This window comes from Trachemys scripta, chromosome 14 (assembly GCF_013100865.1).
Source record: "Trachemys scripta elegans isolate TJP31775 chromosome 14, CAS_Tse_1.0, whole genome shotgun sequence".
In the NCBI taxonomy this organism is placed as follows: Eukaryota; Metazoa; Chordata; order Testudines; family Emydidae; genus Trachemys; species Trachemys scripta.
The window spans coordinates 13,612,756-13,756,934 of NC_048311.1; the positions used below are offsets into that span (position 1 = coordinate 13,612,756).

At 45.9% G+C, this 144,179-nt stretch overlaps 2 protein-coding genes across 3 annotated transcripts; both read left to right on the plus strand.

Annotated features, from left to right (window-relative positions):
- The first annotated feature begins 30,128 nt into the window (after window positions 1–30,128).
- TEKT3 (tektin 3) lies at window positions 30,129–54,823 on the plus strand. The gene is made up of 8 exons (XM_034790538.1): window positions 30,129–30,214; window positions 35,127–35,734; window positions 36,438–36,521; window positions 44,136–44,206; window positions 45,346–45,489; window positions 47,236–47,458; window positions 49,183–49,337; window positions 54,363–54,823. Exons 2-8 carry the CDS (start codon window positions 35,156–35,158, stop codon window positions 54,577–54,579), a joined length of 1,473 nt encoding a protein of 490 aa, XP_034646429.1. The 5' UTR covers window positions 30,129–30,214; window positions 35,127–35,155; the 3' UTR covers window positions 54,580–54,823.
- A 10,626-nt stretch (window positions 54,824–65,449) lies between these two features.
- On the plus strand, window positions 65,450–96,732 carry PMP22 (peripheral myelin protein 22). 2 transcript variants are annotated; one of them, XM_034789855.1, is made up of 5 exons: window positions 65,450–65,682; window positions 68,631–68,731; window positions 69,726–69,825; window positions 88,561–88,701; window positions 95,113–96,732. In XM_034789855.1, exons 2-5 carry the CDS (start codon window positions 68,654–68,656, stop codon window positions 95,277–95,279), a joined length of 486 nt encoding a protein of 161 aa, XP_034645746.1. In that variant the 5' UTR covers window positions 65,450–65,682; window positions 68,631–68,653; the 3' UTR covers window positions 95,280–96,732. The 2 variants fall into 2 exon arrangements, with proteins under 2 accessions (XP_034645746.1, XP_034645745.1); XM_034789854.1 differs by lacking the exon at window positions 65,450–65,682 and adding an exon at window positions 66,709–67,076.
- The last annotated feature ends 47,447 nt before the right edge of the window (window positions 96,733–144,179 follow it).

The window sequence follows — 144,179 nt, forward strand, 5'->3', positions numbered from 1 at the left end:
TCCCATTCGATACACAGTTCATCTTAATTTGATTACATGGAAGGTCTGGGGTAGCAGAACTGTAATTATAATCCATGCACAAATTTGCAGGCTGAGATGTACCTGGGAATGTCCCAGACAAACTGTCTGTGCTGTCAGGCAGAAAGAGGAGAGTTAACCCATGAGAAAATGGCCAGGTGCCAGGAGGATGATATCCCAAAATTGGTGGTTTTGAGGGCTTTTGTGAGTGGTTCTGGTAGTCCAGGGAGTGGGGAGAACTTCCTGCACTGGGAGCTGGGGTGAGCCATGACTCCAATCTGGATCAATTTCCCCCTCTTTCACTGCTATGAGCCCCACCCTCATACTAGGAAAGCACACTCCAAACAATACTCCTGCTGGGTGCCAGCTCCTAATCTGACCACTGGACACTTTCCACAGAGAGTGGAAGTGATGAGGCCTTGGGACCGGATGAAAGTCATTCTCTTTGTTCTAAGGCAGGGATAGAGGAGAGCTGTATTTCCATGTCCTGCGACATAGAGTCTTCCTAGATGAGTGAGTATACTGCCACAATGCATTGCCAGCCAGTGCATATAAACACACCCTTGCCAGGAAGAGATCCCACTTCAACTTGGGTCTCCCAGAGAAATGTACTTCCCCCAGGATGCCCCAACTTTCTTCTTTAGCAACTTGCCACGATCCCTTAAACTGTAATTAATTAGCCTAACCTAGAGCATATTTCAGATGTCCTGCCTTTGTTACAAAAGGGCAGTGCAAAGAGAATACAGACCCTGGTCTCAATCCAATGCTATAGGTGGTGCAGCTGTTCCCCTCCCCTGCATCTCCATCATGGGTCACGTTTTGGCCACCTCTGCCCTAGCAGATGCAAACGGACTGGCCCAGGTCAGGAAAGTAGCACTGGGCTTATCTAAGTAAGGTTCCCTTTGGATTGCAGCCAGAGGAAATGACAACGCCTTGGATGAAGGGCTGCAGTTACTTGGATATCAGGGATAATATTGTGTGATCATCTCTTGGAACCGCAAATATTTACCTCAACACATATGGTGAGTCATCCCTGTGTCCTTGTGGTTTATGGCTACAATACTCAAGCTTCATTAGAGTAACTAGCCGGGTCAGTCAGAGATGAGGCCACCTCAGACCCTGAGTCAGGAAGATGATTAAGAAAGGGCCTAAATTTAAGCCTGAGAGACAAGGTGGGAGGGGCGAAGTAATATCTTTTATTGGACCAACTTCTCTTGGTGAGAGAGACGAGTCTGTGAGCCATCCCATTCACTGTGCCTTCTCGCGGGTTTATCAGTTAGCATGTTACTAGAGCTAGTTAGAAAATTTTCATTGAAACAGTTTTTCGACAAAAATGTCATTTTAATTGAAATCAAAATATTTTTCATTTTGGAAAAAAGAAATGAACTGTTTTAATAAGGTCGAAACACTGCATTCTGAAAGTATTGAAACCAGACGTTTCAAAATTGGGTTTGTTTTTTCTATAAATATTTTTGTCAGAATTGACTCTTATTTATTTATTTTAAATATTTTTGACGTTTTTGGAATGGGACTTTTCAATTTTCCATTTTGAAACAACTTTTTGAAATGCCGTGTGTTGTTTTTTATATAAGTCGTTTTTAAAATCTCAATTGGAGCAAACTATTTTGTTTTTGTTGAAATGGAATGTTTTGATCAAAGACATTTTTTTCCCCAGAATTTTGTTTTGCAGGAAATTTTAGAATTTTTTGTTTTCAGTTGATTTCAGAGTGGGGCAAAAAAGTTGAAAACTGTGGAATTTCCTGTAAGACTGAAATTCTGGTTCCCACCCAGCAACTTTAACTACGTACCTGTATCAGGGTCCCAGCCTATGGCAGTCAGTGATCAGCACTTCTACGACCAGATCTATCCTTAATTTGGTCTGGACCCCAGAGCTAAGGCATGAAAAGGGAAATATTTACTAGTCATCCAAACCAGGCAGAAAAGTTTAAATACTGTATACAGAAGAATCCACTGTAGACTTTATTCCCTCTGCTAGTTACATCAGTGAAGTCTGGTTTAACTTTATACATTAGACTAGAGTGAATGTAATTTTACATACTCAATTTTGTTCTTTTAGGAAGAGATATTTGACTCTAAAGTGTGTCCATTGCAATAACTGTGAGATATTCGTATCCTTTCCTTTACTGTATATGAACTGCATTCCTGGAGCACCCCAAATACCTACTGAAGCCAGTGGGACAAGGGTGCAGATTCAACTCCTGTGCCCTTGAAAATACAGAGGGTTTTTATTGTTTTCATCCAGAATTGGTCTGAGAGCACATCTTGTGTCAGAGCCAAGTGTTCCTGCTTCCATGGTAACTTCTGTCAACACGACTGGGGGTGGCCAGGAGTTGGACACACGTTTTTACTGTTTAATGAGCCCTGCGTAAACCTAATCAGGTGCTTAAGTCACAAGACTAAATTCACAGAGGTGCTCGCTCAACTCACTTGAGCAAGAAATATTCACTGCTGGGTGAAATCACTACCCCCAGGAGCTGGGGCGGGGGTCACAGCCCAGTGCTCCACAGCTGCAACCGCTCATCACCCCTTGCATGGTGCGGGAGGGTCACTGGAGCCTCATAAATGGGGATCACATGGCCATGTCCCTAACCTGCCCCCATTGCTGCCCTCTGTGCTGGCTTATTAAAGAATTTGGAATCCAAGATTACAATATTGCTAAGCACAAGTGTTCAAAAATCACAAATCAGACCCCAAAATAGACTCATAGACTTAAAAGCCAGAAGGGACCATTGTGATCATCTAGTCTGACCGCCTGCACATTCAGGCCACAGAACCTCGCCCACCCGCTCCTGTAATAGACCCCTATCCTCTGGCTGAGTTACTGAAGTCCTCCAAGCATGGTTTAAAGACTTCAAGTTACAGAGAATCCACCATTTACTCTAGTTTAAACCTGAAAGTGACCCATGCCCCATACTGCAGAGAAACCCAAAACAAAACAAAACAAAACAAAAAAACTAACAACAAAAACCCAGGGTCTCTACCCCTCTGACTTGGGGGGAAATTCCTTCCCAACCCCAAATATGGTGATCAGTTAGACCCTGAACATGTCAGCAAGTCCCACCAGCCGGACACCTGGGAAAGAATTCACTGTAGTAACTCAGAACCCTCCCCATCTAGCATGAGATCAGTTTAAAAATCATGAGATTTCTTTTTTTTGTACTTTTTTGGCCTTGTAATTTGCTTTCCAGTACTTGAGGCTGTAGGGTGTGTGTGTCACATTTTCAACCTTTTCCTTGTAACCATGAGGTCTAGAAATTTACTTTTTAAGGAAAGCTGCACTTCTCATGCAGTCACAGGACACCAGGAGCAGGGGCTTTCAGAAATACCTCAAATATTGTGATGCTTGCAATAAAACTGCAAGAGCTGGCGACATTGGCAAATTAATCTTTCTTTCAGTCCACTCTGATGAAACAAGGGCAGTAAGAATTTACAAAGTGTACAGTGCTCACTTTAAATTTATTTTTATTACAAATATTTGCATTGTAAAAAAACAAAAGAAATAGTATATTTCAATTTACCTAGTACAAGTACTGTAGTGCAATCTCTTTATCATGAAAGTTGAACTTACAAATGTACATTGTGTACATTATGTATTTATGTACAAATTATGTATAGAAAATAACTGCATTCAAAAATAAAACAATGTAAGACTTTAGAGCCTACAAGTCCACTCAGTCCTACTTCTTGTTCAGCCAATCACTCAGACAAACAAGTTTGGTTGCAATTTGCAGGAGGTAATGCTGCCCACTTCTTGTTTACAATGTCACCTGAAAGTGAGAACAGGCATTCACATGGCACTGTTGGAGCTGGCATTGCGAGATATTTATGTGCCAGATGTGCTAAAGATTCATGTCCCTTCATGCTTCAACCACCATTCCAGAGGACATGCGTCCATACTGATGACAGGTTTTGCTCGATAAGCAGTGCGGACTGATGCATGTTCATTTTCATCATCGGAGTCAGATGTCACCAGCAGAAGGTTGATTTTCTTTTTTGGTGGTTCGGGTTCTGTAGTTTCCGCATCGGAGTGTTGCTCTTTTAAGACATCTGGAAGCATGCTCCACACCTCGTCCCTCTCAGATTTTGGAAGACACTTCTGGTTCTTAAACCTTGGGTTGAGTGCGTAGCTATCCTTAGAAATCTCACATTGGTACATTCTTTGTGTTTTGTCAAAACTGCTGTGAAAGTGTTCTTAAAACCAACATGTGCTGGGTCATCATCCGAGACTGCTATAACATGAAATATATGTCCGAATGTGGGGAAAAAAGGAACAGGAGACATACAATTCTCCCCCAAGGACTTCAGTCACAAATTTAATTAACACATTTTTTTTTAACGAGCATCATCAGCATGGAAGCATGTCTTCTAGAATGGTGGCCGAAGCATGAAGGGCATATGAATGTTTAGCATATCTGGCACATAAATACCTTGCAATGCCAGATACAAAAGTGCCATGTGAACACCTGTTCTCACTTTCAGTTGGGACATTGTAAATAAGAAGCAGTCAGCAATATCTCCCATAAATGTAAACAAACTTGTTTGTCTTAGAGATTGGCTGAACAAGAAATAGAAATGAGCGGACTTGTAGGCTCTAAAGTTTTACATTGTTTTGTTTTTGAGTGCAATTATGTAACAAAAAAATCTACATTTGTAAATTACACTTTCACGATAAAGAGATTGCACTACAGTACTTGTATGAGGTGAATTGAAAAATACTATTTCTTTTATCATTTTACAGTGTAAAAATTTGTAATGAAAATAATAATATAAAGTCAGCATTGTACACTTTGTATTCTGCCAAGTATCAAAGGGGTAGCCATGTTAGTCTGGATCTGTAAAAAGTGACAAAGAGTCCTGTGGCACCTTATAGACTAACAGAAGTATTGGAGCATAAGCTTTCGTGGGTGAATACCCATGCATGCATCTGACGAAGTGGGTATTCACTCACGAAAGCTTATGCTCCAATACTTCTGTTAGTCTATAAGGTGCCACAGGATTCTTTGTCGTTTTGTATTCTGTGTTGTAATAGAAATCAATACATTTGAAAATGTAGAAAAACACCCAAAAATACTTTATAAATTTCAATTAGTATTCTATTGTTTAACAGTGCGATTAATCACAATTAATTTTTTTAATTGCAGTTAATTTTTTGAGTTAACTGTGATCAATTGACAGCCCCACTAGACATGCACTCTTTTAACAAATGAAAGCTGAGATTCTCACCAAATTGCATGAATCGAGAAGCTGGGGGGTTAAGAAAAACGTCAAATATCATGAGAGTCACAATAAAATCACAAGAGTTGGCACCAGTTCTGATACCTGAGGGTATCTTCACAGCCAAAAATGACCTGTAAGCAGCAAGTCTCAGAGCCCTAGTCAACTGACTTGGGCTCCCACTGCAGGGCGAAAAATAGCCGTGTAGACATTCGGGCTTGGGCTGGAGCCTGCGCTCTCAAACCTGGCAAGCAGGGAGGGTCTCGGAGCTTGGGCGCCAGTCTGAGTCCAAATGGCTATGCTGCTATTTTTAGCCCCACAGCATGAGCCCAAGTCAGTTGAGCTGAGCTCTGAGACTCACAGCTGTGGGGTTTTGTTTGTTTGTTTTTTTGTGCTTGTCATAACTATAAAGGGAAGGGTAATAGCTGTCCTGTGTACAGTACTATAAANAGGCCCCTACATTTGTACCCTAAAGTTCAAAGTGGGGATCTCAGTCCTGACAGTGCTGTGTAAATGTACCCTTAGACTCCCTATGGGTATATGGGTGCACTCTTGCAGAACAGACTGCAGGACTAGGGGCCGAGAGTATGACTTCCTGTTGCTTAGAAAATTCTGCAGAGAGCTGCCAGTTACTTAGCAGAGTGGTTCTATCTGCCCCGCTGCAACAGCAAGTATTAAATGCTTGTTAGAAGAAAAATGAGTCTCCTGCTTTTATAGCACAACTTCACAACTGGGACAATTTCTGTGGTCAGGTGTGTTTGCAGGATTTTGGCCTACCACCAGGCAAAACTCACTGTTTGGGGCCAAGTTTCACTTTATATTTTGGGGCTTACTCTAACAAAACTCAAGGTGGGATAGCAAAGCCGCATGAACCAAAGAGTGAAAAATAGTTTGCATTCAGCTTTGCAAAACTCACAGGAGCTGAAATTCACGCTCTGGAAACTGGAACCGATCAATGGGGAAAACGTTAAGATTGATCAAGCTGAAAACTTCAAACCACTCGGAGGTGGGCCAGATCCTGAGCTGTTTCTATGGTCCCCTGGCATTGGTGGAGTGGTGTGTAAAGTCAGATCTGGCCCATTGTCTGCCCTGGTTGTTTGCATACAGGTGAAAAATAAACGGCTTCTAATGATAAGAGAGGAAATGACACTCTTACCTATCTACAACTTCAAACACTCATAAAAACATTAATGACTTGTGTGTATCAGCAAATAAAGTCCAGCCAGGTAGATAAGTTCCATTCATTGCAGCTACTGCTTTCTCCCATATAGGAGCATAAAGGCCTAATTTTCAGATATATAAATGATCCTTCCACAGTTGGTCAGAGTGACATTGCCAGGATCAAGCCAGAAAATCCTCTGGCTGTAAACCAACATAGGAAATTCTTAAGCCAGCAAGATCCATAAAACGCTCGCTCCATTATTTTCACAGCTAGCTGTCAAAATGTGCATTGGAAAAGCAGCTCCATGGTTTTGATTTTCTGGAGTAATCCCCAGGAGACAGGGTAATTTCACCTACTGTTGTTTGCATTCAGACCACCCAGAAGGTATAATAAAACTCCCGAATGCAGAGTGCACTTGCAAAGGAAACAGGAACAGAAATGGTATAGTGCAATAAGGAAGCTGTTGGGGTTGCTGTTACGATGCCAGGTACCTCAGAGTGCCTGACACAATAATGAATAAATCCCACATTATTTTCTTCTCAGTCTGAATCCAAGTTTTTGGTCATCGACGCAATGATACTGGGTCTTATCAGTAATTTACCTGCTCCAATAGACTCTGGAAACATATTTTCCCTGGTACAGTATAACATAGTCAGTTGTGTTTCAGATAGATATGCTCCCTGTTATGTTTTCCACACACCAAGAGCAAACGACCTCTCTGGGGAGAACCTGATTGACCTTTAGTTTAGTTTAGTTTACTTTAGTTTAGGAGAATAACAAAGCAAGAAAGAACAAAAATAAAGGCTCTTTGAGACAGGGCATAAAGTGTATCTCTGCTGACTGACTGCACCGAACTCAAAATGGCTGCTTCTCTCTGCTGACAAAAGCGATGTAAAAACTTGGTGCAAAGAAAGCAGAAGGAATACATTGTGGAAAGGTGCCAAAAGCCACACTTTAGCAAAGCGTAGGGGTGCTTGGATCTGTGGCTCTGGTTCAGATCTCTGTCTAGGCTTTGTTCACTCCCGTTAAAGTCAATGTGTTGTCTGTGTAAGGATTGCACAGATTGACCCGGCAGAGCTGTAAGAACATTATAAACTGTAGCATATTATTATTATTATTTACTAATTGCCATGGTGCCTCTTACAGAGGCATCCAGGCTCCTGAGAAACAGACATGAAGAAACCAAGGACCCAGCACTAGGTTTGTCTCATGCCTGTAGAATTCTGTGATGCTTTTTTATAGACACTTCACTTTGAATCCACATTTACTTTGTGCCAGCCGGACAGTCTCTTTATAAGGCATCGTTGCTGATTGCTTTGAGCTGCTGTATCCTCCCAGATGTTCCCACTAAAAACTCTTACGTGAAAAACCTTCTCTGGAGCTTTCCTGACTGCATGTCCCCACCATCCCTCCCCTGGGACCTGCAGACAACTGGACTAGTGACTGCCCCAGGCCTCTTCCTTTCAAGAATACTTTCCTTGTGTGTTTAAACAGATCAGCCAAATAACACTGTGGGTGGGTGGGACTCCACACCTGAGATATATTCCTCTGTTTCTCTCCTCTCTGTGAGTGCAAGGTATAAAGCGCTACAGTACCCTTATTTCTATGACACAGCTGTGTTGCTTTCTAGTGTAATGGCCAACAAGCACTGCCATTAAAACCACACTAGCAGTCAGGGTCAGTGCTGTGCAAGGCTGCAGTATTCTTTGCACGGGGTGAATCATTTGTGTTTGATTTTGGATTTGATGCCACAAACCCTGTTACTCACACAAGTAGCCCTTACTCACATGAGCAGTCACAGGCTGCACAAATGAGTAAGGGTTTGCAGGATGGCTCTCTGCAGCCCTGATTGTACAAGCTGGATGGACCCCGGTGAAGGGGACCTATGAATGTTGCTGGGTCTCCTTAATGATGCAGTGGTCTGAATGCAAGCCTGGAAGTTCACAGTAATCCATGCAAGGCCAGGGGCAGTGGCACAAAGTCCACTCTGGTCCCTGGTGGGTCCCCAAGCTTTCTGGTAGTTCAGTGTCATTGGATTCTTAGGGACTGCAGGACTAGAAGGATGACAGTGTGCGCACTCTAGTGTCTGTCCCCATCCTGGCTCTCTCAATCTCCAGCCCTCTCTGCTTGCCCAGTTTTCTAGGGGGTGGACTGGCATCACACATTTAGCTGAGCCCCCGCCCCTTTCACTTGGGAAGGTGAGATCTGTGTGCAGAAAGTCTCCTCCATGTGTGACCCTATGGGGGCAAGATCTAGGCCACTGTCATTATTTATTATCTCATAGTGCCCAGGTGTGCTAGGCCTTTCCTGGAAAACTGGGCTCTTCCCCAGAGAGCTTGCAGTCTTTCTGGAGGGCTCCATGAGTCAGAAGATAAATCAGGTGCTATAAAGGGCAGCATGGTCTAGTGGGTTCCACTGCAGACTGGGTTCTATTCTTGGCTGTGCCACTGACCTCCTATTTCCCCTTTCTCTGCCTCTGTTTGCCCTCCCACACCTTGTCTGTCTAGTCTGTAATCTCTCCAGAGCAGAGATTGTCTCTCACCATGCGTTTGCCCAGCAATGGGTCCCTCATATCCTGGCTGGGGCCTCTATGTGCTGCTGCTATTTAAATAATAGAAAATACCAATCAATCAGTCCAATTCTATGGCCTTTTTGGTGGTTGGGCCTCTCTCCTGTGCCTGCCAACAAAGGTACTAATTGTAATGTGGAGATTTGTGTACCAGGCCACTACACAGCCTTCGTTGCAACTTTCGGTCACTACTGGATTCAGATGAGTATTGTGGAGGTTTTGGGGATCTAGTCCCAATTCCCTGGGCTGGTGCTTTGAGGTTTCCAATTTCTACTCCTCTTCTCTGGAGCTAGATCTATTAGTGACTAGGTACTGTCACTCCTGGCACCTCATGAAATTGCAACTGTAAACAAATGATGGGAAAATGTAAATGTTCTTGGGTGTACCTCTCAGCTCTTAAGTATCAGAGGGGTAGCCGTGTTAGTCTGGATCTGTAAAAAGCAACAGAGAGTCCTGTGGCACCTTTAAGACTAACAGATGTATTGGAGCATAAGCTTTCGTGGGTGAATGCCCACTTCGTCGGATGCATGTAATGGAAATTTCCAGGGGCAGGTATAAATATGCTGGCAAGAATCAGTCTGGAGATAACGAGGTTAGTTCAATCAGGGAGGGTGAGGTCCTCTGCTAGCAGTTGAAGTGTGAACACCAAGGGAGGAGAAACTGCTTCTGTAGTTGGCTAGCCATTCACAGTCTTTGTTTAATCCTGAGCTGATGGTGTCAAATTTGCAAATGAACTGAAGCTCAACAGTTTCTCTTTGGAGTCTGGTCCTGAACTTTTTTTTGCTGTAAGATGGCTACCTTTACATCTGCTATTGTGTGGCCAGGGAGGTTGAATGTTCTCCTACAGCAATGGCAATATACAAAAACCTGTAGGAGATCTCAGGTGAGTTTGCAGGGCTGGCAGTTAGAAAACAACAGCTGAGCATGTTTGCTAGAGTCGCTCAGAGACAATAAGCATGAAACTCCACAATGCCGTTTGCGTAAGCAGTGTCCAGAGTGGCACTGGGCGTTAGGCCCTCTAAGCTGGTGGTATCAGACATTTGGTTTCACAGGCACCAAACATTTGCAAAGAAGAACCCTAATGCCCGTTACATAAGAAACCAGTTTCAGTGGCTCCTAGTCCTATATTTGTCTCTGATTGCACAGAACCCAGCCCTGCACTCAAGGCACATACTGTAGAGTTCAGTTAGTTAACTTCTGATTAGGGAACAAGTCCCAGCTTGTGAACCCTGGGCTCAGCGGCAGGATCGCTGCAGGCCTTCTGTGTAATGCTGCGAACAGAGACAATTAGAGCGCCTTGGCGAACACTGAGCTCAGCGGTTAAGGATACATCAATAAAACGTCGGCTGTGACATTTAACCGGCAGCCTGCCCATGCTGCCTAGAGCCCACGTCCTTTACCTGGGCAGTATGCACGGGGAATAGGAGTTGCAATGCTGGGGGAGTTTAGGGAGTGTGCAAGTCTTTGTTGCTGCGCCCACATACATAGGCTGTGTGCAGGGGTGGGGGCTCCATGGGGCTTAAGGATGGGGAAAGGAATCCTCCCCCAGAGGCTGCAGAGCAACAACAGCTCCCCCATGCCTGCCTGAGCTTCCTCAGAGCTGCACAGGGTAGAACTGGCTAGTGAATACATAGAGAGGCACACTACTCCTCTGCCACCCTGTCCCCCAAAACCTCCCCCTCCCATGCTAGGATCCAGGGAGTGCTGTGTGTGTCCTTTATAGTGCTCAGGGGACGCAGGCTGCCTGCCTGTGCTCCTGGCCCCTAGGCACTGGAAGGACACCAGTTGTTCTGAGAATCAGGCCTTCCACATAAACCAGGGTGGGCAAGGTGAGCCCCTGGCTGCTGTAGACTAAAGTAACTACTTGATCCTTCAGCCAATAGCTAGGCACGAGTGTGTAGTTAGCACAAGTTGATAATTGCGCTCCGGGGGATGATTTCTCCTATCCCTGGAGGAACTTCAGTTATCTCCTGGCTTGATCTGCTTTTGTGTCATTATACAGCTCGTTACAGTGGTGTACCAAGAAACCCCGGTGAGCTGAGACTGGCTGAGGCTTGTACGCAGAGGTCTCAGCTTCCATCGAAACAGTGAATGAATATTATGGTGCTTCAACTCCATGTACAGCCACATGTGGAAAGAGGCAGGGCAGAGAGCACAGGTCCCTGCTGAGTGGTCGCAGAAAAGAGCAGTGGGGACCAGTGAAATCAGGGGATGCTGGGCAGGTTCCAGCACCCTGTGGTCTCTGATAGAATCAGGCGTGTGGTATATTAACATTGCCAAGGTGTCACAGGGCTGGCCCTTAAGGGAGTCAGCTGCCCAACCTACCTGTGAGAGGCTCCACTGAAGGGAATGAGCCAACCAGGCCCACCTGGGGATATGTAACTCCCTCGGTAGCTGGAAGGCAGTTAAGTAAGGCGCACCTGGGCCTAGTAAAAGGCTGAGGATTGCTCAGTTGAGAGGGAGCTCTGGAGGAGAAAGGAAGTGCCAGGGGCGGGGAGTGTGACATTGCACCCCATAACGCTTTATGGAAATATGCTTATGAATGTAAATATGACATAACTGGAGTATGTTTTATGCTACATATGCCATGTAACGTAGCTCTGCAAAGGTTATGATCTACTGAATATATTCATCCTATTTGTATGCATGTATCACTTTTGTATTTGAAGTTATGAATATTGGCTGTGTATTGATTTTAAGTAGTCTTAGTAAGGCATTTGGTCAGTTTCTTTAGAAAGGAATTTGCAAGTTAAGTGTCCAATCAAGAAACACTTAACGGACAATGGGTCTTGGAAGACTCTAATCCGCATAAGAAGTCTACCTGAAGACGTTCAAGATAGCATGTGAACAATGGCTGCCACCTGTACATTCTGAGTCATGCATGGAAATGTGACTTGCCCATGTGACTCCAAAACTCCATCTTGTAGCTGGGATTCTACACAGGGGGAGGGGGAGGGAGAGGGACCACCCACAAGAGAAAGTCTATTTAAGCCCCTGGAGACCCCTCCATTTTGTCTTTAGCTGGCTCAAGAGACAGCCTCTCCACCCCCAAAGGATACCTGAAAGAAACTGGAACAAAGGACACTAACCACAGGGGTATGCGTGATTGCTGGACTCAGACTAGAAGGAGGCTAGTCTGTAAAAGAAACTTACTGGAACATCTCTGAGGGTGAGATTTCATCAGTAATCACTTTCGTACTGTATTAGGTTTAGACTTGCGTGATTTATTTTATTTTGCTTGGTAATTCACTTTGTTCTGTCTGTTATTACTTAAAACAGCTTAAATCCTACTTTTGGTATTTAATAAAATCACTTTTTACTTATTAATTAACCCAGAGTAAGTATTAATACCGGGAGGGGAGGCAAACAGCTGTGCATATCTCTCTATCAGTGTTATAGAGGGTGAACAATTTATGAGTTTACCCTGTATATGTTTTATACAGGGTAAAATGGATTTATTTGGGGTTTGGCCCCCATTGGGAACTGGGTATCTGGGTGTTGGAGACAAGAGCACTTCTTAAGCTGTTTTCAGTTAAGCCTACAGCTTTTAGGGGATGTTGTTCAGACCTGGGTCTGGGTTTGTAGCAGGCTAGCGTGTCTGGCTCAAGCAGGCCAGGTTCTGGAGTCCCAAGCTGGCAGGGAAAACAGCTCAGGGGTAGTCTCAGCACATCAGATGGAAGTCCCAAAGGGGGTTTCTGTGATCCAACCCATCACAAGGAGCTCCTAGGCAGCCTGAACTGAGCAAAAGCTCTCTGGGCGGGTAGTACAGAGGGGAAGGGTTGCTGGGCAGCAAGGAATCCTCAGGCCTTACCCCAGACGATGCTGCTGCTGGAACCTAGAGACTTTTGTTTTGGGACTTCTAAGTGTTATCTGGGCTCTGAGCCCGGAGACTTTACAGTCTGGCCCAAGTGCCCCTTTTGGAAGGGTTTATTAAAGGCGATATGGTACTATAAAGTAGAGTGTGTTGGCTTCTCCTTGACAGGGCTACTTAAATGACCTCATTGGTACCTCCTTAAGGAGGAGAAACTGTGACAGGATCCCAGCTGAGCCCCACTCAACTGCAAGGGGGTGCTTGGGAGGCAATAGTGCCCTTTCTAGGCTAGGCCAGGTTAATTGTCCACCTGGGTCAGCTATGGTGCCCACCCTCCCCACTGAACAGATTATTCCTTGTGGTAGCCTGAGTCACTTGTAGGGGTGAAGGTACATTGTGACATGGTGTGTGTGTGTAAAAGCATATAGACCATGCTGCTGGAGCCTACCCTGGCTCCATTGCTAGGCATCTGCAGAGCAGCCTGTCCGTGTGCCGGAACTGGACCCAGAGTGAAGCATTCATGCCTGGCACTCTGGCTGATGCTTCTCTGGTACACTGTAGGCTGGGATTTGCAAGGGAACCGAAGGGAGTTTGGCACCCTCATGTCATTGAATTTAAATGGGAGTTGGGCACAGAGCTCCTGTGAAAATCCCAGTCATAGGTTCAAACTCCTGAAAGCTCTTTTTGGAGGAGAAACCTGTTTGGTGTTGAGTGCTCCGAGCCAAAAGATCCTTTGCTGCCAAGCTACATGCTCTGAACACCTTCCTAAATTACTTTGGTCATCTTGCCAGCTTTTGTAGAATCTTTCATCTCTCCACGGCATGCCAGGACTAACCTTCCTCTGGAGACAGTTCAGCGGCCAGTCAGAACACACCTTCCAGCTAAACTGTTTGAAAAAGACTTGTCATTTGCAAGGGAATAAAGCTGTTGATCCAACTCTGTTTTTCATTTTTCTTTTACAGACGCCATGTATTCTAGGAGGTTAAGTGGACCGCAATGTACTGAGGATAAAAATTTCATGTAATATGAGATTAAGTACCAGGCACAATATTTCTGTGAAGAAATCTTGATAATAGTACTGAAGGGATGTGGCAGGAAGGGCAATGCTGAAAAGAAATGTTACAGTCTTTTGGCTGATCACAGCTTGGATGTATATATGATGAAGGGACCTAACAGTGACAGAAGAGAAGATATTTTTAATTAGGGGATTGGATCTACTGCATTTGAGATCCAGTATTTAGATTTGAAAAATAAAATCAATATGCTTTACTGTATCTAATAAGAATAGAAATATTTTAAGTATTTAATTTAATTTTAAATGAAAGTACTTTGGGCTTTTAAAAAAATGTAAACATCCGCCTGTAATCTTTACAACCCAAACAACAGCTGAGCATTCATGAGAACTCCAACATGAAACTGACTCAATATTAAAGATGAGCTGAGTCGATTGCCTCTCGACTGGGAGCCAAATTTCCCCAAAGTTTGTTTGTGGGTTTCTGGTTTGGCCCATTACAACAAAAAAGGCCAGTGACAAAGTCTGGATCTGGATCCAAACTTTCCAAAAGGTCATGACTTTTCAGAACTAGGGTTTGGGTCAGGCCCAGGTGTGCCAGAAAAAAGGTGGGATTGGCCAGGCCATTTTCATCATCCAGTTTGGATGAAATCCAAAAAGTAATCAAAAGCATATAGAGGTTTTACTTAATAAGTGGAGTTGTTACTAGCATCACATATTAGGGTGGTTTTTATGCAGATTACATCCCTTTACCAAGGCAGTTACTAAATGTTGCAACACACGGAGTTAAGACAAAAGCTTGCTCTTATCTATGTTATCTGAGAAATACGTGGAATGACTGGCTCCTCTTTTCTATGAATAACTCTTTTGCTGGTAAGCTCCTTGGGGCAGGGTTGAGTGCCAAGCAGAGACTGGATGCTATTTGAAAATAAATAATAGTCATAAGCTCTACATGTGTTTCAGGCATGTGTATTAGTGACAGGCCAGCACGGACCATTTATCTAAGACCTTCTAAATTCTGGGTGGTTCAGATAAATAGAACCATATCTCAATTGTTCGTGGGCTTGGTTACACCCAGATATGAGGCCTCTGGGCAGGGCCTCCATGGAGCAAATCCAGCTAGTGGTGGAGAAGACCTTCTTTGGGATTGTTGGGGGTATCCTTATGCCCTCCCCCACTCATCCAGCAGTGCATTCATGAGTGGTTATCATGTACCCCCTCGTTTATAGAGAGGCATGTAAATGATAGTTGGGTTCTGTTCCTGGTTCTGCCACTGAGCTGCTGTGTGACCTGGGGCAGATCAATTTCCCTTTTCTTCCTCTCCTGCCCTTTGGCTGTCTTGTCTACATAGATTGTAAGCGCTGTAGGGCAGGTACCGTTTCTCACTAAATATCTGTACAGCACTCAGCACAATGGGAGTCCCGATCCCAGGTCAGGTCAGGTCTCCAAGTGCTACTGGAATACAAATAATAATGACACAAAATATCCGGAGACATTCTACTAAAAATATCAATGAATTTATAACAACATGCTCCCAAAATGTCCAGCAAGCCACGTTCTTTCAGGGCAGCAATGAAGAGACAAGGGGGGTTCTGTGCCTGTGTATGGATAGAGAGAGTCCTCACTCTATCATTAATGTTTAATACCATTGAGAATACTGTTTATGTTCCTATGGAAAGATCACCTTGGCCATTTGTATGCTACTCAGTGCTGACAAATGAGGAGGGATATTTTCTTTTCTTTTTTAAATCAACTTCCACGGAGAGTTGTCTTTTATTATTTTGTTTTTTTCCAGCCGTGCTTTGTGGGTACTTGCCATGATGGCACTCCACTCACCTCTGGGTGTTTGCAGAGGAGACCAAAGCTGAGATGTAGAAAGAATGATCCTTTGTTGTCTGGTAGCCTGAATGTGTTGTGTGGGGAGGAGAGAGGGATACTCTCCCGCCCTCCAACCAAAACTCCTGCCAAGGTGATAAAGATTTAACAATAACCAGTCATAACATAACTGTTCCTGGCTGCTGTGCCAAAATTTGCTGCAAGCGAATAAACACTGATCTAGCAAAAGACTGGCAGACTTCAAGATGGTCTTCAGGGTGTGCTAATTACTTCCACATGTGGCTCAGAACTGATGAGAAGTAGATGCAGCCTGATGAAACCATCAAGGCCCCAGCCCACCTAAGCACTCAAGCGCATGCATAACACGAATCCACTGATTAATCCCATGTCTATGGAGCAAAGCATTTAAACATGTGCTTAACTTGAAGCTCATGGTCACAGGATGGCTTGTCCTTGGAGAACCTGGGGCTAAGGCAGCCCTGCTTGCAAGATGAGCCCAGCTGAGAGGAAGCTGGTAATTTAAATATAATAAAAGACAGCCAGATGCTGTGGGGAGGAGTGGCTGGGAAAAGACAAAGCCAGCAAGCTGCTGGGGGTAGAAGGCCTGCTGGCAAGCCAGGGGATCCCAGGAAACAGGATGCTGTGTGGAGCTGGAACTGCCGAAATGCTCCATGTTTGGTTTGGAGTTTTGTTTTTGACATGCTTTGTTGAAGAATGAAATAAAGCCTGGTGAAGAATGAAATAAGGAATTTGGGGCTGAGAAGGGGACTGGAAGCTGTGTGCTCCTAAAAGGGTGCTCCCTGGTGAAAGGGAACTAGAGGTGGGTGGTGGTGGCTACTATGGTACTACAATTGTGTTAAAATCTCCCTGGAGTAAATGGGGCTGCTTGTGCTCTGAAGGTGAAGTATGTGCTTAAATGCTTTAAGTGGGAGATTTCCAAGAGAATATTAGGAAACTTCCCGGCCCCAACTGTTGCATTTCACCAGTGCATTCTGCTGGAATCCTCCTTTGGCAGACCTCCACCTCTGGAGACAAGGCACTTAGAACCTTACTCCCTTGACAAAGGGCAGGGGTTGCAAGGGAAAGCTAGTTGCAGGCTCAATTGTGACTTCACTATCATAGCTTCACAGGAAATAGCTAATGTGAAGAGGGCCCCTAAGATGCAATTCAATGGTATTATGCCATGCTCTGGAAAGTTGGGACCTTTGGCTCTCCATGTCCTTTGTGATTCTAATGACAGATCTCTAAGGGCCTGATCCAGCTGCCAATGAATTCAATTGGAGTCTTTTTATGGACTTTATTGGGCTTTAGATCAGGCCATAAATATGGTGTGGTTTAGCACATATATTCCTGATACTTATGGTCGGGAATCTAAGCCAAATGATACCTCCTATCCCTGCTCATATGATTCCAGTTATTATAAAACCTAAACATAGTTCATGCCATGGCTTTTTGCAGTGGTCTGGTTCCATATGAAGCCACATACACAATATAATAATCTCATGCTTTAAATGACCTATTCTGTTAATATTCTCATTTCTTTCTATGCTGAAGTATAAACCTTTTATATGGCTATAAATCTGGGTGTATGTGACTCCAAATGCTGATATATTTTTTTTCTCCAGTTTTATGTCCTTAATACAATGTATGCTGTTTTCAACTTCATGTGAACAGCCCATTTGCCAGTTTGATGCACTTTGAGCACATCTTTCTTGCAACACTGGATACTGCAATCAGATAATCTAATTCCCAGAACAGGATCCAGACTCCATTGCTTTAAGCCTGTTGTAGTTTATAGATGCTATAAGAAGACTTTGATTCAACTAATTGGTTTCTATTTTCTACTCTAACCAGAGTAGAGCTTATTGATGGTAAGATTTGACTTGTGGTCTCGAAATAGATCAGACAGGGAAGAGTCTCTCATAGTAACAGATTGAGATTAAATATATCACAATGAGCAATAGTTTCTACTCAAATTATTTATTTAGTGGCTTTAAAAAAAGTCCCAGAGGAGAATTTTGAAATGTGTCCAGAGGATTTAGGAGCACAAGTCCCACAAATCCCACTGAAGGTCAATGGGGACATTATTTTTTTTTAAAGAAAAGTACAGTTCTTGACACATGTTGTGATCACACAAGTTAACTGCATCTTAACTATGTGAAAATGCAATACACTTGCCTTTGAGAGAAATGAAAGGCTGTGGTTTGGTGACTCATGGTGAGAGGATGGATTTGAAATGATTTATTCATGTCACATTTCTTGTGTGGTTTTAAAAAAAAAAAAAAAATCCCTCAGTTGCATACTACTAAGTTCCTAAGACCAAATTATCTATCTAATAATCACCTCATTTTCAGAGGCGCTGAGCGCCCACAAATCCATCTGAGTTCAATGGGAACTGCAGACTTAGGGTGACCAGACAGCAAATGTGAAAAATCGGGACAGGGGGTGGGGGGTAATAGGAGCCTATATAAGAAAAAGACCCCCAAATCGGGACTGTCCCTATAAAATCAGGACATCTGGTCACCATACTGCAGATGCTCAGCACCTTTTGAAATTGATATCCTCATGGGACCAGATTTCAAGAACTCAGCACCATTAGAAGCATCTCCTTTGGGGCCATATTTACCATGCGTGCTCAGCACCCAGCTCTCGTCACTTTATTTTGGTGTGTAAATGAGTGCTGGGCTTACATGGATGCTGGACATCTACCAGGTGTCTCAGGGCAAGTCTACACTAGACATGGTACGTCAGTGCAGCTGTGTCACTGCAGCTGCGCTGCTGTAGCACATCTGGTGAAGACGCTCTATGCTGACAGGACAGTGGTGAAGTTGCATTGCTCAGAGGGAGTCCTTCTCACACCCCGGGGCAACGTAAGTTAGACAGACTTAAGTGGTGGTGTAGACCTGCCCTTGCTGTGTAGTTGGTGAAGATCTTCTCTCCGGTGCTGGTTTGTGTGTGGAGAAGCTTTACCTACTGAAGCTAAATGCCCACACAATGGGTAACAGTAATGTAACTAAATCAGTTTCTAAACCCATCGAATTAAATTGGTACAACTGTCTCATGTGGACGAGGCCTCAGCTATTAGACTGAGGCCTCAGTCATGGGCAGCATGGACCTGCTCCACCAGAAGCTTTGGAGAGGAGGGGGGTTATGGCAGGAAGGGTGCAGCTTATGTCCCCCTTTGCGCCAGTCCCAGTGAGTGGGAGGAGAGAGCCGAGGCTCAGCCCATTCCTCTCCCCTCTGTATACTCCCTGCCCACTGACTGTAAGCTGGGGGCCAACTGAAGAGCAGTGGCTGCCCTCCACACCATACCTGGATCAGAGAGCTGAGTAGGTTGAACATGGGGCTATTTCCCTGCTTTGCCAATTAAGACTGTGATAAATGAAGAGGGCGCGGGGGAGTAGCTCTCCTTTATGGACACCCAGTTAGCTGTAAAATCCTTCTTGGTAGCTGTTCTCTGCTTGCTTTACCTGTAAAGGGTTTAAAAAAAAGTCCCCCAGGTAAAGAAAAAGACACTTGACCAACAGAGCCAATGGGAAGGCTAGAACTTTTTAAAATGGGGAAGGAAGCTTTCTCTTTGTGTCTGTGGTTGCTCTCTCTGGGCTGAAGAGACAGGGCAGCAGGAATGCTGTGTAAAGTTGGAACCAGAAATGAAAATCATCAGATCATATCTCCAACTACTTTTAACAACCCAAATATGTAAGTAAATTAGGAATGTTTAGAAAAACGTGATTAGATTGATTTCTGCTTATTTTTTAAGGCTTATGGACTCCTCTGAGCTAACCCCAGATGCTTTTGTTTGCTTGTAACCTTTAAGCTGAACCCCAAGAAAGCTATTTTGGGCGCTTAATTTTTGGAATTGCTCTTTTAAAATATAGCAAAAGCCTAAAATCCAGATGTCTTTTCTTTCTTTGTTTTTAATAAAATTTACCCTTTTTAAAAAACAGGATTTGGATTGTTGTGTTCTAGGAGGTTTATGCCTGTGCAGTTTGATTAGCTGGTGGCAACAGCTAATTTCCTTTGTTTTCTTGTCAGCTCTTTCCCGGAGGGTGTGTGTGAAAGGGCTTGAGGGTACCCCACAGGGAGGAATTTCCACATGCTCCTTCTTGGGTCAAAGGGTTTTTTTGTTGTTGTTTTTGTTTTTTTTGCATTTAGGTGGTGGCAGTATTTACCAAGCCAAGGTCAGAGAAAAGCTGTAACCTTGGGAGTTTAATACAAGCCTGGAGGGTAAGTATTACTTTTTAAAATTCTTTCAGGCCCCCACCTTCTGTACTCAAAGTACCAGAGTGGGGATTCAGCCTTGACAAAGACTGAGGCACAATCTGGTTCTCAGGATTCACTCAGGCCTCTTTGGAAACGAATGCGACTGTTGCCTGAGTAAGAACCGCAGCATTTGACCCTCTGTGAATCACTCTTCTGTCTACAGTGAGAGCAAAGTCATATTTCTCTAAAGCTGAAAGTCACTCCTGTCAGTGCAGGAAAACAGATGGTTGGGGGGGGGGTGGTGGTGGTTAATATACATATAGTGAGATGATTAAAATTCCAGAGCTGCAAAGACATCTGAGGCCATGAAGCAATCTACTTGAATGTGAACTTTGGCGAGGAACCCAGATTTCTGTAGAAACAATCACTCATGCAAAATAAAAACTCACATCTACACATACAGCTAGATAGGGAATGAGAGAGACAAGGCGGGTGAGGTAATCTTTTATTGGACTAACTTCTGTTGGTGAAAGAAAAATGCTTTTGCGCTTACTCAGAACTCTTCTCAAGTCTGGGAAAAGTACTCAGAGGGTCACAGCGATATACAAGGTGGAACAGGTTGTTTTAGCGTAAGTAATTAATCTGTTCCACTACATATCTAGCTGTGATGCTGAATACGTTTCTCGGACCTGAAGAGCACTGTGTAAACTCAAACTTCTTTCACCAACAGAAGTTAGTCCAATAAAAGAGATTACCTCACCCACCTTGTCTCTCTCTCTAATCCCTACAACACTGCAACCACATAAGTAGCTACGAGACCGGAGCAAAATATTTGGCAGGGCTACTAATGCCATTCAAGCAAGTGGAATATAGAAGGTTGACGTTCCCTCCTGCTTAAGGGGATGGGGCGAGGGGGATAGTTCCATAACATCATCTCACTAACAGAGCATTTCTGTTTATGGCTTTTGTGTTTGGAATTTAAGGTCAGATGGGGACTAGATGTAGTGAAATGACTGGAGTCTAATGCTCCGCTGTCTTTCACCCTCTGTTGTCTTTCCCACCTGTGAGAGGTGCGGGCTATGTGCTAGCAGCCTGATTTGATAGCATTTTATGACCATTTTGCAGGGCCATAGATGACAAGGCTCAGTCTTTGTCTATTCTAAAACTGAATATGTAAAAGTGGCACCTTCTCACCAAGTTTTTGTACATGTGCTGGGTGAGGTCTGCTTATGCCAGTAGAAGAAATCCGTCTTTGCCACTTGACTACCAGTGCAGCCAACCTTTTCAGCCATTAATTGTTAATTAAGTTCCAGTTGGAGGCTAGATTCTGCTCTGTTATACCTCATGGAAAGAATTGGTGTTGGAAAGATGTAACACAGGGCATAATTGGAAGACAATGGCTTGTATAGGGGTAGCAGAGGGCAGAACTTGGCCTGCAGAAGCTGAGAGATTCCAGGCTGAGTTTGTAGAGTTGGCAATCAGACAAACCATTTTCTGAGCTGGTTACATCTGGTATCTATTGAGGGACTGGGCCTAGGGCTAGTGGTTTTTTTTTGTTTTTGTTTAGTTTTGTTTTTTTTAAAGTGTGTGTGTGTGTGTGGGGGGTACATGATGATAAATGTCATGAAATTCCTCGGGGGGGGGGGGCAAACTTTCAATGGTTATCCTCTTACCCCAGATCAATTGGTATCCCAGATCTCACACCAGAGATGATGTCTGTAGCCAATTCTGTAATAAACTAACTCGAGGTTTATTATCTAGGAAAAAGAAACTAGTTATTTATAGGTCCAAGCAAGTATGTAACACAAATGAGTTGTAAATTCTAAGGGCTGGTCTACACTTGTGGGGAGGGGGTCGATCTAAGATGAGCAACTTCAGCTATGTGAATAGCGTAGCTGAAGTCGAAGTATCTTAGATCGACTTACGTGGGGTCCACACGGCGCGGGATCGATGTCCGCGGCTCCCCCGTCGACTCCACTACCGCCGCTCGCTCCGGTGGCGTTCTGGAGTCAATGGGGAGCACGTTCGGGGATCGATATATCACGTCTTAATGAGACGCGATATACCGATCCCCGATAAATCGATCGCTACCCGCCGATACGGCGGGTAGTGAAGACATACCCTACGAGTGACAGTGTTGTAGTGATCAGTCAATTCAAAAGGTCATTCAAGGAAAACCCAGGGATAACCCTGGGGGAATCTCTCACTTCACTTTAGAGTCTCTGGCCCTGACAGGTCAAACAGCAGAGAGATGAAACATTTTGTTGTGACCCTGCTTCCTTTTACGTTTGGCCTTCCAATCTGTGGCAGGAGCTCTCTTGCATGTAGCATTTGCAAGGTGTGATAGGGCCTTGCACTAATCCTTTGTATTGCGACATTTTTTTAATGTCTCGTTTTAATCTTTATAGCCATCCTGAATGGGCAAGGGAGGCAATTTCTTTGCCTGCGTTCACAAGCTCAGAGCAACCATTTTAAAAGTTATAAAGCAAAACTTACATACTGTATCATCTTATAGCATGGGATATAGACATTACAAGTGAGATTAATGCATGCAGCAACTTACAAGCATTTCATAGAGTCTAAACACAAAATACATTCTTATAAGACTAATATCTGTTTTGAACAAAACTAACATACAGGTGAGCTGCTTTGGCTGCCAGCTATGAGTTTGTTAGTTCTTTAACTAATGCCTGTGGCCTTGGCCAGAGCTGGCAGCTCCCCACCCTCACCACTCCATCTTTGTCCCTAGTCAGTTCCAATTTTTCCCCTGTTGGCTCCTTACCTGTCTTTCATCCTATTTAGGCAATCTGTATTACATTAGCCTCAGTATCACATACCTGCTTGGATAAAACTGAAGCAACAATGCCATCCTCTCTCTTAAACTGATATTTTCTTGGTAAAGATGGAAACTTTTCAAAGAAAATAGCAATTGCCGTAAGTGCAGTGATTTTGTACTGGGCACGCTGGGACTGAAGGACAAATACATTACCCTCACTTCTTTTATTTTTTTTAACGTCACTGTGTTGCCTTGAGTCTCCGCTAGGCCCACCGTCATGCAGGGAGCTGGCTTTGAGAACTTCCAGAGACATTAATAAAAAAGTGGGGCACAATAGGGTAGTTCAGAAGCTTTTTCACACCCTGCTTACTAAATACAAAGCCCCAAAAGACCTGCAAAGGCCACTGCATGGTATAGCAGACAGGAAGCATCTTTGCTGGCTGTGCCAAGGTTCATTGCCTGACTGTGTTGCCGTGAGGAAAGCCTATTTTATGGTGTTATTATCAGAGACTCCTTGAGGAATTACAAATTTGCAGACAGTGCAATTTCTTCATGGTTTGGAAGAATGATGGTGGTGCAGGGGGGGAGACTCTGTGAAAAAGATTTGGGATCATGGTGGATAATCAGCGGACCATAAAGTCCCAGTGTGGTGCTGTGGCCAAAAGGGCTAATGCAATCCTTGGATGCATGAACAGAGGAATCTCAAGTAGGAGTATTTTATTTTAGGTTATTTTACCTCTGTATTTGGCACCAGTGCAACCACTCTCGTGTACTGTGTCCAGTTCTGGTGTCCATGATTCAAGAAGGATGTTGATAAGTTGGAGAGGGTTCAGAAAAGAGCCATGAGAATGGTTAAAGGACTAGAAAACCTGCCTTACCTTGATAGACTCAAGGAACTCAAATATATTTAGCTTAACAAAGAAGGTTAAGGGGTGACTTGATTGCAGTCTATAAGTACCTACATGGAGATACTTGTAGTACCTACATTTAGATTTTAGAGGGTTTTTTTTTTTAATGTTTTAAAAAATAAAATGGTAAGAAATGTTGAAATGAAAAGTCCTTTGGAATAAAAACCAAAATGTTTCATTTAAAAAACAATAAAATGAATCCTTCTGTCTTTTTCAGATTTTTATTTTTTCATCACGAAGATTTCAGCAAAACTGACACAAATTTGCGAAACATTTCAGTGTTGCAGAATCTGCGTTCCCCCGCCCCCCTCCAAAAAAAAAAAAAAAGTTTTGGCTGAAAAACTTTGCCTAGCTCTATTGCCAACCCCAAGCATTTAAAAATCCTCAATCAGATCCAAAATCATGTGATTGGCTTAAAACTCCTGAGATTCTTTTTAAATAAATATTGGGCTATTTTATTTGCCTTCTGGCTTCTGAGCTTTTCAGATGCACTCACTTCACATTTTGGGGTTTTTCTTAGAAACCTTGAGGGCTATTATCTTACTTTTTAAAAAAAAAAATGAAAGCTGAGATTCTCACTTAATCCCATGACTCCAGGAGCTGGGGCATTAAGAAAAACACCAAGTACTCTCTCTAATATTGTGAAAATGGCAGCATTGCTCCGGAGTTTGCCATGGATGTGTTGCCCTGCATGAGATTTTGCTCAGGAGGGTAGTATGTTGGCAAATGGGACTCCATTGGCTCACGGGGGGAGGGATAGCTCAGTGGTTTGAGCATTAGCCTGCTAAACCCAGGGTTGTGAGTTCAGTCCTTGAGGCAGCTACTTAGGGATGTGGGGCAAAAATCAGTACTTGGTCCTGCTAGTGAAGGCAGGGGGCTGGACTCAATGACCTTTCAAGGTCCCTTCCAGTTCTAGGAGATAGGATATCTCCATTAATTTATTTATTATATTTAAGAGGTGAGGAGGGTCTGCTTTAAGATACTAGATTTTCAATCAGAGCTGGGGTGTGGAGGTCTGGGATGGCCTTTATCTAACAATATAGGTGGTGCCCTTTCCTGCTGATGTATATTGATGTGCCCTAGGTCTTAGAAGTTTTACAATGGTCTAATAAATTTTACTCATGCACAGGAAACCTAGTAAAACCCTGGAAAATCTAGCCAGACCGCGCCTGACTCTTGATCAGCACTGTGTCTCTGGACTGCGGTTGCACGTATAGCTCTCCCCTAAAAGCCAGCCTTGGTTTCATCCATAAATAACATAAATAAAATCCTGAAGCCGTTTTTTATTTTAAAGAAGCCCTGGAATACAGAGCAGCACACAGTGTCTAAAGATTTCTGGTCTCCTGTTTGGCAGCAGGAGACGTGCCACACACTTCTAACCAGTGTTAGAAGAGAGAGACTAGAGGCAATTGACAAGGCAGCAAGGACAACAAAAGGATAGTGTTAAAAATGACACTTAGCATCTCACAATCTCTCCAAAGAAACTTCATTACATGAACTTTCTTTCCCCTCTAATTACTAAGTAAGGTGTCATGTGACCAAGCCTGGTCTCATTCTACTAATTCCCACAATCAGCTTTGTAGAAGAAGGATGGTCTAGTGTTTAGGTCACTAGCCTAGGGCTAGCCACACACTTGCCGTGTGACCTTGGGCAAGTCACTTAGCCTCTCTGTGCCTAGGTTCCCATCTGTAAAATGGGGATAATAGCACTTGCCTACCTCACAGGGGTACTGGGAGGCTAAATATGTTAAAGTTGGTGATGTGCATGGAGATCTACTGAAGAACGGTGCTATATAAATGTTATTTATTTGAAGAGCTTAAATCAGTCTGCGAGAGAGGGTTTTAATATGTCGGTCAAGCAGAACATTAATCCCACCCAGCAGAATTTGTGTCCTTGGTTGAGACAGTAATCTCCAGGAATGGCCTAGTTACTTAAACTTATACATCTAAATCCATATTTAGAAACCTAAGTGAAAGTGGGCTAAGAACCCACAGCTCCCCATAAATGCTTAACATCAGCCTTTATTCCAAGATCAAATGGAATAGATTTTGGAACAAGATAGATTCTCAGGTATGTGCCTAATCTTCATATGCAGTTAGCATGTTTGTGAAAGGCAATAGTGGATTGTGAGGATTTACTTGCACTATTACCATGATTGTATTCACAATTCCGGGCCCCGATCCCACAAACGCTTAGGCACCTGAGTAACTTGATGTATGTGAATAGCCACTTTTAATGCAACATGAGTATTGGTACCCGATCAGGGCTGAAGTATGCAATTGCATGCTTTGCTTGTATGAAAAATCTGGCCCAAGAATCGTAGAGCTTTCAAATCTGATTAGAGGTCTACAATTCTCCATATCTTCCACAGCCTTAGGGCTTGAAATGCTAGTGGCACAAGATAGCTCAGTAGTGCTTCAGTGTAGACACTACCTGCACCGACAGGAGTAGATAATCCACCTCCCCGAGAGGTGGTAGCTAGGTTGACGGAAGAATTCTTCACTCAGATATCGATTTTTCACACCCCTGAGCAATGTAGCTGGGTCGATCTAACTTTTTTGTGTAGGCCAGGCCTTAGTGCGGTTATGTGTGTCACTAACTCTTCACTTAAAAATATGCTAACATTACATAGCACGTGTGCTTTCTTTACAAGGTCGCATTTTGCCTCTTATATTGAGGGTCTGCCGGTTTGGTGTGAGAGATCACACACGCAGGGCTGGTGGGCAACAGAATTTGGCTTGCAGGCAGACATGGTAAGCCACAGTCCAGACCAGGCTTCTTTAACCTTCATAACATGTGGGAATGGTTTCAAACAGCATCGCTGTCATGTCCCATACCAAGCACCCATTGGGTTGGCCATTTAAAAGGAGGGGCTGTGTTTTTTGGGTTAATGTGCAGCACAAACCCAACTAAACCCCTCTACTCCACCCTATTCTCTGGGATGATCGCTTCACCCCTTCCCCCACCGCGTGGCGCACAGCAGGGATGATTTATGTTCAGCCACAGACAAACAGCCCAGCAGGAACGGCCACCTCTGAATGTTCCCTTAATAAAATTCCCCTATTTCAACCAGGTGACCATGAATGATATCACTCTCCTGAGGATAACACAGAGAGATAAAGAACGGATGTTGCTTGAATGCCAGAAAACATTGGGACCATATGCTGCCATGCTTTGTTATGCAATGATTCCAGACTACGTGCTACTGGCCTGGTGTGGTAATGGAGGATGGAATAAGGCTGCCCTCCCCCCAAACCTTTTGGGAAGGCTTTGGGAGTACATCCAGGAGAGCTTCATTGAGATGTCCCTGGAGGACTTATGCTCCATTCCCATACATGTTAACAGACTTTTCCAGTAGCTGTACTGGCCACGAATGCATCCCAAGTCTTCAGGGCAAATTAATCATTAAACACACTTGCTTTTAAACCATGTACAATATTTACAAAGGTAGACTCACCAGAGGTCTGTTCTCTGCCTTCTAGGTCCAGGAGCCTGCCTTTGGTGGGTTTGGAGGGTACTATTTTATTTTAAAGTAATGGAGATATCCTATCTTTTAGAACTGGAAGGGACCTTGAAAGGTCATCAAGTCCAGTCCTCTGCCTTCACTAGCAGGACCAAGTACTGATTTTGTCCCAGATCCCTAAGTGGCCCCCTCAAGGATTGAACTCACAACCCTGGGTTTAGCAAGCCAATGCTCAAACCACTGAGCTATCCCTCCCCCCACTAGATCCAGGGTGAAAAACAGTTCCTGGCTGTTGGGGAAAACGTTTTCTCCACTTGCTTGCCTCCTCCTCATCTTCCTTGTCCCCAAAATCCGCATCCCTGTTGCGTGAGAATCCATTGATGGAAGGCCAAGCACAGGGCTGGGGTAGTTGTAGGGGCACCCCCTAGAATGGCATGCAACTCATCATAGAAGCGGCATGTCTGGGGCTTTGACCCAGAGCGGCCGTTTGCCTCTCTGGTTCTTTGGTAGACTTGCCTCAGATCCTTAAGTTTCATGCAGCACTGCTGCAGGTCCCTGTTATAGCCTCTGTCCTTCATGCCCTTGGAGATTTTTTTCAAATGTTTTGGCATTTTGTCTTTTAGAACTGAGTTCTGATAGCATGGATTCATCTCCCCAAACAGCGATCAGGTCCAGTACCTCCCGTTCAGTCCATGCTGGAGTTCTTTTGTGATTCTAGGACTACATGGTCACCTGTGCTGATGAGCTCTGCATGGTCACCTGTGCTGATCAGCTCGCCATGGTGGCCAAACAGGAAATGAAATTCAAAAGTTTGCGGGGCTTTTCCTGTCTACCTGGCCAGTGCATCTGAGTTAAGAGTGCTGTCCAGAGTCGTCACAATGGAGCACTCTGGGATAGCTCCCGGAAGCCAATACCATCGAATTGCGTCCACACTACCCCAAATTCAACCCAGCAGGGTCTATTTCAGCGCTAATCCCCTCATCGGGGAGGAGTACAGAAATTGATTTTAAGAGCCCTTTAAGTCGACAAAAATGGCTTCATTGTGTGGATGGGTGCAGGGTTAAATCAATCTAACGCTGCTAAATTTGACCTAAACTCGTAGTGTAGACCAGGGCTTACATTGGTGGGAGTAAGGCTGTAGTGTAGATTCTGACATAATTAGGTTGACATAAGCTGCTTTATGTTGACCTAACTCTGTAGTGTAGAACAAGCCCTAATCTACATGCAAAAATTGCACTGGTTTAAATTAAATTGGTTTTTAATCTAGTTTAGTTAAATGGGTGCAAACCCCTATGCAGACACTTATTTCAATTTAGCCTAAATTGCTACCTAATTCAGTTACACTGAGGGCTTGTCTACACTTACATTTTATAGCGATCTAACTGAGCACTTTAAAGCGCTAGGGTAGACAGGCTCCCAGTGCTCGGAGCTAATCCCCTCGTGGAGGTGGATTACCAGGAGTGCTGGGAGAGCTCTCTCCCAGTGCTCGCGCGCGACCACATTCACACTTTGAAGTTTCCAGTGTAGACATACCCTTAAATAAGCCTGATTTAAACTGAAGTAAGTGTCCACAAAGCCTTTTGCACCTGCTTGACTAAACTGGTTTAATGTCACACCTTAAGCGACGCTTGTGTAAATTTCTTGTGTAGGCAAGCTCTGTGAGTACACTAGGTGTGATAGCTGTATGACTATATGAGTTTGGAGATGTGAAAGATGTATGTGTGCGCATAGGGTGTGTAGCTGTGATCAATATGTGCAAAATCAGAGAAAACTGGAAAACAGGAAAAAAAGAAGAAATGAGGAGCTGAGTAAATCAACCATTTAAACAGAGAGACAAGGTGGGTGAGCTAATGTTTTACTGGCCCAACTTCTGTTGGTGAGAGAGAGGTTTTCAAGCTACACAGAACCCTTCTTCAGGTCTGGGGAAAACACTCTAGATGATGTGTCACAACTAAATACAAGGTGGAACAGATTGTTTTGCATAAGTAGTCTAGTCAACACACAATCTCAGAGCCAATTCAAGGTGAAGTGGCCTGTTAACACCTCTCCAGTCATAAGACAAAAAAGGGAGGTTGGTAGATTATAGATTGTTGTAATAAGACATATATCCAGTGTCTTTTATTAAGACCATGATTTTAGTTTTAGAAAAGTAGCTCCCAGGCTTGTCTTTTGATGCTGTTGTGCAGGATGAAGACTCAGAGGACAGATATGGAATGATTGTTTTGTGAAAAGTGTTCACCCACAGGTGATATGATGGTTTTTTATTTTATCATTTTTCTGTGTGAATTAATTTGAGAGCATAGTGTTTGTCCTATTTCACCCACATAGCTGTTATTCTTCCACTTTGCACTTAGTTGTGATAGCCTGAATTGGTGAAAGAGACAAGCTTTTGAGGTACACGGACCTGTAGAAGAGCTCTGTGTATCTCAAAAGCCAATAGAGGTTGGTCCAATAAAAGATATTACCTCACCCACCTTGTCTCTCTAATATCCTGGGAACAACATGGCTACAACAACACTGCAAACAATCATTTAATCTGACATTCATCCCCATTCCCTATCAGAGTGTCAGATAGTTTACCTGAAGCAATAAACTAAAATAAATCTAATTCCTCCTGCATGCTGTAGCCTATAGACTATGTTAAATAGAAATTAGACTTTGACATGAAGTTAGCTTAAGTGTAGAGAAGTATGGGAAATTGAACTTGCTGGTGTGAGCAGAAGTCAGAGGTAAGATGGGAAAATAGAAGTTAGCAAGGACCTGCCCCAAGGTTATGCTGTGGCTGTGTTTTGCTTGTAAGTGGTTTCAGCAGTGTTTTTAATGAGTGCTTTTAAGAACTGTGAATGTTTTGGTCAAATGCTATCTACACTGATAGCAGGGAAGGACATGGTGTCTTGCCAGGGCTGTACAGTGATTGCCCCCCAGTGCTCCCACTGTCTTCCCAGCCCCAAGTTCAAGGAGATCCCCAGGCTAGCCAGGCCTCCTGAAGAGAATTTGGTTACTAAGCATCTTGTGAGTCCTTAGCAACGCTCTCTCCTCCTCACTCCCTCCCCTTCCATCCCCTCTTGGCCAATGGGTGGGGTTGGGATTCTGTGTGTCACAAAGAAGGGGGTGGGCATAGAAGCCGGGGAGGGAGGGGATGCTGCTGATCACTGAGTGAGCTGCAAGCAGCCTGTGGATGCAGGAGGCTGCCTCCCTCCTCAGCAGCAGCCAGCAGACAGGTGAGTGCCAGCACCTCCCACCGCCATCCAGGAGCCCCCCAGCCAGTGGCTGCAAGGGGGCTCGGGGAGACAGTGAGGAGGGAGCACCTGGCAGGGGCTGCTGGGGACCTACAAACTGAAAGGGACCCACCAAGCACCAGGGCAGCACAGGGGACAGGAACCCAGCCCCCTGTCACTGCCCAGCCCGTGTGAGCTTCAATGGGGGAGGGAAGGGGAGGCAATAATGTAGTGGGGAGGGAGTCAGGGGAATTTAGCCTGGCCACTCCCCAAAAATCTCCCTTCACCAAAACGAAATCTGTGTGTGTGAAGTGGGGGACAAGGAGATACGGTTAATGTTCATACAGACAAGCTAGTGGTGGGAATGGAATCCAGGGAAATGTATCCCCCGAACCCAAGAAAGTGCTCTGCACCCCATGTATGTGTTTGGAGGGCTGAGGGGGTGCACCCATTTACCTGTGGGGGAGGGAGTAAATGGGTTAGTAGTTTTGGGGAGTGGGTCCTACAGGGATGTGGGAAGGAATTTACTTTTAGGGGGGGCACCAGGGCAACATAGCTCTCTTTACTCCCCAAACCATCTCTTTCCTCTCTCTAAATGTCTGTGTCAGCAGGGGAAGGACAAGCATTTATTAGGAGGGGAAAGTCATGAAAATTGTACCCCAGACTCCAAAACTATTTGTTTCCAAGGTCTAAATATGTGCAGTGGGGACAGGGAGAGTCCATAACAGGGGGACAAAGTGGTGGCAGTAATTGATTAGTGGGAGTTGGCCATGGAATTTAATCCCAGCCCTGCCAAAACAGCCAGCTCAGAGGGCCACATTTTGAAAAGTTTTTGCTAATTTTAGGTTTCCAGTTTGAGACACCTTGATCCTGATTCTTCAGAGATGTTGAGCACATGCAGCTTCTGTTGATCTCAACTCAACAGCACCTCTGGAGATCAGGTACTAGGTGTCTTAGGTTGAGCATCCACACACCAAGGCAGCCAAAAGGGGTGGGCACTTAAGTTCAGTCATTTCACAGATGCAGGGAATGTACTTTCCTTCCTCTTACTCATCTCTCTATTTTTCTGTGGGTTGTATTCTCATTTGCTAAGTTACCTGCTATTTATTATTGCTATTAATAACACTGCACTTCTCAAGCACTATTCACTGAGCACATCAAAACATTCTCATAGATGCTAGAGATGGAAATGACCTATTAGAGGTCACCTAGTCGCACTTTCCAGACATTTGTAAACATGTACAGCATTTACCTGGGACTACAGCAGCTTCCAGACCTGCGTGTGGCTTCCTGCCTTCCTCTTCAAGCCCAAACGTTTTGTTCCCAACTCTGAAGTTTAATAGTTTCCTGGCCTCAGAGAATATCCTTTTCTCCTTCCATGATCTCACTAGTTTTCACTGGTTTGCATGATCAATTGCAGTATTATGTTCCATATCATTTATATTAGGAAGCATTCATTAGTAATAATATAATACTTTGCTTTGCTAAAGCAACATTTATTTGAGCATCTCAAAGATGAGTTACAGATGTTTATTATTGGTTAGTATAGCAGCATCCTAGACTTTCATGTGGCTTTCCTTCCATGTTGCCTGATTCTGATCTCTCACTTTTTACATCTGCATAATTCCACTGGGCCAGATCTTCAGCTGGTTTAAAATCATCATAGCTCTGTTGAAATCAATGGGCTAGCAGAGTGTCTGGTCCAGTGAATTCAATGATGTTACTCCTGATGTACAACAGTGTATGTTGGATCTGAATCAGGTCTGTAAGCTATCTGTTTTATGGCACTCAGTGGCCCCTATTTTGACCCTCTCATTCCTCTATATTTTTTTTCTGATGTGCATTGTCATTTGTTAAATATATTAAGAGATGATATTTTTCGTAGTTTTCTGCTTCAAGCATGTTGTGAGTCTCCTGTCTATTCCCTTCTATGAATTTCAGTTATAAATCATTGGGATTTACTGGTTTTGCTCCTGGGAAGGAACAGGTTTTCTTACGTTGTTGCTGAGGTGACTAAAACTCAAACCCTCCCTCCTCAGAAGTTTAGAACTTTAAATAAAAACCAGTCTCTCTAATGGGGAAATTGGCCAGCGTAGGTGTAGTGGAACAATTATATTGCTATAGCTATGCCAGTATAACTCCCTGTCTGGACACTCTATTCTGAAATAAAAGTGACGTTATTCTGATATGACTCCACTTTTTAAGGAATAAAGTCATTTCCCTGTGTAGACAAACCCTCCATTGTGATGCATTGTTAAATAGCTACTACTCTTCACTCCCTAGAGATGGCTCCACTTCATTGATGGGTAGATCTGTGTATATATATGTGTATGTTTGGTGTGCAGCTTGCACAAAGGGCTATTCACTTTGTACTGTGGTTTAGGATCCATGTGGATAATAGGCATTGTATCAGTGCAGGATCATTAGAATGAAAATACAGCTACAGCACCTCTCTTCTCCTCTTTGGTCCTGACTCAGAAAAACACCTCAGTAGGTGCTTATATTTATCCCTGTTCAGGAAAGCACTTAAGCACATGCTTAATATGAAGCAAGTGCTTAAGTCCCATTGACTTCAATAGGATTTAAGCGCATGCTTTGGGCTAAGCACCGTTCCTGAACAGGGACCCTTTCCTGAATCTTGGCCTTTACTACTTAGGCCTGGTCTACTCCTACAAATGAGATTGACTTAGCCACGTTGTTCAGGCCTGTGAAAAATGGCGCACGCTGAGCAGCGTGGTTAGGTTGACCTATCCCCTGGTGTAGACGCAGCTAGGCCTAAAGAAGGTTTCGTCCATCAACCGAGCTACCACCTTCGGTCCCTGTAGGAAGCGTCTATACTACGGCGCTACAGTGGCATAGCGGCAGCACTGTAGCTGTGCCACTGCAGCAGCTGTAGTGAAGACGTACCCTTAGATTATAAGTCCCTTGGGACAGTGACTGCCCGTTTGTTTCGTGTTCGTACAGTACCTCCCACAAGGGGCTGTTACAGGGCTCCTAGGAGTTACCCAACACAAATACATCAAAAAATAAACATTGATATTATTTGTTCAATATGAATATTGGAACAGGTTTAATATGTGAAGAGTTTTTATTTAACTGTAAGGAACAAATTTTGGAGAACACATTTTCTATCTTGAACTCCTACGAATACTGTAGCTTTGTCAACAGTATTGGTCATCCTCTTACTGCAGACCGGTGATCCAACTACAGGAGCTGTTCCTATCTCTCTAGGGCAGCCAAAAGTCCCTTTTATTTAAACCAGCAATCAACTCTTGTAACCATAAGAGAATTCCCCATCAGCACAACAGACACCTCAGTGTGTTTGTGAATGGATTATGGGTATTATATACAAGTAAATATTTACCTTTTGAATGCCATGAGTATTATATTACTGATACACAATTCGTTAATGACCTCAAAGTGAAAAGAACAATAGCAAACACAGTACAGTATGCAGTTACTTGAAACAAAATTCCCCCTCTTCCTCCCCCCCCCTGAAAACCCTCCTGTGGGGTCATTCACTCCAGGGTGACAGTGGGGGAAAGTTTATTCAAATGACTTTTGAAGTGTAACAATGGTTAAAAGTGAAAAGGCTGACCTTCAGGTAATTGTTCTTTTTCCTCTTTTCAAATACGGTATATTTATTCTATGTTGGTGACTTTGACATCAAATTTTCTCTCCTTGCAAGTCTAAAAAAGATGTTTGCTTGTCTTGCTACACCTTAGCAACACTGCATTTAGGTTCTGAAAGTTGAGCTTGTGTACTTTCTGCTTGGTCTATTCTTGCTCCCTATTGCAGATGTTGGAACTAGGAGTTATGTGCAGTTTCTGTCCTGCACACCCTGGATCGATATGAGAAAGAGACTGCTCCTACTGAAAACCATGGAAATTTTGGGTTTGTCCCTGAGGCCCCAGTCCTGCAAACACTTACTTTAAATTAAGCATGCACATATCTGAGTAACCCTGTTGATTTTAATAGGGTTACTCAGATAAGTAAAATAAAACACATGGTTTCCTTGGCTCCCCAATCTGTATCTGTATCCTCCAGTTGTCTCCTCTCTTATAATTAAATTGTAAGTTCTTTGGGGAAGGGACTGTCTTTTTGTTCTGTGTTTTATACAGCTCCCAGCACAACGGGTCCTGGTCCCATGACTGCAGCTCCTAGATACTAGGGCAATACAGTAATAATAATATGTAAGGGTTTGCAGAATCAGGATCTATTGATGATAAATGAGGCAGAATAAAATACAGCCATTGCTTCTGCACCTCTGTTAACTCTGCATTGTGGACAGTAGTAAAGGTTTGGGAGTGTGTAATGCCGTCAGTTTGTAAACAGGACTTCCTATTCTACTCAGTAGGGAGTTCTGCTTAAAAGTCATGGCACAATATGGCCCTTGGTTCAAGTCAATAAGTGACACTGAGCAATAACTAAGTGCTTGTCTACACTTCAAACGCTGCGCTGCTGTAGCACTTCAGTGTAAACACTACCTCCACCAGTGGAAGCAGTTTTCCTATCAATATAGGTAATCCACTTCTCCAAGAGGTGATAGCTAGGCTGATGGAAGAATCCTTCTACTGACCTAGTGCTATCTACACTGGGGGTTAAGTTGGCTTAACTACATCACTCAGGGGTGTGGATTTTTCACACCCCTGAGTGGCGTAGCTGGGTCAAGCTAACTTTTTACTGTAGATCAGGCCTAGGAAACTTTAATCCTCCTATATCCAAATATATGGGGAACTGTGAGATAGGGCTTTGCTTTCGAGAGTTTTAGGCCTGTCTTTCTGATACTCAAATATTATACACATTGGTGTTTTTATTATGAGTTGCATGTGTTTATTGAAGAGGTGTTGTTATGACTGAGTGGGACCTTGCTAAATGAGATAATTCTCTGTCTTTTTGTGTTTGTTTTATGCAGGAAGTAAAAGCGAATAGCAGTTTTCCATCATGGAGCTTGTAGGCTCTACTTTAACGGCAACTTACGCCCACCCAAGACCAACACCTACTAACTTCCTACCAGCTATCAGCACCATGGCATCGAGCTATAAGAACCGGTTCCCTCACTATTCTTTGACCCATAGCTTGAGCCTTCCATGGCGACCCAGCACTTATTATAAAGTAGCAGCCATCACTCCTACTTTGGCTCCCTTCTCCAAAAGTTCCCAAGGGTTAACCCAAAGCAAGATGCTTCCCTTTGTTTCCAATAGAACAGCGCTTTTCACCAGGTATACCCCGGATGACTGGTACAGATCCAACCTGACCAATTACAAAGAGTCAGAGACATCCCGGCACAGCGCAGAGAGGCTAAGAGTGGACACATCCCGCATGATCCAGGACAAAGATCAGCAAACAAGGAAAACCCAAACAGACACTACCAAAAATTTGGGAGAACGGGTCAACGATATAGTATTTTGGAAATCAGAGCTCAACCACGAGATAGATGAGATGATTGGGGAGACCAATGCTCTTACAGACATGAAGAAACGATTGGAAAGGGCCTTGGCTGAAACAGAAGGTCCTCTCCAGGTATCAATTTCATTGATAAATGCTGTGATGTGTTATAGCCTATCAGTTCCCCATCTGCAGCCATTCAAATATCTAATTAAGTTTCATTTGAGCTCGTTATGTCTGAATGTCTTTTATTAAGAGGCCCTTAGCCAAGCTGGAGATAAACAAAGCCCTTGTCATCTGATACATTTCCTATCCAATGCCTGTTGAGCAGTTAGGAAGAGTATTTACTTAACTAAATATTTTCTCATGTGCTACATCAAAAATCCTAATTAAGGTCACAATTTACAATGTCTTATTGCAAGGCTCAGATCAGGCCAAATTCATGCCTGGAGTCATGTCTCTGAGTTCAACTGGTGCTACACCAGGGATGTATGTGCTCCTTTATGTTTTGATCACTTGGATATTTTAGCTGGTTGTTTATTATCAGTAACACACCAGCATATGGCAAATAGGTACTTTTGTATTGGCATGGCTTGCGTGTCTTAAAAGATGACCCTTCTCCACATATGACATTTTCTCAACCCAAGGGAAGGTATGTGTTCCAAAGGAAAAATTCCCATTCTAAGTGCAAAGATTACTGCCATTACTGAATATTGCAGTGTGATAAACATCTAGCTTTTACAGCACTAATGTTAAGCAATTGGAACTTTTCCAGAGTTCTCTGGTGTAATTTTATTGGTCGTCTTATAGTCGACAGCTATATTTATTTACCAAACAGGTAGCCCAAGAGTGCTTACTTCATCGAGAGAAGAGAATGGGAATCGACCTAGTCCATGATGATGTGGAAAAACAGCTGTTGACAGTAAGTTTTTGTAACAGCCTAACTAGGGAACGGGGCACTTAACTGCAAAGACAGCTCCGTGCTGACCAACAGTACCTGGTGTTGTAGCTTTAACACATGACCTATGTCCTCATCATTTCTCCTTATACTTACTAAGGTCCAGATCTTGTCCCCAAGATCCACTCATGGAGAGGACCCTCTCCATGCAGTCATCAGCCTTCCCATATGGAGTAGTGGGGTTCAGCTGCCTCTGCAGCACCATCCACCCTTTCCTCCAACTCTACGGAGGAGATCCATTCAGGGGCTGGGCCAGAGAGAAGGGGCAGGGCTGGGAAACACATCAGCTCTGTGCAGAGCTGATGTAAGGAACGAGGATTCAGCCTGAGGCCCATTCCTTGATGATGATCCTCCTTTAAGGGGCCTCCCGGGGCCAGCCACTTCCAGAGGGAATCTCTGGTAATGTGGCTGTACTAGCAAGGCAAGGGGCAACTGGCCGCACAGTGCCAGGTCAGAAGAATGGAGCCTCTATGTGGATAGTCTGACCTCCTGTGGAGTGCTGGGGATCTTCCAGGTTTTGGGGCAGGCATCAAGGCGCATTCCAGCATGAATGACAATAGGACAGCTCCTTTCCTGCAGGTTTTATCATGGGAGAGGCTGATCCAGCAGCAATAACTATCTGTTAAGCAAAGCATAAAACATACTAACTAAGGACCTGGCCTAAAGGCCACTGAAATCAATAAACTCTCATTGACTGCAACTGCAGTAGGCTTTAAATCAGGCTTGCTCTATCCTATCTCTCCTTTTACACACCCCTCTGTCCGTCCATCCATCCATCCTGTTGTACAGTTTCTGAGCACCTTCAGCGCTAACTCTGAGTCACCAGAACATTTTACCAACCATTTTAATACAGAAATATCTGATGAGGTTGGATGACAAGGCTTCTTTATGTTGGCCCCCACCCACTAATAATATTACTTGTTTTTAGTTAACATACCAAGTCAGTTATACAAGACATTTTCCTTCAGACAACAGAACAGAGACTAAATACATCTAACTGCCAATGGGATAAGGAGGGTAGTAGCTACTCCACTAAGAACTGCTGAACTTAAGGTTGCAGATTAGTTCTGTGATGGGTTCGGTGACAGAGAACCCCTTGGGACTGTCACCTGATGTGCTGAGATTACCTCTGAGCCTGTTTTCCCTGCCAGCTTGGGACTCAAGAACCCTGCCTTATTAAGCGAGACATTCTAGCCTGCTGCAACACAGACCCAGGTCTGGACCACGCCCCCAAAGCTGCAGACTTTAACCAAAAACTGCTTAGCAGGTCACCTATCTCCAGCACCCAGACACCCAGTTCCCAATGGGATCCAAACCCCAAATAAATCCATTTTACTCTCTATAAAGCTTATACAGGGTAAACTTATAAATTGTCCACCTTCTATAACACTGATAGAGAGAGAGGCACAGCTGTTTACTCCCCCAGGTATTAATCACTTACTCAGGGTTTATCAATAAACAAAAGTGATTTTATTAAGTATAAAAAGTAGGATTTAAGTGGTTCCAAGTGATAACAGATAGAACAAAGTAAGTTACCAAGCAAAATAAAACAAAACATGCAAGTCTAAGCCTAATACATTAAGAAACTGATTACAGATAATATCTCACCTTGAGAGATATTCCAATAAGCTTCTTTCACAGACTAAAAGAACAGGAGTACTTGTGGCACCTTAGAGACTAACAAATTTATTAGAGCATAAGCTTTCGTGGGCTACAGCCCACTTCTTCGAATGCATCCGAAGAAGTGGGCTGTAGCCCACGAAAGCTTATGCTCTAATAAATTTGTTAGTCTCTAAGGTGCCACAAGTACTCCTGTTCTTTTAGTCTGTGAAAGAAGCTTATTGGAATATCTCTCAAGGTGAGATATTATCTGTAATCAGTTTCTTAATGTATTAGGCTTAGACTTGCATGTTTTGTTTTATTTTGCTTGGTAACTTACTTTGTTCTATCTGTTATCACTTGGAACCACTTAAATCCTACTTTTTATACTTAATAAAATCACTTTTGTTTATTGATAAACCCTGAGTAAGTGATTAATACCTGGNTTCACAGACTAGACTCCTTCCTAGTCTGGGCCCAATCCTTTCCCCTGGTACAATCCTTGTTAGTTCCAGCAGGCATCTTAGGTGAAAATCAGGGGCTTTCTCATGACTGGGACCCCCCCTTGTCCTGCTCTACCCCCTTTATAGCTTTGGCACAAGGTGGGAATCCTTTGTGTCTCTGGATCCCCACTCCTCCTTCTAAATGGAAAAGCACCAGGTTTAAGATGGATTCCAGTATCACATGACATGGTCACATGTCACCATAAGACCTCATTTTTCATTACATACACAGGCAGGCTTGCAGGTAAACAGAGCCATTTACGTCAATTGTCCTAGTCAATGGGAACCATCAAGATTCTAAAGCATCATTAATGGCCCACACTTTGCATATTTACAATAGGACCTCAGAGTTATACTTCATATTCCTAGTTTCAGATACAAGAATTATACAAATAGGATGAACACACTCAGTAGATTATAAGCTTTGTAATGATACCTTACAAGAGACCTTTTGCATAAAGCATATTCCAGTTACATCATATTTACACTCATAAGCATATTTCCACAAAAAAATTATGGAGTGCAACATCACAAGTTCCTGTTGTAACCCACTTACTCCAGTACTCGAAGATTTTCATCTTTGGGGTTGAAATCTTCCAGGGCTGGTCTCTACCTGCAAGTGGAATTTCTTTAGAAAGCTTGTGCATTTGTCCCCCATTATCCATTAAATAAAGAACCTCACAAGAGGCCAGGACCCAGCATGAAAAGAAGGTCTGTCTGACACAGGAAAAGTGGGTAATTGGCTTCTGCAGAGACATATGAGGTAGCTGCACCATGGCATACTTGTAGGAGGTCCAATGTAGTGTAGTTATAGCCATGTCAGTCCTAAGATATTAGAGAGAGACAAGGTGGGTGAGGTAGTATCTTTTATTGGACCAACTTCTGTTGTCTCTCTCACCAACAGAAGTTATATAAGATATTACCTCAGCCCCTTTGTCTCTCTATAGAGAAGTCCTGTTATCGGCAGGATTTTCAGAACGAGCTTAGAGTTGGCCAAACTTTACTCCCATTGAAGTCAATTGGAGGTTTGCTATTGTCTTCATTTAGGCCAGTGCTGAATTCTGTGGAAAATTCCAACCTAAGGGTGAACTCTTGTCCCCATTGAAATCAGTGGGAGTTTTGCTGTTGGCTTCAGTGGGGACAGGAAAGTTCCAATTCAACTGCCATTATTAACGTAAGTAGAAAAACTCCCATTGACATCAATGTAAGCTGGACCAGCCTAGTGACCGAGAGTCCATTTTCATAGTGTTTCCAGCTCCTGCCAATCCACCCAGAGCACAAACCCCAGGTACGTTTTTGTAGACCATGCAATATTGGCCAAACTACTTGGTCGCTTGTTCCTCAGTGAATGTCAACTTATATAGGCAAATAACACACAGCCATACTGTTTCTGGGGAATGCTTTCATCATAAGGAAACAACATATTCCTAACAGAGAGAGTCACATTGAAAATTTAACCACTGAATAGCTGTGTCCCCTTATTATAGTGCATCAGAATTGGGAAGTAGCTATTTAAATAGTTTGTGAGTCCTCTAGCGGTGCTCTCTGTGTTTCATGTTTCAGAAGCCATCAGCACCCTGCCAGAGCAGCAGTGTATGTGTACAGCTAGGCTTTGTATGTTGATGGATGTTTATTAAACATGGTTATGTGCACCCCACTGTGCCTGTGCGGTTCCTTTATATTATATTTGTGGTGTAAAAATCAAACCACACTACAATTGCAATGAAGGTAGAATCCTAATCCAAAAGTTCAGTGAAATAGGGAGTGATTGCAGAGGCCTCATGAAACTGAAACTTCAGCCACAGGTACTGCAAGTGAACTGCTCATTGAGAGAATTTTTTTCCTCATGAGTCAGGTCCCCAAAAGTCATGAGCTTGTATTTAAAAAAAAAAAAAAAATCGAGGTTCAATTCTTTTTATTATCTTCTGGGTTTTGAGGCTTGCGGAGCAGTTGGCTCATGTTTTCCAGCTTTCCTCCACTACCATGAGGGGTCAGAACTCGAAAAACTATGAAATTTTAGATTCAAACCTAATCACCTGCCTCTAGGAGCTGGGGCTTTCAGAAACATAGCAAATATCGCAAGCCTCCTGCAAAATCACAAGAGTTGGCAACACAGGCCCTTCTTCTCCTTTCATTGAGTTAAAGGCAATAGCATAAGTTAGAAAGAATTTCTATTGTATGTATTGCAGTAACACCTAGGAGCCCTAGTACAGGACCCCATTGTGCTAGGTGCTGTACAAACACTGAACAACAAGATGGTCCCTGCCCCAAGGAGTTTACAATCGAAGTATAAGCCAAGTGAGACAGATTGGGAGTACAATGAAACAAGGAGATTTCTATCAATCAAAGTTAGAAAAATCCAGCCGTGTGCTATGGATCCAGAATAAAAGGGTTACTCCTGACAGAATTCTGCGCTCCCAATTCATATGGCCCGCATATTACTGTTCTGAGCAGCCTCAGAGACGCAAATCACTGCCAGGGGGAGAGGGGGTGGGGGTGCGTGCCTGCGGGGGAGACGTTGATCACCGTGAGGGGGCGGGGCTGGCCAACAAGCAAGAGCGACTCTTTCCTCTCACTTGCTACTGAGGCTCGTGGCGTGGAGGTAGGTCTTTTTTTATGCACAAAGAAGGCTCTGTCCCCAAGGCAGAAATGTAGCAGTCTTCCTACTAGTTAATTGATCTCATTCTCTGAGGCAGAAATGTAGCAGCCTGCCTGCCTAGTAACATAACTTCTTGAGAATCGAAAAAAAACTTAATTAAATATTAGTACCATGTTACTGAAAGTTTTGTTTTTAAATTAAAGAAAATAGCTTTTGTAAAAAAACAATAACACATTTTGTTAATGTTGCTGTTGATGGTTAACTGATCTCATTCCCTGAGGCAGAAATATAGCAGCCTGCCTGCATAATCACATTGTTAATGTTCCTATGGTTAGTTAACTGTTCCCATTCTCTGTCAATTCCATCAGGAGCATAAAACCTGTAAAAGTTTTAAGGCCCCGACATTGCCAGAGTGATGTAAAGCCTTATAAATGACAGTACGGAAATCAGCTAGGAAGATCTATGTGCTCTCACTTTTTTCCTGTGCCAAAGTGGCACAATGGGGTTCGATTACAGCTCAGGATTTATTTTACTTGCCCATTTTAAAAAAAAGACGTTGAGGGCAAATAAAACATTTTCTAAGCGGTCAATAAAATGTCAGGACAATCAGAACCAAGCACTTCCCAAAGTATCTAGCCCGGTCCAGGACAATGATTAGCAAAACAGTATGACTTTCATGTGTGAAAGTCTGAGCAATTTAAAATGACATTCTACTTTTTTTTTTTCTGCTTGGTGTTCTGTAATGTAATTTAAATGAAAATCCAGGATTATAACTGGAATGCAGGGTATTAGTTACCAAGGGTTTGTAACTTAACTTTCATGTGTTTAGGAAATGCTGAATAGTTACTGTGACTTTTTTTCTGTGTTGTAGTTTAAATAACTTACCAAAACAATTGAAACTGGTGTGACTATATTGCATTATTTTGAGAAATAAAATTTATAGAATTTTTAATATTTTGGTGCAGAATCCCCCCAGGAGTAATATGTGATTTATCTCTGGACAATAGGCAGGGGTGAAAGTAACTTAAAGGACTTACTGGTAAGCCGAAGTTCTGAGCAGGGGGCGTGGCCTCAACTGGAAGCGGCCTGGCCTTGACCGGAAGAGGCGGGGCCTTTAAATACCTGGGCCCTTTAAATCACCCCCAGTGCTACCACCTGCAGAAGTGTCTAGGAGCCCTGGGGCTCAGAGGTAATTTAAAGGGCCCGAGGCTCCGGACGCCGCTACCGCAGCAGAGCCCCTGGCCCTTTAAATCACCACCGGAGCCCTGCCGCCGCTACCCCAGGGCTCCGGCAGCGGAGCTCGGGCGGCGCTTTAAAGGGCCCGGGGCTCCCCGCAGCGGCTGGGGTCCCAGGCCCTTTAAATCACCACCAGAGCCCTGTCGCCGCTATCCCAGGGCTCCAGCAGCGGGACTCGGGAGGCGATTTAAAGGGCCCATGGCTCCAGCCACTGCAGGGAGCCCTGGGCCCTTTAAATTGCCAGCCTGGGGAAGCCGGTCCGGTCCGGCACGGTGTACTGGCTCTTGCCAGTACGCTGTAACGGCTTACTTTCACCTCTGACAATAGGAGGAGAAGGCATTCTGGGAGCAAATAAGCCAGATTCTCAGCTGGTGTATGTGGAGGTAGCTCAATTGCTTGACATGGGAGCAAACTAGATTTACACCAGCTAAGTATCTGTCTCTATACTTGGGACTCCACATTGATGTCTGCATGGGAAAAATGTTTTGCAATCCAGTTTTCAGGCAGTGAAAGCTAATGCTAATGCCATAACTCTTGTACTACTGGCTGTGTGACTTCAAAGAAAATATCTTCCTGATTTCTGACTATGAATAGCTATGTATCATTGTGGCATGTTCAGCTGGAAACATGGGAGCATGCTTCTTCTGTCATCGTAGAATTAGCTATCCCTGCCATACGGCAGGGAGGTACATAATAAATGCCATGCACCCAAGTACAATGATGAAAATTAGATCAGTTGCCAAAGATAGCAAGTAGGGTACAGTGGTTGGAAATCCATGGGACTAATGTGAAATTCGAACCTCAGTGTGTAGAGGGTAATCAGGTGAATGGTCAGCCTGAGTAAACTCATGTAGATTAAAAGGGGAAGCATTGGGAGACATTCTGTCTAGGCCTTGCCTTCATCAGGGTATACTCAGGACTAGCTGGCAGGATGCTGAACGTAACTTGTCAACACTGACAGCAAAGCCATGCTCAGCATCATGTTAGCTAGTTTGACTCCTCACAGTCATGTTTTAACACAACTGTAACAAAGACAAGCTCACCGGGAGACTGATGCTGGTCAGAGCTCCTCAGTTATTCTGGAGGGGGTAACTGCAACACCCCATGAGGAGTGCAACATATTGGCCTGTACACAGTGGGGGATGGAGCCATGGTTCCATCTACTCCCTTCCCCTCTTTGCACTTATCTACCCCCTTTTCAGTGAATTGTCCCCTGACTGGGGACAACTTAGTAGTAGCCCTTATGCAGGCCCCACAAATATGTGTGTGGGGGGCACCTTATTCCTTCCTCCACCTTACCTGTCGCATATGGATTAGCCACAATCCAAATACATAAGGAACATCTGCAAAGTCCTTTAAGATCCTCAGCTGGAAGGTGCTATATCCATGCAGAGTGTGTGTTTCATTGTGTGTGAACAAAAACATTTCATGTAGGGCTCGACTGTGAAACAACAACCTGACCTCGATCAGGGGCAGTGCATAGCTCGGGGTTTAGGCACACAGCACAGGGTTACTGTTGCGTGCTTAAACCCCAAGTTCAAGGAGGCCACATAGGAGCATGAGGGTGGGTCTCGGAATGAAAGTTACCTGAATTCATAAGCAAGGACATTGATGGAATTTTGATTTTTGTCAATTGACCAGGAAGTTGACGTCATCAAGTCGTGTCAGGAGAGGATGAAACGCCACCTGGATAAGGCGATAGCCCAGCTTGCGTAAGGAAGAGTTTCACCTCAACTTTTCTTAGTAGCGTTATATTCTAATTTCTAATGTAAACACCTCAGCAAATCCCCTCCCCCCTCAAAAATACAGCTTAGGGGGAGAAATGTCTCGCACACTTAACAGTTGCTTTGCTCTTGTTTAAATTTGTTCTAATTGTTGAACAAGTTGGTGTAGACCCAAAGAATACGATGCAGTGTTGTTTTTTTAATAAGAGTAGCTTCACATAGAGAGATACTCCACCATGGGTGAGAAATATTTGCTGTGGACTCAGGGCACGATTTCCAAAAGAGCTCGTTCACCCAAAGTGCTGAGCTCTCTTGGAAATCTGGCCATTTGTTTTGGTGCGTAAATGGAAGCCGCACTCTTTAGACAATCTGGCCTGAAATGCCCTTCTAAAGGGATACATGAAACAGGCCAGGGATATTTTGGAGCTACCAGATCATTCCTTCATTTATTACATTCTGTTGCAGGAAGTATCATCATCTAATGACTAAAGAACTTTACTAGGAGTCAAGGGACTTGGTTCTTACTCCTTGCTCTACCATTGAGTTGCTCTGTGATCTTATGCCTCATTTTCCTCATCGAAGATAGGGATAGCACTTATCTCTCTCACAGGGGTCTCGTGCAACTTGAATTGATCCATGTTTGTATGGTGCTTAGGGATGCACAGATGAAAGGTGCTATAAAAGTGGAAGGTGTCATTATATCCCCTTCTCACAGGCATGTTCTTCTTGTTTGGGTCATTCAGAAATAGTAAACTCTTCCCATTTCCTTTGAATTATATTTTTATGCTAAGTAAATGCTAGCAATTTTGTGCTTGACGTCAGCTGGGCTGATGGGATAAGTAAAGGTACCTCTGAACCGCTCTTCTGTTTCCCCTCCAGTTCTTGGGCTAGCTGGGAATTGAACTGGCCTCTGGTGTTAAGTACTTGTAGGGTTACTCCATGGATTTGTCCATTAGGGTCTGTTACATCAGCTCTGCCCCCTCATCATCTCTCGGACCCGCTAGAGCAGCTTTAAGTCTCCTTTGCCTTGTTGGAGTAGTGCAGAAGAGGACTGCCCAGAACTGGAGATCTGGCCTGTTATGCTCATTATTATTTACTCTGCAATAATGGTTTTTCTCATGTTACAGATCCGACAGGGCAGCCCAGCACGAGCTGGAGAAAGACCTTAGTGATAAGCAAGCAGCTCACCGGATCGATGATAAGTGTCACCATCTAAGGAACACTTCTGATGGCATCAGTTACTACAGAGGAGTGGAGCGGGTTGATGCTACGTAAGTACATCTTGAGAATTATGTTCAAGCTGTTTGGGACACAGGACTGGATAGAAACTACTGAGATGGTTCTCGCAGGAGAGGTCAGCTTTCCCTTTATTATGGGCTGCTACATGCCCTCCTCCAACCCACACAGACCACAGCCACGTGTCATTTTAGCGCACGTTTTAACAATCAGTGGAAACTGTACAGTCTCTTAAGTGTATAATGACTCTGAGTGCACTGTAACCAAAAGATTACAGTGTGGGCAGGATATAAGCCTTCCTGTATGATAAAGAAGGGAGACTGCGGGTTTGAGCACGGGAGAGGTAGAACGGACGCAGGAGGCGGAAGAAGAAAGGAAGAGTAAAGTTCATGTAAAGCCTAATTTGAGACACTCAGGCTGAGATTTCCAAAGCTGCCTCAGTGATTTAGAAACTCAACTGAGTAAAATTAATGAGATTGTGTCCAAATCCCTTGGGCGGCTTTGAAAAAAATCTCAGGCTTAATTTAAAGTGACATCATTGGGTTTAACATGCATGTATTAGCTATTGGTCTGTGATGCAGTTGTTAAACTTCACATTTATTTTTATATATATTTTACATCGATATAAGTCAGCATTGATGTACAGCCCACTAAATCTGAATTGCAACCTTCACTTAGACAATGACTGTTGGTTCTGATTGCTTTCTAAAGAAGACCTGGTAATGGGCATAATATAAACAAAATGGGAACGGAGTGAAAGAAAGAGCATTGATCTTGAGATACAGTTCTGCTCTTCATTAGAACAGTAAATGAATGAGGATATAAATCAGTACGTGGATGGTTGTACCGTAGCTGGCAGAGGGCTAAAGGAGTAAATTAATGTTCACTTGTACATGTGTACTTCATGGGCTGGAATAGATTTTTTTTTAATCTTTAAATGTCAATTAATTACCTCCCTACTGGGGCCAGAGGAATTTGGATGAGCAGCAGAATAACAACCAAAATGAATGAAGCTCGAAGCTGATCAAATTCACAGAAGGTGGATGAGATGTGCAGCAGGCTGGCATGTCTGAAATGGGGCTTACCTGGGATTTAAGGGTTGCATCGGCCTTGTTCTGGCCCTTTGCACAAGGATGGATTTCACTTTGAATAAATAGGAATGACTAGGAAGAACTACATGTACTATTATTCAGTGAGAAGTTGCTATAAATCTTACCGGTTGGAGTGAGTTGATTGTAACTTGTGTCCCCTGGAGCTTGAACATACTCAAACTGTTTAGAAATACACCTCTACCCCGATATAAAGTGGCCCGATATAACATGAATTCGGATATAACGCAGTAAAGCAGTGCTCCGGGGGGGCGGGGCTGCGTGCTCCGGCGGATCAAAGCAAGTTCGATATAACGCGGTTTCACCTATAACGCAATAAGATTTTTTGGCTTCCGAGGACAGCATTATATTGGGGTAGAGGTGTATGTGGTTTTATTAAAATCTTAAACGTGATCCAAAAGTCACCATTTAAGACTATGTATGTGGAGCCTGCATAAAATGTCAGAGCTGTCTTCATGAATACGGCAGACTTTATATTTGTCTGAATGATGAAGATCAGCGTTACTGAATGAACTGTATCCGGATAGTCTACTTTTTATGCGGCAGAGTCAGGATCACAGATTCCAGCAAGGATAATTTTAATCCAACTTCCTCCCTAATAGAATATGCAGTTGCCTGTAGTCAGCCTTAGCTACATTATGCTATTGCATGCCTCTGGTTTTGTTTTCCCAGGATCTCTGTGCCAGAGACCTGGGCCAAGTTTACAGATGATAATATTCTACGCTCCCAGAGCGAACGAGCTGCCTCCTCCAAACTGAGGGATGATATTGAAAACTTGCTGGTTGTGACTGCAAATGAGATGTGGAACCAGTTCAACAGAGTGAACGTCGCGTTCACTAATCGCATCTCTGAGACAGCGGATGCCAAAAATAAGATCCAGACACATCTGGCTAAGGTAATCATAGAACAGTATGGCTGGAAGGGACTTTAAGAAGTCCTCTAAACCATCCCCTCTGTGTTGAGAGAGAATTAAGTAGACCTACACCATCCCTGACAGGTGTTAGTCTAACCTGTTCTTTAAAAACTCTTGATGGCAGGGATTCCACAACCTCCCTAGTAACCTGTTCCAGTGCTTAACTACCTATATAGTCAGTGCTGTTTTCCTAATATCTAACCTAAATCTGAACTTTCTAGGTTTTCCTCAAGGTTGTTGCTTATAAATCAGAGCCACAGATTAGATTCTTTAACTTCACAATAGAGCTGGTCAAAAAATGGGGGGGTGGGGGTGGGAATGTAGAATGTATTTATTTGTTGCCATTTTGTTTTGGTTGAAATACTGCTTATACCAGGTGTGAAAAAGCAGAAGGGACCAAAATCTATTCCTGTGTGAAAATCTGTCAATAAGGCTACACAGATGTAACTGTCAGCAGGAATTGGCCTGTGTTCACATTCCCTTCTCGAATCACATTCCATGCTTACCCAACATTTTCCACTTGGGAAAGAAGTTAGTTTGAGTTGGGGCAGAAAAATGAGGACTAACTTCAGGTTTATTTAGCTTTAAATTTTTGGAATGAAACTCAAAAGAAATCAAATGTGAGGTACTTTTATGATGGATTGAACTGTTAGAGAACCAGCAAATGGACAGAACCTGCCTTTAGCCTATTCAGCCAATCTTTCTATCATAGCCTGCTAAGAAGTGGATTTAAAATCCTTGAGGGAGAGGGGAGGGAAGAAACCTACAACATTGTGTGTTGAGCTTCTTCCAGTGCTTTTGCAACCCCTTAAAATTACAAAGATGCGTTGGCCTGTGGAACTAGGCTGAGTATAAGGAAAGAACTTGGTTGCATGTGCATCCCAGTTCAATACAGTATTGAACACAGTGCATCATAAATTGGAAGCCCCTCGAAGGTACTGTAAAAGTTAAAGTACTGATATCCAGAATGGGATGTTTTGTTTTGTTTTTCCTACAAATGTGTGAGAATCCATTCCTTATACAGACGCTCCCTGGGTTATGCAAACCCGACTTACGGAAATCCGCACTTGAAGTTCTGTAATTTTTTTTTTTTTTTGCGTAATTGTCAAAGATACATTCCCAACTTATGCAAAATTTGACTTACGCAAGGCGTTCCGGAATGGAACACCTTGTGTAAGTCAGGGAGCATTTGTACATGGGAGGGGCAATAGTTCTGGCTGGACAATGCCAGCTCAAACTACACCCACATCCCGTGGTAACCGGATTTTTAGTGTCCTGTCACCAGTGTTAACCGGATACTTTCTCTAAAGATAAGCCTTAAAAAAAAGATCCTCAACCTGTTGGCAGGAGTTCTACAGTTTTGTGTACACCTCATCTTGCTCCCATTCTGGCCATTAGCAGAGGAGCCAGTGACGTCAATGGGATTGGAGAGAGCCCAATATCAATGCCACCTTTGTAAATACTATTCTCGCGGCAATCCATTTTCCTCTCTTTCTCCTTGCTTGTGAATATGGATCAAAATGTAAACCTGTCAGCCAGCTGTAGTGTAAAATACAGAGGTTGTATTGGGTATAATGTTGGCTGCTTGTTGAATTTAGGATCTCCTGCTAAGTGAGGGAATTTTGAGGGGGCAAGAGAAAATACAAAACTATATTCTCTAAATAGCAACGTTCATTTGTGTATGGGTTGGTTTTGTTTAATCTTAGACGCTACAAGAAATCTTCCAAACAGAGATGACGATAGCAGCCATTCGAAAAGCCATCAGAGACAAAGGGCCGCCATTAAAGGTGGCCCATACCCGCCTGGACGAGCGCACACGGCGGCCAAACGTGGAGCTGTGCCGGGATTCCACCCAGTTACGGTAAGTCAGGAGTTCAGGTTTACTGCTATATTTAAGGCAACATGAATCATAGAATCATAGAATCATAGAATATCAGAGTTGGAAGGGACCTCAAGAGGTCATCTAGTCCAACCCCCTGCTCAAAGCAGGACCAATTCCCAGCTAAATCATCCCAGCCAGGGCTTTGTCAAGCCGGGCCTTAAAAACCTCCAAGGAAGGAGACTCCACCACCTCCCTAGGTAACGCATTCCAGTGTTTCACCACCCTCCTAGTGAAATAGTTTTTCCTGATATCCAACCTGGACCTCCCCCACTGCAACTTGAGACCATTGCTCCTTGTTCTGTCATCTGCCACCACTGAGAACAGCCGAGCTCCATCCTCTTTGGAACCCCCCTTCAGGTAGTTGAAGGCTGCTATCAAATCCCCCCTCATTCTTCTCTTCTGGAGACTAAACAATCCCAGTTCCCTCAGCCTCTCCTCATAAGTCATGTGCTCCAGACCCCTAATCATTTTTGTTGCCCTCCGCTGGACTCTTTCCAATTTTTCCACATCCTTCTTGTAGTGTGGGGCCCAAAACTGGACACAGTATTCCAGATGAGGCCTCACCAATGTCGAATAAAGGGGAACGATCACGTTCCTCGATCTGCTGGCAATGCCCCGACTTATACAGCCCAAAATGCCGTTAGCCTTCTTGGCAACAAGAGCACACTGTTGACTCATATCCAGCTTCTCGTCCACTGTGACCCCTAGGTCCTTTTCAGCAGAACTGCTACCTAGCCATTCGGTCCCTAGTCTGTAGCAGTGCATGGGATTCTTCCGTCCTAAGTGCAGGACTCTGCACTTGTCCTTGTTGAACCTCATCAGGTTTTTTTCTGCCCAATCCTCTAATTTGTCTAGGTCCCTCTGTATCCGATCCCTACCCTCTAGTGTATCTACCACGCCTCCTAGTTTAGTGTCATCTGCAAACTTGCTGAGAGTGCAGTCCACACCATCCTCCAGATCATTAATAAAGATATTAAACAAAACCGGCCCCAGGACCGACCCTTGGGGCACTCCACTTGAAACCGGCTGCCAACTAGACATGGAGCCATTGATCACTACCCGTTGAGCCCGACGATCTAGCCAGCTTTCTATCCACCTTACAGTCCATTCATCCAGCCCATACTTCTTTAACTTGGTGGCAAGAATACTGTGGGAGACCGTATCAAAAGCTTTGCTAAAGTCAAGAAATAACACATCCACTGCTTTCCCCTCATCCACAGAGCCAGTTATCTCATCATAGAAGGCAATTAGGTTAGTCAGGCACGACTTCCCCTTCGTGAATCCATGCTGACTGTTCCTGATCACTTTCCTCTCCTCTAAATGTTTCATAATTGATTCCTTGAGGACCTGCTCCATGATTTTTCCAGGGACTGAGGTGAGGCTGACTGGCCTATAGTTCCCCGGATCCTCCTTCTTCCCTTTTTTAAAGATGGGCACTACATTAGCCTTTTTCCAGTCATCTGGGACCTCCCCCGATCGCCATGAGTTTTCAAAAATAATGGCTAATGGCTCTGCAATCTCACCCGCCAACTCTTTTAGCACCCTCGGATGCAGCGCATCCGGCCCCATGGACTTGTGCACGTCCAGTTTTTCTAAATAGTCCCGAACCACTTCTTTCTCCACAGAGGGTTGGTCACCTTCTCCCCATGCTGTACTGCCCAGTGCAGCAATCTGGGAGCTGACCTTGTGCGTGAAGACAGAGGCAAAAAAATCATTGAGTACATTAGCTTTTTCCACATCCTCTGTCACTAGGTTGCCTCCCTCATTCAGTAAGGGGCCCACACTTTCCTTGATTTTCTTCTTGTTGCTAACATACCTGAAGAAACCCTTCTTGTTACTCTTAACATCTCTTGCTAACTGCAACTCCAAGTGTGATTTGGCCTTCCTGATTTCACTCCTGCACGCCTGAGCAATATTTTTATACTCCTCCCTGGTCATTTGTCCAATGATTCCATGCAGTGGTTGTTACAAGCCACCAGCCATTCCACCGATGTTTCAGTGCTGTCAGAGCACTGTAGCATTCACAGTTTTGCAAGATGACAAATAGAAGTTAATACAGCTCAATTTTTATGTTCTTACCCAAAACCTGACGTTACTAGTAAAGTCAATTGCAAGTGAGCTAATTTCCTAGGCTTTGTGTGGTGTGGTGCTAACCTCATGCAAACCTTTGCACCTCCAAAGGAGAACATTAATGGTTTCCGTCCTTATAAGAGAGACACTAAAGAAGATTCTTGAGTGGCCATGTTGCTATTTTTAAGATACAGAGCATCCTTAACTCCCATTGACTTCAGCACTAGCTGAAGGCACTCAGTACTTGACAGGATAGGGCCTTCAATACTCAGTATTTTAAGCGTGGAAGTGTTTTGGCTGTTTCTTTTTCAAAACTAAACCTCCCCTTGCAAAGGAGTCCAGTGCCCAGAAGAGAGTTAGGGAGGGCATCTAGGGTCTTCCTCCTTTTGGAGTCTGTCTCCAAAGGTGCTGCTGGGGCCTGATCTGTCCTTTCAGCAGGAGGTTTGGCTATTACTTCCTCCCTGGCCTGTCTCTTTTCATTGATATTCCAGTTAAAGCTTTTTGGCTTCCACAGCCCAGTTCCTAATAGCAACCTCAGATGAAATGCTGACCCCATTGAAGTCAATGGGAGTTTTGCCATTTCACTTCACTAGGCCCAGAATTTCACCCCCAGTCTTGATTCAGCGGCTTTATCAGATATCTGACACGGGCAGGGCTGCACCCCCCTTGCAGTGGGGGCTCCCCAGACTGCATTGTATTCCATATAACTGTACTCCAGTGAGTGTCTGCTCTGGTCAGTTACCACAGGAGAGCCGAGTCCATCCTGAGTTCTGTGCACAAAAACACCCTTCCTCGGTCCATCTGTGCAAGGATCATGCACAGTCTGGTCCTTCATGTAATAGTGCTGCTTAGACTTAACCAAAGAGCCTCCTTAATGCCTGACAATGTGAGTTAGAGAAATGCTGTTATCTCTACTGTACAAATGTAAAACAGAGTCCCAGAGAAACTAAGTGACTTGCTCAAGCTCACATAGTAAGCCTGTGACAGAGCAGGGAATATGTAAGCAGGGGAATGGTCCTGTTATTGTGGGGAACTTTCCTGGCTTCTGCACTACCCCGGTGAAATGGGCTAGCGAAAGGATCTGAGTCCTCGCTCCCACTTCCTTTACGCAGAGGCCTCCCTGCCCTCGAGGACTCCCCTTCCACTCTCCTGTCTGGCAGAGTCCTTGTAACCCCAACAAGGCTGGGCCCAGGATTCCTGGGGGGGCTCAACCCCCAACCTTGCTGTGGTCACCTAGGACAGGGGCTAGGGTGTCCCCACTCCGGGGTGCTGTCTCTGCACTGGACACTTCCCTGATCCACTGATCATTACATACAATTTATTTAATCAGCAATTAATTTTAAAAAAGAATAAGGAAAAATGGGAAAGGTTAAAGGAAAACACATCACCCTGCTCTGTGGCAGGGAACATCACAAACAGTATCTCTGGAATGTCAGGCAGTTCACAGTCTGTTCCTTGTAGGTCCCAGGCCTTCTTCTCAGGCCCTGGCTGTGCTGCAGGGATGCAGTGGGTTGGACACTTGTTCTGGTGGTGGCCACACACCTCCGGGCTTTGGGTGGTGGGACCCTTTTTCCCAGTATCAGCCCCCCGTCAGGTTAAGATCCCCCTCCTAGTCTGGCCTGCAAGGACCCTTGGCTGGGGGTGTCTTTCTGCGCTGGGCCCTTTGCTCAGGATCCCCCCTTGGCTGGCCCCAGTTGCTCACCGCACCCGGCTCCAGACTGCTCCAGCTCCAGCCCCAGCTCCACTGTTCTAGCTCCGGTTCCACTATGCCTCAGCACTGATGCTGCTGCTCTGCCTCCAGCCCCCTGAGCTGCTTCTCTGGCTCTGTGGCTGCAGCTTTGCTCCCAGCACAGGGTCTGCTCTCCCTGGACACTGTGTCTCTGGCTCTGTGGCTGCAGCCCTGCTCCGAGCTCAGGGTCTGCTTTTCTGGCCCCTCTGAATCTGGCAGGGCTCTGCTCCCCAGCTCAGCTTGGACCTCTGCTTTCTCCTTAGCTCGGCCCCACTCTGTCTGACCCAGGCAATTCCAGCTCACACGGAGGACGGGACTCCGGCCTCCTGACTCCCTGATTAACCTGCCCGCCCTGTCAATCAGGCTGACCTGGAGCATTGGCCTCTCTCCATTGTTCCTGGGGACTGTCAGTCTCAGGGTCCTGATTTCCCATTGACCCTTCCCCTTTCTTTTAGCATGGGGAATAAGCCAACCAAAGCACCCCCACTCAGTTTTAGTAAGGGGACAAGAGTCCCCTTACAAATAGAATGTGGGTCTCCCGAATCACAGACTAATACCCTAAATGCTAGATCGTCCCAACCCATCACACCACTCACCCAATACATCACAACACAGCCGGTGTGCTGAGATAACTCACAATAGTGCATCTTTGCAGTGAGTCAATGTAAAGATCTGCAAGACAATTGTAAACTCTATTTAGTCATTGTATCTAAAATTATTTCACCTGACTGTTCTCTTGGCATCCTGAATGTCTTTATTCATCCATCATTCATATTCTGCTCTTTAATTTTTAAATTCTGCTGTTTTTCACTCTTTACACTGTGTGTGTGTGTGTGCGCACGCGCACACGCGTGCAAGCAAGGAAAAACCCAGAAAACAAAATGAGAACAGGAAACCACAGCTTTCCATCACTTTTCTAAACAGCACTGTCTGTTGCATGAGTTGTTTCCATGTATCACTAGAGTTTGAGAGCAGTTTGTTTGTTAAACCCCCCCCACTGAAGGCAAAAGGATTTCTGCCATTGTCTTCAGTGGGATCCAGCCTTAAGTCAGAAACATGCATGTAATACATTCAGAATGTAACCAAGATGGTATTTAACGGCACCAAAAGCCCTGTAAATAATGCCTTGCCAGGAACATGCCAAGTTATGGGACTATTTCCCTCTCAGAATCTACTAACTCTGTTTTTTTGTTGTTGTCTTCTAGCCTGGTTAATGAAGTCCATGAAATCGATGACACCATCCAGAACCTTCAGCAGAGGTTGAGGGACGCAGAGGACACCTTGCAGATGTTAGTCCACACCAAATCTAATCTGGAGCATGACCTGGCTGTCAAAGCCAACTCCCTGTTCATTGATCAGGAGAAGTGCATGGGGATGCGTAAGACCTTCCCCAACACTCTGAGGCTGGTGGGGTACGCATAGGCCAATATAGCTCTGAAGCTGCTCCTGCACTGATTAATGAAAGCACATATGGAGGGGGTTTCCTTGGTGGTACTACGGTGTTTTAATAATATGGGGTTATATTTTCATGTATTACAGGATGCACTAATAGGAATTAAATTATCACTTTCTGTGTGAGACTGTGTGTTGGGAGACTCTCCCCACCCCACCCCATTGGTGGCTCTACTTATTCATAGAATGTGCAGAAACTATCTGAAAGGAAAAAGAACAGGAGTACTTGTGGCACCTTAGAGACTAACAAATTTATCCCACAAAAGCTTATGCCCAAATAAATTTGTTTTTACAAATTATTGTGAATTCTAGGAACCTTCCCAATGTGTACCATTCATCTACTCGAGTAACCGGACTTTACAAAACTATCTTCCCTGTCTAGAATTCTATATAATCCGGCTTACATAGGTGAGATATCCTCAAGCACCTATAATTAGGGTCACTGGGCTTTGCAGCTCTGAAGAGTGCTATCATATGCACAATAGTAGGCACTTTACGAGTGTAGGGTAACATTTTCAAAAGGTCCTAAGTGACTTAGGAGCCAATTTCCATTGACTTTCAATGAGACTTGGGATCCTAAGGATTTTCCCAAGATTTTCAAAGGCATTTATGCATTTAAAGACGCTAAGAGGTGCCTAGTGAGATTTTGAAAAGCACCTAAGAATGTTAGGCACCAAACTCTCATTGAAATCAATTATTTAAATAGGTATTAAGCACTTATGTTCTTTTGACAATCCCAGTAGGCTCCTGTCTACCTCTTTTGAGGCCTAAATACCTTTTAAAAATCTAACCCTATGTGCCTAAATCACTTTGAAAATGGTACTGAGGCTCCTAAATCACGTAGATGCTTTTGAAAATGTTTCCCAAGGTTCCTATCTGAAATAATGACATTATATTTGCTTTTAAGTCACCTGATAATGCATCAAGTTTTCCTTTAAACTGCCTAAAATAAAATTAAAATAAAAGCATTTAAATTAAAACCAGGAATCAGACAAAAAATATGGTCCAAATTCAGGCACAATGCCCATTGAAATCAACAGCCCGGATACACGTCCCATAGTGATGTAAATCTGGAGTGATTCCACGGACATCAACAGTTACACTGGTGTAAGCAAGAGAGGAGTCAGGTGAAATTGAGCAATGGGTGTGTGGGTTGGAGGGCTGGACTTGGCCTTGTGATATTTTATTGAATTTCTTATACTCTATTTTTTAAAGAAAAATGTGAATTTCATTGGGGCTGATCCTGATCTTACTCCAGCTTTATATTTGGTGCAACTCTTTTCACTCCTGATTTATGCCAGTGTATAAAGTAAATCCACTCACATCTTTAGAACACAATCTTGTTCCCATTGAAGTCTCTGGAAGAATTCTCGTGAACTTTAATGGGATACATCTGGGCCCATTGTTCCAGTTTGCAATTGAGTATCTCACCCTTATATGCTAGAGAAGAGCAGAAGAATTGGCAGAGTCTGAAATAAGGCACAAAAGGAAATATTCAAATTTTAAACCTCAGAAGATCTTGTAACCTTCCTCCGCTGTCAAGAACAAAACAATGAAGTGCATAGTTTCATAAAGGTCTTAGCCAGATAAAGGTTTCATCTGCCAGATGCAATGAAATACAAAGACAATAGAGTCTTGCTAACCAGCACACACTAAAACTTGTACAGAAAAGGCAGTACTCTCACGCTTCTCTGCAAAGCTTTAATAGTGAGTGCTGTAGTGAGGTCTCCCAGTACTTACCCTTCAGCATAGTACTTTTACAAAGTGTACTAAGGAACTTTTGCTGGTGTACTTTGGAGCTTTATCACACATGATTAAAATTCAACACATCAAATAAATGAGCAAAACGCATTGGCCTGCTAAACCCAGGGTTGTGAGTTCAATCCTTGAGGGGGCCATTTAGGGATCTGGGGCAAAAATCTGTCTGGGGATTGGTCCTGCTTTGAGCAGGAGGTTGGATTAGATGACCTCCTGAGGTCCCTTCCAACCCTGGTATTCTATGAAAACATTTTAGGTGATGCATTTATTCCTTGCATACCTGCTAATTTACAAGATTCACTAACTTGCAGTGAACATCCTGGTTATTAGTGGGGGTGAGCAAGGTTTGTATGGATGGCTTTCTTTACAGCATTAGACATGGAGTATTTATCAGTTCCTCATTACCATATTATCTGGCACCTCACAATCTTTTATGTGTCTATCCTCCAAACACCCTGGTGTGGCAGGGAAATGCCATTATCCCTACGGTACAGATGGGAAACTTAGGCACAGATCCTCAAAGGTATTTGGGCACCTAACCTTGAAAGTAATGGGAGTTAGGACCTCAACACCTTTGGGAATCTAGGCCTAAGTAACATGCCCAAGGTCATACAGGGAGTCTGGAGCAGAGCAGAGAATTAAACCCAGATCTCTGAAGTCCTAGGCTAGTGCCTGAACCATGGGATGCAGTGCTATATGTGTCACTTAATGGTAGCTTCGTAAGGTATTTTATTCACTTTAACCACGTGACCCTGATGAACTATCAGAACAGAGCTAAGTGCTATCAAAGCATTTTTATGCTTATTATTAAGACTATCACAAGAAACTGAGCATCAACAGAAAATCACCCCATCTCATTCTATTTATTCAACCTGTTCAAGTTACTGTGGACACGTCTTCCCATGCGATGGCTTGTGGATGCCTTCCTATGGCTCATTGCTTCTGTTGTCATTGCCTACCTCTGTAATTCAATTCATTTTTGAAAGCTCGGGGTTAGTAATTTAGGTCTGGATTTTCAAAGAAGAGGAAAGCAGTTAGGCACCCAAATCTCACTGAAATCCAGTGGGAGTTGTGTGTCTAAGTCACTTAGATTGCTTTGAAAATTCTGACTTCAAAATTCTGCTCTTCTCCCAATCAGAGTTTCTGGCTCTGCGTGAGGGCATCTTTGGAGGGGGACATTCTGTGCTAACGTCCTCCAGTGGTTTCCTTCTCAGTGGCAACAGCACAGATAAACCCAGACAGTGCTACCAATGTTTGTGGTTCTCTAGACCAGTGTTTCTCAATGACCAGTCCATGAGATCTTCTTGACATAGTTTAGGAAGGCAGCAAGCCGGTCCCTGGTATCAAAAAGTTGAGAAACACTGCTCTAGACTATGGAGATAGTTTGTAGCTTGTGAGCCCCGCACTGTTCCCCGAGCAGGGTCCCAGAGCTCAAATCTGTGGCAGGATCCCATCCCATAACCTCTGCATCTTGGCAGGTTCTCCCTTCATAACAGAAAACCGGAAGTAATTGTTCTTGATGACCTTTTGCACCAGGACTTTGGTCTCATGCAGACTAAAAATAGGATTCCTCCCCTTTATTTGTAACTTGGAGCTTTAGGGCTGAGTCTTTTGGAGACAGCAGCTTCCTTTTAAGAACATGGCATCTTAGGAACCAGAAGAGGCTGTCTAGCCTAACATGCCTGCCCTTTCTCGGTTTATTGTACTCCCACCTTCTTGCTGTGTCACCAGACGCCTGACTCCCCTCCTGATCCAGAAATAAATCTATGGACATGCTGACCTCATTTAGACTTTTAGCTTCTATGAACTCCCCTGGTTACCAGTTATGTGCTGTGTCCATATGTTCCTTTGTAGTAAGTTGTTCTGCCAGCATTTCCTTACCTCAGACTTTCCAAAGTGTCTAGTGATTTTTGCTATCCTGATTTGTAGGCACCCAACTCAAAACATTATATTGGAGCCTGATATTCGGAAAGTACTGAGTGTCTTCTCCTGAGAATCAGGCCCCTCCCTCTAAGGTGTCTTAAACCGGGCACCCAAAAATAGAGGCACCTGTAGCCACATTTGAAAATTTTAGCAGGGCTGTCCTTAGGATTTATGGGGCCCTATGCAGTATTATTAAACTGGTGCCCATATGCCTGATGGCAGCCCGGGCTCGCATGTGTATAAGGGTGGTCTTTTGAAGGATTTATTTAAAAAACTATATGTCTGAAGATCCCAGCATTTAAGGCTAAAGATGAATACTCAGATTGTGAATCTAAAAATCTATGCAAGGGTTTTTAGAGATGTGATTTTATAATCTTCAGCAACACACTAATGAAATATTTTTAAAGCAAATTTTAAACTAAGGTCCTGCAGAGTAACATGTTCTGGGTAAATATTACAGTAATGCACAACTGTTTTTGTCAGTAAATTCTGAAACTGACAGTATATACCTGGGGGTTGGCAAATGCCTGTTAAATGGCTTCATTATCACTTGAATGGCTCTTTAACGATTTTAATGTTGTGCTAATAGGGCTGGCAGGCTGGAAGGTTTTTTCACTTTTAAGTACTAGATCCCCTTCCGAGGAAGACTCACCAGGCTGCAGCAGCCAGCTGTGGGAGCCTGCAGGAAGGGTCAGAACAGGGATCGGAAGAGGCAGGAGGGTAGACACTAAAACCCAGTGGTGCCCCAAGTTTTCAGGTGCCCTATGCAGCTGCGTATGCTGCGTATGCCTAAGGATGGCCCTGAATTTTAGCACGTATTCCTAAATTCCTTGGGCAAAGTCCTGACCCCAATGAGGTCAGAGGGAGTTTTGCCCCCCCACCCCTCCCCACACCCATCAGCTTTATCAGTCTTTCAGATTTTTGAACCGTTCTGTTACATCATCTCAAAGACTGGTCTTTTCCAATTAGCCAAAAGCCTTTAAACTCTTCCTGTAATTTATGAGATTTTAAATGCAGTGTCACAGTTAACTGGCCGTAAATGTCTTCTCTCTGTCCTACCCTTTCAATACACTTTGGACTCTGTGGTTCTTTGCTTTAGTCTTAACTGGAGGAATTTCAGTTGCAGCCTCTCTAATTTCTTTCTCAAATATTTTCCAACTTTCTAAAGCAGATTTCCCAGACATTATAGAATTCCCTATTTCCTTAGGGTATTTCATATTCTCTCCAAGCCAACTTTCCGCAAGTCAGAAACGCTCATTTTGTTTCCTCTGGCACTTGCCATCTTCTAAAAATCCCATAATACTGTGGTCACCATATCCCAAATGCTCCTCAACTTCAGTCTTGTTTCTTTTACATGATATGGCCTATGCAGATCCCCAGACATACCCTGCCACAAGACTCATGCTTGTGGCTCTTCAGAGGAATATATTTGGGGTGAAATTCCCCTGTTTGGAGGGTTTATGTAGACTTCAGTGATGCATTTGTCTCACCATGGTGGCTGTGCACAGATGACCTTCACCTTCACCTTTGGAGAACAATCTAGTGGTGAGTAAGCTTTGTTTATTAGATTTATCTCATTTCTTAAGATTAAGTTCCCAATAGCTCTATGTATATATGTGAATATTATTCTGTGCATGTAATTATGAGTGTACTTCTGACCCACCTATAGCTATCTTATACAAATAAATTTTATATATATATATATATATACATAGTGATTTTAGAAGAGATAAAGATAAGGTCCACAACCTGTCTCCAAGGGTCGGTCCTGGGGCCGGTTTTGTTCAATATCTTCATTAATGATTTGGAGGATGGTGTGGACTGCACCCTCAGCAAGTTTGCAGATGACACTAAATTGGGAGGCATTGTAAATACGCTGGAGGGTAGGGATAGGATTCAGAGGGACCTAGACAAATTAGAGGATTGGGCCAAAAGAAACCTGATGAGGTTCAACAAGGACAAGTGCAGAGTCCTGCACTTAGGACGGAAAAATCCCATGCACTTCTACAAACTAGGGACCCAATGGCAGCCAGTATCAAGCGGAGTGCCCCAAGGGTCAGTCCTGGGGCCGGTTTTGTTCAATATCTTCATTAATGATCTGGAGGATGGCGTGGACTGCACTCTCAGCAAGTCTGCAGATGACACTAAACTGGGAGGAGTGGTAGATACGCTGGAGGGTAGGGATAGGATACAGAGGGACCTAGACAAATTAGAGGATTGGGCCAAAAGAAACCTGATGAGGTTCAACAAGGACAAGTGCAGAGTCCTGCACTTAGGACGGAAGAATCACATGCACTGCTATGGACTAGGCACTGAGTGGCTAGGCAGCAGTTCTGCAGAAAAGGACCTAGGTGTTACAGTGGACGAGAAGCTGGATATGAGTCAACAGTGTGCCCTTGTTGCCAAGAAGGCTAACAGCATTTTGGGCTGTATAAGTAGGGGCATTGCCAGCAGATCGAGGGCCGTGATTGTTCCCCTCTATTCGACATTGGTGAGGCCTCACCTGGAGAACTGTGTCCAGTTTGGGGCCCCACACTACAAGAAGGATGTGGAAAAATTGATAAGAGTCCAGAGGAGGGCAACAAAAATGATTAGGGGGCTGGAGCACATGGCTTATGAGGAGAGGCTGAGGGAACTGGGATTGTTTAGTCTGCAGAAGAGAAGAATGAGGGGGGATTTGATAGCTGCTTTCAACTACCTGAAAGGGGGTTTCAAAGAGGATGGATCTAGACTGTTCTCAATAGTACCAGATGACAGAACAAGGAGTAATGGTCTCAAGTTGCAGTGGGGGAGGTTTAAGTTGGATATTAGGAAAAACTTTTTCACTAGGAGGGTGGTGAAGCACTGGAATGGGTTACCTAGGGAGGTGGTGGAATCTCCTTCCTTAGAGGTTTTTAAGGTCAGGCTTGACAAAGCCCTGGCTGGGATGATTTAGTTGGGATTAGGTCCTGCTTTGAGGTTGGGCTAGATGACCTCCTGAGGTCCCTTCCAACCCTGATATTCTATGATTCTATGACTCCTGCCAGGTAGGACAGGGAGCAGCCTGATAAAAGCAGGGACTTGAGGGACTCTATTTTGGGGACTTTGAGTTTTGTTCTGACCTTTTACATTCATAAACTCAGACCCCTAGGAGGGGTGTGTGCACACAGAGAAGCCTATGTGGAGGGGAAATGGAGGCAGAGTTCTGTAGATCCACCCCTGGCCATGAGGGTGCGCTCGGGAGGCAGTTGACCCTGTCACACATATCTTGGTTTTGCGATCCCAATCCTCATGCCAAACTGTCTACATTGGTATCTATGGAGCAAACATATGCCATATGCCCTTTGGGTGCCACCATTTTAGAAGCATTTCTCTTTCTGTTTAGTTTCCATGTTATCCTAACAGACATTTATCAAGCACGTTCTGTTTGCTGAAGGCATAAAGAATAGCCCTCCTAGAAGCTTATTCACATGATTGAAATATTTGGAAGCAGCTTGGTATCAAATCCCTAGAGCTATAAGGGAAATCACATGCTCAATAAATATTTCCAAAGCCCCGGTCTGTTTGGCTAAAGTGCATTTCCAAAAAGAGACAAAACTCTGCTGGAGGAATGTCTGCGGAATGGGCTCTTTGCTGTGCACATCCTCTTTATTTCCTTCTCCCTGGCTCTTTGCCAGCAAAAGCTTCCTCACCCTTGGGCCACTCTTCTCTCCTAGTGGAGTTTCACATATTTCTCTCTTGCTTAAAAAGCTAGGTTTGGCTCCATTTTCAGAATCCCTGGAAAACAAGAGTTTATTCTCTCCCATTTACATGGACAGGAGTTCTGCTCACATAATCAACCCATCTGGGTGCTTTTATGGCCCTTATCGCAGAATGAATTGAGCTCCCTCTTAAGCGTAAGTTGTGACAGACCTGTACTTAGGCCTGTAGGTCCATTGGAAATCCTTGTGGGTGCTGCTTAATGTGAGTGGGGGCATATTAGGCCCAAACTGTAGGGAATGTCCTGTACTAGCTGGGGGGAAACAGCCAGGCATGTCCTCTAGCCCTAACTCCTATGGGCTATGGTTAAAGATGGACAGCGTTTGTAATTCCAGGTGAGTTCAGCTCTCTCGCTGTGATGAAATTGGGTTGAGATCATGGCTGACCCTGCACAGGTGCACAAAAGGTCCTGGGGCGCCTTCCCTCTGGCCTAGCATTGCTGCACAGGGATGGGGTCACGCTCCCACGGCTTGCATCTGGGACTTTTGAGGGTGCAAGTGGTGCTGTGGTCTGCTGTGAGAGCCTGCACAGGGAGGGAAACAGACAACTGCAACCAGAACAGCGCCCTCCCCTCGGCCACTGGGCAGAATTCTGCTGGTGCTTGACGGTTGGGATTCTCAAAATGTCTAAGGGACTTGGATGCTTGGTTCTCTTTGAAAATCAAGGGGAGTTGGGCACCACATCCCTCTGGTGCTTGAAAAATCTCGACCTGAGTGTTGTGGAAAATTGCTGCATTTCACAGGCCTTTTGCACTTGCATCCTGGTGCCAAAATTCCTGAAGAAATTTCACTACACACACACACTGTGCAGGCAAAACCTTGCTGGATGCATACACACTTCCACTTAAACATACTATCGGAACCGAATCCAGGTGGTGAAATCCTAATGCCAATTAGAGTCAATAGCAAACCTCCCACTGACTTCATGGGATTTCACCCCAAGAGGCCACACATCAGTCCCATTCTGAGTACTTGATGATGCCTATTCCTCTTACAATTCACACTTCCAAAATCTGATGAGGCTGCTGTAAGAGGAGCCCCCAGTTCTTTGTGCCCTAATAATTGTCACCCAGGATGCATCCCCTAAGCCTCCCCCCAACTTGTATTGAAAAGACTCCCTGAAAACTGCTCTTAGGAGTTGCTTATTTATTGCTTTCAAGAGGGAATCTTTGAATTGCCATTACTGCAGAAGAGCTGTAAACCAGAGCAGCTATATCACTACCTCTCAGGGTATGTCTACACTGCAATAAAAACACAGTGGCACTGAGGGCTTGGCTACACTTGCGAGTTAGAGCGCATTAAAGCAGCCCCAGGCACACTAGCTCACTACCCATCTACACTGGCAAGGCACGTAGAGTGCTCTGACTCCACGGCTAGAGCACTCCTGGTACTCCACCTCCATGAGTGGAATAACGTTTGATGTGCCTTGGCTACAACACCCGGGCGTCAGCGTGAACAGGGTGTTGCATTACTGCGTGCATTACTCCGGAAATGCCCCAGAATCCCCTTAAGTCAAGTGGCCACTCTTGTCATTGTTTTTTGAATCACTGCAGGAATGCGGATATGCCCTTTCAAAGCTCCGTTTCTGACAGCCAGCATGCTTCTCTGCTCCGAGACAGAGCAACCATTACTGTGGAATGCTGTGTGCGTGTGAGAGAGAGGCAGGGGGTGGGGAGGTCTGTGCTGTCTGAACTTACAAGACAGCATGCTGACATGCTCTCAGCTCCCCCCCCCCCCCCCGCATACACACAACACACTCCACCCCCACACATTTGAAAAGCATGTTGCAGTCACTTGCATGCTGGCATAGCTGCCCATAATGCACCACTCCCAATGCCACTGCAAGTGCCGCAAATGTGGCCACACCAGTGCACTTGAAGCTGTCAGTGTGGACAGACTGCAGCGCTTTCCCTACTGCGTTCTCCGAAGGCTGTTTTAACTCAAAGTGCTCTACAATCTGCAAGTGTAGCCATGCCCTGAGTCTCAGAGCCTGGCTCAATTGACTTGGGCTCACAGGGCTAAAAATTCCAGTGTAGTTGTTCGAGCTTGGGCTGGAGCCTTGGCTCTGAGACCCACCCCCCTTGCGGGGGGGTCTATGCTGCCATTTTTAGCCCCACAGCCTGAGCCCCCTGATCCAAGCTGGCCGCAGGTGTGCCACTGCTCTTTCATTCATTGCAGTGTAGACGTACCCTCAGTGACCAAGGCACCCTTGAATGCTGCCCCCTCTGACACCCTCCTGGCCTACAGAGAAACTCTGTGCTCTCTGCTGTTTTCTGTAAGTCAATCACTCTGCATGTCGCTGACTCCAAGAATGTAGGTGTTTTGTGTAACCAAGTGACTGCGCAGCCTTTGAAATAGACAAGCTGTCTTTGCCTGTCAGGAATGAGCAGTGTTTGAGTCCTACCCCCTAGACTGCAGATGCCTGTAATTCGGTTTGATGAAGCGCTTGAACTGAAGGGAGTGGGTTGAGAGAATATCGTTCCCTCTTGTTAAAGGTACATCAGAGATAGACAGATGGGTATGTATGGGGATGGATGGATAGATAGCAAGGAAGGAATATAGAGGCCACTTTGTGTTCTCCATTACCCCATGAGATTCTGCACCAACTCCATTGACTTTAATGGATTTCGTCCACTTTATAGCAGTGTAGTTGAGACGGGAATCTGTCGCTTGGGACCAGCTTCAGACATCTGTAGTCACTTCACAGAGCTCCTCATGCCTCAAGTAACACTGCGGAAAGGCACTGGGTGACTCAAGGACTATCTGGTTCCATTAAGAAGGGTGTGTGTAAAAGAGGTGTGGAATCTGGATGTAAGTGATCATCACCCCACCTGGACGACTCCGCCAGACCCTGTGACTTGCCCAAACATTTTGTGTGATCACATGCTGCAGAGCCAGCAACAGGTGGTTTTGAACCACATTGTTTTAATTTTTTTTAGTGAAAACAGTCAACTGGGTGTTTAAAAAATATACATAGCAGCAAAACAACATCACCTTCCGAAAGAGGTTAGAAAAGGCCCCTTGTTAAGCAAATAATACCCAATAGGCCAGTCCTCAGCTGGGTGTAGATGCTCTGAAGTCAATGGAGCTGCACCAATTTCTGCCAGCTGAAGATCTGACCCTAACCCCCCCAGCAGCGCTGTCTAGCAGCTTCCCTTTCCCTTCAGGCCTGGAAACATTTAGCCTGGCTGTTTTACCAACCCCTTGAATGACAGCTTCCCAAAGGAGATCACTATTTATTGTTCTAGCATCCAGGGCTTTGATTAAGCCTTTAAACTGGGACGGAGGCCTCTCAGCCACTCCTTTCTATTTAATCTCCAGCACCCCCTAAATAGCCCCTGCGTGCTGGGCTGTGTTCTGGGAAGGAGATAAAGATAGGAGCTGTCTCTTTAAATACTAGAGGCTGTGCTCTCTCAGGCCACCGTGACATATCTGGGCGTTGGACTGGGGGATGAATAAACAGTGAATGCACCAGATCTGTGGTTTCAGAGAAGGGCTCCGATACGCCAGGGATCCCCCTTTCAATTCGACCCCACGCCACGAGTGGCTTTTAGCATCCTCTGGGATCCTGCCCCTGCTGGAGGAACTTTAATGCACGTTGAGTTGGCTTCCTAGGAGCTACCATTGCCAGGAAGGGCGGCACGCTTGGAGTTTGGTAAGTCTTTGGTGGTGAAATCCCAGCTGAGCTCTGCCAGCAAAGCCACCCCCCCTCCCCCAGACAAGCAAAGAGAGGGGCGCTTTCTACTGCCCTTTCTCTTCCCTGAACTGTGACTCCTCTCCAAAGCGCCATGCAATTTGGAGACCCGCGTTTACAAGAAAATAAGCGAGTGGCAAACATGCGCAATTGTATTTGGATGAGCCTAACACATCGAGAGCCAGGCTTGCTTTGCATCGGCGGGTGAGCGCGGGAGAAAGCAAAGAGTCAAGAGACAGCAGCAGCAGCAAAAGCAAAGTCTGGTGCATCTAAATTAGGCGGACACCTCTCTTCGGGACTTCGTGCAGCGCTTGGGGATCCGCGGGTGGATGAGTGTTTGAGGTGCAGGGTGAATGGTTTGGTTTGGTTTCCCAGAGGAGTCAGGAGAACAGGGGGCGTGTATTCCCCCCCCCCCACCGGGCAGATCTGAGAGGGGTGAGGAGCTGGGGTTACTGAGCTCACCTCATGTGTGTGCTCAGCCCCGGAGGCAGGCTGCGCCCTGCGGGTTCCCGGAGCGCGCGGCGGCCACTTGCACGGTGCCTGGCGGAGCTGGCATTTCCCCTGCTGCAGCCTCCTGCCCCTCGCCAGAGCGCAGTGGGGAATCTCCCCCTGCTCTCCCGGCCGCTGCCCGCCAGGAGCCCGCAGGCTGCCGGGGGGGCTCGGTTGGAGGCAAGAGGAAGCAGCCCCCATGTGGAGCGCCAGGCCAGTGGCACGGATGCCTCTGCAGCCCCCAGGGCTGCAGCCGCCTCGCCTCCCTCCCTGCACAAATCGAAGGGAGCGGGAGCAGCGCGCAGAGTGGATCCTCTGGGGACGGGGTGTCTCCGCTCATACACCGGGAGAGGGGGGGTCCCCGACCCCACCTTGCCAGCGCCACCGTGTAGGGTGCGGCCGCTCTGGGGTGCTGCTCCCCCAAGCTATGGGCTCGCCTCTTCCCCACGTGGGCTGATGAGACATGCGGGGGGAGGGGCGGGGAAAGTGCCGAGTACAGCACAGTGATCCAAACGGGTGTGAGTAGAAGTTCCCTGCTGCGGCGAACAAGCGAGCGTCTTTCTCCTGCAGGATTATTTATAGCCGGCTCCGCTGCCTGGCCGGGCTCCCTCTGCCTGACCCAGGGACACACCCTGCGGCACAGACGCAATCCGGGGCGTTGTTCCTCGTTAAAGGGGAAACTTTATAACTTCGCGCTTTGCCCTCCCCGCCTCCCTCTCTCCAGCCCCCTGGCTCAGTTTGCCGTGGGCAAGGGGACTGGCGCATACCCGCACCCACGGGCTGGATTTGCTCCTTTGCTTCGGTTTGATCTTTTGGGGCCAGTCGAGCCTCTGGGACGTCGCTTGGTGGGTGACTATTGGAGAGAAGTAAGTAGCAGCCGCACCACCCAGGAGCGGGTTATTTTCGATAGTGGAAGCGAGGGGAGGATTTGGGGGAAGACGGGGAGATCCCAGTAGTGTGGCAGTGTATGGTCCCCACCCAGGAGCTGTCTTGTCTGGTGGTGTCTGTCTGCAAATAAATCACCTTCCTCTACAGCGATTCTGCTTGTCCCCTGTTGCTTGGTTATGCTGGTTTCACCCTCTTGTTCTGTAGTAATCTCTGTGCCAAAACCACTAGCTTGTTGTGGGGTGTGTGTGTGTGTTTAAAGCAGATTCACTCCCCTATACGGATTCCATTAACCTACTTCAGACCTGACCTCACTTTGTTATAATTAGAAACAGTTCGAACCATTGAAGATCGTTAGCTGGGTTTTTGTCCCCCCTGAGACCCGCTTTGTATTTTTGTAACCTGGTTGATTTCCATGGGGTGTGTGCACGGACTGTTGCTTGCAGTGGGGGTGTAGCTGTGTTGGTTTCTCTATGGAAAAGCTCAGAGTTTACACACACACACAATGCGCCGCATGGTCATTTCCCTTTCTTTCCACGGAGCTATTTAACCAGCTCTGTTGGCCTTGCTCAGCTAACTGAGACGCGCAATAAGTGCAGCAGCGGGAATGGCTGGGGCATGGCTCTCATCAAGGGGTTCCTGACTTTAATGGACTCCAAATGTTGGCTGTGAAGTGGAGAATAGTGGCTTTGTGGAATAACGGTTTCCAGTCCCCCTCCCCCTACCTGAGCCTCTGAGCTAAAAATATTTGCTCAAGGGACTGGTTGGGGTGGGTTTTTTGTTGTTGTTTTTTTTTAATATTTTAAGTCTTTGGCTGGAAACCTAGGCTTTCGTATTGTTGTGACGCTGCTTCAGGACAAACAACCCCTTATTTTAGCTTTGGCTAATGACACTTCCAAGACAGGCTGAGCTAAGTGGAAATTTTGAGGAATGTAATGGAATTTGCATTTCTCCTTGTATCATGAGTCATCAAACTCTGGACCATGAAACTTAAAGTGTGGAAGGACAATAATGTAGAAGTTGAAGGTTCCTTGATGTTTCACAACATTTATTAGAACTTCCTCAGCCCTTCTTTGGGCACCGCAAAGAAAACCCCTCTTAGATAGGTTTGCTGCCCTTTTCCAAACCGGGTGATGTCTGGCATTTCTCAAAGCTGTCTCTTTCCTTTTCAGGCTTGCAACATTTGACTCTAGTACTGTAGAGCCACACCATGGATTTCTGTCCAACCCTGGGAGCCTGTCCCTTTCACATTGTGAACCCCAGTTAGCACTTTAAAAATCTCCCCTGACCCCCTCCCAATAGCTGCGTTTGTTTGCCAAAAGAGATGTGAAGAAATGCATGTAATACAAATTGTTGAGCCTATTAAATGTGAGCCCCTTTGCTTATTCTCTGTTGCTGCAGTGCCCCCTGCTGCCTTTTCAGATCTAGTTATCCCTAAATGCTGGACACACCCCACATAGACACAAATGCAAAGGGCTGACTGCAAGGGATTTTGCTGTCACTTAAAAGCGTGTCTCTTTTTTTCCCCCCTTCAGATCTTTCCAAAACTTCAGCCAAAATGCTCCTTTTGTTGCTGGGGATCATCGTGCTCCATGTTGCGGTTCTGGTGCTGCTTTTTGTCTCAACAATCGTTAGCGTAAGTACCAACTTTATCCTTCCGATCCCCATATGGGAACATGGGGGTTGTGAGTGTCGCCTGTGGTTGGGGAGTGCGGGGATAGAGAAGAGGATATTTTGTCGCTGAGCATCACCCTTCCGAGTGTTTTCTGTAGGAATCCTCCGGTTTCAGCCTGAAGTTCTTTAGCAATCAGAAGTCACGATCTCCGTAATTGAGGACTTTGCACATCAAGCCACCCTCTTGGTTAGTGCCGAGAGCTGCATGTGGGTTAATTTTAGTTTAGCGCAGCAGTGGGGACCTTATCTTAAAGTAGATCAGAATCCATTGCAGAGTTCCATGTGTAAGATTTGTCCATGTAGATGAAACCAAGGGCCAGATCTTGTGAAATTAAAGGCTACGCCTCCAGTACCAGACCTTAATGCTTTCAGAGGTCCTGTATTAATTGTCTGCCTAGATTGGCCATGTTATGTTTGTGGGTTTTGGTTTTTTTTTTAATGCAGAGCTAGTCACTTCCAGACTAGCTTTCAAAGGGCTTTTTAAAAAAGACCTTAAACTACTTCTAAAATAATCTCTAAACTGGTTGGGATTCATATGGAGCAGTTACTGTAGCTTTCCATGCTGCCAAGAAAACGCTGGAGAGGAGTGAAGTGTTTGAGAGCTTTGGCACATATTTAAAGAGAATAACAAAAGTCTCCTCTTTCGAGCAGTTGAGTCTAGAACAAGTAAAGAACAACGCAGAAAGTTTTCTTTCCAAACTCAATTGAAATAGGTGTGTATGTGTGTGTGTGTAAATGTAATGCATGTGCACAGATTGAAATAAAGACATGAGACAGAAATAACCAAAGCAACGGTAAGAATGCAAAAGACAACAAGAATGAACATGCACAATTATGTCGGATCCTTTGCAAGTGTATTTAGTTGAGCACAAGTTTATCTTTTACTTTGGTAACTCTGCTCTGCCTCCCCCCGGGCCTTTGCTGCCGCCTCTCACAGATTTGTGCTTCTCTTTCAGCAATGGCTCAACGTTAATGGGCGTACGGCAGACCTTTGGCAGAACTGCAGCGTTCTAGTGGCCCCGAGTTCCTTTCAGTGCTTAACGTCGTCCACGAACGGTGAGTGCTCTGACATCTCATCTGTTTCTTCAGCAGTGGAGGTTTTCATCCCTTTAACTCCTCCCCCACACCTTTAGAAATAGATATGTATTGCAGAACGATCTCTGCAGGCTCTGTCTGGTACAAGTCAAGCACGATCCATCGAGGGGCTTGGTTCTGTCCCTCATGTGAGTGGTTCTTTAAGCATTGTTACTCAGGCGGTTTTGTCGATATTGCTTCTGGAATACGGTACCTGAGTAGAGGTGGAAGAATCAGGCCCTAAATAAAGATACAGAGCAGGGTGGAACTGAGGGAGAGGAATTTAACTAATTTCATGTAAAGGCTGCCATTCTATCAATGGTTCTTCTGGATTGCTCCTTACTTGTATCTGAAATGGGCACATCTCACCTGTTTTGCAGGGGAGCCTCTGTCTGTACAGCAGCTCATAGCACATTAGAAAACCGGGGCTTGATTCACTGTTGCACAGTGCTTTGTGCAGTCACTTACACCATGCTAACTAGGTGGGGCAGGATACCTACTTTGCACTGGTGTGCATGGCTGCATGAGATGCTGTGCAATGGAGGATCAGGCCCACGTGGCCGGATTCTGGGCTCAGATGTGCACATGTGAGTCATGGTGAAGTCAGCGGATCAGATTCCTGCTCTCTGTGAGATCTGCGGAATCACTCTACATTTATGTTGGTGTAATTGAGAGCCGAATTTGGCCCATTGAATTACTAGTTGGGGAGAAGCCATGGGTCAGGTCCTGTCCCCAGCCTTGCTACATTCTGTATTTGTGGTATGTTGACAGTGCCCTCAGCTGCAGTGGGGGATGACCCCATGTGACCTCTTTGCAATATGCTCCTCCCAATTATTCCTACTAGGTAATACCCAGAGAAACAAATGTGGGCAGCCCTTGGAGTGGGACTTTTTACTGCTGTGACAAGTGTGCAGTAGTCATTCTAGGCATACCTCTTGTTTGCTGAAAGGGATGAAGTGTTAAAGGGCCAGAGCAGATTTGCTCTATGAAAAACACCCGCGGGATCCTTGGGGAAGCCAGTCCCACTTCTTTTTATACTGCCTGCCTCTGTGCATATTGCTAAGCAACCAGGACAGATCCCCAACATTCCCCTCTGCCAGTGGTTAGCCGCTACTCCCAGGATGGATCCCAACTCCCCCCAGTTATGGTGCAAATTAGTGCTCCAGATGGTCACTTATCCCGGGGGATGGAAGGAGTTCGAGGACAGCTGACCATTGTGGACTTTCCCTGCTCCATCTCCGTTACACCAACGCTTGCTCTCCCATCTCTGCAGTTTCCTGAGCACAGTGGCTTTGCGAGAGCTAAGCATTTAAGAGCTTCCCATTCCTCGGCTGGGGTGGGCTAGTCCAGCACTCTCTACGTCCGCCTGTGTGAAGAAGTTTCTCGTAAAACCTGAGCCACAGTAAACCATGCTGTTGTAGTTATCCTTATACGCTTGGTTATTTCTGTAGCATGTATATTGGGTAAAGAGCAAGATCGGGTTTTTGTATAGATCACCTTTTACTTTTAGTTACACTCGTGTATGTCTGGAGTAATTCAGCGGAGTTGCTCTAGATTTATACTGAACACAGGGAGCCATATCTTGCCGTCAACTTTTCAGACAAGTCTGCTATCGAAGTCAATGGGAGCAGAGCTCTTCTTTAAGAATGAACAGCTCAGAATTGTGACCTACAAGTTTCAGAGCACAAAAAGTCTGCGTAGAAGGTAGGGACCAGGTTCTGCTCCACAAGTGGAAGTCCTCAGTGACCCCGTTTGATTTCAGCCAGGGTGACAGTGGTGTCAATGAGCTCAGATTCAGGTGTGTAGGAGAAGTCCCATGGAAAGCACATCGATCCAGCCTCACGCTTTGATCAGCTGGCTTGCCCACGTTGTGTGAGGCCAAGGAGTTGCCTCTGTACACTGTGGGTACAGAATTACCAAGCGATGTAGGGGAGGCAGCGTGGTATCATGGATAGCACACTGGACTGGGGCTCAGGAGACCTGCATTCTAATACTGGCATGCTGAATGACCTTGTACCAGCCATTTCCCCTCTCTGCCTCAGTTTCTCCCTCTGTATAAAGGAGCCATGATCCTGACCTCCTTTATAAGCCACTTTGAGATCCACTGATGAAAAGTGCTACGTAAGAGCCAAGTATAATTATCTGGACAATTTTTTAGTTGAGCGATTGGTATGGGGTTTTATTACTATCATTGCTAGCTTTAGGAATTTGCATCTTGACTTTCCTCTCAGAACAGTTTTATCCCAGCATATCCCCAGTGAGTTCACTGGAGTCAATCCTGATTTACACTAGTGTAATTGAGAGTAGAACCACATCTCTGGTCTGTGACAGTGTGACCTGCTGCCCCTGAGATGCCAAGAAAGGGGAAGGGTCTTAAGACTGAGCCACTAGATTGAACATAACACTGGGATTGGTGGGGGACATTTGCCATGTGGAAAAGGAGAGCATTGCAGGTGGTGTGTGCAAGGAGTGAAGCCTTTGTGTAGCTTGGCAAGTTCTTATCACTCTCCACCCTGCAGGGAAGTGAGTCTCTGAAAACTCCTACTACAAAATTGTAGTAGGAGTTTTCTGGAGATCAGGTTTAAAACACTCCAAACCAGCCAGTCTGCTGGTAATGAAATACTCGTGGGGACCCCATGTTGGGAGATAAACGCAGGAGCTCGCCCTGCCTCTAATTTTAACTATACTTAAAGCAGTAGCATGTTTCTCATCTCGGGAAGAGGCTCAGATTTCCAAGGTGTTGGTGGAGTGGTTTCGGCCTTCTTCACAGCCTTCTAGCAACACCTGGTGGCCACAAGTCAGACCAGCTGTGGAAACTAGCTGGAATCTTCTGTTAGGGCACTGCAGATTACTGTAGTTATGTCCTGAATCAGCATTTGGCAATATTGGCCTTATACTGCTATCTGCAACGTAGGCAGCCTGGTTCAGATTCACTCATGCATGCTCAAAAACGGCTGTACATGTGCTTAAAATAAGGGCTGCAGTAATTGCGCCCTGAACATGTTTCCCCTCCCTCCCCCCCACCCGCCCCCGAAGTGGGGGAAAATCTGTTGCCCTTAAAAATGTGCCTATGCCTATTACTTCGGATAACTAAATAGCTTGACCCCAGTATTGACTGTATCCTGAACATTTTCTGTAGGGAATATTGTAAATAACAAGATAATCTTACCCTAGGCAAGAGGTTTTTTTTTTTTTAACGGGGAAACTCTTTAGCTACTTGTGATCAGACCTGAATGCTATCACCATCAGCAGAGTAAATTACACACCCGGAACCAATGAGGGTGGAACCCTTTTGGATCCTTTCACCTGATTTATTTTTACTATTAAAGGCACACAATTGAGCAGCAAGTTAAAAATTTGACCGGCCACTGCTAGTTGGATATTATTTGGATTGCAGGATTCATGCATGTACAGTGGTGCTTTTCCTGCTTATGCCCAGCTGCTCCATTCTTGTGAGCTGGCGGAATAATGAAATCTGAGCTACTTCGAGGAGTTGTGACCCAAATCCAGCGCAAGCCAGGAAAATTCACATAAATTCAACCTTCCATCCTTATTTGAATGCTCCTCTCCTGGCATTTGCCTACATGAAGCGGGGTTTTTCGTGGGCAAAGGGGGTCTGACTACATCCATCCCTTTGCAGGATAAGGGCTTTATGCATTAGCTAAATTACTATATAGAATGGTAGCACCAAGAATCCCCAGTCTTTGCCCAGGGGCCCCACGGTGCCATTTTCCGGGCAAACCCAGAACAAAAAGACAGTCCCTGCCCCCAGAGTGCTCACAGTCTCACTCTTGCAGTTGTTTTGCATTTTGCTTGAGGCTGATCTGTTTTGTTGTGTTTTTTCAATAGAGAAAATATTGTGTGATATTTTTATTTTCTATGTAAGGTAAGCTAATCTGGCCCCCATTCGCATTGTCTCTGAGCACCTCACGAGTTTTACTGTGGTTTTTGCCTCCCAATCCCCCTGTGAGGTAGGGCAGTGCTATTATTTCCACCGCATAGATGGAAAGCCAAGCACAGAGACACCAAGTGATTTGCCCAGGGTCACACAAGAAGTCTGTGGCGGAGCATGGAAGTGAGCTTGGGTCTCAGGTCGGGAACCTAGCTTCTGGACAACTCCCCATGCCATCTGCCCCAAAAGAATTGGAGACTCTAGATGCTCTTTCTTTTTTGGGGGGGATAAATCACATGAACACCTCCTCCCTCAATATATTTTCAATGTTTTCAACAGCCATATTGTTTCCATCTTCTATGCTATTAGCTAAAAGTATACTTATTTCCACCGCTCCCCACCAATACAAAGTATGTTCCACAAGAGGCCAGGGGAGACTCATGGGAATGTGTTTCCAATACCTACGCCATGCCTGTTGCACAGTATCCTAAAAAGCTTTAGGAAAATGTTTCTTTTTTCTGTGCCTCTGCCAAAGACACTGCTCAACATTTAATAATGTGGCACTAAATTCCGCCCTTGGGGGCAGATATGAAATTCCCATTGAAGAATTTGGCAGAATGTAGTCCTTTGGTAGAGATGATTTCTCCTCCCCCGCTCTCCAACCTATCATAAGAGTTAAGTCTGTATTGTGGAGTAATCACTTGCCAGATTTCCCCCTCTTTTGCTAAACTCCCACACCGCCTCCTGCAACATTCATCATAATTGTTAGCAATTAAATAGGGCCTGATCTTTCACTTTGGAAATGAATGGACGTTTTGCCATTGACTTCATTGGGCTCCATCAGTTGCATAGTGCTTATACTTAGACTGGAAACTCTGCGTAGCAGAGTCTGCATTTGTACAGCACCTGGCACAGTGGGGTCCTGGTCCAGGTGCTACAAAGACCTCATAATAATTGTTTGTTCATAGATCCCAGAGTTTCATAAATTTTAGTGATAGGAAAATGATGGCACAGAGAGGCTAAGGAACTTGCTCAAAATCAAACAAACCCAGTTCTGTCCAACTTCCACTGATTGGTAGCTGAGGCTGGAATTTTCAGAAGAGCTTAGAATGTTGGGTGCTGTAAGCCAAGCCATGTGTCTCCCAGCAGGAGATGGTGGGTGCTTTGGAGAACATGGACTTTGTTTAGGTGCCTTCCTGGGAGCTGAGCTCACTGGAAGATCTGGTCCCAGTGGCGGGTGCTGAGCATTTGAAAATCTGGTCTTGAGCTTTTGACTTTTCAGCCTGTGCCATGCAAGTCATGCCTTTGAAATCAGAGGGTGGCACAACCAGACCCCAAGTTAAACATCAGAACAGAACCTAGTTCTCCTGACTCCTAGTGTTTAGGTGCAAGCCACTAGCCCACGGGTCCCCCATTTGGAACTTGTAAACTTTCAGCAGCTGGTGGGGTTGGCTCCCAGTCGAAGCTGAATGATGACTTCAGGAATTTCTTCCGGAGCATATGAGTCTGACAGGCATGTTGCAATACTATGGAAGGACGCTTAGAGACGAGCAGGCGTCACAATCAGTGTGGGATGCCCCGTTCCTTTGGCTTTCATGTCTGTGGGTTGATTGCTTTGTTTGCAGCATTTGCTTGCTAGATAATGTCATTTTTCAAGAGGCTGAGAATTATGCCAAAAATGTTGCAATCGCTGCTTAATTTAAGCTGCCTGGCATTCCTGGAGCAGATTTATCTGAGGAATTCAGCCCTGAATCCCAGAATTGTATATTTAACAGGCTATGGGTCAGATGCTCAACGGGCAGGGGCGCTGCTGGTTTTTAATGTATAAGGGGGGGGAGGTCACACTCAGAGGCTTGCTGTGTGAAAGGGATCACTGGTACAAAGGTCTGAGAACCCCTGCACTAGACAGTGCTTCTGAGTTGCTGGAGAGGTCATCTTTTGGGGAAAATTATCCCCATGAATTTGTAGTGGTTAATCACTGCTGTGACACAAAACCCACATGAAAAGCAGGGAGGTCAGTGGAAGTTGTGCATGTGCAATAAGCAAGCCACACTAAACTGGCTAAGAAAATTTTGCCCTTGCCTAAGACTGAGGCTTCAGATGGATTTTCTTTGCATCGGGAGAAGCAGGACAGAAACATAGCACTTGAGTTATGGTTGCATAATACAGTGATCCCTGCAATTTGACTTATCTGCTATTCTTAATAAGAGTTCCACTATTCATATCTACTTTGAAACACATGATGCAGAAATACGCACTGCTTCATAGCCTTCTCTCTGCCTTCTCATTGAATGGATTTGCCATCCCTGTGTTTCAAAACTACTTTTTATCTTTTTTGTTTCACTTTTATCTAAGTGTGTTTAAAAGGTAAAGGGTATTCTCAATGTTATCGTGTTAAATATCTTGTTAAAGTCCCAGTGTAGATTGAAAAGAAAACCTGTATTAATTAGCTACTTAAGGGTGACAGAGCAAAAGGAGACAAATTAGCAGGGAAAGATAAATATACAGAAGAAGAATTGTCTACCTAGCTGCAGGAGACAACTGCAAATGCCTCCGCTTCTTGTTTTGATTTGTTCACACTAATCTAAATTAGGAGTAATTCCAGTGTAGGATATGCATGGAGGCAGAGATCTGGCATTCAGTCTCCTAGCCTGTTAGTTCATTAATTTGCACGAGGGACCAGATCCTCGGCTGGTGTAAACCGGCACACATCCATGGAAATCTATATAAGTGCTGCCTTCTAACACCAGCTGAGAATTCAGTTTAAGATTATTCTGCTAGAATTCTCCAGGTTCTCCTGATGGTCTTGTTAATGGGTGCAAGTAACCTGGCCCGAGCCTGGTTATATGGATGCAACGGAGAGCAGAATTTGACCCAAAGTGTAGTAGCTTAACCAGAGCAGACTCTTGACTAAGTTTCCCAGTGAAGTATTGTGTAATGTAGTCTGAACAGACTTTTCAGGAGAATACCATGGATTGTCTTTAAAAAGTCCTATTTTCTCTGTGTGGGGATCTTCCTTGGAGACTTGTCTTTGGTGTTACTCTCGACCCATGACTAAAAACTGCCTTAAAACAGTTTGCCCCAAAGAGAAATGTCACGCAGTGTCTAATTCTGTTATTGACAGCAAGTATAAATTAAACATGTTGGCAAAAAGAACTGCATCACGGAAATAGGGATACAGGAAAATTCTACTCGGCTACCCGAGTGTAAATCTGGACCAAGTCTTAGAAAATCTGTTTCATTGGTGAGGTGGATGCTTTCCATGGCAGGGTGGGGCCTACACCATTAATTTCTGCAAAATGTGTCTATTTATAACATTTGAAAGGTTTGTAGTGTTTCAGGTTGCGAAGATAGCCTTCCAAATGTGACTTAATTCAGTGTCACCTTTCTGAGCTTCCAGGGTGACAGCCAACCCTGCCGCTGCTCATAGCTTTGCCAGACAGCAGCAGAATGACATTAATGAGGCTGTAGTCCGTTTTGCCAATGCAGTACGTAGTGCCTAGTATTGTTAATGGAACCCAGGAATCGTATTGTCTTTAGACTAAGTGTACTGATCATCACATGCAAAGGCTGGTCCCATTCAGTTTACAGGCTACGTTTAAAGATGTCGCTGTTTGCAGTAATTCAAGCTCATCAGAGTTTCCACTATGAAAAAGGGACAGATTCTGATGGTGGTAACACCACTGTAATTGTGGAGTAACCCCACTGAAGTCAATGGACTGCCTCCAGGATAATAGCAACCTAACATAGCTTAGAATCTACCCAGTGTCTACTAGCATCTAGGCAACCATAGCTCTTGGATTGCTTCCAATAGGGCAAAGTCAAGACTGTAGCTATACTAAATCTTACTCTTATTATGTGGTCTATAGAAACATTTTATTTTTCAGTCCAATTTTTACAATATTCTATACAGAAAATATCAAAGGGATGTTGTCTACTTAAAAGTTACACTTGTTTGATGTTTTTTCTACCTACTCTTTGTTACGAACACCTGCCATTCCCGTAACTGTATGAGATTAGAAGCCCATGGTATCTTTCTCCCTCTTCTTTCAATTTGTTAACTGAATAATTAATTTTTCTACATTCCCCTGTATCGCGTGTTGGTCAGTTTCCCCTATTTGAGTTTCTTTTACCCAGCAACAGGGGAAAGAAAAAAGTATCTGGGGGGGAAAAATGTGATTGTAAAACCACAAACATTGTTGCGGGAGGACTGAGGGTTTGTCTACACTGCAATCACGGGGTGCGACTGTAATTTATGTAGCTACACCTGACCTAGCTCTAATCTGGCAAATTTGGGTACTGGAGCAGTGAAGCCACAGCAGAACAGACTAGCTGTCTGAGTAATTACCCAGGGTTCTAGGCAGGTTTGTACAGCCCGCATGGAAGCCTGGGCTGCTGCAGCCATGTTGCACCCATACCTGCACTAGCTAGATTAAAGCTAACTTACGTATGTCTAGATGAGCTGTAGTCATGCCCCATGACTGCAGTGTAGACATAATCTCAGAGAAAGGGTGTAGTGCTAGAAACTCCTTTTAATATTTATTTTTGAATTGGTTAGGCATGAAGCTAATCCCATGCCTAAAACTTTGTCGGATCTGGGCAATAGATTTCAGCTGGATGATGTTCCTTACGATACTGGTGACATGCTAAAAATAAAATGTGCAGTGTCAAGGGTGTTTCTTAGTCATCCCTGTCTTTGACCTCAGTGGGAGTTTCCTGGGGTGAAGTCAGGGGTGAATGTTTTCTGTGGTGGAAGATTCCTTTCATTAGTCATTAATGCAGATTGCAGTGTGCTGCAGTTCATGAATAATCTCTTCAGCCAAGTTCCAGTGACTTCTGGGATTGAAGTGACTAATGTCACATTCTGTGGGTCATTCCTTGTGCTGCAGAACTAATGTAATTCATTGGCGTGTTGTAATACTTTTCTGCAGATGCGGGATGTCTGGGACAGATTCACCAGTAGCCTGAACCGGCTTTGCACCACTTTGTTGAAGTGGATTATGGCTGCGTTTGCATTGCCAGAGTAGCACAAAGCAGTTGAAGCATCGTAGTGAATCACTGTATTTGATATTGGCTTCAAGTTAGGAAGATGTGCTAGCACATCTCTCATAATCTCTTTCTGAGGGCTGAATCCTGTCTTCACATGAATAGATGTGCTTAGCAGGGCAAGGGGCAATGAAAGAGCTTAACTTTTATTTGTAAGCATTTCTGTGGCGTTCATCACCGTCGTGCCCAGGCACTTTGCAAATAGTGATGAATTTATCCTTGAACCATCCCAGTGGTTGAGGGAAGCATCATTATACCCATGTTACAGATGACAAAAAACAATGGACAGAGAGATTAAGTGACTTGCTCATGGTCACCCAGCAGGTCCTAGGCAGAGCTGGGAATAGAACCCAGGGACTTGTTTCTCTCCACAGTTACACTGGAGTAAAGCACGAATAACTCCACTGAAGTTGAAGTGACATCTCAGCTAGCTTCTCTGCAAATCACCAGAGTAACTGAGAGCAGAATCAGGTCCCAGATCTCCTGATTCTCAGTCCAGTGTCTTAACCATAGATCATCCTTCTGCAAGACCCCACCCCACCCCTGGTCTCTGTCTCTGTCTGTCTCTCTCAGGTTGCTACAGCAGCTATGAGGCTGCAGTAGCTCTTGCTGCTCCAGGGGAATCAGTGGCTGGTGGACCTGCATGGCAGCAGATCCATGAGCCCAGGCAGGCGCACAAACTGCATTGCAGGCAAAGGGAGCCTACTTGGACCTGAGTTGGATGGTGTACAGTGGGTGCAGACAACCTATCCCCCCCATAGGACCCCTCTCCAGATTTTTCCCCTCTCTGTACAGCAGCAGGATTTCCCCTGACTACTGTTGTTGGGATGATGGTGGGTGATAGAGAGGAAATGACAAATGTCTTCCTCATACCTTGGCACGTCTCACTAGGGATTCAGTTGCTCTGCCTGGCAGGGGGCTCCCCGGGGCATATTGCATTTCCATCCTGGCTGCTCTCAGGAAATACCATGTGTGCCAAAACCCAACCACAGATACAAGCCTGAACATGAGGGATTTCCAGAGAAGCTAGTTGAGACATCATGAAGCTGGTAGTGAGAAGATGCTTAGCTTTTTCCTGGATGCCTCTAGTTTTCCAGTGCCAGCAGGGCACTTTAATATCTAGACGTCAACCTTCAGGGTCCAAATGGATGAGTTAGTGTGCATCCAAACCACAGAGATCTGGCCACTGCATATCGTGAATTAAGAGGATTTCTGAAGAGTAGCAGGGAAATGCCATTTTTTCCCCCCGGGGGGTGGGCAGGAGGTGCAATCTAGCAAGCAATGGTAGCAATGAACTACTGCTTTCCGAAGCCCTGAATAGCATCTTACTGCAGAGTGGGAAGGCATGCTGTGTCTTTCACAGCCCTGTTTATGCAGTGCACTTGTATATGAGTCTAAAGCTCTAGAAAGTTACGTAGCCTTCTGGACAAGGCCCTTTTTCAGTGTGGACTGGAGGGAAAGGCATAGAGGAGAGATGAGAGGCAAAGAAAAGAGGTCAAGGTGGGAGAATGATCCACAGCTAGAAGGAAGGAGAGGGAGCAAAAGAGAAAGCCCTGGGAGGGGACTAAGAGGTCCGTAGTTAGGTACCCAATTCCCACTACATGCTTATCTGCATCTTTAGGCACCTAATGCCTTTAAATATCTGGCTGTGGGTGCCCAAAATACTGTTTGGAATTTTCCAAGCCAAGTTGGGCATTTAGATACACGACTCCTATTAATTTTGAGGGGAGTTGTGTGACTACATTTTGCTGTGTTTCTACAGCACTTAGGACAGTGGGAGCCTGGTCTGTGACCGGGGGCGGGTCCTCACCTCTACTGCAACATAAATAATCTTTCACTTGCTCTGAAAATCCTGACCATTAGCCTTAGCTGCTCTGTGCCTCAGTTTCCCCAGATGTAAAATGGTGGTGATAACTTGCCTTACAGAGGGGTTGTGAAGCTCAGGTCATTCATCTTCTGCATCCTTGATGGCAAAGTATGATATATTGTCATGGGAACATACTTTAGTACATGGGATTGATTTCCTTAGGTTTCCGTTCTGTTTTCCATATGCCTGCCACAGTGTACTAGGCTAATGCCTATTAAACAGAAGCCCAGACTAGTCTAATGGAACAGTAAATGCAGCAATAGGCAAAAACATTTCTTGCAAGAAATGTGGCAACACTGAGAACGGGGATCATTGTTAAACAGCATCTGTGGATAGTGGGTTTAAGTGATCAAATGTCCCAGGGAGAGCACTGGTAGGTGTGCATACCAGTCTCCCTAGCAGAGTGGAGGTGGTATCTGCAGTAGAGTAATCCTAGGACTTCACCCAAGATCTCTGCCCCCATTGTGCTAGGTGCTGTACACACACAATAGTGCACAGCCGTGCCTGCTGTGAAGAGTTTAGTCTAAGGCCTTGTCTATGTGGGGAAATGTTTTGGTTTTGTATAACAGAAGTGTTGATTTAAACTGAAAGTTATACCAGTATACCACCCCCCTGCGCGTACACACCCTGTGGACCATCTGATTCTAGTATAAGAGACTCTTTTCAGTTTAGCTTATGTTGCTTGGGAAGGGGCATAATAATAATACCTGGCTCTTAGCAGCAGATCTCAGAATCGTTATTTTCATTTGCAATGGGGGAAACTGAGGCACAGAAGTGAAGTGATGTGCCCAAGGTCACCCAGCGGGACAGTTGCTGAGCCAGGAATTTAACTGATCTCCTGAGTCCCAGTCCAGTTCTGTACTTTGGTTTAAGCCACCCTTATGCTGGAATAAGAGTGCCACTCTAGTATAACTTCCCCTTTAAACGAGGCAGACAAAGTCTGGGGAGTGGAAACCTAAGCACAGAAAGGGGTGAGTTATTGCAGAGCTGGGAACAGAATCTAGGTCTCCTGACTTCTAGGGCAGCATGCTCTATGCAGGACCACCCCACCCCACATCTCCTGGTACGAGGTGCTACAAAGAGAGCGTTCTTGGATGGCCATAGGGCGTGCTAAGGGTTGCTCTTCTGCACAGGGAGATGGGTGAGGAGAGCTCAGGAATGTCCGTGATCTCAAACTGCACTCCCTGGGATGTTTGCCTCCCTCGTACACAAAGGGATTGGACATAGAAGTCAGGGCAGCGGTAAGGTATGTGCATGGGCTGATACAGCCTCACTGGAAAGCTCCTATATGTAAGGCTTAGCATCCTTATTGGTCAGGAATCTTGCAAAGCTCCTCTGGGCTCCTTTATATTTACCAGTCCGTAAAGGAGAGGAGGCAGACGTAAAAGGGAGCCTGGCTGCATTTTCTTCATTCTTTCATTTAAAGAGAACAATTCTCTCTTCCCCTCTCCTGCCGACAAAGTGGAGTTTTAGAATTGTTTAATTCCAGGCTCCTGTTGCTCTCCAGTGTGGTGTTTATCTGTTATTGCTGGGAGTCTGTCCAGCCACAGTGTGAGTCAGAGATCTGTCAGGAGCACTTGTACCATGCTATACCGGACAGCCTCATTGGAATGGCACGAAACAAAACTGTGTGGCGCTTGCCACCCACGGGATCAGCACTGAAACATCGGTCTGAGATTCCTTACACAGGCTGCTCGGAGAGGCATCAGTGGGAGGCTAACACGAACCTTTCTGATTGCTGCAGGGATGGGGGGTGAGGGATGGGAGCAAAGCAGAGGGCAAGTTACCATATTTATGGTGCCAGCCTTTTCATAGGAAAATATGCAGGTGGATTAGCAACCCCACTAAATCTCTGGCTGCTTTCCAGGTTTAGGGTGTGTCTGCACTGCAATCGTGGGGTGTGATTGCAGTTTACGTAGACAACCCCTGGCTGGCCTTAATCGCACTAGCTTGGGTACCAATAGCAGTGAAGCTGCAGCAACGTGGGCTTCTGCGCGGGTTGTGCTGGTCTGCCTGGAACCCTGGGTAATCACTCAGGTGGCTAAGCTGTATTGAAGCCCAAGCAGCGGCTTCCATGCTGCAAGCTAGCTTGGGTACGTCGACAGGCTGCAGCCACGCCCCGGGACTGGTGTAGATGTTGCCTGGTACTCTTGGCTAGAGGGTGTTTGGTATCGAACAAACCAGCCATGAATGAACTGTATCTGGATTGAGCTGGGGGCATGTGTGGGAGTCCTAGATTACCACAACTGCAAGAAGATTCTTTCATTCAGATGCCCACCCTCGTGTGTATTTTCCAGCTATTACTAAGGCTATGTCGACACTACAGACCTTACAGCGGCTATAGCTGCACCACTGGAAGGTCGACAGCGATGGGGTGTTCATCCTCTTTGAACTCAGCGTGTCTGCTGAAGTTCACATTTTGATCCGTGCATGAAAAGCAAGATCCTGCCTCTGCAACCCACTTGTAGAGTATTGGGGTGGGGGGAGTCTCTCCCACTAACAGGCTTAGCCCATTAGCTCAAAAAGTAGAGGCTTGTTTTTAATGAACCCCGCTGACCTTTTCCAGCCCGTGGCCCTAAACCATAGCATGTTGCCCTAACATTCTTGGCCTTCCTTCCCCTTAGTTTTGTGTGTGCATGTTGTGTGCTATGGCTGTGGGCTTGGCTGATGCCTTCTTCCCAAGAGGTGGCTGCATTTTTGGGGTGCCTTTTGTATACAGGTTGGGCTTTGAGATCCTTCAGGAGGAAAGATGCCCCATGCATACAAAATATCATTTTAAGCTGCAGACTACGGCCCATTGGTATGTTCTGTGCATGTCACCATTTTGCATGATGTGCTGGGCTTAATACTATGCAGATTAACCAGGCAGGTTGTTCAAATCTACCTCACAATTCTTTTCACTTGTAATTTACTGTGGAATTAAAATTAAGGTCAGGAAAATGGCACCAGAATAGCCATTTTTCACAGCAGATCAGCTTCCTGGGTGGTGGCTTCTCCTGCACCTTGCGTCATCATTCACAAACCTGAGTGGTTGCCTTTCCCACTTGGTCTGTGCTCATTCTGCCAAACGGTAAATGATAATTAAGCGAATGGCACAGATCCTGTGTTGTCTCATTATACCTGCTCACTATGCTTTCACTGCTGTTACCCCAGCAGGACTCGTAGCTCTCTGTGGTTACCATCACTAACCTGCCTGACATGTCTACAGTGTTTCATGTCGGGAAGAGTTATTACCCCCCACTTTATATGTGGGGAAACTGAGGCACAGAACATGGCTTACCAAAAGTGTCAGAGGTGGCAGAGCAGGGAATCAAACCCAGGTCTCCCAAGTCAGAGGCTAATGTCCTAACCACAGGACAACCCTTCCTTTCTCTAGCAGACTGAACGGGCGTCTGCAAAACTGCACATTTCTAAATGCAGAATCTTCATTGCTGGTGAGGGTGTGAGAAGCCGGATGAATATGGATGGATTTGCAGATCCTAAGTAGAATTTCAGTGGCAGCTCTTCAAATAACTCCAACCTTTCCCAAAAGCCATTCACTTAATGAGTCTTAGAAAGGGGGCTCTAAAAACAACCTGGCACAAGGTGCGCTATCTTCTCTGCTGCCCCACCCCTTCCCATCCCCTTTGTATTTCCTTCTATCTCATCCTGGAAATAAGGATGCGAACACTTGGCTGGATAGATGCTTACCTAAATTCAGATTAAGCCCCTCGATCCACTATGGAAGCCGCAAACAACCGTTTGTAACCCTTTGAGATGATGTGATTCCGAGGAGCCGATAGCAGATTCCATTAGCCCCAGATCTCTCCATTGGAAGTTATTTTTTTATAATTGAAAAATACACATCTGTAGAGTATAATATTAAATCAGGAGAATTAACGTAATTCCAGGGGCAGTGATTGGACAGCAGCACTCTGCACTTGGAGGTTGGGATATTGAAAAGAGACTAAGGTAGTTAAGTTGAAACTCTCACTGAGACTTGGGCAGCTGCCTCCATTAAAAATACTAGCCTTCATCTGTTGATTTCAAAGCACTTTACTACCTTGGGCAAGTGTCCTTGTGCCCATTTTACAGAGGAGGCCAAGAACCCGCATCAAACAGCAGGTTTTGAGTACAGCCGCAGACTAGAACCCAGGCTTCCTGAGTCTGAGTCAAAAGCAGGTCTGCTACACCCCATGGCTATTACTTACCGGTGGCTTTTCTTGCTGCTTTCAGTTGCTGCCTGTGTATCCCTATGAAGTGGATTGCTATTACCATGGGAATGTGCCCATTTAGTATAAAGCCTTCAGGTGGCAGAACCAAGAAGCGGGATGTGGTTCAAGGGGTCCTCGCTCTCTAACTCAGCAGAACTATTTTCTCTCTGGAAGGCCCTCTTGTAAACTAACCACTGCCAAAGGGAAAGGATTTAGGGACCTGATCCAGAACCCACTGAAATCAGGAAAGGTTCCAGTTGGCGGCAGCATCATCATCATTGGGCTTTGACTCAGATCCTAGATTAAGAGCAAAATCCACCAGGCTTTTAATCAGCCAGCTGGTGTACTGACCCACCTCTCCTTATTTGGTAGTTTTAAGGCTCATGTGGCAGTGAGAAAACAAGGAGAAAGGTTGTTACTGTTGTTATCCCTGTGACTTCCCGCCCCTTCTCCATTGATATTCCCCTGGGAATAGACAAACCATACTGCTTTTTCCTAACAGCATTGGCTGTTAGCTGATGTGCTGAAGATGCAGTTGCTGTATTGCTCCTCCCAATAGCCAGTACTCTGTGGCTGAGTTTCAAGGAGTTCAATGATTTGAGCCGGTCTGCACTGAAAACTTACATCACCATGTCTCTCCCTCTCTCAGGGGTGTGAAAAATCCACTCCTTGAGCGAAGCTGTCCTAACCCCTGGCATAGACAGCACTAGATCAAAGGAAGAATTCCTCTGTTGACCTAGCTACCGCCTCTCTGGTGATGTGGATTAACTACAGCGAGGGGAAAACCCCTCCTGTAGCTATAGTGAGTGTCTACCCTGCAGCCCTGCCACTATAGTGTTTTAAGTGTAGACACAGCCTGATTTATTATTTGATTACATTAGCAGCACTTCAACAGCTCTTATCTCGCTGATAACACGGCTACATTCCAGAAGCTATCGAGTGGCAAAAGTTTGAAGCAAAGTGCACAGTTTGTGGTTTTGTTGACCTAACGGGACTTGAGATTGACTAGATGTTCAGAACGTTTCATGTGCCTGGCATTTAAAACATAAAGTGATCATTGAGACTCTACTTGCTTACAGTGGTGATAACCCTTGCATCCTAAGCGATGGCAAATATCATTAGAAACGGCTATATAATGGAATGCCTGCTCACCACCGAGATGCAGCCACCTCTGGAATAAAATACAGCAGCTTTTTTTTAATAGCTCAGAGCAACTCTGCACAGTGCTTTGGGACAGGAAGCACAATAGAATAGTGGGGCAAACTGTGCTTTGAAATGCATGGGAGCCACTCCCGTTGACTTCATTTCGCTTGTGTGATCGAGACCCGAATGTGGCCCACTGCATGGAACTTTACGGAGGCAGGATAAACTTAAAGGAGTTGGCATTGGGTGTTGACGCTGGGGCTAACCCAACTGTTCTTATGACGTATGTAAGATTTAAAAGACCCTGAGGGGGAAAACATCCAAAATGAGTGAAATTACCAGGACTATAGAAATGCAGTAGATCTCTATGAAAATTCCTCTAAAATGTATGGAATTAAACAGAATCCGAGTAGTAGGCATTGTCCTTCAGTATTTTCTTTTATTCCATAGGCTGTCACAAAGAAATCTATAGTGAAGTGATCATTTTCTGTTAAATTCTGTAGGACTCTTCCACAGCTGTCTCCAATGGGATGATGCAGGCCTGTATTACAATTAGAGTTCTGGTTGAAGTCTGTGTTTAAATTTTGCAGGGAAGTTCTGTTCTCGGTTCCACAGGTGGAGCTCCCATGGACTTCAATGGGAGTAACATCCATGTCACTAAGTGCAGCAGTTGACCTTTGCATTCTAAAATAGCTTCTTTCCATTGCATAATGCTTTAATAGAGTGGCGCGGAGGCAGCTTGACACAGACGAGTCATTGGTTGTCATGTGGCTAAACAAATAGCCAGGCAGGGTGGAGATTTAATAATGACTGGCTGTCTTTAAACCGTTCACGTGAACTGAAACTGGGACACCGCTTAAAACCTAGGGTGCAAGCAGTAGTATGTAGTGCAGGGGAAGAGCACAAGTTTGGGATTCAAGAGACTTTGGCCAGATCTTCAGTTGGTGTGAAAGTCAGTGGTGCTACATCTGTTCACACCAGCTGGCTCCGTGGGTTATGTTCCTGGGTCTGCCGCTTATTTTTTTGGACATGGCTTTGGGCAAGTCATGTCCCTGCTCTGTGCTTCAATTTCCCCCTCAGTAAAATGAGGATAATAATCCTTGCTTATTGTACATGATTGATTAACTTGAAATACTTTGAGATCTCAGGATAATATTGAGGTTTTTTATGTCAAGTTTTATTTAAAAAGCCACTACTACAGTGTTTATTACAATGACATTGAAACGGTCCCAAGCACTACAGATGACTGTAGTATAGTTGCAGTATTTTGGGTCATTGCTGTAGCATTTGTTTTGTTTTCCAAGGGGAGTTACACACCCACGAACGAATGGAAATAGCTGGGCGGTGACTCATGGAGGGGCTGGTCTGACTAAGTCGCCAAACTTGGCTACAATAAAGTGCCTTTCCTAAGGGCTTAGTTCCATAAGGGTGTAAGAGGGAGCATTTATATCAGCTGTCTATTTATATCCCCTAGGAGCTAGCCAGTTCACTGTCTTCCTTGTTTAAGCATGGCTTTCATGTTTCTCTTCAAGGCCTGATCCAAAGCTTACTGAAGTCAATGAGAATATTTCAATTGACTCTTGTGGACTTCGAATCAGGCTCTGAGCCCCTGTGGGCCCACTAATATGAGTGTTCCTCAAGTTACAAATGAACAGCCTTGCCCACTGATTTGGTGACGTGTTCCAGGATCCTAGTGTTACGCGTTACACCCTGTTTTATCCTGAAATGGGAAGGACCACTGGGTGTTGCTGACCGTGTAGCACAAGATGCTCCAAACAGCATGAAATGATGCTCCAAACAGGTTGCAACTGAGAAAATAATCCATTGAAAGTGGGACTTAAAGGGCTGCCTAATGGACTGTGATGCCCAATTCCCGTTCACTTTAAGGAAATAGGAATGGAGTATCTAAAACATTTTAGGCAGCTTTGAAAATCTCATTCTTAATGCTGAGCAAATATAGACAACAGTAATTGCTAAAGAGTGATCTCCTGGCTGCCTCACATGTCAACACTAGGGTAGGACTGTACCCAGGGCTAGCCCTGGGACCATATTGTACCCCCATGCCAGCCCTTGGGTAGGTACCCAGGAGCAGTACTGAGATCATACTGTGCTTTGTGTGACCACACTGGGACCACACCATGATTTGTCCAAGCTGGCTAGCCCTTAGAAATCCCGGGGCCATTCTTCCTTGTGTAACTGGGGTTGGCTTCTGCAGGGGTTGTTTGTGATGACCTGGGATCTGATAAGGGAAGGATGTATATTCTCCCGTGAATGGCAAATGGTGGAGATGGAAAAAGACCTCGCCTGTCCAGCCCTTCTCTGTGGCCTTGCAGGATTGTTCCCTGCTATGCATGAATGGGGGCAAGTAGTCTCATTCCTATGGATCCACAAGAGGTTACATGTGCACGGCAAGAGCCTATGAGCCGGATCTAGAACACACTGAAGTCCATGGAAAGATGTCCGTTGACTTTAATGGTGTCAGAATCAGGCTTTCTAGTAGAAGCAGCAGCGGTCTATGCAGAGAAATCTCAGCTGTAACTGATGTTGCCCTGACTGTGTGTTTCTCTTTTCCCCAGAGTGGCTGCAGTCTGTCCAAGCGATGATGATCCTCTCCATTATCTTCAGCGTGCTGTCTTTGTTCCTGTTCTTTTGCCAGCTGTTTACGCTCACCAAGGGGGGACGGTTTTACATTACTGGAATCTTCCAGATCCTTGCCGGTAAGTGGGGAGTGATAAATAGGTGATGGCTCAGAGGACGTAAAGGGAAAACGCTCTCGGGTGGAGGCATGAGGGCTAATGACAGCCGAGAAGCAAGCTCTTGAATAACTAAGGGGGCTCTGTTTGGCTATTACTTAGTTTTAGTTGACAAGGGGTTAGGACTGGGGCAGTGGGAATTGGCTCTTCTAGAAGCTGCAATGCGAAGGCCTCTGAGTTGGCACCTACACTACATGACTGAGGAGAATGGAGCATGAATGGGAAGGCCAATTCTGCCTTCAGACGCATAGGTCTGTAGTCCACTGGTATGTGTGTGTTACGCGGTCCCCACTCTGTGCCAGATCCACGGAGGTTAGAAGTCTGGTATAGTCCCTGCTAGAGGGCTGTAGCTCAAGCTGCAGTAGCTTCTGCTTTTAGCCATGGAGGTTCCTGGTTCTACCCCTGGCGCACCAGCCCTCGTAGGTCCTAACTCCCAATTAATTCGCTGGGAATTACACGTGCTCAGCACCTCTGAAAATCAGCCCCTGTGCCTCTTGGGCTGGGCACTCAATTAACGCCCACTTCTTCACCTTTTGGGGTCTGCTGAGACACTGCTGAGACAACTCCGTAGACTTCTGTACTGTTACAGCAGGGATGAGTTTGGCCTAGTAGCTACATCTTCCTTTTGTTTAGCTGAGAGACTGGATGCTGACAGCTTGCAGAGAGTTAGACTGCCCCAGGGACCTCACCTCTCCTAGATTTCATACTGAACGGAGTCAGGCTTCCTGAACTGATGGCGTGAGACATGTGACTTCTTCCCAAAAAGACGTTCTTTATAGGCGTGCTGTAAGGGGGCACAGTGCTTTCCATCTCAACCAGGACCACTACAGCTCACAAAATTAGCCAGCCGCTTTTCATATCCAGCTGCATCATCTAAGTCTTGGATATGGTTCAGCTTTGAAAACCTGTTTCTTTTAAATGTAGTTCGTTACAGCTCTTGTTCAGACATTAGATGCCATAAACACAGTGGGGTCTGTTAGGTTTCCTAGTATAGAATTATGCAGATGATTTCTAAGAGTTAAATCAAAAAACCAAATTGTGCAAATAGGCTCTTGTGAAATTTATGCTCCCAAAGGAGAACAATCTGAGGATGAGATTCAGGGGCAGAAGCCGCCCTGCTGGCCAGAGCTTTATTTGATACACTGATCCAAAAACCCCTTGGGAGGTGATCCAGAGCTCACTGAGGTTCATGGAAAGGCTCCGAACCAGTGTTAGAATTCTCTCCTTAGTGGCTGGCAAGTGGGCAGGCTGTGAAGAAGGGACTTGGAAAAGTTTAGAGCAAAGCTACGTAGCAAGCGTGGTATGAAATCTATTACACATCCTGTGTAGAAAGCCATCAAGCAGGTGGTGAGCTCATATTGGGCAATGATCTCTGTGTAGAGGCTGTGTATAACTCATTACAGCTCTAGATTCAAGTAAAGAAAATGGATACTGATCGTTAACGACGCACTCTGCATTAATAATGAAGTTCTCTAATTGAGAATCGATCTAATAGTTCTGACCACAATGGGCTTCCCTCTCCTTATTGAGTGGTATGCCCTGTGCTATGTTTCCTCCAAAAAGTTGTTTTCTCCTGCTTGTAATTTCTCTAGGCAGGGTTTTTCTGAATGTGGTTCTCTTGTTGGTATCGGTCTTTCAACTTCTACACATGGGTGAAAAAGGGTTACACTGAAACATGAGGGCTTGATAATTCCGGGGACACACACAGGGATATGGCCTGTTGCTAATGATGGTGGTGAGCAGATGTTGTGCTCAGCACTGTTCAAGACGCAGAAGGAAAAAAGGTATTTTTCCACTGAAGCTTAGAACCAGATCCTGGGGTCCAGCCAGACTGCACAGCTCACCTTCACACTCCAACACCCCCAGCCAGAGAGCTTCCTGCTGAGATAGCCCCCTTTCCTGTAAGAGGGCAGATCAGGGCAGTAAGCCCTGCATGCAGCAGTAAGTGCAGGCAGGGATCGGGCCCTAACTCTGGAGCCTGTAATCCAAATTATCCATGTCCTCTGAGTCACAGGCCTGGCCTCAGCCCAGATCAAAAACCTTTCCAGTCCCTTCTTCACAGCATGCAAACATACCAGCAGCTAAGGAGGAGGTGAAGGGCCTGGTCTGATGCCCTTTGATGAGAATGGGAGCCTTGACTTCAAGGGATGGTTGGGTGTGCGTCGGTTAACTGGCCAAGTCCACTGCCTTGTGGACGCAAGTCCACATCCAACCAGATGGGCCCCTTGTTGAGGTCCCAGAAGAAGGCCAGGAGTGAATGGGCCACAGCGCTGAACTCCCCTCTCGCCCAAGCCAGGGTTGAGGCAGCTTGTGGGAAGGCAGGGGGGTGGGGGTGCTTGCACTGCTGTTGCCTGCATCTACCAGTTCTGTGGATAAACAAGGACGTCCTTTCCCAGCTCTACAGGTACCACTGCCCTCATACCTTCCCCGTTGGGTAGCCTGGAACTAAATGCTGGCAGCAGCTCCTAAATCAACTCTGTCAGCATCTCTGCCTCTGTCAAAGCAACAGGTTGAAAATAAATGGATAAAATAGAGCTTGCGTGAGTGCCCCTACGTCTGTATGGAGAAGCTCAGAGCAGTTGTTAGGCCTCATTATCCTGAATTTCAGGATAGCTATTAGTAAACAGCAGCTAGAATCCATGTCCTCAACTCCTTCAGAGCAGTCTGGTCCAGAACTGAGCAGCTATGATCAGAGGAGCAGGCTGGTCTCACCTTGGCCTCCTCCCAGATTTTCTTATGTACCAAAAAAAGGTGGGCTGGGGTTTAAAGCCAAAAGAGCAAATTCCTGTAGCATCCAGTCTTTGTGGATATTAGTCCTTGCCCTCTCTATAGCCTTGGAAAGGCCTCGCTTAGCTCCTGAGGAGCCTTGATTCAGGATCCCTTCAGAAACGGGCCATCGCCTGCCTGTGTCTTTCCTACTAGAGGTCTCGGGCAAGGCTCGTTTGAGCAATGGAAATTCCATTGCGGCTGAGTGGAGCTGCTGCAAAGTGCCTTTGTGGGAGGTGAGGAGACTCTCTTCCCAGACACGTCGTTCAGCCCTGGCACTGTCTGTTCAGATGATCCTGCTTCCAGGGCAACCCGCTGACTGGGTGACTCACCCTGGCAGGCCCAAGATCCACAGTGTAAACTCTGTTTGTGGAGCCTGACTCACCAGCCACGCTGAGGCTGAAGCCAATGGGCTGTCAAGTGCAGGATCTCTGATGTTCCCAAACGGCTGCGCTGATCCCAATCCGTGCAGGACCTTTCAGCTGGGAGGAGATGCTCATCTCTCACCATTGCTGCTGCTTTCTGGTGAGGTGACCCAGCCCATTGTCCCTCTGTCTCTCTGCCTTGTGGGAAGCATGGAATTGTAAGCATTGGGGATAGACAAAACTTATGAGTTCACATCTAGCCCATCCTCCTGGGCCGGTGCTGGGTACACCTAGAGCATGTTCCCAAGGACCCATGCAGTGAGCCTCCCTTTAGGAGATTATTCCAGCGTCTAGATCTCACTGGTAGGCAGAGTGTCAGGAAAAGCTTCCTCAAGATTCCTTGATGTGAGTTCAGCCCTGTTACTCCTAATTCAGACCCCTTCTGCCACCCTTAAAAACTCCTCCCTATCTATCATGGGTGTCTAAACACTGGAAATATTTGTAGAGGGATTCCACACACAGTCTAAGTGTGAGAAGAATCAGGCTATCGGCAGACTGAAAGAACCTTTGCAAGTCAATGCTTCCAGCCCCTTTATCATTTTTGTTCTTCTCTAGACTTCATTTGTCTTTTTTGTTCCCTAGTGCCCAGGACTGCAGTCAGTACACTTGGCTAATTTGTGGGTTAGGCTCTGTTAGATACAAACTGGTTTTACTGACGGACTTTTGCATTCCATGCGTCTCAAGGCATTTTGCAAAGCCCTGAGATGAACAGGTGGCTGTGCAGTCAAACACAGCAGCCATTGCACCCAGCAATAACTCGCACACAGCTTTGGGTGCTGGAACACCTTGTGTGCCACAAGGGGATGGCAGACAGGGTACCAGGGTTATCTTGCTCCTCAAAGACCGGTGAGAGCAGACAAGGAGCTTGAGTTAAACTGTCTTCTGAAGGACAGTTCCTCTGACCATACAAGGGGAATGCTAGTGTTGAAGCTCCCAAAAGAGAACATTGGCTAGAGCCCAGCATACATGTTTTCCCTGTGCTATCCCAAATCCCAGCAACCCCGGTCTCTTTAAATGGGAGGCTAGACGTAAAGTTCTTCCTAGTTCATGGCTGTTCTAGCCTGGTAGTTGCCACATCAGGCTGCCATGAGGTACAGAAGATAGGGTATCAAGAGCAAGGTATGGTCAGGATAACCTTACAGTACTTCTACGTGCCCTTCTGTCTAAGGATCTCAAAGTGCTTTTCAGACATCAGGGAATTAAGACCTCACAACACCCCTTGGAAGATCAGTATTCACACAAATGCATGTGCCTCTGTGCACTGAACGGCACCATCAGGTGGCTGAAAATCAAATCCCAAAGGACTTGCACAAGGTACACATTGGAACAGGAAAGTTCTCTTGATACCCTACCCTGAAATTTACTCACGGGAGTATATTCCCAGGGTCAGAATCACTAATTCTGTATCTCCAAGAGAAACGCAGGCATTATCTCTTCTACCAGATTCCTTCAATGGACAATTGACTGCAGTATTTTTAGCCATCCGTAGGTGGCTCTGGAATGGTCGCTTGCTGGTTTTCTATCCCACCAGAGTCGAGAGACAATCATTTTGCTTTCTCTGCATGGGCCAGTGCAGTAGGAGTTCTCTTCTGTGTACAGAAAATAGAAACTGCATTCAGCAGCTTATTAATTAAACATATTCCCACTTCTGCACTTTCTGTGAACAAAGGAACAGTGTGAAGTGAAATAACAGCTCAAATAGCACTGCGGTTAGCTGTAGGAGGTCCTGATGCCCGGTGGAGAGATTTGGAACAGAGTTGGCTTCGATAGCACCGTGAATGGATAATGGAATTGCGGGGATCAACTAAAAGCCCTTGTTTTTGGTGGGGGATAGTGGTGGCTTTGTGTGAGCGCTTTGCAGCCCCCGATGTGGATATTTTTTGCGACACTGCTGGAGTGTCGGTCGATGCTGTGATTCAGAGGGATGAATCACAGCATCGACCGATTCAGGGGTAGTCCCACTGTAAACACAGGACTCCCCGGCTTGGTCCTTGGCAGCCCTGAGCTTGGGGAAGCTGGGGAATAGAGACAGTGTACTCATCCCATGACAGACAGAAACTCTTCCCAGGGTGGCAGTGATGTACTTTGGACATTGTTCCTCTCTCCTGCCCCCAGCTGTGAGCTGATCAGAGAGCATGGGGAGGAGACTCAGAGGGGGACCCAGAGCACACCTCTCCCAAATAAGCTTGGATAAGGGCCCATTTTAAAGAAAGCTTAGATTTCAAATGCAAAACGGCTCTCTGCATCACTGCACCAGCACGTGTGGCGTGACCTTGGGAAATTCTGTGCCTCTTCCTCCTAACACAACGCACAGGAATTTGCAAATGAATCTACACTCCTGCCATATTGCTCAGAGAAAAGACCTAAACATCGAATATCCCATGTACCAAATCTGAGGCCCATTGAAATCATTTGGGATATCTAACCCTGCTGTGAGCTTTAACTCCTCAAGACACAAAGTGTTTCCTACTGGCCTGGGTGCTGTAGTCGGGACGTTGGTTCATGCACTCTGCAGACCCTGGGTTTGGATCATGTGAAATAGGAGTTGGCTGGAGGATATCACAAAACTGGGCATGACGGGTGATCTCTCCTCTAGAGAGGCTCAGGAATTGTAAAATAGGCAAGTGGTGCAGACTGGGATTGAGGAGCATTGGCAGAACTGTCTATGAGGAGTTTACACAGTAGCTGTCTACACTGTGGTGGGGTCACTAGCTAGATTATGCTGCCCTTATTCACCCTGGTAAGCACTTTGCCCTATTAACTTCAGTGGGACTATCCCTGTGAGTGAATATTCACCCCCCAAGAGTAGGGGTTACACAAACGATACTGCCTTTTTAATAGATCAGATTCCATGAGCAGGTCTCAGGAGTGTGATTGCCAAGCTTGATTGTGTGTCAGTCCAAAAACCACAAATACAGAGCGCCGATCAACTCCTACATTCTTAAACCACAGCCGTTTTTTTTTTTTTTGTTTTTTTTTTCCCAGCTGCATCCCCATACACCCAGATTTTCGATCAGGCTTCTCTGTTTGTGGCACGTGGTTATAGGTTGGATGGGTGGGTTTTTAATCCGTGCTGTTCAGCATTATCCCTGCCAGCATCACCGGCCAGGAAAGTGCGGGCAGCTCTTGCATTCTACAGAGCATCCACAGTGCAGCTTGTTCCATATTTACTTCTTCTCCCTAGGCCTGTGTGTGATGAGTGGTGCAGCCATCTTCACTGTGAGACACACGGACTGGCAGCCCACCACAAGTGATACCTCCTTCGGCTTTGCCTACATCCTGGCTTGGGTGGCCTTCCCACTGGCTGTCATCAGCGGGGTGATCTACGTCATCTTGAGGAAGCGCGAATAATGAAGCATGAGGCGGGGGGGCCAAGACAAGGCACTCATGACATCCATGGAGGGGATTGAGGCAGGGGAAGAAAAGACGACAAAACGTGGGGAAGAGGGGGGTGTTAACCAACCCCCCACCCCCTCAAAATAAAAACCCAACAAAAAAACCCAACAGGAAACACACCAAGGGTTACTGTGTTAATTGAAGATGTATATAGTATCTATGGTTTAAAAAACCTATTTATAACACTTTTTACATATATGTACATAGTATTGTTTGCTTTTGTTGACCATCCGCTATGTGTTAAAGCCTAAAGAAAGTGCCTAAAGAACTATTACTCCTAACAGTGTAACAAGAGCGCAGTATTTTTTGTCCTTGTTTTTGTTTTACCCTCAATGCGAATGGAATCTTCTTTGAAAGCTCCCGCCCCAAGGCAACCCACCAAAGAAACCCCAACTCAGACCAGATCCCCAGATGACGTAAATCAGTGCTGCTCCAATGGCTTGAATGGAGCGATGTCCATTTACACCAGCTGAGGATCTGTCCCCTCCCACAAGTGCCATGATCCTATTGCCTGAAGCGTGTGAATAAATATCACGCCTCAGGAGCCAAATTTTCAAACCACCTAAGTGATGTAGGAGCCCAAGTCCCATTAGCTTTCCAGCCACACCCAGTTGGGAACTTGGGTTTTTAACTCACATAGGCACATTTAAAAATGTTACCTACCAGTTCCATTGAAATGTTACTGTAACTAGTGTACCTTTAACCTTGTTTTCTTTTGGAAGTTTCCCCTTAGAACATCAATGCTTTCCTGTGTTAGGCCTTGTGTACAACAAACTCTCGTGTACCCATCCCCACACACCCAAACCACCCAAGAACTGTAGCCTACGACCTTGAAATGTATTTTTTCCTTGCCGTGTAGATAAAGATGGGAAAGAATCAAACAATATATATCTATGAAATAAAATACCAAATATGTGAAATGGTGCTATCTATTTGCCATTCCTTATATCACTAGCCATTTAACCTTACTCACTGGAAAGTCAGTTAACAATTTTATGAGATAAACAAAAGATAGAAATGATAAATAATTCTATGTAATATAAGTGGTCTATAACTGCTTTTGTACTTAGACAAGTTGCTCTTAGTATTATTGTTAATAAAGCATTTATAACCAATTTTTTCCCCCTCATGGTCAGGAGTAGCAGAAACAAATCTCTGGATGGAACCCATAGGTCTTCATCCTTCAGAGTCTGGCTTCTGTAATCCTCTTTCTGTGCTTCAGAGGTGTGTCTGGCAATGAATTGTGTGGGCATTTTACTGTAGATTCATATACGGTGCCTTCTGATGCTAAGACTCCAGACATTCTGTTGTTTGTTTTATTGTTTGTTGTTTTTTTTGCTTTGCTTTTCTGATTTTATACCGACCGTGTGGACTAAGCAGCAATGAAATAAAAGTCAGAATAACTCAACTGGTTCAGCTTTATTTATTTATTCAGGGCTAGATTGTGAATTCACCAAATTGATCTACTTTCAGGCCCCTGCTGTAGCATCTGAGCACCTCACGATTGTTACTGGGTTTGAGCCTCGCACCAGCCTGCCATGTAGGGAAGTATCATCCCTGTAAAGTGGGCATTGCTCAGGGGCCAGCAGGCATAGTGGTCAGGCTGCAGCCAAACAGTCTCCAGGTCTCAGGATGGGCTTTTCTGGGTAGCCTCGGGGGCCCAATGGTCAAGTTAGTTTCTTTTCCCCCCTCTGCCCAAGTCCTCCAGGTCTCTCAGTAGGCTGGGGGAGGAAGGAAGGATAGGGGCACCCGGACCCACCCTCTCCACCAGGTCTGGGCCTGGTCCAAGGTGAAGAGAGGCAACAGGGGCTTAGTCCCTTCTGGCTGCTACTTGAGATCAGCCTTCCCTGGGCTGCTTCCACCTTTCCTGTTTTCCCTTCAGGTTGGGGCATGGCCCCACTCCTCTACTTCAGTCTCAGCCTTTTCTAAACCTGAGGGGGGGTGCTTCCTAGCTCTGAGTCCAGTTATTCCTCCTGGTCAGGCCCTGGCCTCTTGGCCAGGTCTTATAGTCCTGATCCTTGCCCCATGGATCGCTCTGCCTCTGTGGCTGAAGCCTCTCTGCCATCTTGCTGTCCTCTACCTTAACCCTACCCTCGCCTCCACAGTTCCACTGCCAGAGCTCCTTGGTCCTCCATTGGCAGCTGCTGAGGGATATGGCTTTGGCCCAGTATTGCTTTACCACTTCTTTAACCTTCATGTGGGGGCTGAACACTCCATCACACCCTGTTTTACAGATGGAAACTGAAGCACAGAAGAGGTGAAGTGACTCGGTCATGCAGGCAGTCTGCCGCCAAATGCGGAATTGAACCGGGTCTCCTGAGTCCCAGTCCAGTGCCTTAACTGTTAGGTTAAGGTCCTCACAGCTGAACTATTAGGTGTTCCTCCTAATGGGGGGAGGGATAGCTCAGTGGTTTGAGCATTGGTCTGCTAAACCCAGGGTTGAGAGTTCAATCCTTGAGGGGGCCATTTAGGGAACTGGGGCAAAAATCTGTCTGGGGATTGGTCCTGCTTTGAGCAGGGGGTTGGACTAAATGACTTCCTGAGGTCCCTTCCAACCCTGATATTCTACGCTAGACAGCTTCAAGAGAAACCCAGGTGCATGCTGCTGCTTAGCATATGCACAACATGCCTCAGGTGGCATGTGACAGGCTTCATCACCGAATTTGGTCCACTGGTTGGATCATTAGCCTCCCTGGGCTGGGCCAGGTACTGACTGGGAGTGGAACTGCACTTAAAGCCTATTTCCTATCAAAGCCAATGGGTGGAGAGGGTGTAGCCAGTCCCCACTGCCTAGTACCATGTTATCCTCACAGCTGAAGTAGTACGAGAGGGAGCATTGTAAGGTCGTACTTGGATAGTCTCCTGAGCATGGGGACTACACTCTGCTGATGCCCATTGGGGCACTAGGCACCACCAAAGGAGATGGTGAGAGGTAAGGGCTGCTGAAAGGAGCATGCTGCATTCTGTAAAGGTGTGTTGTAGGAGATCTGGGAAGGATTTTGCTTTCTTGAGGTGTAGCTCTGCATGGAGCCTAACTTCAGCTGTGTGAGCAATGGCAGATCTGTCTTAGGGAAGAGAGGCACATGCACCAGCCAGCCTGTGCCCTGAAATTATGGGTGACGCCGCTTTGCACCTGCATTGCTGGTTTATATTGGGCCTGTCTTTGTTTCCATCACATGGCAAAGCCTTAGTCTGCCATGGTTAAGATTTTCCCAGCCTCACTCACTCCCTTTTCCAAAATGATGGGTGGGGCTATACAAATCAATAAGTGTGACATCACTAGCAAGCTTTGATGGGCCTTGGCAGTTCCTCCATGGACAAGCATTTCTGCTAATGTGCTGGTAACATGAGCCAAAGTGCCAAGCCCTGAGGATGCAGTTAGGAAGGTGACTTAGGGGATTAGCAGGTTGTGAACAGAATGTACCGTTTTAGGGGCTAGTGGTGAAACATTCACCCTTCCATTCACTCGTTGCTTTTGGCTGCTGAGAATCTGAGCTCATCTAGCAAGGAGATTGGCAGAGACACAATGGCACACTGTGGGCCAAGTCCTGAGGCTAGTTATAAATACTGGGCCAAATCCTGAGGTCTTTACTTTGCATGTACTCAGTCCCTCCTAGGGTTGCCAGCCCTCCAGGATTGTCCTGGAGTCTCCAGGAATTAAAGATTAATCTTTAATTAAAAAGATTATGTTGTGATGAAGCCTCCAGGAATGTGTCCAACCCAAATTGGCAACCCTATTCAGAGTTTACTTAGCCCTTGCTCCCTGAAGTCCATGGGAATTCTGAATGAGTAAAGACTGAATTAGAGCTGAGTAAGGAACTCACGATTTGGACCAGGGTGAATGAAGGAGCATTCCAAAATGGTCACAATTTATTATCATTAGTAGTGATAGTATTACAGTAGTCGAGGAGTCCCAGTCATGGACCAGGTGCTGTGCATTATTGCTATTTATGGTAATGCCTAGAAGTACCAGCCATGGACCAGGCCACAACTGTGCTAGGCACTGTACATTATTGTAATTTATTAGATGTATTACAATAGGTCCTAGGGGTCCCAGCCGTAGATGAGGGCCCTGTTGTACCTTCTTATTGCTATTTCTGAGGTGTATTACAGTAGCATTTAGGAGCCCAGTCATGGATCAAGACCCTGTTGTGCTAGGCATTGTCCAAATACAGAACCGCAACCGTTAGTGTGGCTTGAAAACAGGTGGGGTTGTCCTGTGACAGGACACTTCCTGAGGAGCAGTGGAGACACACAAAGCACTGAGGCAGGAGGTGCCTTGTCTCTCATGCCCTCTGTGTGGTCCAACAGCCTGAGCTCCTAGGCTTGACCCAGATTCTTAATGGTCTCAATGGGGGGGTTGCATGTAATACCTTTGAGGGTCTGGGCCTGAGGTCCAAGGTCACATAGGAAATCTGTGGCAGGACAGAGATTCAAGGCCTAGGTTAGGACAATGCTTTTGCTCTATTGAAAGTCTTCTGCCTCATCTAGAACTGGTCAGAAAACTGATATTTTTATCCCCCATTGGTAATGTTGGGAAAAATGTTGGGATTTGGATTGACCTTTCGAAGGAAACAAAAACATTCATTTTGCTTTAACTTAAACTACCGTTTTGTTTCAGTTTACAAAAGTACCTAAATGAGATGATAGGTTAAGTCAAAACCCATTTTGTTGCTTCCAATCAACGTTTTGACATAAAATGTTGTTTTATTTTGGCGGGGGGTGGGGTTAAACTGAAACAAAATAAAATTTTGTCGACGCTAAAGGAACATTCTTGCTGCCTTTCGAAAGGTTGATTCAGAACGAGAATTTCCTATTCAACGTTTCCCACAGGAAACTGCACAATTTTTGTTAGAATTGACATTTTCCAGTGAAAACAGGTTTCGAGGAAACCATATTGTTTGGCAGGAAAATGTTTTGCATGAAGGATTTGCACCAGTTGTATCAATACAGGTTACTGGGCTAGATGTACCTTTGGTCTGACCCAGTATGGCCATTCTTATGTGTGTCTCCCTGTCTGTATCCTTAATATGCCCATCACCGTCGTGTCATGGCGTGGGACTGCATCCTCTGGCAGCCGGCCTGGGTGTGGTGCAGTTTGCTTGGTCCCCACCGGCTAGCCTGGCCACTCTCACACAGCTCCGGCAGCTTTTGGAACTTTGCGGCCCATGTTAGGAATGGCTGAAGGAACCTTGTTTTTCCTGGCAGGGCTGCTAGGGTCTCTGTGCTCCCCAGCACCTAGCTAAGAGCAGGGCTCTGATTAGGCATAGGGGCAGGGTCATTTGGGTGCAATGCATGCCATTGCTGCTGCAGGAATAACAGGCCCTTGTAAGAGCAAGAGAAACAGTTGGTCATTCTGTATGACAGGTTTTTACCAGGAACTTTGTGCAGGCTCCAGGCTTTCCTCTCTCTTGCACGGACATAGCCTTCTTTCATTCTGACCAAGAACGAATCACTCCCCCACTGAAACGCAGCTTCCTCTGGGGTGGAGCTCGGCCGCTGGGGGGACAATGTGGGGAAGAGTAATTTGGGGCAAGACAAATCCCTGCTGATATAAGTCTCATGAGATCTCTAATGAGATTGTTTTATTATCATGATAGCACTTATGAGACCCAGGCGTGGACAAGGACTCCGTGGTGCTAGATGCTGTACGGACATACAAAGCAATGGGACAGCCCCTGCCCCAAAGAGCTTACAATCCACATACCAGACCAGTGATAACAGGTGGATAGAGGGAACCAAGCGGGGTGAACCATGGACTACGTATTGCAGTTCAAAACCCAGATATTTAATGCCCCCTCCAGGTACATATGATAGTTTCTATAAAGGCTAGTAGAAAAAAATCCTAATTAATTTCCACTACATTTTAAAAACAAAATGAACATTTTTCATTTCATTTTGAATTTTTTTACAGAGATTTTTTATGTTTTTAATGAAAAAATGCAAAACAGAATGAAAAGTTCCATTTCTTTGTCCAGTTTTTTATTTTTGCCCCCACCCATGCCCCTCCTTTCTATCTTTTTTGATCATCCTTTTGTTCTGGGTTTATACAGCACCTGGCACAAGAGAGCCTGGGCTATGGTTAGGATTCCTAGGCACTAGTCTAATGCAAATAATAATAATAATAATAATAATAAGGCAATTTTTCCTCAAAAAACCCTTTTCGACAAGCTATAGGGTCATGAGCGCTCCAGTTACAGTTGCAATTCAGTTTTAACGGTAACCCTCTTTTCACTTTCAAATCCTTCAAAATTCTCTTCCGAGGCTGAAACATTCCGTGACGTTTGAGCAAAAACCGCCTTCCATTTTTGAGTTAAACAAACAAGAATGTAGCTGTTTAACAAATCTTCAGGCTTCATGATCATCTAGTCTGACCTGCTGCCTGGCACAGGCAGAACATCCAGCCAAACTGTGATGATTCCTGCATCCCACTACTGCCACCTGAGATGATAAAAGGACTGTGTGCTGGGCTAGGTGAAATCTCTTTGGTTTAGGGTGACCAGACAGCAAGTGTGAAAAATCAGGATGGGGGTGGGGGGTAATAGGAGCCTATATACGAAAAAGACCCAAAAATTGGGACTGTCCCTATAAAATCGGGACATATGGTCACCCTACTTTGATTTGACTATGAGTAGGCAGGCCATGTGTCCAGTTTTAAGCCGGACAGTGCTCTTTTCAGGTGGTTTGTCCCCTGTCCGGTACTGAGACAAAACAAATCTGCTTTTGTCTGGTATCTAGGATGGGGGATGCCATTTTGATGAGCATGCCGCTCCATCCCCACTGGTGTGACCTCACATGCATCGTGTGAGTGAGTTCACACCAGTCGGGGCAGAGAGGTGCACTCTTCAAAGTGGCATCTGTGGGTGACTTTGAATGGTCCATGTGTATGAGGTCACGCTGGCAGGGGTGGGCCCACACCATTCCTGGAAGTACCAGAATGTCCGGTGCCAGGGAATGCCTGAGTGGCCACCCTGGCTTATAGTCCCCAGCCCTGTGGTATCTAGGTGCAGAGCTTGGGTGTGGCACTATGGGAATGAACCCAGCCACCACGGTCGGTAAAGCAGGCAAACGGAGCAATTTATTGAAATAAATGGGCTCAAATAAGACCAGAGGAGACAAAGGCTCCTGCAGCCCTGCCCAGCCCAGGGTCATCAGCTGACATGTCATCCCATTCTCTTAAAGGCCGTGGTCCTGCCCCATGGGGTGGCCATTGGATGCTGATCTCACAGGAATGTTTGCAGGTGAGGTTTTTGCAGCAGACTTGGAGAGCAGCGCCCCGGAGAAGCACAGTTTGGCTGGATGTTCTGCCCACAGCACTGTGTCTTGCTGGGGCCCCGGTGAGGTTGCATGTGTGGCTCTGTAAACAGTGCAGACAGCTACGCTTGCCTAGGCAGAATTTATTCTCTCTCATGCCTGCACAGGCCAATCCTCCAGCTGCATGGCAATGTGAAATGTGGTGTAACTCTGCCCCCTTGTGGTGAAACGTGCCAAGAAGAGTTCTGTGTAGCTCGAAAGCTTCTCTCTCTTTCACCAACAGAAGTTGGTCTAATAAAAGATATTACCTGACCCACTTTGTTTCACCACAGGCAGAAGCAGACCTTCCCCTCATGGTTGCTAAAATAATTTCCAGCTGGGAATAAAACTCCCCCTTTTCAGTATGAGAAGCTGATCTTAAAACACAGCCCGTCTCCTTAACGGGCCTGAAGAGTTGGTGTTCATAGAGCAGAATAAAACACTGAATATGCTGCATTCTGTATGAATAACCTGTATGTTGACTGATGGCCTCTGGCTTTTAAAGGGGATTTGCAAGTAATGTTTTTTTAATGCATGCCTGAGAGGGTTATACAGTGAATTTTCCAAACAGTGCAGGCAATGGGCATTCTCCTCTGTTTGCCCCACTGTCCCATGGGGCAGAGGGGGCAGAGAGAGCACTGACTGCCTCCATTGTGAGCCACAGCATAATAGGTAGCAGGCCCTAAAACTCCCCAGACTCTACACACAGTGCAAAATATGAAACCACCTCTTAGACAGCAATACGAGAATTTTCCCTGCCACCACCACTATCACCTTCCCAAAGACTGGATCTTCTCTACTCAGCCCACCCCCTGCAGGGGAAGCAGGGGCCAATAGGTATGCCATGGGATGTGTCCTGAGGATCAGCACATTTGGGCTCTGTTAGGCCAAAGTTCTGGAGCTGAGGGCCTTCTGGGGAACATGCCCAGTCCCTGCAGACACACTGACCTACAGGGGGTGCTGTCTGCTTGAGCATCTTAGCAGTTGCATTAAGGCCCTGATCCGCAAAGGTAGTTAGGTGCCTAACTTCCATTAGAGTCAGTGGACATTAGGAGCCTAAATCCCTTTGTGGATCTGAGTCTTAAAGCGCAAAGAATGAGGTGGTCTCTGAGATACCCACATCCCAAACCAAGTGCCTCGCTTTGTTTTGGGTTCACATCTCACCAGCGCCCACTCTGAGAAGCAACCCAGCAAGTGTTACAAACTAGCTGCAGACGCAGGGCCACCAGGTCATCTGTGGGGCTTGAACCCAGGCTCTGCAGCTCAAGAAGCACAATCCTCAGCCTCTTAACCCTGTACAGCTCCTGCCTGCTGTGAGTAATAGCAGGTCGTTGTAGCGGCTGGGACCAACCAGCAGAGGGAGATGAATATTTCATGCCAGTGATGTATGAACAGCTTCTAGATGAGGGACCACCTTAGCATGGCTGCAGCTGGCTTGGCCTGGGAGAGTGTCCTTTGGCTCACCTGCGAGAGATGCTGCCTGGGCACAGCCAGTCTCTGTTTCTGACTCTCTGGGTTAGGGATTGCCATTACTGGAAAAAATCACTCTAAAGTCTGGCCCCCTCAGGATATTGTTCAACCTGCCCCCTTTCAGGGAAGTCGCTTGAACCCCTTCAGGTCTAGCCCTTCTGCTTTCTGGTGGCATTAAAGCTGGTCAGAAAGGTGCCAATGTAACATTTCTTTTAGTCAAATTGGAAAGGTTTGCTGGAGACAATTCAGTTTTGACAGAGGTCTGAGGGAACCCTGGCAGGGTTCTGACAGAAACCCCACCTGGTTTCCCACCAGCGCACCTGCCCAGCCCATTGGCAGCCCATTTGGGGGGCTGAGGAGGCTCCCAAAGCCTGGAAGCCCTGGGTCGGCAGGGTGGGGCAGCACTGCAGGAGAACTGTCCCTGAGCCGGGGCTCTTTGCCATTTCACAGAGAATTTCAAAATATTTGGGCTTTGTTCTAAATAGGAATGACACTGCATTTTGAAACAGCTAAACCCCCCACAAAAGGGAATCACCTTTCTTCATCCAACTCTAGTTAACATTTTTAGCTTGAGTTTCTCTTAGAGCATTTTGGTTTCTCCTAAGTGCTTGCCTACTTCTTCCTCTTATCTCAGCTACTGGGGGCAAGTCATCATGCAAGCGTGGGCCTTTTTCATCCGTGAGATGTGGCACTAACGACCACCTGTTGCCATCACTTCCTTAGCTTTCCTTAGGGTCTCTTTCCTACCACCCTTTCCTGCCATACTATCTTCACCAGCTCCCCTTCATTCATCCTCTGCATGTGTCCGAACCAGCAAAGAAGTCACACTTCCTGGATTTTGTCAGCCATATCATGGACCTTGACTTCCATCCTGATACTTTCATTTTTAAATCTCTCTCTCTCTTAATGTAGTTCCTCTTATGGGGTGAAGACATCTCATCTCAAACACCTGTAGGCGTTGAACCTGCCAGCTCTTTATCACCCATGCTGCTGCAGCATATAGCATTGTGTGGGGCATCATTGTTCTGTACACTGTTCTCAGTGGCATACACTTGCCATACACAACCCCTGAGATGTTATTCCATGCTCTTCCAGCACTCCCAAATCTGAACTGTACCTCACATTCATGCTCATCCCCATCTTCCATGACCCAGCCATCAAGGTACTTGAACTGGTCACCCCAGGCCAGCTTAGCTGGTCATACCATTAGTTTCCAATTTCCTCCAGGTCTTCTTCTGAGAATGCCCTTATTGTCATCTGCACGTAACGACATCTCACCTTTTCCCATTGGGATCTTCCTGCTGACGCAGTCCATCAATCTGATAAATAGTAGTGGCCTGAGGGCCTGTCAGAAACCGAGGCCTGCAGCAGAGCCAGTCTCCGGGCAACCTAATGAGCACAGCTGGCCTGCAGTAGGCTGCCTGATTGGCTACATGGCCTGGCTGGTGGGAAGGGTCAGCAGACCAGCTTTTAAGCCCAGCAGAAGTTCAATGACTGATCAGAGCATTCACCTATGGGTGTTATAGGGGCTGCTCCTGCTTGTTCCCTGCCTTGACCCCAACCCTGCTCCTGCCTCCCCTCACTCCAGGTAACTGGGTCCCTGACCCTCGGCTCCCATTCCTGGCTTCTGACTCCAGCTCTGATTGGGCTCTGATTCCTGCCTACCAACTCCTGCTTTAACTACTAGACCTGTTTCCTGCGCTAACCACTAGGCCTGACCACCTGCTAAGGGCTTTCCCTTTCACTTTCCCCTGGTTCTTGCCACGCAGCCAGAAAACAGAAGACTAGAAGTCCAAAGTGCAGGCAAGGCGATGCTTATTGGGGTTAATCAAGCAAGCATGCCCATAGCTCTACATGCTGGCAGAGCCTTTTTCCCAGTGTCCCGGTTTCCCCTTCCTTAGCAGGCATAATTATACCTGTAATGCATGCCCCTAGTCCCACCCTTACAATTTATGGTCATGTTCCATTTTGGAGTTTCTGAGGGCGTCGGTACCACCTCTTTTGTATCCCATGGGAGGGATAGGGAGTGAGGATGTGCTTCCATCAGGAACAGGCTTTTCTTGGGCTTTTAGTGTTTCTTATACCTTACCCCCCCCTCCTCCCATTCCCCTCACCCATCCCAACTGGTTGCTTGACCTTATCCTGGTAGAGGAGTTGAGGCAGGACTGTCCTTCAAGTATACGCTTGTATATGTGCTTATTACACTCCCACTATACCCAGCAACGCTTTAGCTCTATTCCTTATCTTTTCTCATTGTGATAAAAACCCCACCTGGTCGTGGGAAATGCAACACACAGTCTCTTTGTTCTTTGTTCACTTATATTAGTAAGGATATAAAAATATCAGAAATCAAACCCAAAATTCTATCTCAGGCTAACAAACAGGGCTATATACTAACATCACTCACATCCCGGTCACTGACAGGGTCAACCCTGGGTGCAGTCTGTCTTTCCCTCGACTTGTTTCAAAACATGTCTGGCTCACTGTTTTAGGTACTCAGCTATGCAGGCCATTCACCATAGTTATTAACTGCTCAGACATTCCATATTTCCTCAGCACTGCTGTGAGCATCCTTCTGTCCACTTTATCATAGGTCTATAAAAGCCCAGATTCTGTCCTGTTGGTACTCGATCTGCTTGTCTACCCCTTGCCGAATTACAGACATGGTGTCTGGGGTTCCTCATTCCTTCCTAAAGCCGAACTGTTCTTGTTCGAGGAGGGGTTCCAGCATTCTCCTAATCCTAGCAGTCAGGACCTGTTCCTGTATCTTTATCCCATGCGACAATAGCTTTATCCCTCTCTTGTTTCTCCATATAACTTTAACCACTTGTCCATTTTATGCCTCTCTTGCCCAAGACTTTTGCCATGTCTGCTGTCACTTCCTCAGGTCCTGCTGCCTTGCCATTCTTCCATTTCTCCCCTCCGCTCTATTTTGTCAGGCTCAGGTGCCACATTAGGCTCATATGTTAGCAATTCCCCCTTATAGGGGTTGGCCTCATTTAAGAGATTCTCAAATATTGTTTCCACCTCTCTTTCACTTGTTCCGGTGTTACTAGCAGTCTCCTCTGATTGTCCTTTACAAATGGTGTTACAATGCCATCCTCCTTCCCTTAGCATCTCCTTTTTGTAATGCTATAGATCTTTTTGCCAGCCAGCTGCGGGTCATTTACAAACTCGGCACTCTCCCTGACCTTCTGCACTGCCCGCTTGGCAGCTCGCTTTGCCTTTTTGTATTCGCTTTCACTTCCACTCCATTAATTCCTGCCATTTTTCTTGGTTTGGATTGCTACCTGCACTTTGCTGATCCACTGCCACTCCTCTCTGGCCCTCCGTCTTCCCCATCAGAATCATCGGCATACCTCTTCTGCTGCCACATACCACATTCTTTTGAGGAGGTTCCACTCCTTGTCAGCAGAAGCCAAATCTGTTTCCACGCATCTATCCTTTCCTGCTTGCACAAACTTATCTCTTGCACTTCCCCATCACTTCCTGTACTTTAATTTTCCTTCCTTTGAGCTTAGTTCCCTCCTTGTCCAACACACCATTGCAATCTTTGCCACATGGGGTTTGAGGTTTGTGCTGCAGCACCACCATCTCGCTGGGTATCACTTTGCAGTCCATAATTTGACTCCACTAGGATTTCCCCACCAACATCCTATCAGTCTGCCCCTCCTCCTCTCCCCGCCACACACACACACCTTTCCCCACTACTGCTGTACTGCAAATGACTCACCCGCTTTTGGAGCTCTGTATTGGCTATCACCCATTGGATGGCCATGCACATTTACCAACCCTCTCCCTTCCTATTTCACATCCCTTTCTGCTTTTGCCCGTGTGTGCATTCAGATTGCTCAGCACCGACAGCAGCGACTCAGGGGCGGCTGTGGCTGCTAGTGCCTGCGCAATGCATTCTCCTTTAAAGTCAGTGCGTCAGGTTTGTGGATACAATTCTGAAATCCCTTCTGCTCCTGTCAGAGGGAGTTCAGATCTATCTATCTATCTATGTATCTAATCTCACCTAGGGTGGTTTATAGCTCCCACCATTGCAATATATAAGCATATAGCCAATTGTCAAACAATTGTAAGCCTCATATCTGAGGCCAGATTCAGAGGCACGTTGCTGCTACATTGCGCCTTCCGCTGGGTTCTCACACGTCTCCTTCCAGACTTCTCTGTTGCTTCTCTTCCCATCCGCCTTCTCCCATCTCATGAGAAGAGGCGCAATATTTAATCAGGACTCGCCACTTGCAACCGGATCAGCTGGAAAGGACACTTTCGAATCAAATTGGCTTTGGGAATTTCAGCATGGCCTGCAGCTGCCGGCCTATTAAAACTGAACAATCCAATAGAACAGCCAGTTGAACAGGAGAACAACAACAATATGGTGAGGAGCTGCAAAGAGGGATGGGGAAGAAATGCTATTTGGAAAGTTTCTTTAATGGGTGTCATATCATAAAAGTAATTATTTTAATGACTTTCTACTGCGCTCAGCAGTAAATATTCTTCCCATATGTGCTGAGAAAACCGTATCTTCCTCTTCCAATAATTACCTCGTAAATTCCAAAATTATAGTGGGAATAAAAAAAAAAACTTAATGTTTAGAAAGCTCTATTTAGCTTTTTGATTTTGATCAACTTCTAGCCCAGCCACTTGGTAGTCCCTTCCAGGGCCACATGGTGGTGCTTGTGAGCTGTGTTTACCCAGAGTAGGATGTTTCTCCTGTGAAAGAGCTCACTGAGGTGCATTGGTCATTTAGGGCTTGCTCCTGTGAGAGGCAGAGCACCTGCTGCAAGGTGCTGAGTGCCAGTTGCTCCTGTAGAAGCCAATGGTAGTGGCAGATGCTCAGCACTTTGAAGGATCAGGCCCTTAAAGAACTCCAGCCAGTAGCACACCCGGGACCAGGAGACAAAGGACATTTTCACCACCGTAGGGAGAGGAGAATGGGGTTTGCAGAGCAGCTGGGGTCATATAAAGTTCCCCCGTGAGGCAGCAAGTGATGAGACACTTAAAACGCCTCAAGGATGTTCGTTTCAGGCATTTACTTTCATTTCAGATTCAGCTTAGGTCAGAGGCTCTAAACTTTATTGTTGGATTGAGCGTGTAGTTCTGCTTGCATTACGCAGCAATAAAACACAGGCGAGAGCTGGGGGTCTGACAGAAAGGGTTAATGTATTTCAAAGGCAGCTGTGCAAGAGGTGATGAATGCACATTAAATGCATTGGAGACTGGGGTCTAAATCTTCATCTCAACTTATTGTTCCCATCACAAATCCATAATCTAGTTCAGCGGGAATGGCAGCCTCGACGCCTGGAACTCCCGGGCTGGGACGACGGGGCTGAGGACCGCGATGCGCTGAGCAATGTGTGTGGATTTCTTGCATGGCACCTGCATGTACTAGATTGCAGTCAAACCCAGGGCCCTTAGCCCATCACGTTCAGAAGCACTATATTGACTCAGGGCCAGATCCTCAGCTGCTGTAAATCGAAGTCACTCCACTGAAACCAGGTCAAGATCTGGTTCACAGTGTTTTTAAAAACACATTTTTTAAATGGAATTCCAGGGAGACAAGTGTGTTGACAGACCAGATCTAAGGTCGCTACGACCTCTTGGGGAAAAGCCCTCTGGACAGCTCAATGGAAATCTCTGCTCCATGAGTTGAGATGCTTTTAAAAACACGTTGGACTGCATAAGGAATGGAATGGGCTGGAAAACAATACTGAGAGCATTCTAATGCCATTGTATACATGAATGGGATGCTCTTGTCTGTAAAACTGGTTGACCACAACACAGAAAGGGGGGCGTTCAGAAAAGAACAAAGGAAGTGATTCAAAGCTTCCATAGGAGGAAAGGTTGGGATTCTGCAGGTTAGAGAGGAGACATTGGGGGGGTGGGGGGGATAAGGCTCAGGGAAACATCAGCAAGGTTTGGAACAGTGCAGACCCTGGCTGCTCATTTGATCCCTGAGCTGGATCCCAGAGGGGGGGGGGGGCCCGGGTTCCCCTACCAGTCACTGGGGGAATAGCATAGCTTTGAATTAGAGGATTGCTGGGAATGATACTCAGCCAGCCAGTCCAGTCAGATGTTGATACCCCTGAAGGAGCAAACTGAATAGTGGCCTGGGCCAGAGGGCCAAGCCATGAAGCGGAAGGGCCAAGCCATGAAGAGGGAGAATCCTCACTCACGAAGAGGAAGCACTGCAACTCATGGAGTGCGAGAGGGGCCTTAGCATGAGCAAGAGACAGAAGGGGAGTCAGACCGAGCGAATCTATTCCCCGACGCCGCCATGAGGGGGTACCCCAACAATGGGTAGAGTGCCATGACATGCCCAAAGAACGTTCACAATGGATACTACTGCTCAGGACTCGTGAGTTGGTGGATCACAATGGACAGCGATGGAAACTGAATGTGCCGTCAGAGATGGAAGCCAGAATAGGGCTGTGCATCTGATTTTTGCAAGGATCCAAAATGTCTCAAAGACCTCAGTGTTTCAGTTATTGTTTATGTTTATTAGGCACTTTTGGGAGGTGGTGTGGCTGAAATCAAGTCAGATCTGGCCTCTTCAGGGTATTTCTACCACCCAGGAAGTCAGACATCACAAGGAGATCAGGTCTGCCTTTATTTGGGTCTTTAGATGGTTTCCAGAGGCTTTACAAATCTAGTGGAAATCCAAATATAAATGCTGGAACCTAAGAACACCCCTAATGGAAACTGCTCGGTCACTGGACTCAGGGGATCCATGTTAGCATTAGAGTCAAGCCTGCCTTGCAGAGTCTGGAGTCCAGTCTGCATTTGCACTTTTCCCAAGTGGAGGGAGGGATCGGGGCATTAGTGAAATTTAGCTACTAAAGTTATTCTTGCATTCAGCACGGCACAGTGGAAAACTGACACAAGGCACTCTTGCAATTGCCACTATTTCTGCCCCATTGATTGCTTTGCCATTCTGCTTCTGCGTTAGTAGTATTTATGCATATAAATTAGGCATGCAGCTGTGTGTGCATTTGCACGGACAACTGCTTGCTTAAACTTCTAGCAAACCTAGCCCTTAAAGTGTTGCCAGTAAGTTCCAGAGTTAACACAATAATGAGTATCAGAGGGGTAGCCGTGTTAGTCTGAATCTGTAAAAAGCAACAGAGGGTCCTGTGGCACCTTTGAGACTAACAGAAGTATTGGGAGCATAAGCTTTCGTGGGTAAGAACCTCACTTCTTCAGATGCAAGCGTCTTGCATCTGAAGAAGTGAGGTTCTTACCCACGAAAGCTTATGCTCCCAATACTTCTGTTAGTCTCAAAGGTGCCACAGGACCCTCTGTTGCTTTTCACAATAATGAGGTAACTTTGCTCTTTTCACCTGTTACTTGTGTGTCATATACAACATTACATCAATTCGTATTGGGGAAGGTTTCTTTCATGGCCATAAGAGCTAGTAGAAATACCCTTTTTATAAAGAAATGAGAAGTTTTTAGGCTGCAGATTCTGGGGCCAAGATTTTCCAAGGTGACTAGTGATTTGGGGTCCCTTAGTTTTGGGATGTCAGTTGAAGACTCCTTCAATAGGTCTAATTCAGTGGGTCTCAAACTTTTTTCCTGGCGACCCCTTTCACATCGCGAGCCTCTGAGTGCGACCCCCACCCAATAAGTTAAACACACTGTTTAATATATTTAACACCATTATAAATGCTAGAGGCAAGCAGGATTTGGGGTGGAGGTTGACAGCTCATGACCCCCCATGTAATGACCTTGCGACCCCCTGAGGGGTCCCGACCCCCAGTTGGTCTAATTTTCAGAGCACAGCAAATTTCCAAAAAAAAATTAGGCCTCTTTAAGGCATCCCCCACTGAGCACCCAAAAATCACTAGGTAGCATCTTGGCCTGAATCTATCATTGGCCAGATAAATACATCAAGCAACCCAGGCCTTGGATACCTCGGGCATAACCCATTTACAAACACCTTGCAGCGATTTGGGAGCAATGTATTGAAGTCAATTAGCAAAGCGGCAGAGTTTGTTAGCGATGCATAATTAATTACCCTGACCACGCTGCATGGAGAAAACGGTGCGAGCGAGTGACCCTTTGATTTGATTTGTGCACGAGGCACAAATCAAGCAGCCCTGGTACAGATCATCCTTTTTGTTTTCTTTCCTGCTTTGGTTAAAGTAGCCGCTTACTCTGTTTTGATGAGCTAAATAAAAAGAAACACATCCACGGTCATTTTTTATTACTCTCTTTTAGCAAGAACGGGGGGGGTGGGTGGGAGAGCACAGATTTTTTTTTGTGGTCATTTTATGTGACATAAAATGTTATAGAGGAGCTGACCTTGGATAGATCCTCCCCACTGAAAACTCCCCCCGCCTCTGATCTGCGTTTGGACAGTGGTGTGTGCAGTGGGGGATGGGGAGAAGAGGAGACTCAGGTTCTGCAGTGATCACTCAGGTCTTCGGACGTTTTTGCACCTACTTTGCAACCAGATGTTATTAAAGTGTGCGTAGTTCTCACAAGCACCCCTCAGCTAGGCCAGAAGCAAGCCCCTTCTCTCCTGAATTCCCAGGGGATATGAATTTTGCAAATGACTCTGACTTTATAACGGGCTGACCTGAAACTGGAGCTCTCCGGTCAGCCACAAAGTCTGTCACTTGCCCTGTTCCCCACCATACCCAATCCAGTGCTCTGCCCGGCCCACTGCTCAGCCCCCTCAGCTCCCACTGAATTCGGGGAAGCAGGGCCGGCTTTAGGAAGTGCGGGGTCCAATTCGAACAGTTTCGACGGGGCCCCGACAGGGATGACTAAAAAAAAAACACCACATAAAAAAAACACGTGGGGCTTGTACTCACCCGGCCGCGCTCCTAGTCTTTGGTGGCGGGTCCTTCACTCACTCTGGGTCTTCGGCGGCACTGAAGGACCCGCCACCAAAGTGCCGCCAAAGCGGAGCGCCTCCCGGTGAGTAAAAATTAAAAAGGTGCCTCTAGCCAGGGAAGGGATTCTCTGCCACTTGACCCCCACTCTGGGCGGCCCTGCCACTGGGCACGGGGTCCTCTTAGGCGCGGGGCCCGATTCGGGGGAATTGGTGGAATTGGCCTAAAGCCGGCCCTGCGGGGAAGGAAAGAGTGCTCAGCACCTTTCACTCCTGGGGCTCGCTAATTCATGCTACGACTGATTATATTTGTTAATTGTTAAAGAGACGCTGCCCCGCTTGACCCAGATCCCTGATTTGTTTCAAATAGGCCCCATGCAGGTGATGAAAGCGTTAAAGTGGCCTGGAAAACCCATTAACCCACTGGGCTGCGCCTGGAGGGGTGTCAGGCATAGCTGGTGATCAGTCCCAGCTAGTGAGGGGCTGGGAGTCCATAGAGGATGGAGCAAAGGGCTGCTGCAGGAGGGCCAGGGAGGAGATCCAGCCAGCTGAGAGAGAGCTGCTAGCTTTGTCTCATGGGCTGAGGGCTGAGTGAGAGAAGCCTGGGAGGTTGAGCCTGGGGATGGAAGCCTGACTGGAGACAGGAGTCAATCAGGGATTGTAGCCTGCTTCAATCCCTGACTAGCGAGAGAGCGTGACCACCCTTAGGAGGTGGGAGTGAAACCCAGGAACTCGGGTTGGTGTTGGGACAGTTTGAAGCTGGGGCTGGCCTGCAAAGGAGGAGGCTGCCAACTGAGCCCAGCTGGGCTGAAGAGTTGGTGTGCTGTATTCTGGTTAAATTTGTTGAGGCCTTACAAAGGGCCAGGTCAAGCCCAGGGCTGAAACAGACCAAAGAAGGCACTGGGGAAACTGAGGCACAGCTGTCACAACACCTCATACAGATCCCCCTCCCCCCTCGGGGGCATGCTGCAGCAGCAACTTTGCCACAAGGCCACAAAACACTGCCTGGTTGTAACAGCTGTTATGTTCATGGGGGCAGCTGGTTCCGGTCAAATTAGAAATGGGTTTAAGGTGTAAAAATGAGAAATAGATTTTGACTTGCCCCATTGTAAAGATGAGAGACACATCCCAGGTTTGAGTCCAGATGGGGATTTGTATTGTAACCCTCCCAAGCACTCAGAAGGGTTTGGATCCAAAGTTTTGCTTTAGGCAACTGGCCCTGGATTTTACCCAAACCTGGAATCAAATCAAAACCTAATCTGAGATTCAAACACCTTTAACAACAATTGTTTTGTTTGACATTTTCTTTCCACCCCAAGCAGAAGCCAGATGCACCGCAAATGCCATAGAATTTCCAGGCCAATGGTGTCTGGTGTCAGAGTGGGTGGCTGGAGCCTCTTGATTCTCCCCAATGATCTAGGGAGGTTTTGAACTGGTGAGGGGAAAGGCTCTGTAGCCAGTATCCAGTCCCCTGAACTCTCCAATCCTTCCCAATATTCAAACCTGCCCTCAAACTTCTCCCTCTTGCCTCTGGCCCCTGACTTTGACCCCAGAGTCCTTCTATTTTCACTTTGTCAACTTTCCGTCCCCTGTAATTATTGAATGTGATTATTACCGCTTCCCTGAGCACTGACTCTTTATGCCTCTAATTTATGGAGCTTGTCCGCTTGCACCAAGTCTGGCTGCTGCCGAGTGTTTTCGGTTCTCTTTGCGTGAAGGAGGCTCTGGAACGTGGTAGGGCCTTGAATTAGGTGGGTGATATTCAGATCTGGGGAGATGCTCCGATATTATGGCGATGGGCAGCAGTGTAAAACCCTAACCCAGACAGATTCACAGAAGCACTGTGGGCTGGCTCCATAGCAGAAACACTTAGTGGAATTTGGAATGGGATAATTGCAGGTTCTGACGGCTGCTCCTTTGCCCAGGACTCAAACCCAACCTTTTCTGTTGTGTCCCTGGGCAGATCCTGCTCCCCCGAACTCCTTCAGCGTCTGTCCTGCACCTAGCAGAGGCCCATCATGCTGGGCACTATGCACACACACAGACTAAGAAACACTTTGCCCTGGAGGCCTTGCCAGGCAGACGGGGAAAGGGGCATGCACTCAGAGGACACACCTTGCCCAGAGTCACAGAGCAAGTCAGTAGCAGAGCTAGGAACAGTAGTCAGGTCTCCAGCATGCTAGCTTGGTGCTCTACCCACTTGACCACACTGCCTCTCAAGCTCTCTTCATTACTTAAATGGCTGAGTATGTTCTGCAGAGACGCTGCGGCTGCTTCTGCCTCTGTGATTGGGAGGGCCACCCCAATCCCTCGCCTTTAGATTCTGCATTCGTCAATGTCACTTTTTATCTAGGGTTATTTTTGCCCTTTTTATTATTTGTTATCTAAAAAAAAGACACACACAAACACCTTTTCATTGCAGGGATAAGAGGTGGGAAAGGCAAAATGGAAACACGAAAAATAAGACAGATTCCAACAGGGACGAGGCGCGGAATCCAAACTGGACCCGATTCCAGCGCCTCCCAGCCACCCCTCCCCGGCACCTCGGTTTGAAATTCACTCTCATTATCGCAAGCCTCCATCCATCAAAGGGCACTTTTCATCTCTAGAAAAATGGATTAAAAAAAAAGAAATCTCTGGGAGACAGCCCGTTTCATCGGATTTCCAGCCCACCACAAGATAGGTCACCCTGCAATGGCTGTGCGTCGGGCAGCTATTTTAAGAGCCCATTTCAACAGATCTCCATACATGGCCTCCTCCTCGGCCGCTTTGAGCCAACTCAACAGGGCCAGCTCCAGGCACCAGCTAAACAAGCAGGTGCTTGGGGCGGCCAAGGGAGAGGGGCGGCACCTGTGGCAATTTGGGAGCGGCAGGTCCCTCACTCCCTCTAGAAGCAAAGGACCTGCCGCTGAACTGCCTTGGCTTTTTTTTTTTTTTTTTTAATTGCCGCCGCCAATCGCGATTGTGGCTTTTTTTTTGGTTGCAACTCAAGCATTGTTGCAAGGTTGAGAGTTTTTGGTTCGGGTGTTGCAGGCGTGCGCTATAAAAGAGATGTGGCTGTGTGGATGTAGCCAGTTAGTTAATAGAAATACCATCATCTGGTGGCCCATAAGAATAGGGAGATGTTGCAGGGGGGCAGGCCCCTTTAAGGGGAGATGGGGCCAGCCCCACCTGTGCCGTGATTAACTGGATTGTGGCCTGAGGGGGTGGGACTAATGGACTCAGGTGTGAATATGGTGAACACCTGCGCGGCCTAATAAAAAGGGTTAAGAGCCCACCCTCTTAGGAGTGATTCAGGCTCCTGGGGGAAGTCCTGAGACAGGGTCTGTAAGAAACAAGGAGGTCCCTGGGAACCTGCCTGGAGGAAAAGAGCCTCTGGAGAGGCAGCGCTCCATTAAAAGGAGGAAAGAGCTGTGTGGGAGCAGGGGCCAAGTACAGGGAATTTCAAAAAGAAGAACAGGAGTACTTGTGGCACCTTAGAGACTAACAAATTTATTAGAGCATAAGATTTCGTGGACTACAGCCCACTTCTTCGGATGCATATAGCATTTCAGTAAATTGTAGGCTGTGAGAGGGACTCCAGTCAAGGCAGCCTGGGAGTCAGCTGTCTGTAACAGAGCTGGAAGGACTTTCAGGGAGCCCAGAAGGGGTGAGAGCTGAGCCCAAGATGGGCAGAAGTATAGTTTTAGATGTTGGTTTGCCACTTGGTTGGACTCCGGTTACCCCGGAAGGGGACTGAACTTCAATCTGACCTGACTGGTGGGCTGCTTTATGGAAGGTGTAAGCAGAGGCCATCATGGGACCAAAGAAGTGGTCACCAGGGGGTGCCAAGATGAGGGCCCCTGCAAGTCTGCCAGGGGGTGCAATGGTGGTGAGTGGCATTGTCTGGCAATTAGTGGATTCAGTAAAGTTGTTGTTACACACTGCAATTGGTTTCCCATGTACAGCTCCTAACACAGAGCCCTGGAGAACAGCCTGTAGGGAACAAACTACTGGTGTAGATTACTTCCCCCACAGAGCTGGGAGAAACCTGGGAGACAGACCAGCAAAGCCCTGTACCTAGCTCTAAATATTATAAGTGGTTTACAGTAATGTCCAAATGCTATACTACAGTTCTGTAAACAGTAGTGTTTTGGACCAATATTCTAGAGTACAGTGTGGATATAGTTCATTATATATCCCTTTTGGCCACTGATCTAGGGTGTAAATTGGTGTAGTGTCACTGATTTCAATGCATCTAGGCCAATTCATAGGATCTGACCCTAGTGTTTTGCCACTGATTAGTCCACACTGGAATCTTTCATCTGATCCTTCTTAAATTCAATGGTCTGTATAAAATGTGACCCAGGATATGAACCATCCTGGGTTTGGGTTTCCAGAGCCAAAAACCAATCACACCATCCTTGGCAAACCTCCCCTCTCCCCACCATTAACTGTGTTGCAATGAAATTGTGAACACTGGCAAGCCTTGTGCTGTCTGGTGTTTTTCTTATAGCCCTGACTGCTGGAGTTGTGTGAATACAGGAGTATCTTCGCTTCCATGGGGCAGAGTTTGTAGTCTCATGACTGTGGAGAAAAGTTTGAAAACTTGACTTGAGTAGAACCCCAAAGCCTCCCAAACCTGAAGCTAAATAGAAACAACCCCAAATGTTGTTTTAAACAATGGCTTAAAAATCATGAGAATCTCAAGAATTTTGGGGAACCTGACTCATGATTTTTGAGCACTTGTGGTTGGCAATACTGTATTGACAGTTCTAATGTGTATAGACGAATGAATTCAGGAGGAACTTTGTCATTATTTGCAAAGAGTTTGAGAAGAGAAGAGTGCTCTGGGAAGTGCTAAGGATTCATTATTCTCAATGCCCCATAGGTCCACCTGCCTCTGGATCTGTCTTCATTGTTTACTCTGGGAAAACATTCACACTCCAGTTGAGGGTTCACAAGCCATTTCCCCAGCTAGACTGGTTAAAGGTTAAAAGCACCGAGTTTCTGCTCTCCTCTCTGGTTTATTTGCCTCTCGGGGTAATTAAACATCTTCTTTAAACTTTTGCTCAGGGATGCACTTTCTGAAGGCTGAGGGGGTCTTTGTTTAGTCATTTGCATGGTGGCTTTATTGCTGGGGGGCTGGTTCTGCGTTGAGACAAACTTTTATTTTTAAACCGCTGTGGTGCTTTAATTTCCTTCTTTTTCCTACTGCTTCCCAGCGCTTCTCTTACGTCTTGTAAAACCTCTCTGATGCTTTCAGGAAAAAAGTAGTTTTCTCCCTACCCCTTTCCCCAAGAAAAATAGATCTGATCTCTGCATATGCCCCAGTGTACAGGAAAGTCTTTGAAGTAAATTAAACTAAATTAGTGTCTATGATACAGACTGAGGAGCCCCCTGCTGTGTCCCTGGCCCAGCCCTTTTCATAACCTTTAACCCCCCTCCCTTGCTTTGTGGTTGCCTCTAATTCACCGTGAAGCACCTGGGGGTGATTTGGAAGTGTTCCCATCTGCCCTAGCACATGGCAGCAACTCCCAGCACCTATTCCCCAGCCAAGAAGATGGGACTATTTAATAGGCCTGGGAGTAAGCTGGGATAATGAATTACTTTTCCCTTATTATTCAGTGTCTAATCTTTTTTCTTTTCTCCCCTTCCTTCCCCTTAATGAGAGACCCCCTGAGTCTAGTCATGATCCCAGCCCTGTGTGCTGGTGTCGCCAACTACACTGCTGTAGGTGGAACTGCACCTGACCCCTTTGCCACAGAGGAGCAGGTATGATGGCTGGAATATTTCAGAAGTGACAGGCTCAGCAGTTCATTGTTGAAGCTCCATGGGTTACCTTTTCCCAATGCACAAGCCAGCCCTGTTGTGTGAGACCCCGTTGCTCAGGAGCAGAGCTTGGCTGTGGGAGGTTTTGGGGGGAGAGATGCTGCAGCTTTGGCCACAAAATGAAACTAGGGAATTTTGGATTTTAGCCAGTTTAGGAAAAATGCTTGGGCAGGGACTGGATTGTCGGCACCAATAGGCACCTACATTGTGCATGGAAAATAGGTACACAGGGTTTGCAGGCAGGTAGTTGCACACACAAGTTATATATCTGTAGGTACAAGGAGGTAATTGTATATGCAAACTATACACACGCAGGTGCAAGGAGGTAATTGCATAGCTAGTTATTCACACACTGGTGAAAGCAGGGAATTGCACGTGCAAAGTATGCCTTTGTGGGTGCAAGCAAGCAATTGCATGGAAAAATAAACATGCATGGTATTGAGCAGACAACTGCCTGGACCCCCTATGCATGCGAAATCATAAGCCTTGTGCACATGCCAGCTATGCATGTGTGGCTTCTTGTTTCTTTGGAGGCAAATTCAGTGCTCCCAAGAGGTGCTGTTTTCAGAGTCCCGGAGACAGGAGTTCTCTCTGCACAGAACAGGGGTGACCTAGGCTGTGGCAATGTGTGCTTCCTCCATATCGCCTCCCTGCCACCGTAACTCAGCCCTGAGCAGCTCTAGGACTGAGTCTCCATGGCATGTTTAACCCTCTATCCTTCTGCTCCTCTGCAGGCCTATTGGGGGGGGGGGGTAGGAGCACTACCTATGATGCTCTATCTTTCAGGCAATATATATTGCGACTATTGTAATCCCTAAAAGCATTCATGTGGACAGAGCCTTGTGCAATAGAAGCATGTTTTATAAATATAGCTAAAATAAATCATGGCCAAATTAAATCAAGAGGCAAAAACCTCCATGATCACTGGATGTGTTTGGCAGAGGGAGAACATAAGAACTGCCATACTGGGTCAGACCATTGATCCATCTAGTCCAGTATCCTGTCTTCCAACAGTAGCTGGTGCCAGGTGCTTCAGAGGGAATGAACAGAACAGGGCAATTATCAAGTGATCCATCCCTGTTATCCAGTCCAGCTTCTGACCGTCAGAGGTTCAGGGACACCCAGAGCGTGGGGTTGCATCCCTGACCATCTTGGCTAATAGCCGTTGATGGACTGATCCTCCATGAATTTATCTAGTTCGTTTTGGAATCCAGTTATAGTTTTGGCCTTCACAATATCACCTGGGAATGAATTTCACAGGTTGACTGTGTTGTGTTGTGTGAAGAAGTACTTCAGGGAGGCAGGGTTATGTAGTAGTTAGAGCAAGGACTCTTGGGTTTATTCCCAGCTCTTCAAGTGATACATTCTGTGACACGCGGCAACTCATTTGGGCTTTGATGAACACACCCATTTACACGGGTGTCATTAAATTCATTTAGTTATATAGGTTTAATTAAAACCCTGGAATGGACATTCTGATTTTGGTTTAAGAATAGTGTTTTGTTTTATTTATTTTTTTGGTTTAGCTTAAACCTGTTTCTAAGTGACTTAAGCCAAACAAAAGTCAACCTAAAGGAAAAAGGAGTGTCTACACAGCCTTTTGTGCCAGTTTATCTGCATCTGTTTAAAATCACACTGTAATTTTCACTGCCGCAGTTCTGTGCATAGACAATCTCTTAACTGCTCTGTGCCTGAGTTTCTCCAGCTGTAAATTGGGGACACTTCGCTACCTGGCTGGACGTACTTGGCCTGAGGCATGGTTAATTCATGTCTGTGGAGTGCTTTGGGATGCAGGGGGAAATGTGCCATGAATATGAAGTAATAGTTGGTTTAGCCAGTGCCTCTGGAGAGACGGATGTACCCATCACCCAGTGCAAATGAATGGCAAAGGTTTTCCCTCTGGCCCATGCTGCCCCTCTCTTTCCAGCTCCAGGGATTGTCCCTGCACCTCTTTCCTACACAGAATTCCCACTGACCTCACACTGGAATACTAGGCAGCATTCTTCCGGATGCTGCCTGTTCCTCTCTACACAGGCTCAGAGACGTGACATAACCTGACCGCCCACTAGGTGCTACCGTTGCTACAGCTAAACATGATCATGATACTGGCCCTCCGCACAATGGTGAAAGGAGCCAAACTGCAGCTTGGACTCCATTAACCCCCCAAACTGATCCACATGAAGAACTGTCTGCTTTTAAAAGCTTCTTTGGCTAGATCCTGGCTAGGGCCTGCAAACTCACTTGGTTAATAATAATAATAATAAAATAATTAATATAATTAATTAATAAATTATTACATGTAGACTGATTGAGAGTAACACTCCCTGTTGCTGGCAGGCCTGTAGTACAGCTCTTGGACTGAGAATAAAGTTTCTCTTAAGAGTCAGATTTCCCACTGGTAAATTTCACCATGTCAACCTATCATGGCATTCTAGATGACTGAAATCTCAAGAGTGGCCAAAGCCTTGATTACTGAGGTCCTTAAGCATGGTTGAGACACACCTCTGCTGAATTCGACCATGCTATTTGTACAGGTAGAGCCCCAGCATCTTGCAGCCCCACATTGCTCTGTGGTTGGTCCATGAAAAGCCGAACGGTCCCGAAGACAGAGGAAAAGGGAGGCTTATTCAGGGCAAAAAAAGGAGGAACCAATAAATCTCTATTAATATAAACGACGTGGTCTTTAAACAAAGCTGTACAGAGGGGGGATCTATTAGCCGCAGTGCTGGTGGGGCCGGGGCAGACGGTTTAGTGCTGTAAGGTCAGACTAAGTTATCTCATGCCCTCTAGGGCTAAAGAGCAGACTGTCTGAGCAGGTTTCGGTGGCTTGCCATTTCTCCCCGCCCTCATAACATTAGAAATGGAGCTAGAGCTCTTCCCTGCAGGCTGATTCAGGGGAAATTTAAGGAAGTCTTTTTTAGCAACGGGGCAGTGGAATAAGTGATGGAAAGTAGTGCTAATTGTATGTGACGGAAGGTGGTGCTATTCATCAGGCCTGACACAAGTCTAGCCACACTTTTGGCTGTTCACTGGCTGATCTCCACTTCATCTGAATTTGTTATTCCAAAGGGTTTTCTTTCTGCAGCAGTTTTTTTTGTAAGAGGACATAATATGCAAGTATAACCTACTGTGTGTGTGTGTGTGTTACTGTCCTCCCCTACCTGGTCTGCAGAGGATATTATTATTTATCTGGATTTCTGCAGCACTTAGGAGCCCCTGTCATGGGCAGGGACCCGTTTGTGCTAGGTGCTGTACAATGAATCTGTTGCGCGCACACAGCCATGGGGCTGCCCTGCCAGGAGCACCCTCCTGTGGCAGGCCATGCCATGACAAGTGCGCCTGCCATGGTTCCCCCTCTCAGGTAACCTGAGGATGCTCTGACTTCAAAACTATAATGCAAATAAGTCCCTAACGAAAGACCCCAAAATAGTCCATTTATCACCCCATGCACAGAGCCCTTAAAATCCCAGGACAGGATGCCCTGTGTCCCGCACGCTGGCACCTTGCGTCATGCCTTAGCTCCTCGTCCGTCCTTTTCTGGGCCAGTACTGGGACAGCCACCCCAGCCCTTCAACCTGCTCTCCCCAGCAGGACCTGCCACAGCCTCTCTGGTGGGAGATCATCCTTACCAGGAAAGCTGCCCTCATTTCCCCCTAACCCTCTCACTGTTCCCTAGCTTGCCTGCCTCTGGTCCTGGTGCGGGGAGGTCAGCTGGCAAACCCCTCTAGCTGCTATCCTGCTGTCAGCCTTAGAAAACTCCTGCTTCCTTCTGCAACTTTCCACCGGCCCTCTGTCCGGACGGAGGGTTGGCCAGGCCAAATGATGTTGTGACCTGGCACACGGAGAGTCTGTTCCTGTGCAGCGGAGCACAGGGGCGTCTCCCAAGAACTGGACTCCTGGTGGTACTGGCTCATACACTGTGGGGGTGAGAGAGAGAGGGGAGGCTCCCCAGCCAAGGGAGACCTAGGGTCCCTGAGGGGTAGGGTGGGGGAGTGAGCAAAGACTAGAACGGCATCCCTGCTGGAGCAGGGGCGGGGCCTGGAATTTGCCCCTCCCTCACCAAGATATGTCTGAATCAACACCACTGCCTTGAAAGCTAGCAGCCAGGACTCAGACCTGCCGGCGACCACCAAACAACATCATTATCTCCAGCCTTCTCCCTGGCTTTGCATTAAAGATCTGCCCTGGTTTTGCAGAACTGCTGCAGTGAGTGGAAAGTGACCCAGGAAAGGAAATCTCCCCTGGCAAGCCTCCAGAGGGAATAGAGATAACACGGTGCAATCAGTGCTCTTCTGGGTTGTGAGCTGCTTCTGAGCAACAAATACTGCTGCTCTTACTTACTACAGGAGTAGCCTCAATTGCTTTCAATGGGAGCAGGCACAGAGAATGACAGAATGTACCCCTAGAAGAATGGTGCTGGGACATTCATTTCAAGAGCAGCCGTCAGAGCGTCCTGTCCCTGCAAACCCCAGGCTCGAGGCCTCCACCCTCACCCCAAAATGTAGGTTGTGTGACCATTGTTCCTACTTTTCTACAAATAATAATTGCCTTAAGTGTCCCCTGGTCTGGAACCTATAGATCAGGGGGCTAGCAAGGAGGGTATAAGGGTTTGTAGTGACTTCTAGGCCACTGGTTTGAAAGCAGGCCTAGCCAGTAGCAATGGAAAGTTGTTATCTTTCTGACTATTGTTTGGGGGCCACAGTGAAACACGGTTGGTGACCTCCATGCAGTTTCTGGAGAACATGAATTTCTAGCAAATCTTGCCCTTATTGCCATCCCTGCTGCCTGGCTACTGAGGGACTGGGCCAAAGAGACTGAGGCTTTGTCTACGCTACCACTTTTGTTGGTAAAACTTTTGTTGGTCAGGGGTGTGAAAAAACACACACACACACCCCGATGGACATAAGTGTCACTGACAAAAGTGCTGGTGTGGACAGCGCTATGGCCGCAGGAGAGGTTCTCCGGCTGACACAGCTAACGCCACTCGTTGGGGGTGGTTTAATTATGTCAGAAGGAGAGCTCTCTCCCGCCGGCAAAGAGCGGCTATGCCGGAGATCTCACAGCGGCGCAGCTGTGGCGATACGGCTGTACCGCTGTAAGGTTCCGTAGTGTGGAATAGCCTGAGCTACCTTTAACACAGAGCATGGCAGTGGAGGGATGGGGGCGTTATTAACAGGAATGGATGTGATCATATAACAAAAAGCTGAGCATAAAGCTTTCTCCCCGACTTTGGCTGTTCCTAGAGTTCCTGCTTCAAGACTGTTCAGTCCAAACCTTAGCTCTCCTCTTTCTAGAGGGCTACGTCCACCTCCTTTGTACATGGCTGTGGTAAAGAGCCTGCTTCTCCATTGGTTAGTGCTCATTAAGTTTTGAAGCACATGGCTCCCCCCCCAGGTCCCTTATCAGTAATTATCTTAGCTCATATAACTGGGGCTATTCGCAAAGGGGACATTTTTGATAAGTCTTGTTTTCAAAGGAGATTCTTCCCACCCCAAAGTCCTGCCAGTCCCGTGGTTGTGAGGATCTGGCTGTGGTTGGACCCAGCTAATGTGTAATAAGTAGAACTGGGTGGAGAAAGGCAATTCCATTAGGGTTTTGATATGTCAAAGTTTTGGTTTTTGTTCTGATTTGGAACAAAAATAAAAAAATTTGAAATTCTCTGCAAAAGAGGATGGAGTCCTGGCTCCGGGGCACTCTGCCTGGTGGGCTTCTCTGGAGCTGCGAGTCTGGAGGCCAGCACTCTCAGTACTTTCAGACTCCTGATTCCCTGATGGCCTGCCTGGTGGACTGAAGGGGACCCTACCAGCACCCCTTTGTAGCAGCCCGCCTGGTGAGCTGTGGAGAAGCCAAAGAGCTTGGCTACTTAGGAGCCGGGATCATTGGCTCCCTAGAAACCTGCCTTGGTTCTAGGGAAACTTTGTCAAAAATGACACATCCATGGAACACTTTGCTGTTGGAAGCGGCATTCCCCATTGGGAAGATCTTCCATGAAGACTTTCTAGCCAGCTTCCCATCAGAAGTGACTATTGCTGGTCTTTGGGCAACCAGTGGCTTGCATCTCCCCCTTTTGTCCACTGCTTCCTCTCCCCCTCCCCAAAATTAGGGAACATAAGTCATGAATTAGCCCCTCCCCAGCGGATGAAGGCTACAATTAGCCTCTTTCTGTAAGGCTGCATTAGGAACAACCCAGCAGACTTCCCCCGTCCTGAGGGCAGCTCTGTAATGCTCCCAGCTTCTGCTAACGCTGATGCCCTAGAATCCAAAGTTAACTAGTATTGCTCCTGTCCTGGGCCCTCCATATGGCCAAGCAATGCACCCACTGAACCAGCACCCTATCTTTCACTTTACAGTGGACCAGCCTCAGTTGTGAGTTCAGCAGATATAATAAACTAATCACCATACCTCATGGCCAGAATTTTCTCAAGGAGCTCAGCAGGTGGGGTGCTGAGCTCTCTTAGGAATCCAAGGATCTCGCAAACATTAATAAACTGAAACTCACAAGAGGTTTGTGTGATAGGGCAATATCCTTGCCCCTTGTTTTACGGATGGAGAAACTGAGGCATGCAGGCGGTGGATAGGGCATGGTCAGGAGCCATGAAACCTGGAGTCTAATCCAGGTTCTACCACTTCCCTGATGTGTGACCTTCAGCAAGGCACTGCCCCCTCTCTGCCTCAGTTTCCCTGTCCACACCTTGTTTATTTATATTATAAACTTGGCAGAACAGGGCCTATCTCTGACTCTGTACAGTACTGAGCTCAACAGGCCCCTGATACTGGTCAGGTACTTCTGGGCCCCATTCACCATAGTACGTGAGCACCTAATCATCTTTAATGCACGCCTCCCCAGAACCCTCCTGTGGGGCCAGGCAGTAATCTCATCCTCTCCTGGACAGACGGGGTGAGGAGACAAAGTAAGGCCAAGATGCTCAAGGGTAGGTAGGTGGCTAATTCCCATTGACTGATTTCAAGGTTATTGATTTCAAGGGGAGTAAGGCACCTAAATGCCTTTGTGCATCTGGACCTAAGTGACTGGCCCAAGATCAGAGAGGAGGCTTGTGGCAGAAGACCAAATTGAACCTGGATCTCCTGAGGCCTGACCCACAGGCCTCCCATCTAGGCCATCCTTCCCTTCCAGGCATTATGCTATTATGAACAGAGGGGATAAGTGACTTGCCCAAGGCCTCACAACTTACCAGTGAAAGAGAATCCAGGTCTTCTCAATCCTAGTCCTGTGCTTTTACCAGAACAACCTTCCATGCTGCGTCTTGTTCAGTTCCATGTTCAGCCATTGTCCGTCCCGGAGATTGAAAAGGGGTGACGCTCTCCAGTGGCAAAGCAAAAGATAGAAGGCTGGAAGGAAAAAGAGAAAAATGGGGGAAGAGAGAGGAAATTGGAGTATTTATTTTAATCACTCTATCTTCTGGGAGATAATTCTTTTAATTTTCGTCACACAAAGAACATGTCCTGAACCAGAAGGGGTTTGCCTAATTCATCATGCTTCTTTGCCACACAATACCAGGGCTGACAACCAGAACAGTTTAAAATGAGGGAAGTGGACATAATTAATGCTCATGAATAACAAACGCTTCTTTATTAAAGGGCTTTTGCTTGCCCCTGGACCATCTGCTTGATATCACTGGGCCAGGATCCTGAGGCTATAATAATTTGCAGCTTTAATAATTTTACCTCTTAATTAAAGCTCGGCTCAGAGGGCGGCAAAAGCAGGCGTGGCCCCAGTCCAGATTTGATTTGAACTGAGTCCGCCTTGAAGGATGGAGAATAGAATGTGCCCCTCTTTGGAGCTATCCCTCTGACCCAGGCAATGGGGCCTGGGAACACGATGCCTTCTGTGTTTGAAGCTAGCCCTGGGTGTTTGGCTGGAGCCATTACGGGGGTCTTTGCACCTGCAGCCAGTGTCAGAGACGGCTGTGCTTGTGGTCGGAGTTCAGCTTAATGCTGACCCTTTTGTGATGGCTAGGGCGGGGGCAGGGATGGAGTATGGGGCAGGAGCCGTGTGTGGGTTCAGGGGCTGGGCAAGGGCAGGCTTGAAGAAGGGGCAGAAGAGGACGCTTGAAATAGGAAACTCCAGGGACAGGGACATAGGCAGGTGGGGGACTAACCAGGTTCCCCCTTCCTCCCGCATTGCCCTCCAGAATAGAACCCCTTGCTCCAGGCCCTTTTAATTAGAAACCTGTGGTTTTAGTTATTTATTTGTATAGCGTCAGTGCCTAGGAACCCCAGTCATGGCCCAGGGCCCCGTTGTGCTAGGCGCTGTACAAGGAGGAAGGATGAATTCAGACTGGAACAGGTACAGAAAAGGGCTACTAGGATGATCCAAGGAATGGAAAACCTGTCTTATGACAGGAGACTCAAAGAGCTTGGCTTCTTTAGCCTAACTCTTTAGCCTAAAAGAAGGCTGAGGGGAGATATGATTGCTCTCTATAAATACATCAGAGGGATAAATACCAGGGAGGGAGAGGAATTATTTAAGCTCAGTACCAATGTGGACACAAAAACAAATGGATATAAACTGGCCATCAGGAAGTTTGAAATTAGACAAAAGTTTCTAACCATCAGAGGAGTGAAGTTCTGGAACTGCTCCAAGGGGAGCAGTGGGGGCAAAAGACATATCTGGCTTCAAGACTAAGCTTGATAAGTTTATGGAGGGGATGGTAGGATGGGATAGCCTTATTTTGGCAATTAATTGATCTTTGACTATTAGCGGTAAATATGCCCAATGATCTGTGATGGGATGTTAGATGGGGTGGGATCTGAGTTACTACAGAGAATTCTTTCCTGGGTGTCTGGCTGGTGAGTCTTGCCCACATGCTCAGGGTTTAGCTGATCGCCATATTGGGGTCGGGAAGGAATTTTCCTCCAGGGCAGATTGGCAGAGGCCCTGGGTTTTTTTCGCCTTCCTCTGCAGCGTGGGGCACGGGTCACTTGCTGGAGAGTCTCTGCACCTTGAGGTCTTTAAACCATGATTTGAGGACTTCAATAGCTCAGACATAGGTTAGGGGTTTGATACAGGAGTGGGTGGGTGAGATTCTGCGGCCTGCGTTGTGCAGGAGGTCAGACTCGGCGATCATAATGGTCCCTTCTGACCTTAAAGTCTATGAGTCTAACCACAGAACAAAAAGGCCATACATACCCCCAGGAGCTTGCCGTCTAAATCTTGCTGTTGTCCTCCCCCGCCTCGAGTGATGGGGCAGCCCCTGTTGGTGTGGCTATAGCCTGCCGCTGCCTATGATCACATCAGTTCACACAAGCTGAGCAGTACCAGGCTCTGTTGATGCTTTGGGGGAGACCTTCGAGGAGGTGCGGTAGGAAGTAGCGTGGGCGAGGGAGACGTTAGCACTAAACCCATCCTGTTAGTGGGCCTGAGATGCTACCTTTCAAATGGACAGTCTGAGGTGCTGGCTGGGACTCTTGGTAAACGGCTAGAAAGGTTGGGAGCGCGGTGGTCAGTAGAGCATAGGACTCTGCCGGTGTTAGCAGGCAGTGCCAGATGTGTCACAGGAAGGTGCAGAAGGCTGCATAATGGAATGACCTGCCATTGCTGGTCCCTTCCAGCGCTCCCTTTTCCCCAAAGGGTTGGGCCATCTCGGCGACCTTTCAGGAGAAAGGGGCTTTGCTGTGTTTAAATGTGATGAATTGACAATGCGTGAAATATGGCGAATTAATTCACACTTCGCTGTTGCTAGACATGAGGCCGAAGGTCGAGGTCCATTAAGAAAACTATGTATGAATTAATACCCCATAATTCACACATCAGAGAGCCTCTCATGGATAGAACGTTTTATTCTAAAATGTTGTTTTAATTATTTACATGTTAATTGATTGATATAGGTCTGGAGTCGCCAAAGGGTCATTAACAAAGAGACGTTTGCTGTTTACATCTTGAATGACATGTTGTTTGAAATGTAAAGGTCAATAAATAACATAAGATGCTGTGGGCTATGCTATGAGACATTATGGGCTTTCTCACTGTTACAAATGTTCTGAGTAATCTGTATATGCCTGTGATTCATTTAATTATTTGCATTGTGGTAGCAGCCCCAACCATGGACCATTGTGCTAGGCGCTGTACAAACACGGAACAAAATGACACTCCCTTCCCTCCCCCTCAAAAAGCTTGCAGCTTAGTATAAGAAAAGAAACCACAGATGGAGACAGCCAGTGCAAGGAAACAGTGGGTCAGCCCCACAAAATACTGACTTACAAAGAGGATGGGTGTGATATAAAAACCAACTCCCCCACCTGCTCCCTTGCTAGGCCATTTCTGTGCAGAGTGTTTGGGTGCCGGAGAAAGCAGTTAGTTGATAGCACAGTTAAAATGAGGGAGGGTTTTTTATATAGAGAGAAATGTCAACATTTTGGATTTGGCTTATCACTGCCACTGTTTTCAGTTTATTATTAATTATTACCTAGCACTCTGAAGCCCTAATCAGGTACCGGGGCCCCAGGGAGCTAGGTGCTGCACACATGCACAACAAAAAATCAGTCCCTGACTGCAAGAAGCAGCTGGCAAGGCCTGCTGCGCTTGGGAGTCCAGGGGGTTGTGCTCTGCTACCTCTGTCTGCTGTGCCTGGTGGTACAACATGCACCACTTTTCAACTGGGCCTACTATGGCTGGTGGCATAGTGGGGCATGCTGACATTTCTGACCACTGCTCCTTGTGGTATAGACAACACGATCTGCCAGTCATGCTCATTATGCCTGGAGATTCATGCCACAATGCCTGTGCATAATGCATGTCGGCTTCATGAGCACGACCTGCAGCCATGCCCACTAAGGCTGGTGGGTCAGCAGAGGAAACTTTTGTATCTAACAGCAGCACAAATGCTTTGAGGACACACTCCTAAAAGTGCAGGGTGGCTGCTATGTATGATTTCATGGCCAGTACCTGGAATATATGATTTTTAGTATTATATTGATTCAGTTCTTGAGTGAGCTCGTAAAATTAGGTGCACGGCCTAATTGCAGTAGCTGATTTGACAGAATACAGTGGTTGCCACTAAAATGTCCATATGTGCCAATGGTTACAGCACACTGGTATCTGAGATCACAACAGATTTGAATGGGACAAAATTGTGGTGGTATGTGGTAATGGCTGGCAAATATTTACTGTACACAGCAGTGCCAAATAAATGGGATACCAAGTAAAACTAGTCAAATAATGCCCAAATGGGGGGGGGGGGGGGGGGAAGGGATTCTTAATAATTGTCAACAATTTCCATGAAAAGTTTTTGGTTTACTGTCTAAAACTCAAAAAAAGTTGGACTTTGAAAACTGTTTTCAGTAATAATGTTCAGGTTTTGGCTTTTAAAAAAAAAAGTTTTCTATTACCCAAAATTTTGCTTTACCCAAACTCTCTGTTTTGATGGAAAATGTAATCAAAAATGATTTTTTTCTTTGAACTTTTTCATTTTCAAATAACCCCCTTTCTCATTGAATTTACATTTTGATGAGGAAAAAAACGCAACCAGCTGTAATACATAGATCAGGAGGAATCCCTGTATGTCTAGTCAGACCTAGGAAATTAACTCATGTCTGAGTCTAATCTGTGACCCTGCAGATTACTGAGCACGGTGGGGTGCACACAATTACATGAGGAATATCCCAGGCCTGCTCCAATTAAAAATATCTGGCCATACGGCCCGGTGTTATCAAACTGAGAGCATGGGAGAGATGCATGATGGGAAAAGTGCGCGCAAACGGAAGTGAATGATCTGCTATCATGGATTTGTCATTGAACTGGTATGTGGTTCAGAACTCAGCCTTTTTCCTCAAAGGAAAAGAGCCTTGAAAAAGAAATGGACAAAAGAGCCTTTTTCCTTCCTGTGCTGGGATCAGTTTCCCTTGGTCACAGGCAGTTCAGATGCAGGAGTGGAGATTTGCAGCAGCTGACTTTAGTTCAGAATATTCCTCTGTGGCTTTTGAAGCCTCATGCATTATAGATTGAGCTGTCATGGGAGGGAGCTGTCATGGGAGGGCCCGCCCCGCCCTGCGTGAGCTGTAAATAAACCTGATGTGTGTCTATGTGTGCCTATATCTCCTTGCAGCTTAAATCAAGTTTCAAAGGAAACCTTCCCACTGCATATATTTATTGTTTTAATCTGCCTTGATTGGCTGGACACCTTTGGCTCATTGTCGGGAGGAAGCCATAGTGAAATACTGGGATAATATTTTCTCCTTGTTTTATTTGTGGATGGAAACTAAATGTAGACACATCAGCAGAGAGAAGAACATGGTGTATCCAGCTAAGCTTAAAGGTGCAGCAATGGAGGGATGAACAAGGAACCTCTCCTCCCCCTTGCTCAGTGAGCTGGGGTCCCTCACCATCACAGTCTCTGTGTTCATTCCACTCTGGGGACTGCAGGGGTGACTGTCTCCCGCTCCCCACCATTCCCAATGAACAGGAAGCTGAAAAAGGAGCAGAGACAGGGAGCAGGTGGGGCCGTGGCGCCATCCTCCATCTGTAGGCTGGCACACTAGGAGGGACAATCTACTGACATTGCTCATCCCACCCTGTGCAAGGGCCAGCGCAGTCTCATGCCTGTCTATGGTGCACTGCACACAGCCTCCTTAAAAGCCACTCTCTAGACCTTCAAGCTTTGTGCCTAGTTTGCGATGTGTCAGGGATGAAGCTTCCGCCACTTCCCTGAGGGTATCAGTTGAAAGACTGTTAGCTCAGACTGTGAGGGTATTTTTTTTCTCCATCTTCAGCCTCCATTCGCCTTTTCCTTGATTCCCCCCCCCCCCACCTTTCCTCTTGCTTGCTCCTATGGAATAAATATGTCTGTTAACATTCTCTTCTTTTAATGCACCCCAGTGCAACACAATGCACTTTCATTTTGCATAGTGTCACACAAACTGTATCCCCCAACTTTTTGCAGCCGCTTTAGAGGAGATTGGAAAGAAAGATGGGCAAGGGTGGGGTGAGGCACCTTTTCAGGCTACCTTTCAGGGTTGCCTTGCGGTTAAGCCACTGAGCTAGACCTCGAGGAATCAATGTGAAAATTCTTGCCTCTGCCACACAGACGCCGGGCCCTGGGCAGGTTACCTAATCTCTGTGCCGTAGTTCTAGAGTTGCTTGGAAAGTTTTCAACAGAATGCTTTTGTTTGGTCACAAAATGCTGATTTGTCCAAACAAACTTTTTGTGGAAATGGAAATGGATCAGTTTGGATGGAACTTTAATTGGAAAGTTTTCTCAGACCCAGGGTGGAATTTCTGACCCAAACTAGAGAGGGAGGACATAGCTCACAAATGCTGTCGCCTCAGGGTGAGGCTATTCAGCTGGGCTGTAGAAGACAATGGGTTCAGATCCCAAGTCAGCCAGAGCCGAGACAAAACAGTTGGTTTTGGGGTCATCCTGATGTGGGATGAAAACAAATCCCGAAATCTCACAACTTTTTGTGAACTGGAATTCTCGTTTTGCGGCCAGCCCTACCTAATTCCTCACGTGTAAAAGCTGATAGGACAACCATCTTCCTGTGTTGTCTGCTTAGGCTGTGAGCTCTCTGGGACAGGGACTAGGTGTATGAGTAGCACTCAGCGTAATGGAGCCCTGACGGCCTCTAGGTGCTGCTGTGATACACAGTAGGGCCGACCCTGAATGTTCAAAACTCCTGAGACTTTTGAAAAAGATAAATGTGGGGTTCTCTCTGTTGGCCTTCTGGCTTTGAAGACTTCAGGGTTCCCTGTTTCCAGCTTTTTGTCCACAACCACAAGGGCTAGAACTCTGTTTTTTTTAAAAAAAGAAACGGACATTCCAGTCCGTTCACATAGGAACATAGGACTGGAAAGGACCTCCTGGGTCAATGAGTCCAGTCCCTTGGCGTCACGGGCCATGCTGGCATATAATCCCATTTGTAAATTGATAAAGCTCCAATTTATAGCTAGGTTGGGTGTTTGTCCCCTCTCCTGCTCTTGGGTGACTGGTCCAGAACCTCTCTCCTCTGGCAGTGACTCCAAGGGCTGAAACTTGAAAAAAACACCCAAAATCCCAAGACTTGCAATAAAATCATGAGAGTTGGCAGGCAGCCCTGGGTATAAAGAAGACCAGAAAAGAGGCAAAGATTCAATGAGGAGGTGAGTCAGAATGTTATTGACGGGAATGGGATTGTGATATATGCCTCCTGAAAAGGGTATTTCCAAAATGACACTAAGTGATCCCGAATGGAATGAAAATATGGATTTTGCAACAGCAGAAAGCCAAGACGAGCACCTTTCCAGTTTCAATCTTAAATCCCCACCCAAATTTCAGATATTTGATCCCCATCAAAAATGTCCTAAATTGACCATTCAATTGAGATAAAATATTCCCATAAAATGCAGGCAGCTTTTCTCCAAAGGTTGTCAGTGCTGCCCAGTGAGGAAACAGGAACAGAGAAAATATAGATGTAATATAGAAAATACAGCAGATATATTCCACACTGGTAGCTGCTTCTGTATTGGTGAATCTTCAAATCCTTTACCAGGCCAATTTGTCTGGACAATTTGGAGGTTAAATCTCTCACCACAAGAGGGAGCAGTTGACCTTTGTAGGCTGGTTGAGTTTAAAAGTGTAGGGCCTTTCATGTTAAGAATATTCAATGGAATTAGGACCTGATCCTGTAAAACACTGATCAGCTCACGAGAGCAGCCTCATCTCCCATGGAAGGCAATGGATGCTTGAGGACGCTGAGCAGCTTAAGTGGCACTCGGCACCTTGCAGGATCAGGGCCTTAATGTCTGGGTTGTCAGTCCCAAACTCACACATACATGGGCAAAAATCTGTTCTGGGCTACAGCCCACATAACCCCAATGAAGTCAAGAGAGAATTTGGCCCTATTGCCTCGATCCTGGCGTGATCAGAGCCACCGTTAGGCGTAAGCACACTAAGCAATTGCTTAGGGCCTGAGCAGCTCAAGGCTCCCCCCCTATTTATTATAAGTATGTGTTGTGGGGGAGAGGGGAATGTTCCTGTGTAGGGCCCCCAATGGGCTGGCACCGATGACGATGAGTGGTCTGCTGAGCTGAGTGCATTGCAGCATGGAGGCCGATGACTATGTATAATATATTCCAAAAGAAAAACCGTGCTTTATCCTGGTGTTTAGGTTACCGGGCACTGACTTCTAAATGATGCAAACACTAAATTGACAAGAAAGCTGGCACAAAGAGCTCTTCCACCAAACTGGAATCGTTTCCTCTTAAGAAATATTCCAATCAATGCACTCATATATAAGTATGCATAAGAAATGCAAACTCACACACAGCCTTCAGTCTCTGACTACACATATGAATTCTGCTTTTCAGTGCATGCCATTCATGTGCCTTGTAAAGGGATTTGTAAAATGTGAGGGTGTTTGGAACTGGGGGTTTGGCACAGAGAAGAGGCCAAGCATGAAGTCTAGATCCAGACCTCAAACTTCCTGGGAATTTGGGCTGTATTCAGATCCTGCATTTTGGTTCAGGCTGGTGGCTGGTTTTCCTAGAGTACAAGGCATCATAAAATAACAACACTTAGTTTTTATCTGATGCTTTTCATCAGTAGATCTCAAAATGCCTTACAAAGAAGGTTAGGATCATTAGCCCTATTTTATAGATAGGGAAAATGAGGCACAGGGAGGTGACATGAATTGTCCAAGGTCACTCAGCAGGTGAGCTTGAGAGCGAACACTTGAGGCTCACTCTAATCCTTTATCCACTAGGCCGGAGTGTGAAAGGCACAAGACCCACTGCCTGATACGTGCGATGATCCCAACCCCTTGGCTTTCAATCATCCCATTTTACAGGCAGAGCACAGTGGCTTGCACCATTCCCCCTGGCTCTGCCTCGACAGGTCACAACACGAGCTGCCCCGATGCCTGATCCTTAGGCTTTCCATGCCATTGAGGTAATCTGCAGTTCTGACTAGTTTAATCATTCTGGAAAAACATGGCTGAACAATTACCTCTTCCAAACAGTGCTGCTTAAATGGGGAAGGGGAAAGGTTTAGGGAACTCGCCTGCAATAGGCTCGGTCAGAGCAGTCTAAAACTGAGCATAGAATTAGAGTTGGTCGGGAATTTGCTGACAAAACTTCTTTTTTTCCAAAAATGCCAGTTCCAGAGAGACAGACAGACCCACCCTCCAATTGCCAGTAAGCCAGTGGTTAGGGCTAGGGGTTACCAGCTTTGAAATGCAAAACACCCGGCACCCATCCCACCCTCCCGCCCAAGACAAGCCCGCCACAACCCCAATCACAACCACAAGGCAACCCCACAACCCCCCTTCAACAGCCATGTATAGGATCTAGAGAGAGAACACATCTAGATAAGATTGATATCATCACACGTCTCCTCACTCTCACATGACTCAATCCCTTTCTCACGCGCACACACGGTGCACTTGCGTGGTGACAGCAGCTGTCATGGGCTGCGGGTATAATAGGCCAGGGAAGGCTCTGGCTGCAGCCGCTGTCGCGGGACACTGGGCTCGGGTTGGTCGGCCGGCTGGGGACGGCCCAGGGCTCCTCTGGTGGCGGGAGGGACAGGTGGGGGTCTCAGGGCTCCAGCTGCCGGACCTTGTGCAGAAGGGGCAGGGCAATGGGGCTAACCTCACTAAGCGGGGGGTCCACCCGCTGCCCATGGCAGCTGTATTTTTGATCTGTTACCACTTAAACTCTGGCAGTGGGAACACTGCAGCATCTTTAGCTGGACACAGAAATTGTGAACATTAACTATCTCAGTGTATTGTGATGATCCTGCAGCTCTTAGATCCACTTAATTTAATCTGCTGGGTTTTTTTTTTCCTGGCAACTTGCAAACCCATAAAAAACCCAGCCAGGCCAGTCAAATACCAGCCAGGTTAGTTAGGACACTCCCCTGGGATAGGGGAGACCCACGTTTGTAGAAAGGGGGAGTAAAGGGAGATAGGAACCAAGGGCAGCCCCCTCCTTTGCAGAGTGGAAACGGCCTTCCGAGGGAAACGGTGGGGGCGACGGACCTGTCTGGTTTTAAGATTAAGTTAGATAAATTTATGGAGGGAATGGTTTAATGGTAAAACATAGTAGTCAAGGAAAACCAAGAAATGGTAGGTAAATTGTATAATGGCTGACAGGGGTCAGGCTGGAGACTCTTGCCTATATGCTCGGGGTCTTACTGATCGCCATATTTGGGGTCGGGAAGGAATTTTCCTCCAGGGCAGATTGGCTGAGCCTCTGGAGGTTTTTCGCCTTCCTCCGCAGCATGGGGCAGGGATCTCTAGCAGGAGGGTTTCTGCCAATTGAAGTCACCTAAAACAGGATTGGGGACTTCAACATCAGAGTCCAGGGAAGGGGTAGGGACGGTTTTATGGCCTGCAACATGCAGGGGGTCAGACCAGATGATCATAATGGTCCCTTCTGACCTTAAAGTCTATGAGTCTATGAGTCTATGAGCAGGCAGCTGCTGCAGACTACAAGGGTCTTGGGGGGATTGCAGGACTGTGGGGCTGGAGGAGCTGTGGGGTGGAACAGGTCTCATGCACCAACATACAGGGATCAGGTGTGTTCAGGAAGGTGGTTTGGCTTTTTTACATAATATCTTTGTCATTAACCACTAGACTGAATAAAATAGAAAAGATCAATCTCAGGCTCACACTAGAGCTACTTGGGAAACTTTTCCTAGGAAAAGTTTCTACGAAAATAGGAAAAAAATTGTTTTCTTACTGAAATTGTGTCAAAAATGGACATTTCCCAAAGAAACATCCCTTCAAAAAAAGGGCATTTTTCTTTGAAATAACTTTCAGTGGAAAGTTATCTGCCAGTGCCAGCTCACCGTTTTAGGCCTTTCTCTTCTGAACCATTTGCTGTGGCTTTAGTATTTATTTATCCATTGCTGAGTGGGACTGAGTCCTAAAGGCTAATTTGTAGCTAAAATGTTTGTTCTTACAGTTCATTGTTCTGAAGGAATCAGATTCCACAATGATCTCCCAAATTTCATCAAAATGGGACAAAAGGACTTCATCTGGAGGGTAACTAGTGCAGAGAAATTACATAAGATAAAATGAATCACCCTGTTTCTTTTTCCAAATGAGTTATTAATCACACCTCAATTACATATTCATTAATGATAATATGCACAGTGTTTTTTGTTTATTAATGGGGCAAAGAAACAATTACAAGTGAAAAATCAGGCGTCTGTTTATTTCGTACAGTAATCACATGCTTAATTTCCATGTTTTTTAAAACTGATGATTTTATTGTCTTTTTGAAAGGGACTTCATTGCAGGTGAAAGAGGCCAGATTCATAGCTGCAGAAAGTGGCGTTCTGTTTATCCACAGAGCAGGGGCTGTAGCAACAGTGCAAATTTCTCCCACATCCACTACTTGCCACCTTGTGCCTTCCTGAGCCAGAGGGCTGTGTCTCTGAGTGAGAGAAGGTAGTTCATCCCCCCATCAGCTATTCATTTCTGGGCCTCTCTGCTCAGATTGCCAGTAAGGGGGACAATTAGGAAGAGGGTTCTGTGCTATGGACGCTTGTCCCCCTGGGAAAACAAGAATTCCATTTTGCAAAAAAGTTTGCAGTTTTGGAATTTGTTTTCATTCCACATTGGAACAAAGCGGAGACCTTTCGAAATTTCCATGAAAAAAAAAAAAAAAGAGAGAGATCTTTACCCCAGAACAGGCAACAGCTGTGTGGTTAGGGCCTGCACCAGGGGCAAAATAAATCCCAGGTCAAGTCCCTACTCTGAATCAGGCTATAAAATCAGTCTCTCTCTTTCTATCTTTGCTGTTGGACCTGTTCCACTTTCTGTAAATAAAAATATTCATTGGTCCAGAGAGAGAATCAGGGAGAGCAGAGTTGGGACTTTAGGCTGGGTCTCCCCCATGCCAGGGTAGTGCCCTAACCACTAGGCTATTGGCTATATTCTCTCACTCTGCTTTTGACCGGAAATCCCATCCTGGACTGGAGCAACCTTCCCAATGAAAGTTTTGTCTGAACCAATAGGTTCCTGTGAAAAGTTTCAGTTTTGATGAATCAGCATTTTCTGGTGGGAAAAACATTTCAATGAAATGTTCCTGACCAGTTCTACCCACCAGCAACTGGACTCTGCTTACTGCCTCCATTTGGTCAAGCCATTGGCTGGGAACAATTCTGGGTAATTCTTCACCGGGGCCAGATTTGAACAAGTTACTCGAAAGGAAAGAGTTGTGCTTCTCACCATCTGTTTTCTGCACCATCATGACTACAATGCACAAAGCTGGATTTAGTTAAAAGATATAATGGGGTTTGCCATACAAACTAAACCATTGTCAGGTCATGGAAATGCAGATGTTGTTTGCAATGTGCAGCTTTCATATGAGTAAGAAATGAGCTATTTACTAGGGCTTCATGAAGATATTATCACTGCCAGGAAGTGGCATCAGATGGTTTCATACATTTTAAGGCCAGAATGGACCATTATGATCATCTAGTCTGAACTCCAGCATGATGTAGACCAAAAAATGTTACCCAATAATTCCTGTATCAATCCCTGTGCTGGGGGAAACTTGTGTAGAGCTAAGTGCAGATAAGAGAGCTGATTGGCTGGATGGGCTGTCAATCACCCAGAGAGACAGATGAGGGACTGCCTTTCCTTGCAAAGGGTTCTGGGTAGGAAAGCCCTCTATAAACTCTTTGGCTTCTGGCTGGGCATCAGAGTCTGGCCACAGAATTGCTTAGATGGACTTGGGCCTGCTGGAGTAATGGTATGGAAGGGTTTTTATTATTATTTTAAATAAATCTTGGATTTTGTTTTGTTTAAACCTCTTTGAACTGGGTCTCGCTGCTTTCTGGGATAACCGTGCTGCTGTACACTGCCACAAGCCCAGAATTTGTAGGTGAACTAGTGTTTGCTTCCCCGCCCTTCTCTTTTGGTGGGCCAGTGAAAAAATTAATCCAATTTTTGCTCTTAATGAGATCTCCTTATCTTTTAATTGGTGGGCAAAAACCCACCATCTTGCAGGCAAACCAACAAACTTCTTCTTGGAGCTCATCTGTGAAATGGGCTGACCTGGGCTCTGTTAATTTCCTACAAAAAGCTCTGTAGCTTAGTTGAGGCAATGTCAGACTCTCATGTCTACAGAGGCTCACCAAACATATCTGCCTTTGGGCACAAGTTCTCCTGAAGCACAACATGGTGGTTTCACACAACTCTTTTCCCCTTGGCATGTAGTAACACATGGTACATTGCATCTACTGTAAACTGGCAAAATGCCATGTCTCTGGTTTCCAGTGGGGTTTGAAAGAGTCTGTTCAGCATGTTCGTTCTTTATTAATTATATTTTCTATAGACTTCTGTTTCTGCATCTCAAAACTACTGCTGAACCCTGTAGGTGCCTAAACTTTCTTGGTGCCCAAATTTTTGCACTAGAAGTTCCGTAGGAGCCTATGTTTCCACTTCTGAGCATGTGCATGCAGCCCCATGCCAGGCATCTGGATGCCTAAGGCCCAGGGGATTAATGAAGTGGAGGAAGATAGACATTCCTCTGCCTAACTCATCTGTGGGGCCTGCTCCTGTCAGTGAGGTTGGAGCATGTCTACTGGATCAGGCATGTAAGCCAGCTTACACAAAATGGCTCATACCTTTTTGCCCATTGGTAAGGGCACTCTGGTGGAATGTGGGAGACCCCTGGTTCAAGTCCACCCTCAGATCAACTATACTTCAAGATGGAAGGTTCACAGGAAAGTCCATTTAGTGAAGATGGGCGGCGTCTTCCATTGTGTGCTAAGTGTTCTTTTGATGGGTCACTTCAAGATGTTCTGGCTAAATACCTTGTGGGCATTACCCCAGGAGCAAACATTTGAAATCCAGGTATAGAGCCAATACTCAACTTCAAATACCAAAATGATACATGCATACAAATAGCATAATCATATTCAGCAAATCATCACCTTTTTGTAGACACCTTACTTGACAACTTTTGTACAAGATACGTTGCAACTATTTAACAGTAGTAGCAACAATGGTCATATTTTATCAGATAACATCACAGGTGCCTATCTCTGGGATGAGTGAGGCTCAGCACACACCCAGTGGCTAACTTAGGTGGGGAGCCGTGGGGTGTTCTGGTTCTTGTGAATCTCGTTCTGAGGTGCTGTCCTTTTCCCCATTGAGTGTAGAGGGAGCCTGGGTGCTGAACCCTGGCTTTGTAAATCCTGGTGAATTTTTTTTCTATGTATTTGAATGTTTGCACATCCTTTGTGAATCTCACCCTTAGTATTTCTGTGTCTCAGTTCCCCATCTCTAAAAAGAGGATAATAGCATTGCCTGGCCTCTCAGGGGGGTTATGCAGATAAATATCTTAAAGATTGAGAGGGGCTCAAGTGATAAGGTGAGGGGCCATTGACAGAAATGGGGGATAGGAAATCTCTGAGTCTAAAATGAATTCACTTTCGAAGATCTCAGGTGTTCTAAGTGACACAGGTAAGGATGCTCGCATGTGATATTTATGCTAACAGCAAGAGAAAAAACTGAAAATGGACCTGAGTGATTTAGGAGCTTATATTCCATTCACTTTCAGTAGGACTTTAGGAACCCAAGTTACTTAGGTGCTTCTAAAAATTTTATCTAGCATCTGTCCAATCTTCTGCACAAAAGGCTGGTATGTTCAAAGGAGCCTATGGAAGTTAAGCACCTCAATGTCTGTCATGATTTGTGCCAGGCTGCCCAAGGGCTTTGTGGGCTTTGTGACAGCCAGGAACAGCTAGTGTAGGACCACCCTATCCCCACACCTTCAGAATGCCCCCTGAGGATTATGAAAATCCCCAGAACGCCCTCTGAAATGGCAGGAAAAGAGATCACAGCACCTGGGTTGTGGGGGCGGGGGAAGCCCTCTGTGCCAGGGTATTCCTGGGGGATGCAGGTAAATAGCACAGTGTCTGTAAATTAGCCGGTTCAATACAGTTGTCTGGATGCCAAGAGGGATTCAACTAGTTGCACAGGTGTGCCTGGTTTTGTTTTTGTTTTCCCCTCCCTCCCCCTGCCCCTTGTGGATTTCCCAATCCTTTTTCTGGCTTGTCTGTTTAGATTGCAAACTCTTTGGGGCAGGGACTCTCTCAACTGTACACAATGGGGCCCTGGTCTTGGGGCCCCAGTACATATTATATATATATATATATATATATATATATATAAATACAGCATACAAATGAAATATAAGCAATCTGACTTTAGTGACCACAGTACCTTAGGAAAACATGTTTATACCCATTAGCTCTCACAGATAGGAGAGAGGGAGCTACTTTCTCCCCTCTAATGCTTCAGGGGTAGATCCTCCGCTGGTGTGAATTCTCAGATCTGCCCCTAAATCTCTCTCAAAATGTACAACTTCAGGCCCTGATTCAGCAAACACTCGCCTGTTTGGCTCCAATGGTGGTGTTAACATGTTTAAGGTTCAGCACGTGTGATCATTTAGCAGGATTAGGGCCTAACTCTAGGCATGCGTTTGGCATGCAGTTTGTATGAATGATGCCTGCAAAGTAAAGAACTGCTAAAGATTTAATTGCTGACTTGCGCCATTTAGACTAAGCTGCCGTGACAAGTTGGGAAAACTCATTTATAACCCCGTTTTATAATTGTGCTGACTGTGCAATAATTAACCATTAAAAGCAAGACACCTTTATTAAGGTGGCAAGCTGCATTCGTGCACTTACTTCCCCCCTTGTTTTCATCGCTCTTTTCTTTCTCAGCTGAAGCGTTAAACAGCCTTGACTGTAACTAGCTGGCGATCCGCGGAAAGCGCCATCCATTCAAAGTGAAAATATGGATGCTTTCCCCTCATTTCATAACACATCTGTGGTCCCTTGTGTCTACATATCACCACTGCCCAGCAGGTCTGGCCAAGAAAAGCACAGGGAAGAAAAATAAATGTGTTGACAGTCGGGTTCTTGCAAATGAGTCTTGGGCTGAAGCAAACCAGAAAAGAACGAACATCATCTACAGACACACATAGCTAGGAAAAATAGAGAGAGCATACCATATTCACACCTTTGGGGCAAAGGTCTGGAGTTGTTCCACCCAAGATATGTTAGCGTGTACCACTAATGTAGGCAGACTTCCTGTCTAATGCTGCTAGAGGCAATATTTGGGCACAGGCCGATCTACTGTGCTGCCAAGCACCAGCATCCGCCATCTGGAGAGACATAATGTGCGTCTACACCAGCCATGCCACTCTATTTCAGTGGCGTGCCCTAAGGCCTGGGTTTTGAAGGCAGATTTCTTGCATTCACATACAGAAATTAGTTCAACCAAACTATGTGGCTCAGGGCTGTAGAAAAATTTAGCATCCTGAGCACCATAGTTAGGTTGAACTAACCCCCACCACACCATAGACATGGCCAGGATGACAGAAGGATCCTTCCATCGACCTAGCTACTGCCTCTCTGAGAGGTGGATTAACTACATTGATGGAAAAACCCCATCTGTCGATGTAGAAAGCATGTAAACTACAGCAGCGCAGCTTGCAGTGTCCGAGCTCTAGTGGCTGTAGGGGGGACATGGCCTATGACTTGACCCTCCATGCTCCAGTACAGCTGCAGAGTGGTAGACATCAGAAGGTACCTGACTTAGGAGAGCTTAAAAATAGCTGGTTCTTTGGACAGCAAAAACATGAGAAAGTAGAGCTGGCTTGAAAAAAAATCAAATGCTGACATTTTTTGATGGAAAACATGTATGTTTGGCAAAAATGTTTGCAAACTATGGTCCTGGTTTTTGATCATCCTTTTTGAGAGGTTCCCGAATGAGGGCTGGCTCAACAAAGGTTTTGCTATGCTAAAGACCCACAGTTGGTTTCTTGGGCAGAAAAGAGAAAATGTTGCCTTTTGGTGCATCCAGCTTCACTGTGTTCAATGCAGATGACTCCAGCTAATTAAGAAGTGATGAAGCCATGCTTTATAGCTCCCGCTTTCCAAAAGTGAATGACCGTAGTCAAGGTGACTCGGGTTCATGACCATGAACCAGGGTTTCACAGGAGCAAGCTGGAAAGTTTGGGTTTGTTTATGGATTTGGGGGGGGGGGGAGGGCAGAAAGCAGGAAGAATTCTCTAAGCTCTGAGAGGGATCTAGAGAAAACCAGCAGAACAAAAAGAATCCTGAAATACAATGCTTCCCATGCTTGTGTTGTAAATCCACTTTGCCAGTGCTTCACAGCTTCTTAGAACCAATTAATCAGTCATAATTTATGGGTCTGATCATGCTCCCAATGAGGTCAATGACAAAACATTCTTTAATTTCAATGAGTATTGGACCCTGAATGATGTATGGGGGAAAACACAGACAGAATCTGGCTTAAGTCTCTCTTAAAACTAGCTCCCACCTGATTATATGGTGGTAAAAAAGCAGATACACAGTGTGTGACTTGTGATGAACACATTAATGAAAGGGAGAATATCATCACACCTGGTGCAGTTGCTTGTTTTAACTTCTGGGGGCAGGGGACTGGATTGGCCTGAAGTGTGGGAGTCATCTGGGTTCAGATCTTTAATAAATACCTCCAAAACAGCCACTTAGAACATTCAAGGCTGGGAGAGAATTCAATGACTGAGTCTTCTGATTTTTGGAACCAGGTGTGGGTGGATGGGAATGGTGCTGTGTTCCCAAGATCCCCAGCATGCTAACAACCTCCATCCTTGAGGCATATGTTGGAGCCACCATCTTTTCAGCTGAGGGGGTCTGGAAATTACTTTCTTCAGATCCCATCCCTTAGACAACCAGAGAAGTGGCTGTTGTAAATAAAAGACTTGTAGGGGGTGGATCTCTAAAGGCTTGGTGGGTTACAGTTTGGATATGGATCCCAATGTACTCATGTTTATCCAAGCCTTATCTAAAGACCTCTTGGATCTGGTCTGTAAGTGTCCCGAGAACAGGTAGCCTCATGCGGTTGTTGGTACTTCCTAATTTTGGTCAGGTAAAATGAAACAACAACAAAAATGTAAATCCAAACTGGATTTCTAGAAGTTGGATCAGTTCTGGCAATGTCTGCATCATGCCCATGTTGTCTGAGCTAAAAATGAGGAGGAAACCAAATGTAATTTTGGGAACAAAACAATGCCTGTGCCTTAGGGGATGGCCAAACTTGCAAAGTTCAGGTCCAGATTGTTTGAATGTTCAGAGCTGGGATTTTGGTTCAGGGCCATCTCTTCTTCAGATGTTTTTAAAAAATCATATTTCTGTAACTGTTGCTATTTGCACCATGACTCCCAATCCCTAATGATCTTCCCTAAAAATTGCCCCGACAAATTGACAACCTAAACATAGATAATTCATGCACCACATTAAGCCATAAAAGGTGATTTTGTGGCACTGTCTGGAAAGCATCATGTAGTCTACAAACCTGCAGGGACTCATTGTCAGAGTTGCATCTTTCAAACAGTGCCGCTTGTCACGTTTCCATGGCAGACTCAGTGAAGCTGGGGTGACAAAACAAGGTAGCAGAAGGCAACTTAGTAT

What these genes read in the sequence shown, in the direction of transcription:
- TEKT3 (XM_034790538.1), top strand. Translation starts at nt 35,156, where the DNA reads ATGGAGCTTGTAGGCTCTACTTTAACGGCAACTTACGCCCACCCAAGA. An exon ending in TGGAAAAACAGCTGTTGACA is followed by an intron (nt 36,522 to 44,135) that starts GTAAGTTTTTGT and finishes TCAATTGACCAG; the next exon opens with GAAGTTGACGTCATCAAGTC. An exon ending in CGGGATTCCACCCAGTTACG is followed by an intron (nt 49,338 to 54,362) that starts GTAAGTCAGGAG and finishes GTTGTCTTCTAG; the next exon opens with CCTGGTTAATGAAGTCCATG.
- PMP22 (XM_034789855.1), top strand. Translation starts at nt 68,654, where the DNA reads ATGCTCCTTTTGTTGCTGGGGATCATCGTGCTCCATGTTGCGGTTCTG. An exon ending in TTGTCTCAACAATCGTTAGC is followed by an intron (nt 68,732 to 69,725) that starts GTAAGTACCAAC and finishes CTTCTCTTTCAG; the next exon opens with CAATGGCTCAACGTTAATGG. An exon ending in CTTAACGTCGTCCACGAACG is followed by an intron (nt 69,826 to 88,560) that starts GTGAGTGCTCTG and finishes TCTTTTCCCCAG; the next exon opens with AGTGGCTGCAGTCTGTCCAA.